Source organism: Bos mutus, chromosome 1 (genome assembly GCF_027580195.1).
Source record: "Bos mutus isolate GX-2022 chromosome 1, NWIPB_WYAK_1.1, whole genome shotgun sequence".
NCBI classification, from domain to species: Eukaryota; Metazoa; Chordata; class Mammalia; order Artiodactyla; family Bovidae; genus Bos; species Bos mutus.
Window position 1 is genome coordinate 129,827,830 of NC_091617.1, and position 119,431 is coordinate 129,947,260.

The 119,431-nt window shown below is 44.2% G+C and overlaps 2 protein-coding genes and 1 non-coding gene across 9 annotated transcripts; 2 read left to right on the forward strand and 1 right to left on the reverse strand.

Annotated features, from left to right (window-relative positions):
• The first annotated feature begins 12,032 nt into the window (after positions 1–12,032).
• A4GNT (alpha-1,4-N-acetylglucosaminyltransferase) lies at positions 12,033–16,665 on the forward strand. Its single transcript, XM_005908923.2, has 2 exons — positions 12,033–12,443; positions 16,051–16,665. Exons 1-2 carry the CDS (start codon positions 12,033–12,035, stop codon positions 16,663–16,665), a joined length of 1,026 nt encoding a protein of 341 aa, XP_005908985.2.
• Positions 16,666–23,767: 7,102 nt separating this feature from the next.
• Positions 23,768–79,237, forward strand: DZIP1L (DAZ interacting zinc finger protein 1 like). 7 transcript variants are annotated; one of them, XM_070375795.1, is made up of 17 exons: positions 23,768–23,821; positions 27,130–27,206; positions 45,443–46,024; positions 48,125–48,209; positions 51,551–51,672; positions 52,319–52,480; positions 56,566–56,694; positions 60,969–61,031; positions 62,349–62,489; positions 64,929–64,959; positions 66,300–66,353; positions 69,578–69,711; positions 71,603–71,795; positions 74,732–74,948; positions 75,376–75,563; positions 76,613–76,752; positions 78,307–79,237. In XM_070375795.1, the coding sequence occupies exons 3-17, from the start codon at positions 45,524–45,526 to the stop codon at positions 78,466–78,468; spliced, it is 2,322 nt and encodes a 773-aa protein (XP_070231896.1). In that variant the 5' UTR covers positions 23,768–23,821; positions 27,130–27,206; positions 45,443–45,523; the 3' UTR covers positions 78,469–79,237. The 7 variants fall into 7 exon arrangements, with proteins under 7 accessions (XP_070231896.1, XP_070231889.1, XP_070231913.1 ...); XM_070375788.1 differs by lacking the exon at positions 23,768–23,821 and adding an exon at positions 23,963–24,017; XM_070375800.1 differs by lacking the exon at positions 23,768–23,821 and adding an exon at positions 24,078–25,266.
• On the reverse strand, positions 42,215–42,287 carry TRNAW-CCA (transfer RNA tryptophan (anticodon CCA)). Its single transcript has one exon. It is a non-coding gene; the product is annotated as a tRNA-Trp (tRNA).
• Positions 79,238–119,431: the final 40,194 nt, after the last annotated feature.

Consider the following 119,431-nt stretch of genomic DNA (forward strand, 5'->3'; position numbering starts at 1 on the left):
AGAGAGGACCTCAAAAAATAAAACAAGATATGAAAGAACAGAAATAACAACCATTTTCACAGAGAGACAAAAATCATAAGAGAATTCTATGAATAGTTATATGGCAACACATTGGACAACCTAGAAGAAATGGACAATTTCTAGAAAAATGCAACCTGCCAAAAAGAAATACAATTTGAACAGACTGACTATTAGTAGTGAAACTGAGTTTGTAGTAAAAAGAACTCACAGCAAACCAAAGTCCAGAACTGGATGTCTTCACAGGTAAATTCTACCAAACATACAGAGAATAGCTAATATCTATTCTCCTCAAGCTATTCCTAAAAATAGAAGAGATGGAACACACTGAAATTCATTCTATAAGGCCACCATAACCCTGTACCAAGACCAGACAAAGATACTACAAAAATAGAGAAAATTAGGGGCTGATATTCTTGATGAATATAGATGCAAAAATCCTCAAAAAATATTAGCAAATCAAATCCAACAATACATAAAAAGAGGTATACACCATGATCAATTCCAGGGATGGCTCAACATTTGCAAATCAATCAATGAGATAACCACATTAGCAAAGGAAGGATAAAAATCACATGATTATCTTGATAGATGCAGAAAAAGCCTTTGACAAAATTCAACATCATTCCATGATAAGAACTCTCATCTCAGTTGGCAAAGAGGGAACATATCTCAACATAATAAAGGCCACTTATGACAAATCCACAGCTAATATCATACTCAATGATGAAAAACTGAAAGCCTTTCCTTTGAAATCTGGAATGAAGCAAGAATTCTTATTCTTGCCATTTCTATTTAACGTAGTACTGGAAGCCATGGCCACAGCAATCACGTAAGAAAAAGAAATGAAAGGCATCCAGATTGGAAGAGAAGTAAAACTGTCACTGTTTGATATGATACCTCTATGATATGATACTGTATATAGAAAGTATCCAACAAAAAGCTGTAAGAACTATTAAATGATTTCAGTAAAGCTTCAGGATATAAAATTAATATAAAAAAATCTGTTGATTTTTCTATACACTAATAATGAACTATTAGAAAGAGAAAGCACAAAACCAATCTTGTTTAAAAAAAAAAAAATCAGATTCAGTTCAGTTCAGTTCAATCACTCAGTTGTGTTCATCTCTTTGCGACCCCATGGACTGCAGCACACCAGGCTTCCCTGTCCATCACCAACTCCCAGAGCTTACTCAGACTCATGTCCATTGAGTCAGTGATGCCATCCAACCATCTTACCCTCTGTTGTCCCCTTCTCCTCCAGCCCTCAATCTTTCCCAGCATGAGGGTCTTTTCAAATCGGTCAGCTCTGCGTATCAGGTGGCCAAAGTATTGGAGTTTCAGCTTCAACGTCAGTCCTTCCAGTGAATATTCGGGACTGATTTCCTTTAGGATGGACTGGTTGGATCTCCTTGCAGTCCAAGGGACTCTCAAGAGTCTTCTCCAACACCACAGTTCAAAAGCATCAATTCATTGGCACTCAGCTTTCTTTATAGTCCAATTCTCACATCCATACATGACTACTGGAAAAACCATGGCTTGGACTAGATGGACCTTTGTAGGCAAAGTAATGTCTCTGCTTTTCAATATGCTGTCTAGGTTGGTCATAACTTTTCTTCCAAGGAGCAAGAGTCTTTTAATTTCATTGCTGCAGTCACCATATGCAGTGATTTTGGAGCCCCCCAAAGTAAAGTCTGCCCCTGTTTCCACTGTTTCTCCATCTATTTGCCATGAATTGATGGGACCGGATGCCATGATCTTTAATAAAATATATAGGAATAAACTTAACCAAGGAGATGAAAAATCTATACTCTGAAAATTATAAAACAGTGATGAAGGAAATCAAAGATAATAAGAAGAAATAGAAAAGTATCTTGTGCTCCTGGAATGGAAGAATTAATATTGTGAAAATGTCCATAATACTCAAAGCAGTCTACAGATTTAATATGATCTCTATCAAAAGAAGAAAGTTTTCATAGAACTAGAACATATAATCCTTAGATTTATATGAAACCACAAAAGACTCTTAATTGCCAAAGCAATTTTGAGAATAAAAGGACAAAGCTGTTGGTATCATACTCCCTGATTTCAGACTATACTACAAAGCTACGTTAATCAAAACAGCATTGTACTGGCACAAAAACAGATTAAATGGAATAGAATAGAGAGCTCAGAAATCAACCTACACATCCATGCTCAATTCATCTACAATAATGGAGGCAAGAATATACAAAGGAGAAAAGACAGTCTCCTCAATAAGTCATGCTGAGAAAACTGGACAGCTACACATGAAAGAATGTAATTAGAACATTTCTTCACACCACATACAAAAATAAACTCAAAGTGCATTAAAAATCTAAATGTAACACCTGAAACCACAAAACTCCTGGAATAAACCATAGGCAGAAAACTCTTTGACATAAATTGTAGCAATATTATTCTGGATCTGTCTCCTAAGGCAAAAGAAATAAAAGCAAAAATAAATAAATGGGCCCAATCAAACTTAAAAGCTTTTGCATAGCAAAGGAAACCACCAAGAAACAAAAAGACAACATACTAAATGGGGGAGAATATTTGCAAATATTATGATCAATAAGGGGTTAACATCCAAAATATATGAACAGTTCATACAACTCAGTACCAAAAAACAAATACCATATAAATTGTGTTTATAAAATGGCCAGAATACCTGAACAGGCAGTTTTCCAAAGAGGACATACAGATTTTTAACAAGCAAAGATGCTAAATATCATTAATTATTAAAGCAATGCATATCAAAACCACATCTATCACTTCATGCCCATCAGAATGGCTAACATCAGAAAGTCTACAAATAACAAATGTTGGCAAGGATGTGGAAAAAAAGGGAATCCAAGCACATTGCTGGTGGGAATGTAAATTGGTACAGCCATTGTGGAAAATAGTATGGCAGTTCCTCATAAATAAAAATAGAACTATCATACAATCCAGCAAGTTCACTCCTGGGTATATACATCTAAAAAAACCTAAAACCCTAACTCAAAGAGACACATGCATCTCAGTGTTCATAGCAGCATTATTTACAATAGCTAAGATGTGGAAGTAACACATATCCATCAATAGATGAATAGATAAAGAAGATGTGATGTATCTATATGTGTGTATATATAATATATATTAAATATATAATGTATAATATATAGCATTATTGCATTTTGTATACAGACATATACACAATGTAATATTACTCATCCATTAAAAGGAAGGAAATTCTGCCACATTTGCAGTATGTGAATGGACCTAGAGAATATTATGCTTAGTGTAATGTCAGAGAAAGACAAATACTGTATGATATTGTTTATATGTGGAATCTGAAAAATAAATGAATGTATATAACAAAACAGACTCACAGGTATAGAGAACCAAGCAGTGGTTACCAGCGAAATGGTGGAAGGGAGGAGGGGCAAGATAGGGGTAGGGTACAAAGAGGTACAGGATTTCCAGGTGGTGCTAGTGGTAAAGAATCTGCCTGCTAAGGCAGGAGACATGTGGGTTCAATCTCTGAGTTGGGGAGATCCCCTGGAGGGGGGCATGGCAACCCATGCCAGTATTCTTGTCTGGAGAAGACGATGGAATAGGGTCACAAAGAGTTGGACATGACTGAAGCAATTTAGCACGCATGCACATTAAAAGGTGGAAATTACTGTGTATAAAATTGATAAGCAACAAGGATATATTGTACAGCAGAGGGAAATACATCTATTATTTGTAATAACTTTAAATGGAGTATAATCTATAAAAATGCTGTACACCTGGAACTAAAGTAATATTGTAAATCAATTATACTTCAATTTAAAAAAGAATATTAAAAAAAAAGAATGAGTCCCTGATTTCTGACTTGGATGGTGGTGCCTGGTGACTGTCAGGCACGAGATGAGGGAGACCAGGGATTTCCATTTAAAAAGAGAAGTTGTAAAAAGGGCAGACTGTGGGGTGTGTGGAAAGACAAAAAGAAGGGAAGGCAGAGAAAGAGAAGTCATAAAAAGACGGCAGATTGTGGGGTATGTGGAAGGACAAAAGGAAGGGAAGGCAGAGACGTCTCAGGTAAGGAGGACACTTCCACCTGGTACAGGTTTCTGTTGCAGATGAATTTGCCCTTTCCACACTGGAGGCTTGGTGTCGGTTCTCCAAACCTTAAGAGGAGCTCCAACTGCAAAAACACATTCTTAGGAAAACAAATGGATGGAGATCAGAGAGCAGCAGCTTACTGCGAGGTTTCTGTCTTAGTCCGCTTGGGCTGCTACATGAAATGCTGCCCACTGGTGGTTTCTTCAACAGAAACTTGCTGCTCACAGTTCTGGAGGCTGGGAAGCCCAAGATCAAGGTACAGACTGGATTCCTGGCATGCCCTCATTGAGGTTTGTAGACTGCTGCCTTCTTGCTGCGTCCTCACATGGCCTTTCCTTGTGCATGTTTGTGGAGACAGGGAACTCTCCATCTTCCTCTCCTTAGAAGGATCCAACCCTCATGATCTCATCTAAACCTGATGACTTCTGAAAGGTCCTACCTCCAAATACCATCACATTGGGCTTAGGGCTTCAACATATGAGTTTTGGTGATGGGGGAGTTTGTGGCACAAATATTCAGTCCATAACAATTTCTTTCAGAATGGGAAGTATTCACTCTTAAGGCCACAGTCTTTATAAAGGTCCTGTGTCATGTGGCCTCTTGGCATATGTGGCTTCAAGATGTCCCCAATTCCTTACAGGAAGAAGAAATTAAGCATTGACTTACAGAGCTTAATGGGGTTTCCCTGGTGGCTCAGTGATAATGAATCCACTTGCCAATGCAGGAGACACAGTTTCGACCCTTGGGTGGGGAAGATCCCCTGGAGAAGGAAATGGCAACCCTTGCCGGTATTCTTGCCTGGGAAATCCCTTGGACAGAGGAGCCTAGTGGGCTACAGTCTAAGGGGTTGCAAAAGAGTCAGACACAACTTAGGGACTAGACAACAACAAATAGAATTTAACAGCGAAGCCCCTTTGAACAACCTGCCAGGATCAGGCTGGTTCCACTGACTTTTGTGGGCTTATTGCAGATCCTGTTCTCTATCCTGGAAGAGTGGCGTCTGTGGCACAGCTGATTTATGGAGAACGATTATTTCCCCTTGTATCCCTGCCCTTATTCCCCACCTCTTCTTTTAGCTGCAAGTAAATTTAAAAGGGGGGGAAATTACATGTGTGAATAGAGTAATTTCCAGGATAAATCCAGAAGCACATTCTTGGTAGCTATATAAGGTTTTGTCAACAGGAGCATGTTTGACTAGTATGGCTGTGTTGAGAAAAAAATTATTATCTCCAGAAACACGAGGTTAGAAGCATTTTTCTTGGAAATGCAGAATAGTTTAAATTATTGCCATGGGAAAAGGAGATTTTACTCTGGCATGAACTCACTGATTTTTAGTAACAAAAAATTTTTTCAAGATTTGATGTTGACAATACCACTCCTCAGTGTGCCAAGGGTTAGGCTGTGGATTCTTTCTCAGTCTGCAGCAGTGAACTGCCTCTGTCCAGCAATCTGCTCTCCAGTCATGGAAAACCAACACACCAGCCAGTTTCAGCTTCAGAAGAGTGGTGAAAGGAATTGGCAAGGTTGATAAGATATCACTCTGTGTATTGGTTTTGCCCTGCTAATAGCTAAATGGTTTAACAAGTTTATCAGTCCCACTGGTCTGACACATATGTTAGAAACAGGAACTGGGGTTTCAACAGCTCCAAAGAAAACAGGACACGTATTGTTGGCTTGAATATTTCCTTCTCGCAGTAAATCAGAGTTCAAAGAAACTACAGAATTAAGAGGTAGGCTTTTCATGTGTAATTGCACTCAACAAACATTTATTGTTTAAAAATTCCTTTAATGTTTCCTTCTTGACACAGTGGATCTTTTACAACAGAGGTAGTTCAGATCCAAACACCAAACTATTTCCAATTGAGGTGATCAGAGGTTATCTGTAGGGCCAACAAGTGGGGGAAAGCTAGGCTCTTCTTTGATTTTCTTCCCTGTACTCCCTTTTCTTTGCACTAGCTTCAAGCATCCAAAGAACAGCCTTGTAAAATAAAAAGAACATTGATTCAGAGTTTCTACCCATTCTGTTAGCTTATTGCAGGCAGATTCTTTACCGTCTGAGCTATCTTGGAAGCTCCAAGAATACTGGAGTGGGTAGCCATTCCCTTCTCCAGGGTGTCCTCCCAACCCGGGGTTTGAACCCAGGTTTCCTGCGTTGTTGGCTGATTCTGTACCATCTGAGCCACTAGGGAAGCCCCATTTGAGGCTACACCAATCCACATGTCCTATGGTCTCATCACAGAGCAACAATTACGTAGGCTCCATGATCCACTGGATTGACCAAGTCTGGCTTACATTACAGTGTAGGAAGTAAGAACTCTCTTACAGGAGGCCAAAACTCTAGGAAAGGAGACAAAACAGACCTGGATGCATATGTGACTGTCACCAGTTCATTCAGACCCAACTGTTGTGTAAAGATACAGAACTCTGGGACCATCTCTACTCAGATATCTGTATTGAGGTTCCCAAGGATTGTTTGGCTGGTTGGAGAAGACCTGAGATTGGATGGTGAAGACATCTTCAGGAATTTTAAACAGAATTAATGTCAGAGCGGGTCAAAGAGTAGGGACATTCCTTAGGTGATAGGTAGGAGAAGCTGTGGATAAGTGGCATCCAGGGTAAAGGTACTGATGGAAGCTGTGGCGTCAGTATCTAGGGTCTCCTGAAGCCCATCCTTGAGCCCCTAAGGGTCTGTGGAGTTCAGGATAGAAGCTGTCTCTGTGGCAGCAACCTGCACAGACAGAAAGTTAGTGTGGTACAGGCCAGAGAAGGCAGACATGGGAGCAGCCAGAAGGGAAGGCAGTTCTGCTCTGAACATGAGAGGGAAGGCTGGAAGAATCTGGGGATGTTCCTGGTAGAGCAGCTCAGATGACAGGAGACATCCTTGGAAAGACTCTACAAGGATATCAGGCTGTGATGCTAAAAAGGCCCCAGGCACCAGAGGCTGACTGCTGGCCTCTGCACCCATTTCAACAATTCTCACACAGGGCTGAGAATTTCCTTCTTAACTGTTCACTGGAAAGTATGAAGATTTCATTCATCTGAAAACAGTAACGACTTAATGTTTATCATCAGGGAATCCATGCCATCTACAGTACTAGTGTTCTATTTTTCTCCTCTTAGCCTTGGTGGAATCACTTCTTTGGCTTTTAGAGCCTTCTGTCTTCACAATGGGCCTGAGATCAGCACTGCAGAGAGGAGCAGAGGCTCTGGGCAGCTTGGAGACTTGCCCTGGCCCCCTTGACCTATAGTGGGTAGAGGCGTGATTCCAAGCTCAGTGCTCTTTCTGTTATACCCTCTACTTGGTCCCTGGTCAGACAGGTCCTATGTTTTGTGCTGAAGGTTTCCCTGCATCAGGGCAGGAATACAGATGCAGATGTAGAGAATGGAGTTGTGGATACAGGCTGGCGAAGGAGAGGGTGGGATGAATTGAGAGAGTAGCATTGGCATATATACACTACCATGAGTAAAATAGATAGCTAGTGGGACGCTGTCGTACAGCACAAGGGAGCTCAGCTCAGTGCTCTGTGATAACCTAGAGGGGAGGAAGGGATGCTCAAGAGGAAGGGGATGTATGTATACTTGTAGCTGATTCATGTTGCTGTACATGAGAAACCAACACAACATTGTAAAACTATTATCCTCCAATTAAAAATTTAAAAAATATATAAAATGTGAGCCTAATAGATGGGTTTACTGCAAGGAGGTCCAACCAGTCCATTCTAAAGGAGATCAGTCCTGGGTGTTCTTTGGAAGGACTGATGCTAAAGCTGAAACTCCAGTACTTTGGCCACCTCATGTGAAGAGTTGACTCATTGGAAAAGACTCTGATGCTGGGTGAGATTGGGGGCAGGAGGAAAAGGGGACGACAGAGGATGAGATGGCTGGATGGCATCACCGACTCAATGGACATGAGTCTGAGTGAACTCTGGGAGTTGGTGATGGACAGGGAGGCCTGGCATGCTGCAATTCATGGGGTCGCAGAGTCGGACATGACTGAGTGACTGAACTGAATGAAACTGAATAGATGGGTAGAATACTAGACTTGTAAAGGTGTAATGAATTGATGTTTACACTTTTCCAATATTAAATAAAATTCCTTGAGTGAGAAAAAAAAGATTTAACTGCATCACTCATGCTCACTTTCATCCCTGTGACTGTGACAAAGATCACCAACTACTTCCAGGCTCTCCACCTCAACCACTTGTGTGATGGTGTTGGCTATCCTGAAAACAGCTAGAAGGCACCAGGATTCATGATCCCCATGAAATGTGGGCACTAGGAATGCATCACTCCCACTAATGGAGTCCTTTCTTTACCCCAGAGTGAGGACCAGGAGCTCTGCTTCCTCCACCCCTCCATGAGGAAGGAACAACCCGTCTATCCAGGGCTAGGGAACTTTGGAAAGATTCCAAGGACTCTGACCCTAGACCTGACAAGGTCCAAAGAAGAAATTCAGTTCCAAAAGGAAGAGGTCTCTTCCAAAAGGAAGAGACCCAAAGAACTGCTCCTGGGGAGCCTCGGGCAGATAGTGGGTTGAATAAAAGTTCATTCATTTTCTGTATGATGTTATGGAAAAACCCAAATGAACTTTTTGGCCAACCAAATAGAAAACAAGAAACCATCGATGAGTGGGACAGCTTAACTTCCCTTGAGCTGCTATATCAGGATCCAAAGTCTGCTTAGGAGGGAGCCTCTCTGTCCATACCAGAGCATCCAGTGGATACCTATTCATGGCTGAAAGAAGGTTCTGGATGAAGATAGAGCAAAGGATAGCTCGAAAGAGGATTACTACACGTGCCTGTTTGCCTTCCCAGGTGGTGCTAGTGGTAAAGAACCCACCTGCCAATGTAGGTAGACATAAGAGACGTGGGTTCAATCCCTGGGTTGGGAAGATCCCCTGGAGGAGGGCATTGCAACCCACTCCAGAATTCTTACCTGGAGAATCCTCATGGACAGAGGAGCCTAGTGGGCTACAGTCCATAGGGTCACAACAAGTTGGACGTGACTGAAACAACTTAGAATGCATAAAATTACACCTGTCAGGGGTGATGGGGAGCAGACCACAGGAGAGTCACACTGTCTGGGGAAATGTGGGGATTACCACATCAGTGGAGGGTGGTGACACTGACCTCACGAGACTGAGAGGAAGCCCAGGGACCTCTGGGCAAAGGCACCCTTCTCTTTGTGACCCCATGGACTGTAGCCTGCCAGGCTCCTCTGTCCATGGGGATCTCCAGGCAAGAATACTGGAGTGGGTTGTCATGCCCTACTCCCGAGGTTCTTCCCAACCCAGGGATTAAACCAATGTCTCCTGCATTGCAGGCAGATTCTTTACCATCTGAGCCACCAGGGAAGCCCTTCCTGAAGCCACCATAACTGAAATCAGGGAATCAATTCTAGTTCCACATCACCAGGCCTTGGACTACTGGGGTTTGCATGTGTGAGCTCAGTTGCTCAGTCATGACTCTTGCAACCCCATGGACTGTAGCCCACCAGGCTCCTCTGTCCTTGGGATTCTTTAGGCAAGAATACTGGAGTGGGTTGTCATTTCCTCCTTTAGGGGATCTTTCTGGCTCAGGGATCACACCCTCATTTCTTGCATCTCCTGCATTGGCAGGCAGATTCTTAACCACTGAGCCATGTGGGGAGCCCTTGGGGTTTGTACACTACTTACCTATTTGTGAAGGTGGATTTTCTTTTCCTTTAAAAACCTTTTGTTTGCAGAGCTTGGACAAACAGGGTTGTGTGTTGAAGAAATTTCCCAAGTCTCTGCCCATGATTTTGACTGAGGCCAAACTACTTGGGTGCACACTTTGTTGGCTCCAAGACTATACTATGGATTCAGTTTTCCCCAGGTGAAATTGGTGCCTTGTAACACCCTGACAGGCCCACCAACAGGTAGGATTAGTGTGTGGGTCACCTGAAAAATCATGTGAACCCCTTGATCTGCAAGTCTCTGTGTTTGGGGCAGCTTAGTAAATAAAGGGAGGAGCTTCCTGGGAAGTTCTGGTGTTTAGCATTAATCTTCTGCCAATGATTTACTTCCCTTGGCACTGTTGAATTGAAGATTAGGTGGTCATTTATCAGAAAGTGCAGTAGGAAAAAACTTGTCGCTGCTGCTAAGGCCACGGGTATTGGCCAACTACAAGTTTCTGGCTAGAAGGTAAGCTCTGATTTATTGGATTTGTATTTTCTGAAAGAGTTACATGTAAAGCAAAAAACTAACTGCTAATGAATGAGATGTCTGCTCTCCTGGTGTTGGCTGGAGTTAGAGCTTATGTTGAAGGAGAGGGAGGTGCTGCAGGTATCCGCTCAGAGCCTAGGTTTTGGGGACAGGTAGACCCAAGTTAAAGTCATGGGTCTGCTAACTGTGTAATCTTGGCAAGTGATTTAACCTTCAGTTTGCTTCTTCTTAATTCTATTAGTTTTTCGGTAAGTTGTCTTGGATTTTCTCTGTAGGCAATCATATTTTCTACAACTAGTGATATTTTTGTCTCTTCCTTTCTAATATTCATAGTAGAAATTCTTTTATCTTGTTTCATTGCATTGGTTAGACTTAGCAGAATGATGGGGAAAATAACATTCATAATGGACATCCATACTACATTCCTGGTCTTAATGGGGAGGTTTCAAATGCTTCATATTAAGCACAATCACTGCTATATGTTCTGGTAGACACTGTCAGCTTAAGAAAGTTTCCTTGTGCTTTTAAAAAATCATAAATGGATATCAAATTTTATCTCGTTGTCAGCATCTATTGAGCTAAAATGATCATACAGTTTTTCTTTTTTAATCTGTTAAAAGAATGCATTTCATTAATAGTTTTCCTACTAATTAATTATTTTCCTATTGCAAATCATCCTTAAATTTCTCAGGTAAAACCTAATCAATGCACCTTTCTTTTGAACATTGCTGGATTTGATTGGATCACATTTTATTTAGAATTTTAAAAATCAAAGCTTATTATTATTAAAGAAATGCAAACAAAAACCACAAAGACATATCACCTCACACCTGTCAGAATGGCTAGCATCAAAAAGTCTATAAATAACAAATGTTGGTGAGGAGGTACAGAATAGAGAACTCTCATGCAGGGTCCGTTGCAATGTAAATTGGTACAGCCTCTATGGAAAACAGTATGCAGATTCCTCAAAAAACTAAAAACAGAATTACCATATGATCTAGCAATTCTATTCCTTGGTATATAGCCAAAGAAAACAAAACCATGAATTTGAAAAGACACATGTACCCCAAAGTACATAGCAGTACTATTTACAGCAGGCAAGATATGGAAGCAACCCAAGTGCCGGTCAATAAATGAATGGATATATATATATATATACACACAATGGAATTATTACTCAGCCATAAAAATAATGAAATTCTGCCATTTGCAGCAATGTCAATGCACCTAGAGAATATTATGCTTAGTGAAACAAATCAGACAAATACTGTATGATATCACTAACATGGGGAATGTAAAAAGTAATATAAATGAATGCACATGCAACACTAAAACAGACCCAAAGAGAGAGAAAACAAACTAGCAGTGACCGAAGAGTAGAAGGAAGGGGTCAGGGGGAGACGGGGGAGGGGATTAACAAATATGAACTACCCTAGATATAAAATTGATAAGCAACAAGGATATATTGTCTTGCAAGGGAATTATAGTCATTACTTCATAATATTTTTATTGGCATATAATCTATAAAAATACTGAATCACTATGCTGTACACCTGAAAGTAATCTGATATTATAAATCAACTATACTTCAATTAAAAAACTAAGCTTGAAAGTGATATTCATATATTATCTTCTTGTGTACTATATCTTATCAAGTTTTATGAATATAATTTTTAATGAATAGTGTTGATTTTAGGGAGCAGGCCAGGAGAGAGGGGTGGACATGCTGACGAAGCTCCAGTTCTCCCTGTCGGTCACCCTGCTGTTTGCCTGTGGCTTCCTCTACCAGTTCACCCTGAAACCCAGCTGCCTCATCTGCTACCTACCTTCCTACAAGTCCCATCAGGGGCTGGAAGCTCTCCTGGGTCGTGGGCGCAGCATCGTGTTCCTAGAAACCTCGGAGAGAATGGAGCCAACCCCACTGGTCTCCTGTGCTGTGGAGTCAGCTGCAAAGGTTTACCCCGAGCAGCCTGTGCTGTTACTTATGAAAGGGCTCAATAATTCCATGCAGCTGCCCCCAAACTCCACTTCCCCAGCCCTTTCCCTCCTCTCAGCAATTGACAACGTTTTCCTCTTCCCTTTGGATATGAAAAGCCTGTTTGAAGACACACCGTTGTTTTCGTGGTACACTCAAGTAAGTGTTTAGAGAACCTCAGAATCCCAGTGTTGGGAGGGACCATAGAAATTGGATCCAACCTACTCATTTTATAGATGGGAACACTGAGGATAGATGGATGGGGAAGATCCCCTGGAGAAGGAATAACAATCCACTCCAGTACTCTTGCTTGGAGAATTCCATGGATGGAGGAGACTCGTAGGCTACAGTCCATGGGGTCACAACGACTGAGCGACTTCACTTTCACACTGAGGATAAGGGCTCAGAAATAGGCTGAGACAGGGTATCAAAGATAAGCAAGAACCCAGATCTTTTGACTCTTGCCTGGTCTTCTTTCTATAGTGTTGAGTCCCAATTCAAGGAAACAGGAGAGTCTTGATTTAAGCTTATCTCTACCCTGCTGCCTTTTACTTTCATTTTATTTCTTAGGATGTCTTGAGACTACTCTTAATTGAATGAGTTTCTGTATCTTTTCTAGGTGTATAGACCACTCATTTTTCACTGACAGTTTTAAACCCATCTATGTTAAACTTTTTTTGCACCTGAGGGGGGGAAATTAGGCAATATTGAACTAGAAAATGATTTAAATAGATAATTCATGAAAGATCAGGTGGGTGCAGCTATATAGGATTGTGTAATATTGAGAGATGATCAAGAAACTCCTGGGGTTGTTAGGACTTTTGTAATTTTGTGCGAAATCTCTCTTTACCTTTCCCTTTAAAGGACACTTGTGGTGGCATTTACGGCCCATGGTAATCCAGGCTAATTTCCTCGGCTCAAGGTCCTTAAGTTAATCACATCGGCAAAGACCCTTTTTCTAAAGGAGGTAATTGTAGGTTTCAGGAATTAGGACCATTGAGTGGCTGTTATCCAATCTACTACAGTATTTGTATAAAAAAAGAGAAAACTTCTGTCCCACACCCTCTCTCAGTCACCTAGGGACTGGGTGGGGTGTCCTGGATGGGGGATATGCTTGCATCTTGGGGGAGCTGGGCAGTGGCATTTTCTGCCCCAGTTAGCCACCATAGGATAGCTGGAGGCCAGCTGTAAGGATGACTGAGTGCGCCATCACCTGCTGATGATCACTGGACTCACTGTACTGATTTGAGCAACTGTAGCCCTTGAAGAGGAGAAGGCAATGGCACCCCACTCCAGTACTCTTGCTTGGAAAATTCCATGGACGGTGGAGCCTGGTAGGCTGCAGTCCATGGGGTCACTAAGAGTTGGACACGACTGAGTGACTTCACTTTCACTTTCATGCATTGGAGAAGGAAATGGCAACCCACTCCAGTGTTCTTGCCTGGAGAATCCCAAGGATGGCGGAGCCTGGTGGGCTGCTGTCTATGGGGTCGCACAGAGTCGGACACGACTGAAGCGACTTAGCAGCAGCAACCCTTGAAGATGCCCAGAGATGAATACTGTGAACTTGGGGAGGGAATGAGCAACCAGAATCTGATTCCCCTTTCTGGTGCTCACCTCCAGGGAAAGTTTTATTTTACCTTGATGTCAGTCCAATGTCCACATCAAGGCAGGCTTCCTCCTCCTGGTTCTGTGTGGCTTCTGATATCTGGGTCTGTTCATTAATAATCACCAATTTACTAACAATCAACTTCAGTTATTTTTACTGAAAATAAGTGAGCCTCCAGAGTTAGACTGCCTGGGTTAAAATCCAACCTCTGCCTCTCTTACCTTGGACAAAGGATTGAACTTCTTGTTCCTTCCTTTCAATTTTTCACTTGAAAAACAGGAATAATCGTAGTATATAGGTACTATAAGATTTATTATTATTTTTTTATATTTGGCTGGGATGGGTCTTGGTTGCTGTGCTTGGGCTTTCTCTAGTTGCAGCAAGCAGGTGGCTGCTCTCTAGTTGTGGTGTGCCAGCATATCATGGCAGTGGCTTCTCTAGCTGTAGAGCACGGGCTCCAGGGTGCATGGGCTCAGTAGTGGCGGTACATGGGCACAGGCTTAGTTGCTCCTCAACATGTGGGATCTTCCCATACCAGGGATCAAACCCATGTCCCCTGCGCTGGCAGGCAGATTCCTAACCACTGGACCACCAGGGAAGCCAGGTACTATGATTTTTGAGGATTTGTGTAGATTAGAAATTATAACAGTTATTGATAAATTTTAGCTATTATTATTCATGAGATTTTTGGCAATTGTATACAATATAATGCTATTAATAGTTCAGGTGAGGATTTTGGCAGTCTTAGCTGACTTTCTTTTGTTTGGTTTTAGAGCAGAATTTTTTAAAAAAATGTTTATTTTGTCAAAAGCCAAGGGTCACGGTTTAATCTTTTAATCAACATGTTTAAATTTAGAAAAATCTATTTTGCTTTCTGTATTCAAAATCTTAGCATTCCACTTGGGAACACGGATATTTAATTTATAATGGTTTATTTCTATTCATTTCAAAGTCATTTTCTGTTCTGCTCACATTTTAGCATTTTTCAGTTGTCCTTGACTCCTCGGTCTCCAGCTCCATATCCAATTCATCAGCAAATCCTGACCAGCTTTATCGTTCCCATGTGCTCAGAATCTGACTACTTCGTCATCTCCTTTATTGTCACCCTGGTCTACACCGTCATCGTCTCCTGCCTGGATTATTTCAACAGCTTCCAAATTTGCCTCTTTGCTCCTGCCCCCATCTATTTTCCATACCATAGCCAGGGTGACCCTTTTTAGACTAATTCAGGTCAAATCTCCTTTCTTCCAAACCTTCCAAATCATTTCGGTCTCTACCCCAGCATAGCATCCGCCCTCACTCCTGCCCTGCCCCTTCTCTGATCTTGTTTCCTATCCTTCTCTTTTCACTACTCTGCACTGCGGTTTTCCTGTTCCTATACACCATGAGTGTGTTCCTGCCCCAGGGCCCTTGCACTTACTGTTTCCTCTACCTAGAACCCTCCTCTCAGAGATACCAACATAGTTCATCCATTCGCTTCATCCAGGGTTCTGTCTGAACTGAAGATAGTGCTCCATCCTGTCCCCTTCATAACCCCCTTGCCTGACTTTCTTTCCAAGCCTTATGAAAACCCAACATATGATGTATTTATTTGTTTATTGTCTATATTCTGCCAGTAAAGATTTTTGTCTATTTGTTCACTTTTGTATCCTTAGCAGCTTAGAGCTGTGTGAATGGTAAGTAGGCCTTTGATGAATGTTATTAAATGAATTAATCAGTGGACGAAGGCATGGATTTTAAGATTCTTTTACCAACTTTTCAAAGAACATAGATATTAATATGTCCTATAGTTTCAGAGTTCATTTTTTCCTTTATCAGTTCTCAGCATTTTTAGGATGTACAAAAAATTTTTTCTTCACAGTTTCATATTTGTGGTTAATTTCTATCCTGCTGAAAGCGACTCATGAAATCCCTTCTGGGTTTCATCTTTCTACTGCTTTTATAAAAAAAACGATTTCATGAAATCTTTAGAAGCTGTTAAAAATCTTCCTATTGATACTACTGCTGTAAACTTTTCACTTAAAGGCAACTTTTTTGGGTTGGAGGTAATTTTGATAAATTTGCAACATTGGGCTTTTGGCAAATAGATTTTTGGGAGGTCGACTTGCTTCCTCCCCTTTCCCCTTTCTGGGGGCTGATTTGTACCTGCTCCTGCAGATCAACAGCAGTACCGAGAGATTCTGGCTCCATATCAGCTCAGATGCATCCCGCTTGGCCTTCATCTGGAAGTACGGCGGTATCTACATGGACACAGATGTCATCTCCATCAGACCCATCCCTGAGGACAACTTTCTGGCTGCACAGAAATCTCGGTTCTCAAGTAATGGGGTGTTTGGATTCCTCCCCCACCACCCTTTCCTGTGGCAGTGCATGGAAAACTTTGTGGAAAATTATAATCCAAATATTTGGGGCCACCAGGGTCCTGAATTGATGACAAGGCTTTTGAGAGTATGGTGCAAACTCAGAGACTTCCAGGAGGTGAGTGACCTCAAGTGTTTAAACTTCTCCTTCCTACACCCCCAAAGATTTTACCCCATCTCTTTTCGAGCCTGGCGGCGCTACTATGAAGTCTGGGATACGGAACCGAGCTTCAACAATTCCTATGCCCTGCATCTGTGGAACCACATGAACCAGGAAGGGAAGGCTGTGGTCAGAGGAAGCAATACACTGGTGGAACATCTCTACCGTAAGCACTGTCCCAAGACTTACAGGGACCTTCTTCAAGGTCCAGAGGGGTCAGTGACTAGGGAGCAGAGTCCAGGTAACAAATAAGCCAATGCTGGGTTGTTGGTGCAACACTGCGGATTTAGCCACTTCCTAGAGTGCCAGGTTTTCACCTGATCTCCACTTCCCTGGAGTGCAGAGGCTCATCCACATATCACTTACAGTCACAATTTTCCATGTTGTTTCACCAAAAAACCATTAGAACTAAAAAATGAATTCAGTAAGGCAACAAAATCAATACACAAAAATCAGCTACATTTCTAACCACTAATAACGAACCATCAGAAAGAAAAAGAAAACAATTCTATTTAATTTGCATCAAAAAGAACAAAACACCTAGGAATAAATTTAACCAAGGATGTGAAAGGCCTGCATATTGAAAACTTTAGGACACTGATGAAGAAACTGAAGAAGATACAATGAAACAGAAAGATATCATATGCTCATGAAGGATGAATATTGTTAAAATGTCCATTCTACCCAAAGCAATGTGCACACTGAAAGCAGTTTATACCAAAATTCCAGTGGCATTTTTTTCAGAAATAGAGCAAAGAATCCTGATATTTATGTGGAACAACAAAGGACCAGGAATAGCCAAAGCTATCCTCAAAAAGGAGAACAGGTTGGAGGTATCTTGCTCCTTGACTTCAAACTGTATTTCGAAGCTGCAGTAACCAGAACAATTGTGAGGTCAAAGACAGACCCACAGGCCAGAGGACCAGAATAGAGAGCCCAGAAATAAACCTACATGGATGTGGTCAGTTTATTTATAGCCAAAGGGTCAAGAACATACAGCCGGGCAAGTGCAATCCCCTCAGTAAACAATGCAAGGAAAACTGGACTCTATACTAAAGAATGACACTGGACACAGTATACATTGCACATACCACGGGCTAGAAACCTACACTTTTCCATGTCAAGATCTTCCTTTCCTGGGTCCTCTGAAGATGGACTCCCCCCAACCACCACCAACCTTCAACTCCCAGCAGTCAGTTGCTCACAAGAAGTTTCTCCCCTCCTTCCCTCACTTCACTTTTCCCTCACCGTTTTCTCCCCATGGGACCTCCTGGGGCGTGTCCTGAGAAAACTGTTCCTATCTGCATGGACAGAGTGTCATGTCCTCAAATTGAAACCTCAGCAGGTCCTCAGAAGACCGAGCACTGACAGCGCTGACCTGTGGTATGTGGAAGCGAAACCCGTACTGGTGCTGAAGGAGGCTGAGCTCCGCAACAGAGCGAGATGAAACCTCTCGCGAGCCCCCGCTTACTGCTCCCTGCAGGCAGTGGCGGAATTGCAGGCCCCGCTTGTCAGTTGGGATGGGTGGACTGTGTCTACAATAGAAATCCCAAAGACCATTGGTATATAAAATATAGAAGTTTGTCTCTCATGTAAAAGTAGTCTGAAGGTAGGCAGATCAGGGTGGGTATGGTCACTGCAGTCATCAGGGACCCTGGCTTCTTGGATCTTTCTGCTTACCATCCTTAGCATCCACAGCCCATGGTTCATATGGCCTCCAGCCCATCATTTCTGCGTTTCAGGCAGCAGGATGAAGGAAAGATGAAAGGTGCACTTTCCTTATTTTATAAATGCTTCCTGCAACTTACCATATAACATTTAACCTTACATCTCAGTGACCAGTATGTAGCTGCAAGAGAGGCTGGGACATTTAAGGAGGAAGAAAAAGTGGGTGTTATGATAGGTGGCTGACAGTTTTACTACATGTTAAATTTACTTCTGTAAGATTAATTATAGAGTCCGATAAAGCATTAAATTTACTTCTGTAAAATTAATTACAGAATCTGATAGAGCAGGGGTCCCCAAACTCTGGGCTGTGGACAGGTATCTCCTGTCAAATCATTGGTGGAATTAGATTGAAGTACACTTGAATCTTCTGAAACCATCCCCCTCCCCCCAACCCCTGGTTCAAGGAAGAATCGTCTTCCATGAAATCTGTCCTTGGTGACATATAGGTTGAGGACAGCTGTGTTAGAGAATTGGCTGGGGAAAAAAGAGGCTTGATTCCTACCCTTTAATTTGATACTCATTAAAGCATTCAGTCAGTAATATTAATTCTGTCTCTCTGTGTGCCAAGCACTGATGTAGATGCTGAAGATTCAGCTGGATCAAGCAGACAAGGTCCTAAGTCAGCTTGGACTGCAATAACAAAGTACTATAGACGGAGTGGTTAAACAACACAAATGTATTTGTCACAGTTCTGGATGCTGGGAAGCCCAAGATCAGGGTGCCAGCGTGGCTGAGCTCTATTAAAGATCCTCTTCCAAGTGGCAGATAGCAGATTTCTTATTAAATCCTCGCATGGTGGAAAGAGGCAAGCGAGATCTCTGGGGTCCCTTTTATAAGGGAACTAATCCCATCCATGAGTGTTCTGCCCTCATGACCCAATTACCTCCCAAAGGTCCCACTTCCTAATATGATCACTTTGAGGTAGTAGGATTTCAACATATGAATTTTGGGGGGATCACATTCAGTCCATTGGAGGTCCCCAGTACTTAAATCTAATGACTGGCCATATCCCCTCCGGGATAGTCTCCTCTGCTCCTTAGGGTGCCTGCTATTCCCTTTTCTACTCCAGTTGTCTTAAAAAAGCAAATCACTCACTCAAATTTTAAAAACAGCTTCCCCTTCTACAGTCACATAAAAATTTACTTCCTCTTCCTAGGAGGTATGAGAATTAATATTTCTTCCACAAATAGTCATCAATCAAGATTTTCTAGAAAATTGTTTTGATAGTTTGCTTTTAAGGAAAGCATAAATTTATGTTTTTCTCCAGATATGAAGTGATGATGCTTTTCAAACTACATCTACCCATCCCCTTTCATTCTGATATTTCCCTCTTTGAGAATCACTGCTCTGACTGTCTTGCTAAAAAATAATCACAAGTCATGTCTCCTGCCCTAGCTTTGTTTATTCCCAGCTAACTGCTCTGGATTCTTAGGTCCAGTCTGATGCTAGAGTGAGACTTTGAGACTTGCTGCTACTCACTGTGGCGGTCCTCTGACCAGTGTCCCCAAAGTCCCTGCTGGTTTCAGCTCACCTGTGTGTCTCCATAGGCGTGTCTCCTAGCACTAGCCGTTTGAGGGTGGAGCAGGGTCACACACTGTACCTAATTTCCGCATCTGGAGAATGCATGGCAAATGCATGACTAATGTTCCCAATCACTAGGGTTTTGAAAAGTTTGATTAGAAATATTTTCAATATTTCAAAAATATATGAACTGTTTTATATGATGGGATCAAATAGGTCAAGCTGAATGTCACATTTCTTTATGCTGGGCTGTGATTATATGAATTCACTGTAGCAATACTGATAATTTGACGGTTATAGAGAGTTTTACCTGGCAGCAAGATGTTTTTGATTGATAAGACGTCAGGCAGAAATTAATAATGTATTACTTAATAAATGCAGTTTGTTTAGTGGAAAAGAATATTTCAAAACTTGGCGGCGATGGGAAAAATGCATAGACTAAAAGGTATGTAATTAAAAAATAAGTACTAGAGATGTAACGTACAACGTGATGATTACAGCTAACACTGCTGTGTAAAACACAGGAAAGATGTTAAGAGAGTAAATACTGGAGTTTGCATCACAAGGAGAAACATTGTTTCCTTTTTTCTTTTTATTGTATCTATATGAGAAGACGGATTTTAGTTGAAACCACTGTGGTTGTCATTTCACAATATATGTAAACCATGCTGTATACCTGAAACTTATAGAGTGATAAATAACAATTACTTCTCAATAAAGCTGGAAAGAAAACATGGTGGTGAGGAGGGTACTGGGCAAAATAAAAAAAGTAATGAGCCATCAGAAATGTGGATTCTAGATGACCCTGGGTTCCTTCTGGCCTTTGGTGAACATATGCCACACGTTTACATCATGATACAGTTTGAAATTAGGTCATGCTAAGGCAATGGCACCCCACTCCAGCGCTCTTGCCTGGAAAATCCCATGGAAGGAGGAGCCTGGAAGGCTGCAGTGCATGGGGTCGCTGAGGGTCGGACATGACTGAGCAACTTCACTTTCACTTTTCACTTTCATGTGGTGGAGAAGGAAATGGCAACCCATTCCAGTGTTCTTGGCTGGAGAATCCCAGGGACGGGGGAGCCTGGTGGGCTGCCATCTATGGGGTTGCACAGAGTTGGACACAACTGAAGCGACTTAGCAGCAGCAGCAGCAGCAGTGTTTCCCCCATGTTAACTTTTCTTTTTTCAAACCTGACACTCATTCTTAGAATTTCAAATGATAAGATTGCATGGAATAAAAGATGAAAGTCCCTCTTGTACTACTGTCAAGTTTGGTATGTCTCTCACTTTTCTCTGAATATATGTCCATGCTATTTGTAAGTAGTTTTGGCCATAGTCTTTCCAGTATCCCCCACTATCAGCTTATCTGCCCTAACTCTTCTCTCCAGGATCTCCATGATGCAGCAACTAACGTGTGAAGACTTGCCCCAGAGGGCTAATGACTGTGTGAGCATAATGGTTAAATATTTTGAATATCACCCCTGAATTTCTTATATGTATAATTAAAAAACATAAATGGATTCATATAATACATAGTATTATGTTAGTTGTTTTTTAATTTAACACTGCATATGTCTTGGACACCTTTTTTCATTAACAAAATATATTCTTCATAAGGGCTGCAGAGTGTTTCATTGTAGGATATATCATAATCTATTTACTTAAAACCCAACTGGTGGACATTTAAGATGATTCTAATTTTAATCATACAAATGGTACTGTAGTTCTGATTACCACATTTTGAAGACTTTAAAATTTGGTATGTGCTGTCAAATTGTTTTCAAAAAGGCTGTTTGAAATTTCTCATTTCCCCATCCTTGGCCAGTGCCAACATTCTACTTAATTTTAGCCAATATGATTGTTTAAAAATGTATCTAGTTATTTTACTTTTGGTGAAGTTGAGTTTCATATGTTTAACTGGTATGTTTTCTTATTCTATGACTTGCCTAATCTTTTGTTCACTTTTCTATGGGATTGCTTTTCTATTTCTTATTGATTTTTAACTGGTCTTTGTATATCATGGACACAAACATTTTATTATTTTGTTGCACTTTTTTTTTCAATCTGTCTCAGCCCGCCCCAACTAGTGTTTGTTTCTAGACTCAGAGAGTGGGTCCTGGTTAAACTGATCCTGCATCTCATTCTGCAATAGAGGAGAGAGTTCTCCTGAGAAAAGAGGTTTTTCTCTAAGTGCACAGACTTCTTCAAAGTAATCTTTTTCAGGGAATGGGTTAGAGAGTAGGTAAGAGGTTCCCCCTCAGTTCCAGCCAGTTCTTGATATGTGAGTGCAGGCTTTTTGGTGCCAGATTCTCAAATTTTTCAAGAAGAAACTAGTAAACCAGATTTTTATGTAAAATGTCCTTCTAACTATATGCCTGTCTATATACATTGATACAGTGAGAACCCAACAGTACACCTTTGACCTCAAATCACTGCTGGGACCATCAATGGTCAGCAGCCCAGCCCTGGGAGACCTGTCCCCCACACACGAGAAGCCCTTTCAAAAATTGGGATCTGGAACCCAGCTGGCTTCCAAAGTGTGATGCCAGCAGTTGACGGCAGAGGGCACTCCAACTGTGGACTGTTGTATCCATTAGACAATAATTTCCATTCCTTCCTTCCCCTAGCCCTGGCAATCACCATACTACTTTCTGTTTCTATGAATTTGACTATTCTAGGTACATTATATAAATGGAATCATATCATCTATGTCCTTTTGTGCCTGACATTTCATTTAGCATAATGTTTTCATGATTCACTCGTGTTAGCATGTATCAGAATTTCATTCCTTTTTAAGGACTTATATATATGTGTGTGTGTGCATATATGAATGTATATATAACATTTTGTTTTCTGTTCGTTAATGGACACTCCGGTTATTTCCACCTTTTAGCTACTGTGAATAATGTTTTTATGAACATGGGTGTACAAATATCTTTTTGAGTCTCTGCTTTTAATTCTTTAGTGTATATACACAGAAGTAGAATTGCTGAATCGTATGGTAACTCCGTGTTTAATTTTTTGAGAAGTCATCATTTTCTTTTCCACAATGGCTATGCCACTTTACACTTTCACAGCAGTGTACAGGGGTTCTAATTTCTCCACATTATTGCCAATACTTTTCCCCATGCAGTTTTGTTTTGAATATCCCCTCATACAGCTTAGTAGCTGGGGTGGGAAGAAGGCTTAAAGGGGGAACCCCAGAAATCCGAGTCTCAGTAAAACAACAAATGGCTATAGGAAGGTGTCAAAGACCGTTACCCAAAAAGAGCTTTTTATGGTCCTGGATTTCCCAACTGGATTCCCGGGGCTGACCAGATGGTTGGGGGTTGCGGGGAAAGTGGTGGCCATCTGAACAGACCTGGGATTTACTCAAAGGACTAGCATGGGTTCGGATCAGAAACCAAGTGGCTGCGTGCGTGCTAAGTCGCTTCAGTCGTGTCCGACTCTTTGCGACCCCATGGACTGCAGCCCCCTTCCCAGGCTCCTCTGTCCATGGGATTCTCCAGCCAAGAATACTGGAGTGGATTGCCATTTCCTTCTCCATCAGAAAACAAGAAGGTCCCTTTACTTTGGTACTGGTGGACCCCAGCATTCAGCAGGTCAGGCGACTGTACCGGGTGGGGTGTAGGGGGCTGTGTGTGTGTGTGTGTGTGTGTAGACGGGAGAGAGTCCCTGCTTCTCAGCAAGGCCTGGGAGCCACTCACTAGGATCCTGGATTTTCCTGAAGGATTAAACGTGGCATTCCCTCCTTCCCGATTCCGTAACGGACCTAAAAATAGCTTGTCCCGGAGGGACTGGGGAGAGGCTCCGCCCCTCCTTGGGGTCGGGTGGGGTGGCTCTCGCGGGAGCAGGAGGCAGCGGAGACCCCAGCCTCCAGCTGCGGGCGCCCAGAGGTTTTTCTGTGCCCCCGGTCCCACAGGTTGGCAGCAGGTGGCCGGGCGGCTCTGCCCCGTGCCGTTCAGAGCCCGAGCTGCCGCGCGGGGTGGGGGTTGGGGGCCGGGAGCGGAGGAAGCATCCCAGGCCGGCGCGGCGGCGAGGATTCCGGGAACAGCCTCCGTCCAGGGCGGTGGAGCGAGTCGGAAGGCGGGGCCGGGGCGGAGGGGCGGAGCCGCTCTTTCGCGACCTCTGCCCACTGCCTGGGTTCCGGGGACCCCCAGGTGAGCCGGGCCGCGTGGGAAAACTATGCCAGGAATTTGGCCCGAGCGGGAGCGGCGTGCAGTCCAAGACGCTAGCCTCGGTCGCAGTAGGCTCAACAGCAGCGCCTCCGACGCCCAGCGGGGTCCGGCGGGGAGCTGCACCCCCTTGCGCCCGGCGGCTTCCCCATCCCCGGTGCCTGGCCTACTCCGGACCGAGGTACTCGAGGGCGGGGTAGAAGGAATGACTGAACCCGCAGGACTGGGCTTCCCTGGGAGGACGGCCTCGGATTTTCACTTTTGGGAAAAAGTAAAATGATTGGCGTGGGGGTGGGGTTGCTGCTTTGCGTTCTGTAGGTAAAGGGGGATCTTCTAGTAATGAGGTGATGTAAAAACAGACGGATTAGCATCTCTGGTTCCTCCGCCTTGCTTCCCGAGGCTGGAGTGTAGGAGGAGGCAGCAACCATGTTTTTCGTTTGGGGTGGCTGCAGATAAAAGCCCAGGGGAACTCGCTTAGTACCTGACAAGTGTCCAGGAGGCCCGTCAGAGGAGGGGTCCGGGACCTGGGAAGGAGTTATCCAGGTCTGTTCCTTAAGGCCCTGCCCCTGCAGGGTCTCTTGTAACGTTTCTAACCAGACTTTGAAGAGAGGCCTGATGAGTGGGCGGTGCTCTGACCGGCCTCCCACAGAGGCAGACTGGGTGGGTGGTCTTTCTTTCCTTTGCCTCAGTTTCTCACACCTCCTCCTGGGGCTGAGAACTGGCCTGTGAGGACAACCCCACCTAGAGAAGGCCGGTTCTGCAGTCAAGTGACTGATAAGAGGTATTCCGTCGTCTCTGTCAGCACCAATGCTCTGGAGACGTTTCCCTCACGTGGAAATCTTTTTGGATACCATCCAACTTGATAAGATGGTCACATGAAGCTATTTGCTTTAGGTGGAAACAGAAACCTGAATTCACTTGTGCAGCATAACTGGGTTCTGCCAGGGAACTGAAGTTTGGTCCAACTTCTTGGTTGCTCAGCTGAAACTGACAGAAAGAGGGAAGGAAGTAATTTGATGGGCCCTCCTTGTGGGCCCCTTGCAGGGAGGGCCAGTCCTGATCAGCAGGCTAACCGCTTGCATGCCATCTGTCACTGGACCTCCTACCTCTAGGGAGGATTTGAAGGGGATCTGGTGTCCCAGGATCTGAAGTTGGAAAAACTCTACTGAGAAGCAATGGCTTCTCCATGGAGAAGAAAAACACCAGTATGTTCTAGGAAAGAAGAAAAAGGTTGCTCAGTCATGTCCGACTCTTTTCGACCGCATGGACTGTAGCCTGCCAGGTTCCTCTGTTCATGGAATTCTCCAGGCAAGAATACTGGAATGGATTGCCACGCGCTTCTCCAGAGGATCTTCCTGACTGAGGGATCGAACCTGGGTCTCCTACATTGCAGGCAGATTCTTTACCATCTGAGCCGCCAGGGAAGCCCAGTATGTTCTAAACTGTTGTTCTTTTAGATGTGAAAAGTTGTGTTGGTTTTTGACGGTTTTGCACCTGGAAAGATAGATCTTATCAGTATGTAGTCATGTCTAAAATACTTCGAAGAGATGTCAATCAAATCCTTATCTCCCATTTTTATTTTATATTTTACTTTATTTATTTATTTCTATTTTTTGACAGAGCTGCGCAGCATGCGGGCTCTTAGTTCCCTGACGAGGGATCGAACACATGTTTACTGCAGTGGAAGTGCAGTCTCTTAACCACTGGATCTCCATGGAAGTCCCATCCCATTTTTATTTTAAAGACAATTCTTTTGTGGCAAACTTAAAATAAGCTTTAACCAAAACAAGGAATCGTCTCTTAAAAATTGGAGATGTTCTATAAAGGGAGAGCTGTGTGCCTGGTGGAGTGGATCTCTCTCTTGCTACATAATGGGCAAGAAAGACTGAAAAGGGGAGGGAAGTCTCCTTGTTTTAGAAAAAAGCAGAAACAGAGAGCAAGGCAGAACAAGGTCTGTAATGGTAGTGCTCCAAAAGTGCTCCTGGGTCACTCCTGTCTCCACTGGGGTCTCTAGTGCTCCCTTGCCTACCATGTGTGCACAGCCTGTTTGCAAACTCTGGCAGGGTTTCCTTGGCAGCCAGAACAATTAGTGCTAATGACACACCTGAGTTCCCCGGGGCCTGCACTGCCAAGTTAGCTGGTAGTCAGGGCAGGCTTGTAAATGATTGCCTGGCAGTTGCCTTGGAAGCTTGGCTCCTCCAAATGCTCCTCTTGGCTTGACAGCATTCTTAAAAAAAAAAAAAAAAATTGTCGAGAGGTTGTTTCTTATTTATTTTTATTTTTGTCTGCACTGGGTCTACATTGCTGCTCGCAGCCTTTTTCTAGTTGCAGAGCCCCGGCTCTAGGGCACATTGCGGTGTGTGGGCTTAGTTGCCGTGAGGCAACTAAGTTGCTGGTCCAGGGATCAAACCCAAGTCTTCTGCGTTGGCAGGTAGATTCTTAATCACTGGACTTCCCTGGTAGCTCAGCTGGTAAAGAATCTGCCTACAATGCAGGAGACCCTCGTTTGATTCCTGGGTCGGGAAGATCCCCTGGAGAAGGAATAGGCTACCCACTCCAGTTTTCTTGGGCTTCCCTGGTGGCTCAGACAGTAAAGAATCCACCTGCAATGCCGGAGATCTGGGTAAGATCCCTGGGTTGGGAAGATCCGCTGGAGAAGGCTACCCACTCCAGTATTCCTGCTTGGAGAATTTCATGGACAGAGGAGCCTGTAGGGCCACAGTCCATGGGGTCACAGAGTCGGACATGACTGAGTGACTTTCACTTTCGCCTCTTAATCACTGGACCACCAGGGAAGTGCTGGCAGCATCCTTGAAGAAGCAGAACAGACAGCAAGGTTGCAGTGGTGGTGGTGTACACTAGTTGTTAATTTATGTTAAAAAAAAAATCAGAATTTTATTTTGAAAAAATAAACTGGTCGTTTTTGTGGAAACCATCTTTGACAGTTGATAGGCGGCAGGTTTCAGAAGAATTTTAAAGTTTCCAGGAGTTGTTTCACTGAGAGGTGGCTCCCTTTTGAGGTAGTGAGCATCCCATCATTGGGAGTGTGCAAAGATAGGTGGTAGATGGCTTGCTGTTTCAGCTGTGAGGTTACTCCAGGTAGAAACTGTCTCTTCAATGATGAATGATTTGGAATGCTAGCACAAATATCATTCTTTTGGATCCCACTAGTTAATGATAGTGGTCTAGTATTGGGAAGTTCCTGGGACCCCATTGAAACATCTAGAGATGGTTAATAGTTCCTGATTTCCTAATGATGGGGAGTCATTTTTGCTTTGCATTTCTGTTCCCAGGTGTGGGAAAGCAGTCTGCTGATAATTTAGTTTGAAGAAAACACAGCGTTCCTGCCTCTGGGGCGCGTGGTCTCCAGGTAACCAGAAGCACTCTCACTTGGCTTTGTCTTCCGCCCATCTGCACCAGGATGCAAGCTGAGGAGCTGAGTTGTGTTTGGCTAAATTCTACAAGAAGACAGGGAAACGTTAGGGTCTCCAGCACTGATCTGTTATGATGTACTGTAAACTCTTTCAGTCCTTGCAGTTTGATCAAGAAATCTCAGGTATTATAATTTACAAAATGGGAAAGGATTTTTTGTATTATCATCATCACCAATGGGAGGTAGTTTGGCAAAATTCAGAAGCTTTGGACTCAGAACTTGATTTCGATCTTGGTTTCCTAACTTGGTAACTGAAGGACTGGGGGCAGATCCCTTAGTCTCTCTGAGCCTCAGTTTCTACATCTATCAGATGAGGCAAATCATAGCCACATACAGGGCTGTATGATGGTTAGAAATAGAACTATAAAATGCTGGCACAGTGCCTGGCACATGGGTAGTTAATAAGTAATAGCTGCTGTCATCTTAATCAGCTTCAGATTTCCACAGTTCTGCTCACCTTTTAAAATACATAAATAAATTTTTCTGTGCTAGGTCTTCATTGCTGTGCGTGGGCTCTCTCTAGTTGCAGCAAGCAGGGGGTCTCCTTTAGTGCGGCACTCGGGCTTCTCATTGTGGTGGCTTCTCTTGTTGCGGAGAGTACATCGCCTTCAGTAGTTGCACCTCTTGAGGTCTAGAGCTCCGGCTCAGTAGATGTGGCTCGTGGGCTTAGTTGCCCTGTGGCATGGGGAATCTTCCTGGACCAGGCATCAAACCCGTGTCCCCTGCATTGGCAGGCAGATTCTTAACCACTTGGCCACCAGGGAATTCTGCTCATATTTTTATGTCAGAGCCCTGGGACTTCTGAGAATTGGACTCTTAGGGTTTCAGTGACAAACAAGGATGATACTTTTGTGGTTCAGTAAAAACTCACGAGGGGTTTCCTAGGTGGTGCAGTGGTAAAGAATCCGTCTGCCAATGCAGGATAGGTGGGTTCAATCCCTGGGTTGGGAAGATCCCTTGGAGTAAGAAACGGCAACCCATTCCAGTATTCTTGCCTGGAAAATTCCATGGACATGCTGGACTATAGTCCATGTGGTTGCCAAGAGTCGGATATGACTGAGCATGCCACACAATGCAAAAACTCATGAACACAGACCCCCTAATTCAGTATTTTCTATAACGGATTGGGGCTGCCACCTTGGGTATTTACAGAGTGTGCTCAGAGTGTAAACATGAGGGTTTAAGGGCTGCTTAGGAGGCCAACTAGAACACAGCTGTTACCTCTTGACAGTCAATGTGTACCCTGGGGCATCTCCCTGATGAGCCTGCACCCACCCATAAGGGTTCCTGCATGCTAAGCTTTCATTAGCAGCCTGGGGGATTAAGCTGAGGACACAGATGGTCAACAAATCGAGCATTTTACTGTCCAAATGGCATTTCTCTCCAAGGAGTCCAAATTAACTCACCCTAACTCAATTCTTGGGCTTCCCTGGTGGCTCAGTCAGTAAAGATTCCGTTTGCAATGCTGGAGAACTGGGTTCAATCCCTGGATTGGGAAAATCCCCTGGAGGAGGGCATGGCAATCCACTCCAGTATTCTTGCCTGGAGAAAACCCACGGACAGAAGAGCTTGGTGGGCTACAGTGCATGTGGTTGCAAAGAGCAACTAAGTACAATTCCATTCTTACTCTTTGTCCTAATTCTTTTTTTCTTTTTTTGATAGGAAAGTAGGATTTATTGATGGGCATGAGTAAGGAGGGGACAGTGCCAAGGCTCTCATGAGTGTGGGGTCTGCTGTTTGTCCAGAGGGTTATGATTAGGGATATATTTGACCTCTGGGATGAGCCATGTTTTCATATTCATCTGCATCAAACTTGAACTCAGCCTTGCAGGGGGCCTCAAGTCTCCTCATTCATGCGCTCCTTGTTCAGTCACATATATATATATATATATATACACAAAAGTTTTTCTACTACACTTGATAAAGGCTTGAGAAAGAACATCAGAAAAAAAAAGAAGAGATGGAGAAATTGGAGAGCATAAACTTAATGAAATTGGCACAGTGAATATGAAATAGAAAAAGTGAAATAAACTAGATAAAAGTAAAAGATCATCATATAGTACAGTTGTTTTTAAACATGATTGCTCATTAGAAACATATCTGGAGCTCTGGAGAAAATAAGCAATACCTGAGCATTAGCATTTTTCAAAAAATTTCAAGATATTTTTGATATGCATCTGGATTTTAATAAATGATTACAAGCTTTTCTATTAGATCCTAGTTTTGGTGAGATAGAGTTCTATAATTTTTCTGTTGATCAATAATGATACAATGGTATTGCTGCTGCTGCTGCTGCTAAGTCGCTTCAGTTGTGTCCGACTCTGTGCGACCCCATAGACGGCAGCCCACCAGGCTTCCCGTCCCTAGGGTTCTCCAGGCAAGAACACTGGAGTGGGTTGCCATTTCCTTCTCCAATGCATGAAAGTGAAAAGTGAAAGGGAAGTTGCTCAGTTGTGTCCGACTCTAGAGACCCCATGGACTGCAGCCTACCAGGCTCCTCCGTCCATGGGATTTTCTAGGCAAAAGTACTGGAGTGGGGACAATGGTATTTAGTGAGTAATAATTACATAATTACAAGCATAAGAGATGTTTGTCAGTTTTCACAATCAATAGCCAGACAAAAATTAAAAGACAATTATAATTGCAAGCCATAATGGGAACATGATTAACTTAACACTATAAAATAATTACATACAGTTATTTGCAGGGGTGGGTCAAGCAGAGTGATGTGGTAATTGGAAGTGCATACTTGCACATGTTTTTATCTACCCGGTAATTCTGTGTCTTTTGGCTGGTGCATTTAATCCATTTACATTTTTGTGTGTGTGTGTGTGTAGCAGAGTTTTATTAAAGTAAGAAAAGGGACAGAGAGAGTTTCTGACATAGACATCAGAAAGGGATCGGAGAATGCCCCCTCACTAGTGTTAGCAAGAGAGTTATATACTTTTTAATTAATTATTACAATAAATCAAAAGAATGTCTCAAGGTTGTAAAGATCTTACTAGACCCACTCCCATAGTTTACATTTTAAGATAACAGGATTAGCCGGAAGGTTTTCAGGAAGGAGAAACTGTCCTCAAGCAGGATACATTGTTGTTATATAATCCTTGCTGCTAAGTCGCTTCAATTGGACTCTGCCTATCTGCCATCTGCTGATGGGTGGGATTGTTTCCCTTCTTGGTAGTTGTTTGGCCTGAGATGACCCAGCCCTACGGTCTAAGGGCTCTATGGTAAGGTTAATGGTGACCTCCAAGAGGAAATTAGGGAAAACCACTAGACCATTCAAGTATGATCTAAATTGAATCCCTTATGATTATACAGTGGAAGTGGCAAATAGATTTAAGGGATTAGATCTGATAGAATGCTTGAAGAACTATGGACAGAGGTTTGTGACATTGTACAGGAGGCAGTGATCAAGGCCATCCCCAAGAAAAAGAAATACACAAAGGCAAAATGGTTGTCCGAGGAGGCCTTACAGATAGCTGGAGAAAAAAAGAGAAATGAAAGGTAAAGGAGAAAAGGAAAGATAAACCCATTTGAATGCAGAGTTCCAAAGAACAGCAAGGAGAGATAAGAAAGCCTTCTTCAGTGATGAATGCAAAGAAATAAAGGAAAGCAGTAGAATGGGAAAGATTAGAGATCTCTTCAAGAAATTGGAGCAACCCCACGCCCAGGCCAGGGGCGGTGGCTGCACAGGCGCAGGAGGTCCTAGAGGAACTATTCCATGTTGAAGATCAGGAAGGGCGGCGGTGAGGAGATACCCCTCATCCAAGGTAAGGAGCAGCGGCTGTGCTTTGCTGGAGCAGCCGTGAAGAGATACCCCACGCCCAAGGTAAGAGAAACCCAAGTAAGATGGTAGGTGTTGCAGGAGGGCATCAGAGGGCAGACGCACTGAAACCATACTCACAGAAAACTAGTCAATCTAATCACACTAGGACCACAGCCTTGTCTAACTCAATGAAACTAAGCCATGCCCGTGGGGCAACCCAAGACTGGCGGGTCATGGTGGAGAGCTATGACAGAATGTGGTCCACTGGAGAAGGGAATGGCAAACCACTCCAGTATTCTTACCTTGAGAACCCCATGAATAATATGAAAAGGCAAAATGATAGGATACTGAAAGAGGAACTCCCAGGTCAGTAGGTGCCCAATATGCTACTGGAGATCAGTGGAGAAATAACTACAGAAAGAATGAAGGGATGGGGCCAAAGCAAAAAGAATACCCAGCTGTGGATGTGACTGGTGATAGAAGCAAGGTTCGATGCTGTAAAGAGCAATATTGCATAGGAACCTGGAATGTCAGGCCCATGAATCAAGGCAAATTGGAAGAGGTCAAACAAGAGATGGCAAGAGTGAATGTCAACATTCTAGGAATCAGCGAACTAAAATGGACTGGAACGGGTGAATTTAACTCAGATGACCATTATATCTACTACTGCCGGCAGGAATCCCTCAGAAGAAATGGAGTATCCATCATGGTCAACAAAAGAGTCCGAAATGCAGTACTTGGATGCAATCTCAAAAACGACAGAATGATCACTGTTCGTTTCCAAGGCAAACCATTCAATATCACAGTGATCCAAGTCTATGCCCCAACCAGTAATGCTGAAGAAGCTGAAGTTGAACGGTTCTATGAAGACCTACAAGACCTTTAAGAACTAACACCCAAAAAAGATGTCCTTTTCATTATAGGGGACTGGAATGCAAAAATAGGAAGTCAAGAAACACCTGGAGTAACAGGCAAATTTGGCCTTGGAATACGGAATGAAGCAGGGCAAAGACTAACAGAGTTTTGCCAAGAAAATGCACTGGTTATAGCAAACACCTTGTTCCAACAACACAAGAGAAGACTACACATGGACATCACCAGATGGTCAACACCAAAATCAGATTGATTATATTCTTTGCAGCCAAAGATAGAGAAGCTCTGACATTTATTATCAAATTCAGACTCAAATGGAAGAAAGTAGAGAAAACCACTAGACCATTCAGGTATGACCTAAATCAAATCCCTTATGATTATACAGTGGAAGTGAGAAATAGATTTAAGGGCCTAGATCTGATAGATAGAGTGCCTGATGAACTATGGAATGAGGTTCATGACATTGTACAGGAGACAGGGATCAAGACCATCCCCATGGAAAAGAAATGCAAAAGAGCAAAATGGCTATCTGGGGAGGCCTTACAAATAGCTGTGAAAAGAAGAGAAGTGAAAAGCAAAGGAGAAAAGGAAAGATATAAGCATCTAAATGCAGAATTCCAAAGAATAGCAAGAAGAGATAAGAAAGCCTTCCTCAGCGATCAATGCAAAGAAATAGAGGAAAACAGCAGAATGGGAAAGACTAGAGATCTCTTCAAGAAAATGAGAGATACCAAGGGAACATTTCATGCAAAGATGGGCTTGATAAAAGACAGAAATGGTATGGACCTAACAGAAGCAGAAGATATTAAGAAGAGGTGGCAAGAATACACAGAACTATACAAAAAATATCTTCACGACCCAGATAATCACGATAGTGTGATCACTGACCTAGAGCCAGACATCCTGGAATGTGAAGTCAAGTGGGCCTTAGAAAACATCACTATGAACAAAGCTAGTGGAGGTGATGGAATTCCAGTTAAGCTATTTCAAATCTTGAAAGATGATGCTGTGAAAGTGCTGCACTCAATATGCCAGCAAATTTGGAAAACTCAGCAGTGGCCACAGGACTGGGAAAGGTCAGTTTTCATTCCAACCCCAAAGAAAGGCAATGCCAAAGAATGCTCAAACTCCTGCACAATTGCACTCATCTCACATGCTAGTAAAGTAATGCTCAAAATTCTCCAAGCCAGGCTTCAGCAATACATGAACTGTGAACTTCCAGATGTTCAAGATGGTTTTAGAAAAGACAGAGTAACCAAAGATCAAGCTGCCAACCTCTGCTGGATCATGGAAAAAGCAAGAGAGTTCCAGAAAAACATCTATTTCTGCTTGATTGACTATGCCAAAGCCTTTGACTGTGTGGATCACAATAAACTGTGGGAAATTCGGAAAGAGATGGGAATACCAGACCACCTGACCTGCCTCTTGAGAAATCTGTATGCAGGTCAGGAAGCAACAGTTAGAACTGGACATGGAACAACAGACTGTTTCCAAATAGGAAAAGAAATACGTCAAGGCTGTATATTGTCACCCTGCTTATTTAACTTCTATGCAGAGTACATCATGAGAAACGCTGGACTGGAAGAAACACAAGTTGGAATCAAGATTGCCGGGAGAAATATCAATAACCTCAGATATGCAGATGACACCACCCTTATGGCAGAAAGTGAAGAGGAACTAAAAAGCCTCTTGATGAAAGTGGAGAGTGAAAAAGTTGGCTTAAAGCTCAACATTCAGAAAATGAAGATCATGGCATCCAATCCCATCACTTCATGGGAAATAGATGGGGAAACAGTGTAAACAGTGTCAGACTTTATTTTTCTGGGCTCCAAAATCACTGCAGATGGTGACTGCAGCCATGAAATTAAAAGACGCTTACTCCTTGGAAGGAAAGTTATGACCAACCTAGATAGCATATTCAAAAGCAGAGACATTACTCTGCCAACAAAGGTCCGTCTAGTCAAGCCTATGGTTTTTCCTGTGGTCATGTATGGATGTGAGAGTTGGACTGTGAAGAAGGCTGAGGGCCGAAGAATTGATGCTTTTGAATTGTGGTGTTGGAGAAGACTCTTGAGAGTCCCTTGGACTGCAAGGAGATCCAACCAGTCCATTCTGAAGGAGATCAGCTCTGGGATTTCTTTGGAAGGACTGATGCTGAAGCTGAAACTCCAGTACTTTGGCCACCTCATGCGAAGAGTTGACTCATTGGAAAAGATTCTGATGCTGGGAGGGATTGGGGGCAGAAGGTGAAGGGGACGACAGAGGATGAGATGGCTGGATGGCATCACTGACTCGATGGGCATGAGTCTGAGTGAACTCTGGGAGTTGGTGATGGATAGGGAGGCCTGGCATGCTGCAATTCATGGGGTCGCAAAGAGTCAGACATGACTGAGCAACTGAACTGAACTGAACTGAAGGGAATATTTCATGCAACGATGGGCACAATAAAGGACAGAAATGGTATGGACCTAACAGAAGCAGAAGATATTAAGAAGATGTGGCAAGAATACACTGTGGCAAGAAGAACTATACAAAAAAGATCTTCATGACTCAGATAACCACAATGGTGTGATCACTCACCTTGAGCCAGACATCCTGGAATGCAAAGTCAGGTGGGCCTTAGGAGGCATCACTAGTGGAGGTGATGGAATTCCAGTTGAGCTATTTCAAATCCTAAAAGATGATGCTGTGAAAGTGCTGCACTCAATATGCCAGCAAATTTGGAAAACTCAGCAGTGGCCACAGGACTGGAAAAGGTCAATTTTCATTTCAATCACAAAGAAAGGCAATGCCAAAGAATGTTCAGACTACCACACAATTGCACTCATCTCACAAGGTAGCAAAGTAATGCCCAAAATCCTCAACAGTACATGAACCGTAAACTTCCTGGAGTTCAAGCTGGATTTAGAAAAGGCAGAGGAACCAGAGATCAAATTGCCAACATCCATTGGATCATTGAAAAAGCAATAGAGTTCCAGAAAAACATCTGCTTTTTTATTGACTATGCCAAAGCCTTTGACTGTCTGGATAACAACAAAGTGTGGAAAATTCTTAGAGAGATGGGAATACTAGACCACCTGATGTGCCTCCTGAGAATTCTGTATTCAGGGCGAGAAGCAGCAGTAGAACTGAACATAAAACACTGGTTCCAAATAGGAAAAGGAGTACGTCAAGGCTGTATATTGTTACCCTGCTTATTTAACTTATATGCAGAGTACATCATGCGAAATGGTGGGCTGGGTGTAGCACAAGCTGGAATCAAGAATGCTTGGAGAAATATCAATAACCTCAGATATGCAGATGACACCACTCTTATGGCAGAAAGTGAAGAAGAACTAAAGAACCTCTTGATGAAAGTGAAAGAGGAGGGTGAAAAAGCTGGCTTAAAACTCAACATTCAGAAAACTAAGATCATGGCATCTGGTCCCATCACTTCATGGCAAATAGATGGGGAAACAATGGAAACAGTTTGAGAGACTTTATTTTTTTGGGCTCCAAAATCGCTGCAGATGGTAACTGCGGCCATGAAATTAAAAGACACTTGCTCCTTGGAAGAAAAGCTGTGACCAACCTCGACAGCATATTAAAAAACAGAGACATTACTTTGCCAACAAAGGTCTGTCTAGTCAAAGCTATGGTTTTTCCAGTAGTCATATATGGATGTGAGAGTTGCACTATAAAGAAAGCTGAACGCTGAAGAATTGATGCTTTTGAACTGCGGTGTTAGACTCCCAGGAGATCCAACCAATCAATTGTAAAGGAAATGAGTTCTGAATATTCACTGGAAGGACTGATGCTGAAGCTGAAACTCCAATACTTTGGCCACCTGATGCAAAGAACTGACTCATTTGAAAAGACCCTGATGGTGGGAAAGATTGAAGGTGGGAAGAAAAGGGGACAACAGAGGATGAGATGGTTGCATGGCATCACCGTCTTGATGGACATGAGTTTGAGTAAGCTCCGGGAGCTGGTGATGGACAGGGAAGCCTGGTGAGATCACAGAGTCGGACATGACTGAGTGAGTGACCAAGAGGACTTAGGCCAAGGGGGACCTTCCAGTGCCCCATCCCTGTGGTGAGCCCCTGCCGACCCATGCCTGCAGGAGGCGCTCCAATACTAGCAGGTAGTTTTGGTTCCGTCTCCTGTGGGATCACTGCTCCTCTCCTCTGGGTTTTGGTGCTCGCAAAATTTGTTTATGCCTTCCAAGACTAGAGTCTCTGTTTCCCTTAGTCCTCTGGAAGGTCTACAGTCAAATCTCTCTGGCCCTCAAGGCCAGATTCCCTGGGGATTCCCAGTCCTTTGTCAGATCCCTAGGCTGGGAAACCTGATGTGGGGTTCAGAACCTTCACAGTAGTGTGAGAACTTCTTTGGTATTACGGTCCAGGCTGTAGGTCACCCATCCAGCAGCTGTGAGAGTTGTTGTTATCATGATTGTGTCCCTTCTACCATCTCACTGAATTGGGAATCCGAGCTCTTGTTTGTGGAACATGAACTTCACAAACATGCAAACACAGTAGCAAGTGAATAGGATTTATTAAAGAGAAGGAAAGTACAAAGCTCTCAGCATAGGCACTGAGAGGGGGTAAAGAGTCTCCCAAAGGGTGGATATTACAGCAGTTTTATATCCTTACCAGTATTAATTTGTACATTTTTTGTTGGCTCCTGTCCTTAAAATACATCATTTTTAACCAATCAGTTTAAAGGTCACAATGTTTAATTTAACATCTTTATGACTTTTCTTGATCCTTGGATTAAATCACCATCCTTTTTCATGCCCCCTGGCCATTTTAAAATAGACTAGATGTATTGCCAACATCATCGAAAAGGTAAGAGAGTTTCAGAAAAACATCTACTTCTGCTTTATTGCCTTTGACTGTGTGGATCACAACAAACTGTGGAAAATTCTTAAAGAGATGGGAATACCAGACTACCTGACCTGCCTCTTGAGAAATCTGTATGCGGGTCAGGAAGTAATAGTTAGAATGGGACATGGAACAACAGACTGGTTCCAAATAGGGAAAGAAGTACGTCAAGGCTGTATATTGTCACCCTGCTTATTTAACTAAATGCAGAGTACATCATGAGAAATGGTGGGCTGAGTGAAGCACAAGCTGGAACCCAGATTGCTGGGAGAAATATCAATAACAGATATGCAGATGACACCACTCTTATGGTAGAAAGTGAAGAACTAAAGAGCCTCTTGATGAAAGTGAAAGATGAGAGTGAAAAACTTGGCTTAAAACTCAGCATTCAAACATGAAGATCATGGCATCTGGTCCCATGACTTCATGGCAAATAGATGGGGAAACAGTGGAAACAATGACAGACTTTGTTTTCTTGGGCTCCAAAATCACTGCAGATGGTGACTGCAGTCATGAGATTAAAAGACTCTTGCTCCTTGGAAGAAAAGTTATCACCAACCTAGACAGCACATTAAAAAGCAGAGACATTACTTTGCCAACAAAGGTCTGTCTAGTCAAGGCTATGGGTTTTTCAGTAGTCTTGTATGGATGTGAGAGTTGGACTAGAAAGAAAGTTGAGTGCTGAAGAATTGATGCTTTTGAAATGTGGTGTTGGAGAAGACTCTTGAGAGTCCCTTGGACTCCAAGGAGATCCAACCAGTCAGTCGTAAAGGAAATGAGTCCTGAATATTCATTGGAAGGACTGATGCTGAAGCTGAAACTCCAGTACTTTGGCTACCTGATGCAAAGAACTGTCTCATTTGAAAAGACCCTGATGGTGGGAAAGATTGAAGGTGGGAGGAGAAGGGGACGATGGAGGATGAGACGGTTGCATGGCATCACCGACTCAATGGATGTGAGTTTGAGTAAACTCTGGGAATTGGTGATGGACAGGCTTCCCTGGCGTGCTGCAGTTCATAGGGTCGCAAAGAGTTGGAAAGGACTGAGACCAAACTGATCTGAATGGCCTTAAGATTAATGATCTCGTGTTGTTTTTTTCTCAGGCAAATGGATGGGAAGTTAATTACTGCTCTTCCCTGGATCCCACTGCTGATAGTTTTATCAGACCAAGGACACATTCCAGGAATTTGTGACAACAGGTATAGCTTCAGGCTAATGGAGTGAGATGTTTATTGAAAACAAAACCAAGGTCTCAGAGTCCTTCACTGACTGCCTAGCAATTTCTGTGTCATTCCTGTGGCTTCTTCTTTGTCTTTGGACATGGAGTTTCTTTTTTTGGTGGGTTCCAGTGTCCTTCTATTACCAAAAGGTGTGCGTTAGGGACCTGGCTGCTTGCCATTCAAAAGTCAGTAAATAGGCCAGGTCGGTGGAAAGGAAAGTTTGGTTTATTTCAGATGCTGGCAACTGTGGTGGGTGGCCCCCTCCCCCAAGCAGAGGGTGAGAGCTTTTATGGACAAAGTGTGTGTCTGGGAAAGATGCAGAACCAGTACAGTCATTTCTAATAGTCATCTTCCAAATGGTCATCAGTTGTCTGACTAGCATCATCTTGATTGTTTTAGGTATAGTTAATCTTCAGTTCCTGGGTGCACTTGTTCCCATTTCTTTGCATCAGTTCCCTGAATTGTGGCAGCTCATGTCCTGGGTAGTCTGTGGTCATCAAGTAGTTAACTTCTCCACCTGGTGTTTTGGTATATCTATAAGACAGCTCACAGGATATGGCTCAGAATATTATCTTTAGCCCTTGAGAAAGAACTAAAGGTCCTTGACTGTGCTTAATGACTACATTATTATTACTTAGTTTCCTTAGACGGTTTTCCTTTGTTTCAGCATTTCTCACTTCTCTGATTAAACTTATTTTTTGACTAAAGTTTTCCGCAGGCAAAAGGCAGGCAGAGGACATGGTGCAGGGTGGGGAAGGACCATATGGTCCTGCTCTGCTCCACTCCTGTGGATAATTGTTCAACAACTAGTTGCAATTTTGGTGCTCTTGGAGGAGGAGACGAGTACACTTCCTTCTACTCTACCATCTTGAACTGGAAGTCTCGAGTTATTCCTTACAAAGCACTTAAAAACCGTGCCTATTGATAAATAACCCAGAGATATGAAAGTTTGGACAGCAAGTAAATGGTAGGTGGGAAATGCAGTTAGAAAGGTAGTTGGGAAACAGTTTATAGAAGTGTTTGAATATCTAAATTTTTATTGACGTATATTTGACTTACAGTATTATATTGGTTTTAGGGGTACAACATAGTGATTCAATATTTTTATACTTTACTGAATGATTACCACTATAAGTCTAGTTACCATCTGTCACCACACAAAGGTATTATAATTTTATTGACTGTGTTCTCAATGCTCTGCATGACATCTTAGTGCTTATTTATTTTGTAACTGAAAGTTTGTACCTCTTAATCTCCCTCACCTGCTGTACTCATTCCTCTGCCCCGCTCCCCTCTGGCAATCACCAGTTTTTTCTGTGTATCCATAAGTCTGTTTCTGTTTTATGTTTGTTCACTTGTTTTGTTTTTTAGATTCCATACTAAGTGAGATCATACGGTATTTGTCTTTCTGTGTCTGACTTATTTCACTTAGCATAATACCCTCTATGCCCATCGATATTGTTGTAAATGGCAAGATTTCATTCTTTTTTATGGCTGAGTAATACATACATACATATATATATATTTATCTCCTTTATCCATTCATACGTTGATGGACACTTAGGTTGCTTCCATATCTTGACTGCTGTAAATAATGCTCTAGTGCACACAGGAGTGCAGGTATCTTTTTGAATCAGTGCTTTTGTTTTCCTTAGAAAAATACCCAGAAGTGGAATTTCTGGACTGTATGGTAGTTCTATTTTTAATGTTTTGAAGACCCTCCTCCGCTGTTTTCCATAGAGTTGTACTAGTTTACAATCCCAGCAACAGTGCTTGAGGGCTCACTTTTCTCTACTTGTTAACACTTGTTATTTCTTGTCTTCTTGATGATGGCCATTCTGACAGGTGTGAGGTGATATCTCACTGTAGTTTTAGTTTCATTTCCCTGATGATGAGTGATTCTGAGCATCTTTTCATGTCATGCCACTCCCTTCTGGCCTGAAAAGTTTTATTGAAAAGTCAGCTCATAGTTTTATGTGAGTTCCCTGTACCTAACTAGTTGCTTACCTCTTGCCACTTTCAAGATTCTCTTGTTATCTTGAATGTTTTTCTTTTTTAAGTTTAATGTGTCTTGGTATGGAACTCTTTGGATTCGTCTTGTTTAGGACTCTTTGTGCTTCCAGGACTTGGCTGTCTGCTTTCTTTCACAGGCTAGGGAAGTTTTCAACTTTTATTTCTTCAAATAAATTCTCTTCCCTTTTCTCTCTCTTCTTCTGGGATCTTTATAATATGAATGTTAGTATATTTGATTTTGTCCCAGAGATCTCTTAAACTTCCCTCACTTAAAAGTTAAAAAAATTTTTATAATGTTTTGGCTGCCCTGGGTCTTTGCTGCTGCATGGCCGTTTCTCTCGTTGCAGTGAGCAGGCACTGCTCTCTGGTTGCGGTGCGTGGGCTTCTCACTGTAGTGGCTTCCCTCATTGCTGAGCACTGGCTCTTGGGCGGGCCGACTTCAGTAGTTGTGTTTCCTGGTCTCTAGAGCACAGGCTTGATACTTGTGGCACATGGGCTTAGTTGTTCCTTGGCATGTGGGATCTTCTCAGACCAGGGATTGAACCCACATCTCTTGTACTGGCAGGCAGATTCTTTACCACTGAGCCACCAGGGAAGCCCTGCACTCACTTTAAAAAATTCATTCTTCTTTTCACCTTGGGTGATTTCCACTATTCTGTCTTGTAGTTCACGAATCCATTCATCTGTATCATCCAACCTACTGTTGATTCCTTCTAGTGTGGCAGTCCCCAACCTTTACGGCACCAGGAACTTGTTTCATGGAAGACAGTTTTCCTTGACTGGGTCGGGGGAATGGTTCAGGCAGTAATGTGAGTGATGGGGAACAGTAGATGAAGTTGCGTTAGATCGCCTGCCACTCACCTCCTGCTGTGCAGTCTGGTTCCTAACGGACTATGGATCAGTACTGGTCCACAATCTGGGGAGTTGGGGACCCCTGTTCTAGTATATATTTTATTTCAGTTGTTGAATTCTTCAGATCTGTTTGGTTCTCCTTTATATTTTATAGCTCTTTGTTAAACTTCTCAATGTGTTCATGCATTCTTTTCCTGAGTTTGTGGAGCATCTTTATGATCATGATCTTAAATTCTTCATTGGGTAGATTGCGTATCTCCACTTGATTCTTTTGGGGTTTGATCTTGTTCCTTCATTTGAAACTCATTTCAAATGAGTTTTGAAATGAGTCTTCCTCATTTTGTCTAATTCTCTGTTTATTTCTTGTATTAGGTAGGTCAGGTTTTGTTTCCAGATCTTGGAGAAGTGGCATTACATAGGACATGTCCATGGAGCCTAGCACCGAACTCCCCCTGGTCACCAGAGCTATTTGCTCTAGGGGTGCCAGCTATGTGGGCTGAGTGGGCCTTTCTTTGTGGCTGGGCTAGCTGCTGTGAGTGTGCTGGTAGGCGTGGGTGGCCCTGCCTCCCATGGTGGCTGCCAGCCCCCTGGTGAGCAGGGGTGAGTCCTGGAACAGCTGGCTGTGGGGCTCAGGGCTAGTGGCAGCGCTCCCATGTGCAAGCATGCAAGCCCTGCTGGCCTTCAGAGTCAGATGTTCTGGGAACTCATCTTCATGGTGCATGACCCCTGGGCTGGGAGCCATGAGGTGGGGCTCAGACCCCTTCTTCCTTGGGGAGAACCTCCGCAATTGTCATTATCCTCTTGTTTGTGGTTCACTCACCCACTCCCCCCAATCCCTTTACCTAGCTTATGGTTTCTTCTTTATATCTTTAGTTGTGGAAAATCTTTTCTGCTAGTGTTCAGGTCATTCCTGTAAATAATTATTCCTGTAAATAGTTGTAATTTTGGTGTGTCTGTGGGAGGAGGTGAGCTGGGGTCTTCCTACTTCACCGTATTGCCCATACCTACTTGAATATCTTCTTAATGAATTTGGAATTAGCCCACAAGGAACACAGAACATCCCTTCCCATATGGCTGAAGCTCAGTGGTGGCTGCCCCTTGTAAACAGGGCATGCACTCCCTATTTTGCCAGTCCCTGACGCTGCCTATGCCAACACTCCCTGCAGTGGTTCTCAGTCAGTTAGTCTGAAGATCTGCATTTCTAATGAGTTTCCGGTTGATGCTGATGCTGCCGGCCAGCAACCACACTTGAGAACCACAGCCCAGTTGTATCTTTTAAAATATTTATTTGGCTACACCTAGTTTTAGTGGTAGCATGTAGGATCTTCAATCTTTGTTGCGGCGTGTGGAATCTACTTCCCTGGCCAGGGTTCGAACCTGGGCCCCCTGCATTGGGAGCATGGAGTCTTAGCCCCTGGACTACCAGGGAAGTCCCTGCCCAGTTACATCTTGGACACTAAGTTAGGGAATTAGTTGCCACTTATCATCAAACTTATGGTTTTTCTTACGCCTGGCATGTTTCCTACGTTTAACTAACATTACCTTCCTGGTCCGGATGGAATTTAGATTTTCTATTTCTGCTGCTGCTACTGCTGCTGCTAAGTCACTTCAGTCGTGTCTGACTCTGTGTGACCCCATAGACGGGAGCCCACCAGGCTCCCCCATCCCTGGGATTCTCCAGGCAAGAACACTGGAGTGGGTTGCCATTTCCTTCTCCAATGCATGAAAGTGAAAAGTGAAAGTGAAGACACTCAGTCGTGTCCGACTTAGTGACTCCATGGACCGCAGCCTACCAGGCTCCTCCATCCGTGGGATTTTCCAGGCAGGGGTACTGGAGTGGGTTGCCATTGCCTTTTCCGTTGCTATTTCAGTATAATCAATTTTTTTTTAAGTCACACATTTGTGTCCGGCTCTCTGCAACCCCATGGACTTTAAAGTCCATGGAATTCTCCAGGCCAGAATACTGGAGTGGGTAGCCTTTCCCTTCTCCAGGGATCTTCCCAACCCAGAGATTGAACCCAGGTCTCCCACATTGCAGGCGGATTCTTTACCAGCTGAGCCACAAGGGAAGCCCAAGAATACTAGAGTGGGTAGCCTATCCCTTCTCCAGCAGATCTTCCCAACCCAGGAATCGAACCGGGGTCTCCTGCATTGCAGGCGGATTCTTTACCAACTGAGCTATTAGGGAAGCCAGAATAATCAATATTGGAAGGTCAATCTAAAGATATCAAGAGATAGGCCTGTGAAAAACAGATTTGGGAGTGGCTGAAGCTTATGGTAGCTGAAGCTAAGGGTATGTGTGAGCTCATCCCCAGGGAGCATGTGCTGGGAGTGACAGGTGGGGGGTGAACAGCAGACCCTCACAGGGGCACGGCATACTCTGCCTTAAAGGAAGGGCAAAAAGATAGTAACTATTCAAGGGAGAGGCATTCAAAGAGGTGGGAGGCAAGCCGAGAGAGTGGCTGACGGAACTTTCTTGGCCTTATTATTAGAGAGGGGCTGTGGGCAGACATCTGAGGCCAAAGCTTAAATAGTTAAACAGCAAGTTCTCAGGTGAGCTCCTGGTCTGTGGGAGGACAGGAAGCAGGAGTCCTGTTACCCTCGCCCACAGCACGCCTGGTAACCTCTGTTGCTCCAAGGTACAGCTTGTTGTGGCAATTGTCTCTGAGGCTCTGGTGACAAGGTTGCAGCCAGCAGCTGAGCATGGTGAGTGTCATGTCACCTGCCTTCTTTTTAAAAAAATAATGTACCTTATTAAGAGAAACGTGCTAGTCTCCTCATGGCCGTGGTTGGTATGCTTGTGGCTGGATTTTTTTTTTTTTTTCCTGGAGTTTGTGTTGAGGAGGAGTATCTGAGAAAGGGAAGCATGGGAGCTGAAATGGGAAAGGTGGGTCAGTGGCATCCAGGGGCAGCTTCAAGACCAGGCTAAGGGTTTACACTGGGTCCTGTGGCAGCAAGGAGCTGTGTGCTAAGCTGCTGGGGTGAGGAATGGGGGGCAGCTGTGTGGTTAATGCATCTCCATGGCCCCAGTGCCTGGCACCAGGCCTGGCCAAGGTAGGCATGCTCTAAACGGGGGGAGGTTAAGTGAATGAGTGGATGAATTTGATGGATAAGGAGTGATGATCTGATCAAAGCAAAATTGTAGGACAGATAGCCTCAAGAATTGATGTAGGGCAGTTCAAAGTCCACAAGCTTTGGAGCCTGTGTGTGTGTGTGTGTGTGTGTTCAGTCATGTCTGACTCTTTGCAACCCCATGAACTGTAGCCTACCAGGCTCCTCTGTCCATGGAATTTTCCAGGCAAGAATACTGGAGTGGGTTGCCATTTCTTTCTCCAGTAGATCCTGCCTACCCAGGGATCGAACCCATGTCTCCTGTATTGCAGGTGGATTCTTTACCACTAAACTATCTGGGAAGCTCCTATATATATATATATATATGTGTGTGTGTGTGTGTGTGTGTATACCCATACATATGTGAGATACACCGATCTCCTTTATTTTTACAAATTATTATTACATGTCATGTTAATATATTATTTAAACAGAAATGCATATATATGTGTGTATATATAGTCATTATTCTCTATCAGTACATAAAAGGCTGCCTTCTTATTAATAGCTGCGTAGTATTTCATGTATAGAGATACCTTACTTTGTACTTTCTTATAATTTTCTTGTACTTTACTATTACAAATAATACTACAATGACAAATTTTGCACAAGCACCTTTGCACACCTGTATGAGTTTATCTGTGGAGTAAACTATAATTCTTAGTAATGGAATGTTCATTTTAAATTCCAGTTGCTATTGTAAAGTTATAAAGAGAACAATTTCTTTGTCTAACAAGAGAGTGGTGAGTAGAATCTGAGTCTTTTAACAACAAACTGGAGCTGTTTTCTAAACCGTAAGGATTGGAAAAGAGACCATTGTGGACCGAACAAGATCTCTGTGCAGAGACCCAACTGCTGTCTTGAGCGCCACCTCATGGCAGAGGTGGACATCATTTCACTCACATCCCACTAAAGAAAACATGGTCATATGGGTCCACCTTACAGCCGGGGAGACTGGAAACTGTAGCCTATCCCATCCATTAAATTTTTGCAGTTACCGGAGGAGAACCATTTAATGTCCACTGTTAAGTGGCTCTACCTCCCAAGGCAAAGTTACTGGACTTTATCCTGAGATCAGTATAGGGTTGCAGAAAGGCTTCCATATACATTTGACAGCTCCCTCCTGGCCCAGCCCTCTGGCAGGCACTCTTGCAGTGCACTTGGGCATGGTGGGGGCGGGGGGTACACTGAGGACCTGCTGTGTGTCAGGCACTGGGCTGGGTGTTTTTCCTGCCTCATTCCTAACCACAGGCTTGCAGAGGAGGCACCATGATTCCCAGTACACATGGAGGCTTAATAATATAAAGGATCTTGCTCAAGGCTGAGGATCTGAACTCACATTTGTGTGTTATAAAGCCCACAGCTTGCTTTGGCCATGTCAGCGCACACTGCACACTAAAGCTCCTGCTGTCCAGTATGGTACACGCAGCCACATGCGGCAGGCCTAACTTCGACTCTCTTCTCATTTTCCAGGCCCTCTCTCAGCTCCTGTGCCTGTTGCCGTGGCCTTGGTGGCACCCTTCCCCGGTGGCCAGCCCAGGGCTTCCCCCACCCATGCAGTCTCCCACCACCACTGCCCAGGGCCTCAGCGGCCCCCTCTTTGGGGCCTACACTCTCCCCACCTTCAAGTTCCAGCCTCGCCGTGAGAGTGTGGACTGGAGGCGCATCAGTGCCCTGGATGTGGACCGCGTGGCACGGGAGCTGGACGTGGCTACCCTGCAGGAGAACATCGCCGGTGTCACTTTCTGCAACCTGGACCGGGAGGTGTGCGGCTGCTGCGGGCAGCCCGTGGACCCAGTGCTGCTCAAGGTGCTGCGGCTGGCGCAGCTCAGCATCGAGTACCTGCTGCACTGCCAGGACTGCCTCAGCACCAGCGTGGCCCAGCTGGAGGCGCGGCTGCAGGCCAGCCTGGGCCAGCAGGAGCGTGGCCAGCAGGAGCTGGGCCGCCAGGCCGACGAGCTCAAGGGTGTGCGGGAGGAGAGCCGGCGGCGGCGCAAGATGATCAGTGCCCTGCAGCAGCTGCTCCTGCAGACGGGCGCCCACAGCTACCACACCGTGAGCACCTCTGTGGGGCGGGGACCCTGGGAGGGCTGTGCGCCCAGCCAGTGGCCACCTCTGTGGCAGTGCCGCCTGGGCCCCGAGGCAGCTGTGGCCATTCTCACTGGGGCTGGGAGCAGGTTTTAGAGATGCCGTTCATCACCAGAGAGCCCCCTGCAGTCTGGTTAGGTCTACAGTGCATGTGGAGTTGTGTGGCAGGTGTGTATGAGTTCAGAGTATAGATGTCTTATGTGTTATGTCTCGTGTGTGCATGTGTGAACATACGTACGGTGTGTGTGAGTTTACAGATGGTGGGTTACCATACCTAAGGTGTGTATATGATTGCTTGGAAGGTTATGTCTGTGAATGGGTGTGCATGTGTGTATGTAGAATGTGTGGCATATAACACACTTACGTAAAATGTGCATGTAAAGATACACTTTTGTCGCATGTGTGGATGTATGAAGGGTGTGTATGTGTGTAGAGGCCTGAGTGTGTATGTGTGAAGGCTTTGTGTGTGTGTAGAGGTGTGATGTGATAAACATGTATAAGAGGTGTGTGAGGGTATGTGTGAAATCAGTGTGTGACAAGGAACTGGTGAAGACAAGCCTGTTCTGGAAAAGTGATCCCATTAGTCAACCAAGTGACAGCTTATCACTCAAAGTGGCATTTGAGCATTTGCGTCTCTTTCCATGAAAAGTGTAGATTGGGATCAGTTGCCCTTTAATGAATTGTTGGTGGCTAGATCCTCTGGCAGGCTCTGAGGATGAAGGCATCAATCATGCTGGTTCAGATTTTTCAGAAATTCACATAGTAAGGGTGACTGGACAGAAAGAATCACTAAGATATGATATTAGTGACTAGAATGGTAATTGATGCAATTAATACAATGTTAATTATGATAAAAGGGTCAGACCTTTTCCAGTAGTAAATTACAAAACAGCAGTTTAACCTGGCTTAGGCCAATAAGGAATTTATTGGTTTATGGATTATGGTGGACTCAGATAATGGCACCAGAATCTGGTTTCTCTCTCTGCAGCTCTTGGCAATTCTTTGTCAGTGTGGATTCCATTCTCAGAAAGAGTCTGTCTGTGCGGTAGCAAGTTGGGCCACTGCAATGCCAGTACTTCATTTTCCCAGGTTCAGAGCTGGCATGGCAGAGGGCCGTGTTTGGTGCCTGGTTTGTGAATGTGCTGCTTGCGGTGGGAAAGGGGAAGTAGGGAAGTGGGGGAGGAGGGGAAAATTATGGAAAATATCAAATGTATACAAAAGTAGAGAGAATAATATAACGAACCTTCATCTGCATACTACCTAGCCCAATAGTTTTCAACTCATGGCCAATGTTGTTGCATTCATTCCCCTACATGCTTCCCCCCACCCCTGGATTATTTTGAAGTGTATCAGTCATATGACTTTATCTGTAAATATTTCACTTTGTATCTCTGAAAGGCAAGAACTCCCGCTTTTAAACATAAGCATAATACCATCATCATGCCCTGAAAAACCAACAAAAATTCCTTAGTATCATCAAATGCCTAGTTTTTGTTCATAGCTCCCTACAGCACTGGTAGTGTTTTAAAGCTCAGAAAATAAATATTTTGAAGGGGCTGTATAAAAAATATATATGTGTATTTAATGGCTAAGTGGTAAAGTATCCGCCAGCAATGCAGGAGATGCAGGTTTGACCCCTGGGTTGGGAAGATTTCCTGGAGAAGGAAGTGGCAGCCCACTACAGTATTCTTGTCTGGAAAATCCCATGGACAGAGGTACCTGGGGGGCAACAGCTCATAGGGTTGCAAAAGAGTTGGACATGAGTTAGCAACTAAACAACAGCAGCATATATATGTATATATATATATGTTTTATATATGTATATATGTATACATATATGATATGTATATGTATATATATGTTTTATATATGTATATATGTATACATATATGATATGTATATGTATATATATATGATTTGCATCACTACATTACTTTGTAAATCAAACTCTTCATTTGTGAAGCAGCCCAGGGTTCCGAAGGAATGGGAGTGTTGATAGAGGGAGAATCATCCCAGGATGACTCAGGTGAGCTGATCCTGCACTTCCCACTGCTTCCCTCTGTGTAGTGCCACCTGTGTGACAAGACCTTCATGAACGCCACCTTTCTCCGGGGTCACATCCAGCGCAGGCACGCAGGCATGGTGGAAGGCGGTGAGTGGAAGGGCCTGGGCTTCTCTAGAAGGCTGGGAGGTAAGGGCCCTTTAGAGTCACTCAGTCTGTCCCATTCACAGTCAAGAACACTGAGACTCAGAGAGGAAACACTGACCATGGTCACATGGTATAAGGGACAGAACAAAGCCTGGACGCTGCCTGTCTGACTCCCAGCCCAGCTCAGCTGGTGGAGGGCGTGTACAAAGGTCAGAACCTCATCATCCAGTCGAGGAGCTGGTGATCCCACCATCCACGTGGAGGGATCCCACAGCGGGTAGGAACGTTTCTGACCCCATGTTTAGAGAAAAAGGTCTGGGAGTCAGACAGGTAGGTTCCAGCCTTCACTTTGTCCCCTACTCTTATGTGACCATGGTTAGGGTGGTTTCTCTCTCCGAATCTCAGTGTCCTTGCCTGTGACTGGGGCAGTTAGACACAGTGACTTGGACGGGCCCTTACCTCCCAGCCTTCTGTGAATCTGGTGCTGACTGTGAGTAAGCCTAACTGGGCCTAAGGAGCAGTCAGACCAGTTCTTTGACTTTTTAATGTACATGAATTCATTATGATTTAATCACTGTCATTTTACTGTTTCAAATTCTAAAACAAGTAGCAAGGCTATATGTTTTCCCCTTTAAGAGATTTTTTTGAGGTTCAGTAAAAAATATCTGTTAATGCAAATATATTAGGATAAAATGTAATATAAATTAAATATAAAATTTCATTGAATAAAACATTTTTCCCTTTATTTTAATTTCCTTTTGAAAGAACAGAGTTTTAAAATAGCACTAGTCACCTAATTACTATGCATTTATTATATATCTGATTCTTCTTAGTTCTACATTGGAGGCAACTAAAGAAAAACAGATTTTCTATTTATTAAATACTTTTTTCTGGAAAAGATATATGTTTTTGAAGAGATAGTTGTACACTCATCTTCATAGGAGCATTATTCACAGTAACTAAAGGTGTAGAAGCAACCCAAATGTCCACTGACAGATGAATGAATAAGCAAAATGTGGTATATGTATGTGTGTGTATATATAGAGAGAGAGAGAGGGAGAGAGAGATACAAAGAAATATTTTTCAGCCTTAAAAAGAAAGGTCCTTCTGCAATTTGCTACAATAGGTTATTTTGCTAAGTGAACTGTCAGTTAAAAAAGGACAAATACCATATGATTTCACTTATATGAGGTACATAGAATAGCCAAATGCATAGAAACAGAAAGTAGAATGAAGGTTGCTAGGGGCTGGAGGAAGAGGGGATGGGAAATTCGTGTTTAGTAAGGACAGAGATTCTGTTTTACAAGATGAAGAATGTCCTGAAGATGGGTGGTGGTGATGGTTGAACAACATTATGAATGGATTTAATCCTACCGAACTGTACATTTAAAAATGGCTAAGATGGTAAATTTTATGTTAGGTATATTTACTACAGTAAAAAATTGGAAAATACATGCCTTTCACATAGAAAATTTAAATGCAGAAAGGTAGAAAAGAGAAAATAAAAACCATGGATGATATCATCTGCAGCTAATATGTTGGTGTGTCTGTGGTCATTATTTTTTGTGTATGAATATTATCATATAGGATGCAGTTTTGATACTGCTTATTTTCAATTAAGAATATATCATATTTTCCAAAATCATTAAAACATCTTTGTAAACATGGTTTTTTATGGCTGAATAGTATTTCATCATGTGCTGATCATAATTTATTTCAAAACTGAATTATTTCTTAATTTATTTGGATAACTAAAACATTCCCCAATTATAAATCACATGGTGGCAACATTCTTGTGCATAAATCCTTGTGCATGTTCCTTATTACTTCCTTAATGTACAGTGGTGGGAAAATACGGAGAGGAAAAATATGTTCTTAAGGAAATCCCATGGACAGAGGAGCCTGGTAGGCTACAGTCTGTGGGGTCACAAAAGAGTTGGACGTGACTTAACTAAAACAACAACAATTAAGACAAGTTTGGCTACATTAATGTTCAGTAATTTATTATCAGGCAGCTGACTTCTCAGATACTGCAGTTCTCCCATTCCAGACTCACCTCAAATCACTTTATTTTTATTTTATTATTTTATGTTTTTGGCGGTGCCACATGGCATGCCTAATCTTAGTTCCCTAACCAGGGTTCAAACCTGTGCCCCTGGCAGTGGAAGCCCTGAATCTTAACCACTGGATTTCCAGGGAAGTCCCTCAAATCACTTTATTAATCCAAATTAATTTTCACTGCATCTAGAAGTTGCTTGTTTCTAAAAAGCCCCATTTGAGAGAAGCCATATATCTTTTAAAAAAAAAGCTTGAAGTTTTAATAAAAGTACCATCTAATAATCCCTAAATGTACTTTGAAAAGTAACAGATGTCCAAGTACAATTGGTGTCTTTTTCATTAACCTTTAACTCTTAGTTTATCAGTATGTGGTTTAGTTAGAGTATTCTTCTATAATTCAAGTTTTCTTCATAGTGCACAGTGCCTTTTTTTTTAATTTGAAATTTAAAACTACACATTTGAACTGTACTACATTATTGAAAAGAATGAACTTAAAACTACAGTTCTTATCATTACTTTGAATTCCCCTCTTTGTATTAATAATCAGTGTGTACATACTATCTGGTATCCCGATTCTGTTACTCTACCAGTTTTGCATTCATATTTCCCATTTGTAAGTACTGTCAAAATAGTTATTTTAGGGACTTCCCTGGTGGTCCAGTGGTTAAGACTCCAAGCTCCCAATACAAAGGGCCCAGATTCGATTCCTGGTCAGGGAACTAGATCCCACATACTGCAACCAAAGATCTGGTACAGCCAAATAAATAAACAAAAATAAATACATATTTAAAAAATAGTTATTTTAAATGACAACTATAGTTCACATGTATTGAGCTGTCCTGCCAGGTGCTATGCTAGGCACTTGGCATTATCACATTTCATCCTCACAGTGACCCTCTGGTTTCAATTCAGTTCAGTTCAGTTACTCAGTCATGTCCGACTCTTTGCAACCCCATGGACTGTAGCACGTCAGGCTTCCCTGTCCATCACCAACTCCCAGAGCTTGCTCAAACTCATTTCCATTGAGTTGGTGATGCCATCCAACCATCTTATCCTCTGTCATCCCCTTCTCCTCCTGACCCTCTGGGTTAGGTGCTGTTATTGCTTCCATTTTCTACTTTGGAGAAACAGAGGGTCAAGGAGGTTACATCATTTGCCCAGAGTCAGTGTACACAGTGTAAGTGGCAAAGCTGGTCTCAGACTGAGGTGTGACTGCACACAAGGAACTGTACACACCACTGACTCTGACTTGTGCTGGTCACCCTCGCTTTGCGTGGATCCCACAGGAAAGCAGAGGAAGCAGGAGCAGCCAGTGGAGGAGGTGTTAGAAGAGCTGCGGGCCAAACTGAAGTGGACCCAAGGGGAGCTGGAAGCCCAGAGGGAGGCGGAGAGGCAGCGGCAGCTCCAGGTGGGCGTGGAGGAGGAATGACAGGGGATTCAGTCACAGACTGGCCAGGAGACCCGTAATGTGCTCAGATCCCAGAGTCGACAATTCTGGCTGTTTCCCAGAGCTGAGATTCAGGGCTAGGATGGTGTCTTCCTGGATGTGCCAAGTGATTTTAGGTAGTCTGGGAAGGAAAATTCAATTATTTGGCCAGAACTGTGTGGCCAAAAGAGAGCTGCAGCTTCCTGTGTTTGCACCCTCTGAGGGCATTTGAGCCTGAATTTTAACTTCTTAAAACATACTGTTAGCTTTTGTTAACAGGAGGAGAAAGACTGGGTAAACTCCAGAAGGCAGCTCAGAGGAGGCATTCAGTAAATATTTGTAGAATGAAAATACATACACTTGCGTCATGCCTTCCATCACTTATTCATTCATCACTCCTTGCCAGGCATCATGAAGAATATAAAGAGAGAAGAGACGTGATCCCCATCCTTTACAGTTCAGATAAGACTAATTCCACTCCCAGTCCAAACACTGGGGACTGGGGGATAAATGTTCTTTGGGTCTCCAGAGTGACTTACATGGAAAAGGGGCCCTGGCAGTTTCTTAGTAAATATTTGTCATAGTGTGGAATTAATAATGATTCTCTTGTTCTTGCTTTTCTTTGTAGGAAGCAGAGATCATTCGCCAGAGGGAAGCAGAAACTAAGAAAGAATTTGATGAATGGAAAGAAAAAGAGCGGGCCAAGCTATATGGGGAAATAGACAAGCTCAAAAAATTATTTTGGGATGAATTTAAAAGTGTTGCCAACCAGAACTCTACCTTAGAGGAGGTACCCAACGTAAAAGACTTCTCAGAGTTCTTTAGCTGAAAACCTGCTTATTTGTTCACAACATTTATTTCTTTGTACTAGTTCTGAGTCCAGACAAAGACGGCAGTGGCTGGTATTGAACCCATGCTTCATCACACACTGGCTGTGTGATCTTGGGCATGTTACTTAATCTTCTTTGCCTCAGTTTCCTTTCTGTAAGATAAGTTTCTGAAAGGGTTAAATTAGCACATCAACAATACCTAACATTATCTGGCATATATTATAGTAAGAGCTCCAGAGATGTTATGCTTATTTTTGCAAAGGGCTTCACTGGACAAGAAATGAGGCAAAATGTAAATGGAAACATTTTTCTTCGAACAAGTATTTGCTGAGCGCTGGTTACAAGCTGGCACTCTGTTGGGACCTGTGGAGTCACACAGTAACTAAGATTTACTGAAACATTTCTACCCCTGTACAAAGTTCTTTATGTACACTAGCTTTTAATTCTCATAACAACCAAACAACTCTAATATTCTAAAGGTAGGCATGTCGTTAGTTTGTTAATTTCTTTTTTTAAAAAAGATTTATTTATTTGGCTGTATCAGATCTTAGTTGCAGCACCCAGAGATCTTTTATTGTGGTGCAGATTCTCTAGTTGCAGCATCAGGCTTAGTTGCTCTGTAGCCTATGGGATCTTAGTTCCCCAACCAGGGACTGAATCTGTGTCCCCTGCATTGCAAGGTGGATTCTTAACCACTGAACTACCAGGGAAGTCCCTAAGTTTGCTTTTAAAAAATTTATTTATTTTTGGCTGTGCTGAGTCTTCATTGCTGCATGTGGGCTTTCTCTAGTTGCGGCGAGCAGGGGCTACTCTTCGTTGCCATGTGCAGGCTTCTCATCATGGAGGTTTCTCTTGTTGTGGAGCACGTGCTCTAGGGCATGCAAGCTTCAGTAGCGTGGGCACACAGGTTCAGTAGTTGTGATGCAGGGGCTTAGTTGCTCCTCGACATGTGGAATCTTCCTGGACCAGGGACTGAACTCGTGTCCCCTGCATTGGCAGTGGATTCTTATCCACTGTACCACCAGGGAAATCCTCCCTAATTTATTTTTTAAAAGAATTCCCTGGTGGTCCAGTGGGTAAGGCTTCTACTGTACAGGGTGCATGTTTGATCCCCGATTGGGTATCTCACATGCCGCACAGTGAGTGCTGCTGCTGCTGAGTCACTTCAGTCGTGTCCGACTCTGTGTGACCCCATAGACGGCAGCCCACCAGGATGCCCCGTCCCTGGGATTCTCCAGGCAAGAACACTGGAGTGGGCTGCCATTTCCTTCTCCACAGTGAGTACAAAAGGTAAAAAATAAAATGCCTTTAAAAAAAAAAAAAAAAGGAAAAGCTGTTATCATTCCCCCTTTTCAAGCAAAGACGTTGAGGCCACATAACTTGCCCAAACAGCTGTTTTAAGAGGTAGACTGGGATTTGAACCCAGCTCCTTAAACTTCAAAGCTCTGCTCCTCTACTGGATATATTATCAAATTTATTTACGAAAAACTTATTAAAATTATCCCTGGACTGTATCTTCCCATATAAACCTGTGTAAGGGAAACATTTTGAAAAATATTTTCAGAATGTTGTTGTGTTTTAGTCACTCAGTCACGTCTGACTTTGGGATCCCATGGACTGTAGCCTGCCAGGCTCCTCTGTCACGGAATTTCCCAAGCAAGAATACTGGAGTGGGTTGCCATTTCCTTCTCTAAGGGATCTTCCTGACCCAGAGATCAAGTGCTTCTCCTGAGTCTCCTGCATTGCAGGCAGATTCGTTACTGCTGAGTCACTGGGGGAGCTGTATCAGGGAAAAGGTTTGAAGAGAAGTATTTTCAGAATGTATTCAGCTGTTATTGGTTCTCCGAACAGCAAGGAATATATTTTCTTATTTTTGAAAATGAATTGTCTAATAGTGTTTCTCACGATCATTCTACATTTTGCCTAAAGAAACACCTAGGCAGTTTTTCCATAAGGGGATTGTTGTAGGATATGGAGGGAGCCTTGAGTGATCCATCATATCAATCTGAGATGGAAAACCAAGGATGGAGGGTGGTGGGGTTGAAACGAGAGATAAGGGTGTGTGTGTGTGTGCATGCATGTATGTGTATGTGTAGGGAGACTTGAGCCCTCCCATCCTAAATGGTCCCCTAGCGTGGACAGGGATGGTTTATGGAAGACAGGATGCTGCTCCACCATGTGGTCATGGTTCTGACCCCAGCTCCACACTCATCATCTCTGAGCTCATCTGAACCTCTGACTCCCACGCTTCCCCTGACATTGCTCACTGACTAGACACGTTCTGTAAATAGGTACTGATTTAAATTTGGAGTTGTTGTTCATAAACCACGTACTCAAAATTTAAAAGGTTACATCTGTTAGGAAATTTTGAGTTGTGGTGAATAAGGACATAATTCTTATTACCATCCATGGTTTCCTTTTAACCGGGATTGCATTGTCTTAAACTGGAACATCCATTTTTTTGTCTTCCCCCGTAGGATGACTTCTGTTGAACTTTTGTGTTTGTGTGTCTCCCCTCATCTCCTCTCACCTGAAATTTTATTATTTTAATTTTATTAAAGTATAGGAACCAAACTGGATACAAAATTCTCAGTGTACTTGGATAATTATTTTGTTAGTTTACTTTTTAAAAATTCTGGGAGTGGGGGAAACAGGTAAGATTGCATTTAGAATGATTGTGTAAAACACTGTAAGTCTACTTTCAAAGCACAAGAGATGTTTGGAGTGCCAGTGAGAGCTAAGTGCATTTTGAAAATATTTGTTCTCATAACTTTTTCCCTGTTACAGAAGTCAGAGAGCTTACTTTGGCTAAATCATCTCATTAAAGAGAGAACTTTAGATTAGATGTAGGTTAAATCCAGTTGTCAAAGGAGGCCCCAGTTGAAAGGAAAGCACCACGATGGTTTGTAACATCAAGAAAGCCGGTCTCTAGTGTGTCGTAAGCAGCTGTGTGAAGACAGAAGTGATGCATTGGAGGCTGAAAGTTGTGCATACATCTGATAAAGTATTTAATGCTACAAAAATATTCAAGGGGTTTAGAAATGATTTTCTCAGGTCGTGCCAGTGGTAAAGAATCTACCTGGTGATGCAAGAGACACAGGAGACATAGGTTTGATCCCTGGTTGAAGAAGATCCCCTGGAGAAGGAAATGGCAAACCACTCCAGTATTCTTGCCTGGGAAATCCCATGAACAGAGGAGCCTGGTGGGCTACAGTCCACAGGGTCTCAAAAAAGTCAGACATGACTGAGAACGCACTACTGTATTTTGTATGAGAAATGGTTAACATTTGGACCCAATATTGCTTGAGCAGAAGAGTTAAAGATAATAAGAATGTGAAGTTAAACTCAGGGGCTTACCAGTTCTCTAAAGCTGTAATAGGGTCTGTGAGTTTTATATGGTAATAGAGATGTAGGTAATTGCTTTTGTCACTACAGTAGTGATCTATTTAAAAACATAACTATGGGGAGGAGGTGGAAAGGTATCTTCTCTTTGATCCACTTTTCCTTACCTTTTCCTTCACATTAGCTCAGGAACTGTTAGCTCAGGAAGCACTCACTAGGCATTGGTGACATGACTCCAAGCTGTGAAAAGCCAGGACTTCTTGGTGACAGCCAAGATTTTTTTCTTTGTTGGAAGAGGAGCAGGAGTCCTCAGGGAGTGGTCTGGAATGCCAGAGACCCTCCTCAAGGCTCTGAGAGTCTGATTCTCTTTAGCCTATTTGAGACTGAAGAAGAAATGGGAAAGTTGTCAGACAAGTTTTGGGCTTGAAGTACAGCAGAATTTCAGTGCAATGGAAATGACACTCTTGAATTATGTTCTTCCATGGGATTTTCTTCTCCTGTGCAAGAGCTGAGCTTTCAGGAGAACCGTAGTGAAGGGGAGTGTGGACTTGTGGGAATATTTGCAGGCATGCAGATACCCAGTAAGTTCAAGTTGGGGCTTTGTGGTTGGGGTAAGTATGCCCTTCTGACACCGCTCAGGATATAAAAGACAATGTCACGATTAGATCTTCATCCGAATGAAACTACACTTTGGCCTTTTCAGAAGCTGCAGGCACTGCAGTCCCACAGTGTGATGAAGTCCAACCTGGGGTCCCTGCGGGATGAGGAGCCCGAGGAGCGACTCAGGCAGGCTCAGGAGCTCTGGGCTCTGAAGGAGAAGATGGAAATTCAGGTGAGCCAAGGTCCCATGCCTTTCTTCCTGAACCAGGCAAGAAATGTGCTGTCTCCCAACAGAGTTTCTTGTTTTCACTCTGGTTTTAGGGTGGTTGCTGTTGTTCAGTCCCTTGGTCATGTCTGACTCTTTGCGACCCCATGAACTGCAGCATGCCAGGCTTCCCTGTCCTTCATCTCCCAGAGTTTGCTCAAACTCATGTCCATTGAGTTGGTGATGCCATCCAACCATCTCATCCTTTGTTGTCCCCTTCTCCTGCCCTCAGTCTTTCCTAGCCTCAAGGTCTTTTCCAGTGAGTCAACTCTTCGCATCAGGTGGCCAAAGTATTGGAGTTTCAGCTTCACCATCAGTCCTTCCAGTGAACACCCAGGACTGATTTCCTTTAGGATGGACTGGTTGGATCTCCTTGCAATCCAAAGGACTCTCAAGAGTCTTCTCCAACACCACAGTTCAGAAGCATCAATTCTTTAGTGCTGAGCCTTCTTTATGGTGCAACTCTCACATCTATACATTGACTATTGGAAAAACCATAGCTTTGACTGTTTGAACCTTTGTTGGCAAAGTGATTTAGGGAGATTAAAGACATCACAGTTCTATATTTCAGACCTTGTGCCAATTAATGAAAGCATAGAGTAGAGTTCTTAGGGTTCTCAGGTGTGGCTGGTGACATTCAAATGTGCAGTGTCAGATTTGCCAGGGAGTTTTTCGAAAATACATTCAGCCATGTATCTTACTGGACACCATTGCTCTCACTTTGAGTCCAACCCAGTTGAAAACTATTCTTTGAAAGTGTGACAGTCTCCTGGCTTTGAAGATATTTGGCATGGATCTAATGTTCAGTTCAGTCACTCAGTCGTGTCCGACTCTCTGCGACCCCATGAACCACAGCACACCAGGCCTCCCTGTCCATCACCAACTCCTGGAGTCTACTCAAACTCATGTCCATCGAGTCGGTGATGCCATCCAGCCATCTCATCCTCTGTCGTCCACTTCTCCTCCTGCCCCCAATCCCTCCCAGCATCAGGGTCTTTTCAAATGAGTCAGCTCTTCACATCAGGTGGCCAGTATTGGAGTTTCAGCTTCAACATCAGTCCTTCCAATGAACACCCAGGACTGATTTCCTTTAGGATGGACTGGTTGGATCTCCTTGCAGTCCAAGGGACTCTCTCAAGAGTCTTCTCCAACACCACAGTTCAAAAGCATCAATTCTTTGGCGCTCAGCTTTCTTTGTAGTCCAACTCTCACATCCATACATGACCACTGAAAAAACCATAGCCTTGACTAGATGAACCTTTGTTGGCAAAGTAATGTCTCTGCTTTTGAATATGCTGTCTAGGTTGGTCATAACTTTCCTTCCAAGGAGTAAGCGTCTTTTAATTTCATGGCTGCAATCACCATCTGCAGTGATTTTGGAGCCCAGAAAAATAAAGTCTGACACTGTTTCCCCATCTATTTGCCATGAAGTGATGGGACTGGATGCCATGATCTTAGTTTTCTGAATGTTGAGCTTGAAGCCAACTTTTTCACTCTCCTCTTTCACCTTCATCAAGAGGCTCTTTAGTTCTTCTTTACTTTCTGCCATAAGGGTGGTGTCATCTGCATATCTGAGGTTATTGATATTTCTCCTGGAAATCTTGATTTCAGCTTGTGCTTCTACCAGCCCAGCATTTCTCATGATGTACTCTGCATAGAAGTTAAATAAGCAGGGTGACAATATACAGCCTTGACATACTCCTTTCCCTATTTGGAACCAGTCTGTTGTTCCATGTCCAGTTCTAACTGTTGCTTCCTGACCTGTATACAGGTGTCTCAAGAGGCAGGTCAGGTGGTCTGGTATTCCCATCTCTTGAAGAATTTTCTCCACTCATGTGAGATGAGTGCAATTGTGCGGGAGTTTGAGCATTCTTTGGCACTGCCTTTCTTTGGGATTGGAATGAAAACTGACCTTTTCCAGTCCTGTGGCCACTGCTGAGTTTTCCAAATTTGCTGGCATATTGGGTGCAGCACTTCCACAGCATCATCTTTTAGGATTTGGAATAGCTCAACTGGAATTCCATCACCTCCACTGGCTTTGTTTGTAGTATTGCTTTCTAAGGCCCACTTGACTTCACATTCCAGGATGTCTGGCTCTAGGTGAGTGATCACACCATTGTGATTATCTTGGTCGTGAAGATCTTTTTTGTAGTTCATCTTTTGTTTTCTGCCATTAAAGTGGGATCATCTGCATATCTGAAGTTATTGATACCTGTCCCAGCAATTTTGATTCCAGCATGTAAGTCATCCAACCTGGCATTTCTCATGATGTACTCTGCATATAAGTTAAATAAGCAGGGTGACAATATACAGCCTTGACATACTCCTTTCCCTATTTGGAACCAGTCTGTTGTTCCATGTCCAGTTCTAACTGTTGCTTCCTGACCTGTATACAGGTGTCTCAAGAGGCAGGTCAGGTGGTCTGGTATTCCCATCTCTTGAAGAATTTTCTCCACTCATGTGAGATGAGTGCAATTGTGCGGGAGTTTGAGCATTCTTTGGCACCGCCTTTCTTTGGGATTGGAATGAAAACTGACCTTTTCCAGTCCTGTGGCCACTGCTGAGTTTTCCAAATTTGCTGGCATATTGGGTGCAGCACTTCCACAGCATCATCTTTTAGGATTTGGAATAGCTCAACTGGAATTCCATCACCTCCACTGGCTTTGTTTGTAGTATTGCTTTCTAAGGCCCACTTGACTTCACATTCCAGGATGTCTGGCTCTAGGTGAGTGATCACACCATTGTGATTATCTTGGTCGTGAAGATCTTTTTTGTAGTTCATCTTTTGTTTTCTGCCATTAAAGTGGGATCATCTGCATATCTGAAGTTATTGATACCTGTCCCAGCAATTTTGATTCCAGCATGTAAGTCATCCAACCTGGCATTTCTCATGATGTACTCTGCATATAAGTTAAATAAGCAGGGTGACAATATACAGCCTTGATGTACTCCTTTCCCAATTTTGAACCAGTCTGTTGTTCCATGTCTGGTTCTAACTGTTGCTTCTTGACCTGCATACAGGTTTCTCAGGAAGCAGGTAAAGTGTTGTGGTATTCCCATCTCATTAAGAATATTCCACAGTTTCTTGTGATCCACACACTCAAAGGCTTTTAGCATAGTCAATCAAGCAGAAGTAGATTTTTATTTTGGAATTCCCTTGCTTTTTCTATGATCCAGCATATACTGGCAATTTGATCTCTGATTCCTCTGCCTTTTCTAAATCCAGCTTATACATCTGGAATTTCTCAGTTCATGTACTGCTGAAGCCTAGCTTGAAGGATTTTAAGCATAATATTGCTGGCATAGAAATGAGTGCAATTGTATGGTAATTTGAACATTCTTTGGCGTTGCCTTTCTTTGGGATTTAAATGAAAACTGACCTTTTCCAGTCATAAAACATCTTACAATTACAGCACTCTATTTTAAGCTGGAAACAACTTAACTTTGATTACATACAAATAGTCTACACTTTTCCTTCTCTTCCTCCACACCTTCTGGTGTCCACAAGCTAGCCAGTAGGATCTGAAGCTGGCATTGAGATCTGTGTGCCAGCGCTGAAAACCGGTTCAGCTATGTTGATTCCCTCAGTTCTGGTGGAGTGAGACAGAAGTGGGCCTCCTGGGCAGCATCCTTCAAGCCCTGGGCAGTCAGATGCTCGCTTGCACTCACTTTCCTTGTGGGAGAGACTGTGGGCTGAGGGGGTCTCTCTTAGCACCAAGCTGTGCTGGTTTGGGTGAGGGGTAACACAGGTAAGGTGAAACTATTCTTCCCCTCTTCAGTGTATCCACTCTTGGATTTTTTTGCTTCATCAAGGTGCTAGGACTTCTAGCTGGATTCCCGAGCTCTCATAAAGGTATTCTCATCTGTGGGTATTTTGAGAACTGGAACCTACTAGTCCATCATCTTGCTGACATCTCTTACATTTTTTAAGATGAAATCTTTGACCACCTAGAATTTGTTTTCATTTAAGATGTGAAATAAGGATACAAGTTCATATTTTTTTGCAATCCAAGTTCAAGTAGTTAACTACTTGTTTGAACACCATTTGTCAGTAATGCATCTTCCCCCCAGAGTAGATTCCATTCCCCCCGCCCCACCCCCGCCCTGTATCTTTGGGCTGTCTAGTCTTTTCACTGCTCTGTCTGCCTACTCTGTGAACCAGTACATTTTAATTCTTTTAGCTTTGTACTGTATTTTAATATCTAGAGGGGCCCATTTGATAAGCATTTAATCTTTTTCAGAAAACAGAATGGAGGAGGAAAATGAAGGCACTGCAGGAAGAGCATGCAGCTCAGAAGAGAGAGGTAGGTCTCACCGGACTGTCTTGGGGAGCCTGGTTTCCTGTGACTTCCTTTCATACTTCAGCTCCCTATCGTTTGCCCCCTGCCTTGAACTGGTTGGCAGATATTTTGTTGCTGATATGGTTCCCCGTTGCTGACCCCCGTCAATACACAGAGGGGTCAGCTGCCCAGAGGGCTGCTTCCCTGGCTGGGAGCAGGAGCCTCAAGGCCTTCTCCTCTGAATCCAGCACATCCTTTCTCCATGGATTGCTCTTCAGTGACTGCTTAAGGCTCTCTAAGTAGGGCTGTGCTATAAAACTCAGAGAATTGCCTGGTCATTCAGTGTTTGGGCCCTCCTTTGAAACCCCACCCAGGAGAGATCCGGGTGGTTGTGGACCTCAGCGATAGTTCAGGGGCAGCTCAAATGGAAGGATTCAGACACTGAGACCAGTGGGGACAGAGCAGTAGTCCTCAGGACAGAGAAACCAGCTTATATAAAAATGTCCCTGAGGAGAAGGCAAGTGGAAGAAGCCAGTTAAGAAGAGCCCTAGGTTCTGCTTCAGAAAGCTCAGAAGGTAAAGGTGCTTAGATCTGAGTCTGGTGCATGATGGATGGCCCCCCATTCAAGTGGTTCCCCTCTGATAAGTTTATCTTTTTAAAAAAATCTTTATGTATTTATTTTTTGGTTGTTCCATGTGGCTTGTGGGATCTTAGCGTCTCAACCACTGGACCACCAAGGAAGTCCCTGATAGGTTAATCTTATTTGAAAAATTGAAAAATGGGAAATGCATTCAAGTTTATTCCAAAGAGCAGAAGAACTATTTTAAGGTACATGGAGTAATCTCACTTCTGCTCCATTTCCATCTACCTATCCCTGACACCCACCCCACAGGTGACCACTTTTACTGCTTTCTTGTATTCTTCTAGAGGTTCTTTATGCAGACATAAGTGGTGTCATTTTCTCTCTGCTCTTACATCAGAGGTGGCTTGTAACCACATTTCCTTAATCTTTTGTCTTCACCTAAAAGCACCCATTTGATGATTTTTGAATGACCTCAGCTTACCTGACTGTCCTTCCGTGGGTGACACAGCTGACAGAGAGCCTTTGCCCTGAGCTTAGGGGCCTGCACTCAATTCTCACTTCTCAGGTACCACTTAACATGTCCTCAAATAGGAAGGAAGTCAGTCTTGTTAGAAAGCTACTCGCCCAGGTCTGGAAACCCTCCACCTACTTCAGGTGAAGCTCCAGCCAGCGTTTGCCTGCAGGTGCAGGTCCTGCAGGCACTGAGCTCTCAGAGGTCCCTGCAGACATGTGACTGACCGGCCACCCTGTGCCACCAGCTGCAGGAGCAGAACGAGAGGCTCCAGGCTACCCTGTCTCAGGATCAGAGGAAAGCAGCCGCCCAGGCCCAGCGCCAGATCCATGCCCTCCGCACCCAGCTCCAGGAACAAGCCAGGCTCATTGCCTCCCAGGAGGAGATGGTAGGCGTGTCCCTCCTCATAGGCGTGTCCCTCCTCCCAGTCGGGACCTGGAGCCATAGACCCCTTCCCTGTGAGGATCTCCTTAGAGTCTCTTGGACTTGTTGGCTCCAGTTTCATTAGTTAGGGTCTCTGAGGAGAGGGAAGAGTCTTCAGACTTGAGGGGCAGAAAGTGATGAGGATGACGTGACTGCTGTCCTTAGGGGCTGTGTTGGTGGGTTCACAGTACCAGCATAGACCATGTGAATGCCAGCGCCTGGTTAATACTTTGTTTATTCCTCCATGTAAACCTCACTGCTGCCTTTCAAGGTAGACATTACCTTTTCCCCAGCTTCCTTTGACAGATGATGAGGCAGGCTGCAGAACTTAAGCACCTCGCTTGAGTCTACACAGTGCATGTTATAAATGACAGGGGTGAGAATCAACCCTAGCCAGGTAGGTGGAATGTGAAGCCTGTGCTCCTTTCGCTGTGTTCTCAGACACATATCTTAACTAATTCCTTTTTCATAAGTTAACAGCCTCTGAGGAGGTTGTTAGATAAGCTAGTATGACGAGAAGACATCACTTACTACGCACCCTTCTTCTAAAACCACCCCTCTGACTCTTCATCTAATGTGGACCATTCTCTGCCCAGTCAGGGTGCAGCTCCCCGTTCTGAGCCCCAGGTCAGTGGAGACGTGTATCTGTCCCCAGCTGGGCCCTGCTGTGGCCTCAGGTCCTTGCCGTGAACCACCCTCCCCAGAGCTTTCCTGGGCGGAACACCTACTGTCACTATCTAATCCACTGATCCTCTCGCTATTTGTCCCTTTCTGTTCTTCCAGCTGTCAACATATCTAACCCACTTCCTTGCTGCTTTTCTTTTTCACTACTTCCCCTAACACATTTAGCTCTTCAAAGCTGTGGCTGCCTGGAGGTTTCCTCCTTTTGTTACCAGAATTCTTATTTATAGTTGTTTCAGTTAGGAACCTACTGGCTAAATATAACAGAATAGGTTAACCGGTGTTTATTTTTATTGTAACACCAAAAGAGGTCACACTTGATTTAGCAGCAACATTATGCCATTGGAATTCTAGACTGTTATTATTATTATTTTTTTAATTGCCGTCTTTAGCATATTCCCTGGTGGCTCAGATGGTAAAGAATCTGCCTGCTATGCGACAGACCCCAGTTTGATCTATGGGTCAGGAAGATCCCCTGGAGAAGAGAATGACAACCCACTCCAGCATTCTTGCCTGGAGAATCCCATGGACAGAGGAGCCTCATGGGTTATAGTCCATGGGGTTGCAAAGTGTCAGTGACTGAGTGACCAACACTTTCATTTTCACTTTAGCATATTGACTTAGGCTTGACTCTGATAGTTGCAGAATGGCTGCCATAGCCCCAACCATCACAACCATATTCAATGCAGAAAGTTGATGAAAGGCTCTTCTCAAGGCTTCTACTTATATTTTACTAGTCAAAACTGTGGAAACTACAGTTGTGAGAGAGGTTAGAAAAGAAATAATTAGCTCTATACTTTCTAGGATAGAGGTAAGCAAAGGAGGAATGGAAATGGACGTTGGATGAATCATTCATCAGTAAGTGGTAGAGCGACTCAGGCCTAAGCCGAAGAGGAGATTTGTCATAAGGTTCAACAAGGTCTCTCAGAAAGCTCAAGGCAGCAGAACAGCTAAGTCTAGGAATAAATTGAATCCAGAGACATGAAATGTGGTCAAGTCATTGCTCTGTGATATGTCTCTGTTCCTTCTTCTGTAACTGTTTTGATTTTCCCTGTGAAGGTCAGCTTCTACTCCATGTCTGCCCCACGTGGCAAAAGAAACAAACAAAGAAAATAAAAACTCAAACCAGTTAGCTGCCCAGAGCTCATGAGTTGACATGTTACCAATCCAGAATTCTCTGCCCAAACCTGGACAGTCAGCTATGGCTGTGGTGTGGGGGTCACAAAGTTACAAGGGGCTGTCCTGTCTGTGACTATGTAAACCAAGGAAGAAGAGGCACTTCCTGGAAAAGAGGGGTTGAACAGAGAGTCAGTGGCTGTTCACATCATGCCCCCTTACCCCCAGGGGGCACTCAGCTCAGAGCCCACATCTCAGGAGGGGCAGCTCCCTTGAGGTTACTTGTGTGCTTGTGCCCCTCTGCTTGCATGGGGTTCCTGTCCTTCAGGCCACAGTCCCTCTCTGTAGAGGGGCCTTCTTGCCTCCCCACCATGGGAAAATGGAGCATGGTGCCAACCTGATTACCACTGTTCAGTCTTGACGCCATGCCCTCATATCTGCACAGCAGGAGGTATGTTGCAGGGCCAGGGCAGAGTATTCTGAGCTCCAGCTCACAGTGGATGGTGTGGAAACACTGGCTGTCCCTTCTTTATAGAGCTAGGCAGCCCCACCGCTCACAGCAGAGCCCCCTGCTGCCTGTAACCTGCTTTGTTCCATGTCTTTGCAGATGCAGGCCATGTCTCTCCGGAAGGTGGAGGGTAAGTCTGTTGTCTTGGACTCTCCTGTCTCCTGTCTCTCCTGCCTCTGGTCCCCTCTCCTGTCTCTGTCATGCTATACCAGTCAATGTATAGGATGAGGATGGTGGCAGCTGCTCAGGGACCTGTGGCATCAGGCTCTCTGGCTGGACAAGGGAGGGTGAGAAGATGCTTGTTTCTGGGACAGACAGGGCTCCAGCCCAGGTTCATGCTGAAGGCATTCTGTGCAGGTAGCAGGGTTTCTTGTCTGGCCTGCTCTTCTCTGTAGGATGGTGGAGACATGAGGTGGGGTGAGGGGTGAGAATCCTGGGCGGGAGGTGATGGGCTCATGAACAGGCTCTTTCTAATTCACCACAACTGTGATTCAGTTCCATCCAACTTTACCTTGTTTCCATCCTGCAGCAAGTTGACCCCAAATCTCTGTGAATATGCCTGTCTAGAGTCTGCCCTCCTCGTCTTGTGTGCGTGCTTCTTAGTGTGCATGTCTGACAGATGCGGTGCTGATGTCTAAAGGGCGACAGTAACCTATGGGGGACCAGCCTGCTTGGAGGACCTGGCTAGCCCCTTGTGAAACCTTCTGACTCCACCCCACCTCTGCTGCCCTATGCCTGTAGCTTCCCTTCTGCCTTTTCTGGCAAACCCACACATCTTCCCAGCCTCTGCCTTGAGGTTAGATGTTTCCTTTGCAGTCTTGCAACCAGTTTGGAGAGGCGCCGTTCTATGGCTGTGATCTGAGTGCTGGGGCTGTGGCGTGTGCGTGTGTGCTCAGTTGCACAGTCACGTCCGACTCTTTGCGACCCCACCAGGCTCCTCTGTTCCTGGAATTCTTCAGGCAAGAATACCGGAGTGGGTAGGCCATTTCCTACCCTAGGAGACCTTCCCAACCCAGGGATTGAACACGCATCTCTTGCATCTCCTGTATTGGCAAGCCATTTTTTTTTTTTAACCACTGAGCCACCTGGGAAGCCCAGGGCTGCGGTGGGCCATTAATGAGAGCTGTGTGTCATAGACTTCAGATCCGTTGTCTCAGCACTTTGTCCCCACACTTTAGTGTGGGGCGGGTATGACTGTCCTCACTTTCTAGAAGAGCACGTGAGGCTTAGAGAAGTTCAAGGGCTTCTGTCATGGGCAGCCAGTGAGGGGCAGGGCTGGAATGTGGATTCTGATCTTGCTGCCTCCCAGGTCATGGTTGTGACCACTGCTTCATCCTGCCCCTGTCTGCTGGAGGACCGACTCGAGTCCTTGCTGTTTCTGGCCTGCACTCACATGCTGTCCTGGCTCTTCTCTGAGGTGGGGGTGGGGCCCAAGGCCCTGGAGATACTAACTACTGCTGCTCTCCTCAGGGATCTGTGAAGGCCCGAAGGCTGTGGACACAGATGAGGACTCTTCCGAGGAAGGTGAGGCTCCGATTTCTTCCCTGGGGGCTGCCCTCTTCATTGTTGAGTTTGTCTCTACTTAACTGGATCTGGCTGCCTGAATCTGGGTGCAGGGAACTAGGGATATGCGGTAAATATTTAACCACCCCGTGCTTGTCAGGCACGTGACATGAAGGCACACATGTGCAACCTCCTGGTTCTCCCTGGCTCGGAGAGGACCAGTGGCTTGCTCAGAGCTGCCTGCTGCCTCGCCCATCCCTGGTGCCCACCCCACCGCCTCTCGCCTGGTATGACCCAGAGCTGTGGATGTGGCCTCACTGTGTGGGCTTAGGTGACCTTTGCAGTTTTCTTCTGCATGGCGAGCATGCAGCAGGCAGATCACACCGGCCAACCTGATGTGCAGGAGTCCTCCTCGGCACCCTCTGTGGAGCCCTGGGAGCCTGCCACTTTTATTCACTCTGTTCAGTGACTGACTCCGATTTGCAGAGCTCTCAACAGAATGTTTCCAGGGGATGCAAAGGAGAAGTGAAAAAAATAGACTCTCCTGGGTGAGTCGGGGAGGAGGAACTCCCAGGAAAGATCAGAGAGAGCTCACAGCCAGCCTGCTGACCAGGCCCGCACACCCAGCTCTGCTGTGATGTGACAGTTCCAGAGTGACCCAACAGGTGCACTGAGGAAAGGGTTTTATTTGTGTCACCAGAGAGTTCATCATGGGGTATTTTGTTGTTTTTTAATGTACTTTTGAGGCAGTCATCTATGCTTTTCGCAGAAAAAGCAGAAGGGTGCACAGTAGGTCTCCCTCCTGCCAGGCCATCCAGTCTCCGCCCAGAGATTCCATTGTTAATGGTTTGTCACGTTTCTTTCCAGAGACACTTGGTGCAAACACAGGCACGTCCATGTATGCGTTCTTTTCCTTTTTCCTAAATGGGAGCACAGTATACATATTGTTCTATGGTTGTTTCTTAACCATATGGGGGGTCATTTCTTATCCCTTTATATAGAGCTGCTCCATTATTTTTTCAGGACTTCGAAGTACTCCATTGGATGGATGAACCAAAATTTAATCAGTCCTCTGCCACTCTCCCACCCCAGTGCATTTAACCTTGGAATATAGTAGTAAAAATAAGTTATACAGGTAACCCTGAGTAACACAAGGTCCACAGTGAGGATGAGCCAAATCCTCCAGTGGGGCACAGAGTTCTAGGAGGCGGTCACCGAGTGAGGGGGACCCCTCCCCACCTCCTCCACACCCCATCCCGTTGCAGGGAGGACCCAGACCTTGGTCAGACTCTGCTGTTCCTCTTCACTTGCTTTTCTACTCTTCTAGTGTCAGACCAGCAGAAGCAGCATCCCCTGGGAACTTGGCTAGAAATGCAGATTTTCAGATTCTCAAGTCCCAGGCTGCACAGACTGAATCAGAACTTCTGGGGCAGGGCCTAGCCATTTCTGTCTGCACCTGCCCTCCCGGGCATTCTGATGCTTGCTCAAGTTTGAGGACCTCTGTGCGTCCCACAGCTCTCTGCAATGGTCGCACACTAAGAATCTCCTGGGCTGCTTGCAACTCTGGAGGAGCAACCTGCCGCCTGCTGCCTAGATCACCACACGTGGGGCAGGGCTTCGGGCAGCAGCAGTACACAGAGCTCCAATGCTGATTTCAATATACAGCCCAGTTGGGGCTCATGCCCTGTGCAGACTCAGCAGAGAATTGACCCTGGGGGCGAGGGAGGACCTATTAAAACACAGACTGCTGGGCTCCACCTCCTAATGTTTTGATTCAGTCCGGTTGAAGTGGTGGAGTAGGAAATGGCAACTTCCCTGGGGAATTCCATGGACAGAAGAGCCTGGTGGGTTACTGTCCATGGGTTGCAAAGAGTCAGACACGGCTGAGCGACTAACTCACACACAGGTTGGAGTGGGGATCTGAGAATCTGGGTTTTTAATAAGTGACAGGTGGCTCCCGTGCCATGGCTTACACTACACTTTGAGAACCGCTGCTCTAGGCCAATTGGTCTTCAGGCGTGGCTGTTGTTAGAAGATCTGGGAAGTTTCACAAATAGATCTTAAGGCCTGAGGCTAACCCTCCAAGATTCTGATGTACTTAGCTTGGGATGGAGCCCAGGTGTTTCAAATAAGCAACCAAGGGATAAGATTACTACTTGACTTTGAGCTCCTTGAGGGTTTTCTTTCGTGTCCCCAGTGCTGGCCTGTTCACACTCATATTACTTGTCAGTAGGCTGGTCCACCTCTAACCACAGTGGCCCCTGGCATTAGACCTGAAGAGCACTTCTGGGAGGTCTACCCTGACTCACCCTGGACGGCCCCTTTATAGCAGTAATCACATTGTATTTTAATTGCCTGTTTCGTTACCCTCTGGGTCAGTAGGTCTTCCCTGGTGGCTAAGCGGTAAAGAATCAGCCTGCAATGCAGGAGTTGCAGGAGACGAGGTTTGATGCCTGGGTCGGGAAGATCCCCTGGAGGAGGGCATGGCAACCCACTCCAATATTCTTGTCTGGACAATCCCATGGACAGAGGAGCCTGGTGGGCTACAGTCCATGGAGTCACAAAGAGTTGGTCATGCCTAAAGCGACTTAGCACGCATGCACACTGGGTCAGTATTTCTTAAGGAGTGGTCTGTGGGTCACCTCCATCAGAATCATCTGAGCAAGTAAAAATGCAGATTCCAGGGCCCTTCTCCAGATCCGTGGAATCAGACTCTGGAAGGTGGGGCCACAGAATCTGTACTTTAAACCCATGCAATTCTATTGTGTGTAGTTGGAGGGAGAACACCTGATTTAGACAGTAGACTCTAGGGGAGCAGGCAGCTGTCTGTCCATAGTATATATGTGTATACATATATCATGAATGTGAATCAAATCATTATGTTGTGCATCTTAAATGTATACAGTGCTGTATGTAAGTTATACTCAATTTGGGTGGGGAGAGAGGGGAGGAAGAATGGAGCCCGGGGAACAAGCTGCTGTTGAGAGTCAGAACCCCAAAAGTTCTGAGTCAACCTGGGACAGGACTGATCCAGATCTTGAAGGTCCAGGGGATGAGGATCTCAAAGGTGGGTGGAGGGTCTGCTGCTGTGATTCCCAGAGGAACAACTTGGGGATGGACCCTCAGGTGGGGTCGGTGGCCCTGGGTCATAGGCTGGAGACCATGACTCCTGGCTGGGTGCACTGGGGCTTTGGGAGCGGAGGTTCTGGGCACCCGGCTGACCTTGGTGGTGTCTTGTGCTGCAGAGCTGGAGGACTCCCACAGTGGACAGCAGAAGGTGCTAGAAGCCCTGAGGCGAAACCCCACCTTGCTGAAGCAGTTCAGGCCAGTCCTGGAGGACACCTTGGAGGAGAAGCTGGAAAGCATGGGGATAAAGAGAGTGAGTTCCGGTACCCCCGTGGCAGGGCCGCACCTACCATGTGGACGCAGGGCGTTCTTAAATCAACAAAGGGTCAATTGTTCTTTATAGTGTAGGCTTATTCATCTCGTTCGTTCCAGTGGGGCACCCCTGGTGTCCGGGAACGTAAACCCACGCAGCTGGCACTGTGATCTCTTCTGTTTCCTCCAGTGGCTTCCTGAGATGTCATCCCGTGTCCTGACCTCTCCGTGCTCTCCACTTACTGGCTGCTTTCTCTGTGTCTCTATTGCTTTTTCTTTGTTGTCGTTCACATATTCAACAAATATTTATTGAGCACCTTTATGCTAACTGTTGTACTAGGTTCTGAGAAAACTGGAGAAGGAAATGGCAACCCACTCCAGTATTCTTGCCTGGAGAATTCCATGGGCAGAGGAGCCTGGTGGGCTATAGTTTATGGGGTCACAGAGTTGGACACAACTGAAGTAACTTAGCACACACACATGCTGAGAATACAGCGATGAATTAGAACTGAAAATTTTTTTTTCATGGAGTTTATAGATGGTAGGAAACTCAGATACTAAACAATGCTTTTCCAGAATTTAATAATTTAACATTGTGAAATGCTCTGCAAGTGAAGTATTGGATACTATAAGAATGAATAATAAGGGGATGTGCCTTAGTTTGAAGGTCCAGGTCTGATGGTGGACATTAAGTGGACAAGGGATTCCCTGGTGGCTCAGACGGTAAAGAATCCACCTGCAATGCAGGAGACCTGGGTTTGATCCCTGGGTTGGGAAGATCCCCTGAAGGGAGTGGCAACCCACTCCAGTATTCTTGCCTGGAGAATTCCGTGGACAGAGGAGCTGCCTGGCGGGCTACAGTCCATGGGGTTGCCAAAAAACTCAACTGAGTGACTAATACTTTCACTTTTCATATTGATATTATTTTGACAAATTACAATTAGATAGCCTTGGTGGAACTATTAAACAAGATGTCCCATCTTCTATTGGACAAAGGGACCGTATTTTCTGACAAGAGGAATTTAATTGGCTCAATCTGGCCTTTGGAGCGGTGAAGTGTCTATCATCAGTAGCACCCTTGGCCATGCCCACTCAGCAGGTGGCTATGGGTGGAGCAGGCTCTGAAAGCCCTGTCTGGTACAAATGAATATTTGAACACCGTTGTTTTCTCATGCTCCTGTTCAACCAGAGTATGGATATTATCATTAAAGGCATCAATGAAATCCATGATTAAAAACACCCACCTTATTACTAAGGCAGCTGGAATATCACATCATTGAGGATACTTTGTGTATAGAGTAAAATAAGAAAAAAACCCAAACACCTAGGTTTAATTTAGCAAAGATGCCCCTTAATCATTGACTTTTTTCAACTACCGCTCAATCTAACTTTGGCCTTATGTTCAGACTTGATTAAAACATTTCTTCTAATCTTAAATTATTCCTCAAGGGTGGATGTCAAAAGCCCAAGAAACTTCGATTAAGTGTTGGAAGGGTGCCTGGCTTCGATTTTTTGCAGTTGATGTTTTCAACCATTGTCAGCCACGGAGGACAATGTTTCTGGCCAGATGATGATGCAAGTACAGAAAGGAGCAAGCCGCGGTCTCCCACAAGGATAGTGGAGAGGCATGTCCCATCTCAGCCTGTATGCTTGATGTTGATAGAACTGTGCATAGCCCCTCTGCATCATCTCTCTGCTCGTGCTTTGCTGGGGCTCCCAAGCCCTAGCCCACCTCACTTTCAGCAGCCTGCTCGCCCTGCCCTGATGCTCAGCTCATCTCTCCCAGAGGCACCAGCACGGATCCCAGCGACTCCCAGGCCAGCAGCAGGTGTGAGAGGCCGAGGGAAGGAGGAGGGGAGCCCATCTCCAAAGGGGACCTCTGTGTCTTCCAGGATGCCAAGGGAATTCCCGCTCAGACCCTCAGACACCTGGAGTCCATCCTGCGAGCCCAGCGGGAGCAGAAGGCCAGGAGGTTTTCTGAGTTTCTGAGCCTGAGGGAGAAGCTCATTAAGGAAGCCACCAGCAGAGTCAAGGACAGACAGAGGGACCAGGCCCCAGTGTCCCAGCCAAAGGGCGAGGTGCCAGGTGAGCTGGCAAGAGGGCCTGCTTGGGACTGGGAGCTGGGAGGGTTCAGGCTTGTGTGGAGGAGGGATATAATCTCTGTCCTCATCGGGGTGTTGCCTGTTGCTCAGAAGGTCCAGACAATAGGGCTCTTGCAGGTGGCTGAGTCCAAAAGACCTCTGTTGGAAAAACAGGCTCTAGGGGTGGGGTGGTCACCCGGGTCCCTCAGGGAAGCAGAGGAGAACCAGGGCCATTGTCCTTGCTCAGACACAAGGCCTCCTCAGCAGCTCAGTTCTGCACTGTTTTGCTTGTTTGGACCACAGGCTGAACTTGGCTCCAACAGAGTGTTGTCAGCACAGGGGCTCCAGATGGAAGCAAGGATCAATCAAATGGAATATTCTGCCCTAGAGCAGTGGGAGGGCATGAGAGGCTGGGCCAGTTCAGCAGGCAGACACATCCTCAGAGCTCAGACTCCTTCCCTGGGCGAGCCAGCTGCTTTGTCCCTGGGAGTTGTGACAAGGAAAGGCCCTGTGGTTCCTGTGGAAGACTGAAGGATGTGAGTGAGGACCCTCTGGTCTCTGTCCTCAAGGAACTTAGGGAGCAAGGGAATTGTGTCTTTGCACCAGGAGCCCCCATCTCTAGAGGGGTCCCAGATCCTCATGCAGGGCGATGCATGATGCATGCAAGGGCGACTCCCTTGCAGTCATGGGAGTATGTGGTCAGAGGAGGGTCACTTGTGTTATCTCCTCATGTCCAGGCAGACCCAACCTGAGCTCTTTGTGCAAAGGAAATTTCCAAAGTGTGGTCCACACATCTCTGGGAGGTATGCAAGATGATTTTAGTTATCCGTATTTTAGTTATCTGTTATTTGGTACATGAATCAATAATTTTAAGATTTAATCTTTATTTTTCTTTATGTATATTTGAAAAATATTACTAACATAGCAACCCTGAAAGCTCATGGAAATGATTACTTGGGTAAGTATAAAGTAGGAATTTTATGTTTAAAAGTGGTATCATTTTCTATAAAAATGTTACATAGAAAACAGGACAGTTGGTATGAGAATATGGTAAAAATTATATCAATGGTCTGGGTAACTCTGTTCTATTTGGTTTAAACACCTGACCTTAAAATCACTAAGGAAAGGATAGTTTTCAGTTTCACACAGAAAGAAATCTCAGACCGAAGGAAATTTGTCACAAAGCCCTCTGCCTCAAATGCTCCTTCATTCCTAATTTGTTTAATTTAGTGCAGTATTTACTGAGGTTCAGTATTCACCCTGGTTTGATTCCTGAGTCAGGAAGGTCTGCTGGAGAAAGGTTAGGCTACCCACTCCAGTATTCTTGCCTGGAGAATTCCATGGACCGAGGAGCCTGGTGGGCCACAGTCCAAGGGGTCACAAAGAGTCAGACATGACTGAGAGACTTTCACTTTTCCCTTTACTGAAGTTGATCTGGGCCAGGGCCTGCCCCTCAGCTGGAAACCAGCCAGAACTAGGTGATGTGATGGGGCCCAGCACAGGCCGGGGCAGCTTAGAGGAGAGGGGACAGGCCCTGGGGCTGAGGGCTGGAGGGGTGGATGGAAGCCCCTCCTTGTCCTGGTTTCCAAGAGAAGAGAAAGGCTTCTTGCTCTTGTGGTGCCACCCCCTCCCCCAGCGCTTGTGCCTGTGGTCCCAGAACCTGGGGTGGAAGCATCCCTGCCCCCCACTGTCTCTCTCCCCTTTCCTGGGGCGGGGTGGGGGGCTGTTCCTTCTCAGGGCCTGTTACTGACCTATGGGATGAGCTCTGTTCTCTTGGCATTTCTTAGGCCGCTTTCTGGCTCTGCACCCCCATGTGCTCTCCTTCTAGTCCTCAGGAGTGCTGTACAAATGCGCACCTCCTGTCTCTGCTCAGACCATGCCTCTTTTGTCTGGAGGCAAAGATGGGGGATGTAGTCTAGTCAGTGGCAAAAGCCTGAGATTTGGGGTGACTGACCACCTGGGTTTGCATCTGCCATGGATTCCCATGGAATCGTGGGTCTTGAGCAAGTTCCTGAAGCTCTGGAAGCCTGTCTGGGGCTAAATGGATGTTGGATGTAAAGTGCTTAGCTTGGTCTGTCCACTGTAACTGTAGCTATTATTATTTTCCCTCAGCAAGTTTACTTTAACAAGTTGCCTTTAGATTAACTCTTTCCTAGAAGGCCCACTTCTGTGTGAATGCATCCTCCGAGAGTAGTGCATTTCAAACACTTTTAACTTTGAACTACAGTAAGAAATGCATTTTATGCTGTGGCTCAGTCCATACTTTGGAGTTTCATGAACCAGTACTTACTTTGCCTCCCTGTGATGTACTTTCTCTGCTCTTCTCTTTGCATAAAAAAATCGTGGGTCCTGCAGAACAGCCCCACTCCCCACCCCCACCACAACCCGCCCCCACGCTTGACCCTCCTGGTAATTGGGAAGAGGGAGGGGCTGTGTCTGATTTCCTGCCTTAAACACTCCAGCTACAGGCCCCTTCTGGGAGGAGGTGTATGGATCTTGACAGCCCAGGTGGTCCTACAGTGCCCTCTGGTGGCATCAAGGCCTTCCTGCAAGGCTGCCTGAACTCCAGTAGCAGCTGCTGGAGTTGGGTAGACAGGGTAGGTGGCCTTGGCAGGGCCAGCTTCTCGGATTGTGTCAGGGGTGGGCTGCAGACACGCTGGGCTTCCTTAGACCTGCTGCCTCCCCTGGGTCTCCTGGAATGATGACATGACCCCGGAACACCAGCTGCTCTTCTGGTCTTTGATAGAACCTGGTGCCCAGGCTTGGCTGGCCGTGGGATACTTGGGGTGGGGGAAATAATTAAATCTGCTGTGGTAATAGCAGTACACTGCACAGAGTGACTTGTTCTTTTCCAGTGTGTTGGAGCCTCTTTCTGCCTCCTCTTGGGCTTGAGAGTCCAGATGGATATGCCCTGAAACGCGTTCTTATCTGTGTTTCTAGTCAAAAGCCAGCAGAGCCCGCTGGTCACCAAAGAGGTCCAGCCAAAGGCCAGGACCCTGCATGTGGCACAGCCATCCAAGCCGGCAGAGCCCCCTGTGACAAGTCTTCAGAGCCGCAGCAGCCATAGCCTGGGCCTGGCCCCGGGGCCCAGCCCTACTCCTCGCTCCAGAGCATCTGGACCCCCTGGCACCCCTGCTTCCCCAGGGCCTGGGCTGAGGTGAGCTGGGCTCTGCATTCTCACAGGGTCCGTGGTGTGACTCCCACCCTGTCCTGGGCCCCCCACCAGCTTCCGCAGACAGGTGAGGGGCAGAGAAAGAAGTGAACAGGAGGGGCCTCAGGTGGGGTCCAACCCATGAAGAGACTGGAGTCCCTTGCTCCTGGGACTCCAGGAGCCAGGCCAGAGCAAACCTCCCCTCCTCTTACGACTCATCCCCAAGCCCCAGTTGCCACCCTGGAGGCGCTGGGTCTTCATCTTCTAACAGAGGGTGGCTGCCCCTCTCCAGATGACTCCTGGCTGGTGTCTGGGCCCAGGGGTGCCAGGGGCAGGACTGGCTCTGGGCCAACCAGCTTGCAAGTGGTGAGGTGTGGCTCTGACCATCTTCCTTCCAGCTCACGCACTCCTCATTTCCTCTCCTTCTTGACAGTACGCCCCCGTTCAGTTCTGAAGAGGACTCGGAGGGAGATGCTGGGCCGCGTGCATCCCTGCAGCCCCCGAGAGTTCCTTCAAGGGTGGGGCCCCGGCCGCAGGATGACTGGGACTGGTCTGACACCGAGACCTCGGAGGGGAGTGCCCAGTCCCCTGGCAAGGGCTCGGGCGGGCTGGCCTCCTCAGGTGAGGAAGGTTTTCTTATAAGACTATTAATGAGGCTTGTAGCTTCTGGGCTTCAGTTGCATTTTCTAGCCAAAGTTTAAAGAATATAGAGCTTAGGTTTTGTCTTTCCAAAGGCAGAAAGTGGACAAGCTGGGGGGTAATCCCAGTTCTGTGCCATCTGTCAAGTCTACAGTGTCATGAATTCTGTGGAACTTCATCTTGTCCATGGCATGGTCCCAGCCTGCCAGCCCATCTAACCCACCAGAACCAGATCTCTGGAGAAGAACTGACGACCTGCCAGGTGGATGATAGGGTGTAAACATCTAGGAACTGGGAATGTGGAGTCTTTGAACACGCTTTGGGCTCTGTCACTTGCTCCCTGTGTGCTGGTGTGGAGAGTTTTGGTTCCTGTGTTGTAAAGGGAGGTATCTGGATAAGATGAGTGATGAGGGGCAAGGAACATAGTATGAATATAATAGACCCTTAACTAACTGGTTTTTAATCAATCAGTGAGCCAAGGGTCATCATCACTCTGGACCTCTGCTCAGGCCCCCAGACATTTGAATCCTGGAAGGCCATGGCTGGCTCCCTGCTTCCTGGCCAGTCCTGAGGTCTGAACATCCACCTTGCTTTCTCACACTGAAAATGTAGTCACTGCTTAGCCCCCTTCCTGTGAGGAGTTCATAGAAAGTGGATCTGGCCCCACAGCCCTGAGCGAATTTATATTGATGATATTTCTTCATTTCTCTGTGAAGATGTTGGAGGAAAAACTACACATTAATCTTGCAGTTCATGTACTGACTGAGCAGCGGTTCCTCCTGCTAAGAGGAAAGGGCAGCTTGCTAAGCTGCTGTGCCCAGCTGTGCCCTTCAGGACATAGTACATTTCTGGATGTTCCAAGCCTCTCTTCCCCGCCCATGCTGGCCTGAGCCTCTCTCTCTTTGCCTGTCTTCTACTGCTTTTGTCTTTCCTTTTTCCCTTCGGGCTCTTCTCCATGCTCCCTTTATCCACACTGGACCTGGGACGTGACCCATGGGGATGATGCTAGTCATACTCTGGTTGCCTTCCAGGAACACTGGTGCAATCGATGGTCAGAAACCTTGAGAAGCAGTTGGAGGCTCCAGCCAAGAAGCCTGCTGGAGGGGTCAGTCTGTTCTCAGTGCCCAGTGCCGGGCCACAGAGAGCTGCTGTGCCAGGAGGAAAGCCCCAGGTAGGCTGGAGGACCTAGGAGGCTCCCCTGCAGTCTCCTACCGAGCCAGCTCGAGTTTGGGGCCCTGGACGGGGCCTGAGGGAGGGCCCGTGTGTGACACTACAGTTGCCCTCCTGCCCCTCGCCTCCTCTGCCCCTGCAGGAGTGGCACAATGCCCACTCTCCAGTGCTTGTTGTTCGTGTCCCTTGTTAACATCGAAAAGCCTCGTGGTTCATTACATGAACCACTGCTCAGCGGGTTGTTTCTCCCAGCCACGCACACCCCCACTTCTGGCTCTGATGGGGCCTGGACCTGGCTTTGTGCCTGGCTTCCAGCAGTAGCGGATCTATTCGGGCTCCAGCTCATCCCACAGCCAAGCTCTCCTTTCTTCACTCCCCGAGGACCCCAGCGCAGGACTATGTGCAGAGCAGACTGCTCCACAGTACACAGTGGGGATATTAGGCACCTTTGTTCCAAATATCCAAGGCCATTTCCTCATCACTAAGAATGTCTTAATGGCCTTGCCTCTCTCCAGCTCCAGCTGCCATCAGATTTATCGCTCAGATGCTCAGCCTCCCAGACCATTCCTGTTAGGATGTCCTTGCCACCTCCCCTCTCCCCATAAGGGAACCACTTCTGTATTCCTGTTGTGTTTTCTTAGGCAGAAACATTTCTGGCTCTTGTAATTTTACCCTCCCTTCTCAATCAGAAAGATGCATCCTAGGATGACCAATGTTATTGCTCTAAAATTCAGAAATAATGGGCAATCACTTTTTGGTTTTTCCCAGAATACACCTCCCCTGGCAACCCCGACACCCACCCTGTGCTATGTGATATGTTCGGTTTATTATGTAGCTCATGTGAGTAATGAGTCTAAATGATTCAAAATGTATTCAAAAAGAATTCATCGTCAGTTGTGAGAGAGCACCAACCGCCCAATGCAGGTTGAGGCACTGTCCAGAGCCTGCTTGCCACCTGGGGCCCTGGAGGTTTCTGATTGGTTGTCCTTACGTTCCAAGGCAAATGGTCTGGGCACTGAGAGCTCAGGTGGGGGTGGGGTGACCGTGATTCTGGTTCCGGGACAGCCTGGGAGTTTGGCCCACTCTTGGCTCCCCTGTTGGCCCTAGCTCAGACCTTTTCCAGGCTGAAGGATCCCTGCACTTGGAGTTCCCCTCACGCACCTTTGGTCAGAGTGTTTCCCAGCCCTGGACCAGCAGTCTGTGGCAGGTGGGGTAGGTGCATTAGGCACTGGTACGTCAGCTCAGGAGTTTGGAGAAGTTAAGTCCCTGGACTTCCTCACTGTGGGCAGTTCAAAAATCTGGACAAAGTTTAAATTTCAACAAGAGAAACCTGATCTTCTACAGGCCTTGGGGCTGGCCTCAGTGTGGCCAGTGGAATTTCAGGGGTGTTTTGCAATGGCTGTGACCCCAGGTCTCTGAAGCAGGTTCTCAAAGACATGGACATGAGAAGATGGGAGGAGTAGCGCCCCTCCTGCTTTCTTCCAGATCTGCATTTTCTCCCCACATCCGTCCTCCCTGGTCAGATGCATTTTCTTCTCCCCTGTTCTCCCTGCAGCTTTCTGAGGATGAGAGTGACTTGGAGATCTCTTCCTTGGAAGATCTCCCACAGAACCTAAACCAGAGAGAGAAACCGAAGCCCTTGTCTTGCTCAAAGCTCCCGGAGAAGTTTGGCACCAGCTCTTGGAGCCCCAGTCAACCCAGGGTCCCTGGCTGGTGAGCCCGCTTCTGATTCTGGCAGCCAGAGGACCAGCCTTGTCACCCAGCTGGGTGGGGCTGGCTCAGAACCCCCCATCGATGGGGCTGCTGGGCTTCTTGTCTTCCCCAGAAGCTGAGAGGTCTTCTCCTTGGACAGAAGCAGAGTAGAAGACACATATGATTTCTCCCATCCCCCGTGAGAACTCTGGCAGTGTCCCATGGGTCCCAGGGCTGAGAAAGGGTTGTAACAGGACCTTGAAAGAGCATCCTTCATCTACCTCCATGTTCGCTCCAGACTGAAAGGAGACACTTGGTCTCTACTCTTCAGCGTTTTGTAAACCTTGGCAACACTGTAGAGCTGGGTCTTTTATGGGGTCCTTTGGGGGACTTATGCCTGAGTCAGCCATTCAGTAATTGACCCAAAGTCATTTACTGAGGTCGTCTGGCCTCTTACTGCTGAGCCAGAGTGTAGGCAGAGATGAGGGGGGAGACGAAAAGTATGGGGTCATAACAGAGATTGGGGCGTTATGGAAACACAGACAGAGCCTCTCAGTGCAGCTGGGTGTGAATGTGGAGCGCTGCCCGGAGCTGATGTGCTCAGGACCTGCTCATGGGTGAGAGGGAAGGCGGGCCACCTGGCTGGGGCCTCATATCCCCAAGGGACCACAAATTAAGTTTTGATAATATTTCTAAAATTAGGTTATATACATATACATATCTATAGTATTTTTTTAATGTAAAGAGCATTAATTTATTATATATAAACCCTTAAATACAGCATGTTATCACTCTCTGGTATTTCTTCCTTGTTTTTGGAGCTTCAGCAGAGACTGGGTGGGGGCCAGAGCCATCTGTACCCCAGCTGTCAGTTTAGGACTTTGGGGTGAAGTTGCCAAGATGGTGGTGGCAGTACAATGGGTTTGTTGGGGAGTCACTCCTGTGAAAGGTGAAGGCAGAAGAAGCTGGATCAGGGCAAGTGCTCAAATGCAGTGCGGGTCTGACCCCCAGGAGAGGAGAAGAGCAGCCAGCAGGAGTGGGCAAGGGGAGGCCAGACCGCTGTGTAGCTGACAGCCCCACCAAGTCAGTGGGAGCTCCAGAGCAGGCCCAGCCCACCAGGGAGTCCCCACTGGGCAGGATGGCCAGAGCCAGGCACCCCACCCTGCTTGGCCATGGACTGCGGTGCCCAGAAGAGTGAGAACTAGTAGAGCAGCCATAGTTTTCCCTAAAGGGAAGCCCAGCCGTTCACCTCCAGGCCTCATGAGTAGAGGGAGCAGAGAGATGAGCCCATGAGCAGAGCTCATGAGCCCATGAGCCTATCCCTGACGCCCAGCTTCAACCCTTATCAACTCAGCTCATGGCCAATCTGGCTTCATCTGTCTTTTCCCACTACCTCGGGTCTCTCCCCAGATCTCCATCCGGGCTTCTTTTGACCTCTGGGTGGTAAGCCCTGAGGTTCTAGCAGAAAGAACTAGGGGAAGTGAGGAGGAAAGGCATTGCCGAGGATAAAGGGGTCCGGGGGTGGGGAGGCTTGGGGGTATCATGGTACCAAGCTGTTCAGTGAGGCCAGGGCATGGTTTATGAAGGGCCTTATGTGGGACCCGGGGTCAGCCCACCTCTGCTGCTAGGGCGTAAATTCCCTTTGGGGTCTCATACCTTTGACCAGCTGAGAATATGTATGGATTATCCCAGTGACTCAGTGAGGAGGGGAAGGAAGGGGCAGTGAGTAGGGAGTGTTAGTGAGGTTCATCCCTTTCTCAGAATTCTGCCAACAAAGTCATGCTTTCCTATTCACAGGCTTTGGGCGAGGGAGGTTAAAAAAAAAAGATGTTTGTGGGGTCCCTTGCCACCTCCTGGTTTCCTGTAGCTCTGAGTGCACTACAGATGCCAGCTCCCCACATCACTGTGCACGCTGGGATCTCTGCCGCTTGTCCTCAGGGTTGTTTCTGATGTGGGAGGCTGCACGGACTACATGCAGGTACAGCCTGGAAGTGGCAGAGAGCTGACTCTACCAGGGCAGCCTGCACTCGAGGTGGAGTGGGAGTTGGTGAATAATTGCTCCAGCTTCCTGCGCTTTGGTTTGACAATTCGGAGGTTTATTCCACAGTTTTTCAAAGTCCCCAGGGTAGGTGAATCCCAGTTGCTGGCCTTTCTCCATCTGGTTTCACTTTTCTCACTCACATTTGCTTCTTGGGAGTACCTCTGAAATAAATTCACTTGTACCCAAATCTTTGCCTCAGGCTCTGCTTTCATGGTGACCCAAGTGAAATAGATGTGAAAGCCCATGTGTTTTCACACACACTGGTGATAATCACCCATGAAGAATGACTCTATTCCTGAATGTTCATAATTAAATTCTGTGTTTCCAAATCTGTTTTTCTACTTTGGAGACTAATGTATTAGTTTTTCATTTGCCAAGCTCTGAGGAATTGATACTTTTGAACCGTGGTGCTAGAGAAGACTCCTGAGAGTCCCTTGGACTGCAAGGAGATCAAACCAGCCAATCCTGAAGGAAATCAACCCTGAATATTCATTGGAAGGACTGATGTTGAAACAGAAGCTCTAATACTTTGGTCACCTGATTCAAAGAGCCAACTCATTGGAAAAGACCCTGATGCTGGGAAAATTGAGGGCAGGAGGAGAAGGGGGCTATAGAGGATGAGATGGTTGGATGACATTACCCACTCAATGGATATGAGTTTGAGCAACCTCAGGGAGATAGTGAAGGATAGGGAAGCCTGGTGTACTTCTGTCCATAGGGCCACAAAGAGTTGGACATGACTTAGCAACTGAGCAAATGCTGTTTACCCCTTCCCACTTTCAAATACATTGAAAAATTTAGGGGCAAGATTTATAAGAACTTTGGAACATGTGTATTAATCAGGGTTCTTGAGCTTCCCTTGTGGCTCAGCTGGTAAAGAATCTGCCTGCAATGCGGCAGACCTAGGTTCGATCCCTGGGTTGGGAAGATCCCCTGGAGAAGGGAAAGGCTACCCACTTAAGTATTCTGGCCTGGAGAAGTCCATGGATGACTGAGCAACTTTCAACTTTTCCAGGGAAACAGAAGCAATAGGATATAGATATAGATACAGATGTAGATTTAACTACACAGAAGAAATTTATTATAGGAATTGGCTTATACAGTATGGAGGCCAGGAAGTCCCTTAATCTGCTGTATGCAGGGTGGGGAACCGGAGAGCCCCTGGTGTTGGTCTTGGAGTGCAAAGGGCTGAGAACCAGGAGCTGGGATGCCCAAGGGCAGGAGAAGATGGACATCCCACTCAAGAAAAGAGAGCTAAGTCATGCTTCCTTCTTTTTCCTCCCTTTCCGTTCAATTTGGGCCCTTGGTGGACTGAATGATGCCCAGCCAGGCTGGTGAGAGTGGTTTTCTTTATTCTGTCTACTGATTCAAATGCTAATCTCTTTCAGAGGCACCCTGAGAGACATACCCAGAAATAAAGTTTTCCCAGCTATCTGAGCATTCCTTTGCCCAGTCAAGTCGACACATAAAATTAACCATCACAATATGTAATGTATTAAATTATTTTAAAATTATCCAAACAGTAAGATTGATGTAGAAAAATTAGAAAACACAGATGATCCAAAAGAAAAATAAATTTGAATAACCCCCAATTCCAGAGTCAACTACTAGATATACAAGCACTGATTAAAAAAATACATATGTCTCCTTCCTACAGTTCAACTATATTTATTCTTCTCTAACTTGATTTTCCTTCTTGAAAATAGATTATAAATGTCCTTACATCAGTACATATGTATCAACTTAATTATATTTAATGACCACACAGTATCACATGGAAAAGATTACAAAAATTTATTTAACCAGGCATTTCTACTTTGGGCCTTTGATTAATCATGGAATGATAAACAAATGTGTATATACATCTTTGTGCACTTAATTAAGATTTCCTTAGGATAAGTACTTAGAAGTGAGGTTGCTGAACCAACATGGTAATGAAAGCCAGCACTGTATGCCAGGCACTGGTCCAAGCTTCTTATGAATATTCACTGAACTTCACAGCAACTCTTTGAGGTGATGATGCTCTTACAGTCATTTGGGGACCAGGGGCTGAGACACAGAGCAGTTAGGTAACTTGCCTTGAATCCTGTCTCCAGTAAGTGGTATGACTGGGATCCAATGGGGCTGGCAAGCCCTGGAGCCCTGGCTCCTCAGCATGTATTTTAGGGAATTTTTGTTACATAAACGCTCTCCAGAAAACGTGAGCCACTTGAGTCTAAGGTTTGAGATGCTCCTTTGAGCATCCCTTGCCACCAGGGGGTATCATTCATCTTTAAATGCCTGGACAACGTGATATGTAAAAAATGAAACCTCATCTTTGAAAAAATTTTTATTTTTCTCCCAAGGCAGGATTTTTTTTTTTCATTTTCCTATTGATTATTTCTATTTTTTCTTTCATTAATTGCCTGATTATATTCTTAGTGCTTTTTTGGTCAGTTGATGCAATTTTCCTAGTTGCTTTTTTCTTTATGTGTTTATTATGGAAAATTTCCAGCATATATAAAAATACAGGGAATGTATAATGGCCTTGATGTTCTCATCACTCAGCTTTAATAATTATCAATATGTGATGACTCTTATTTCCTGCAAATCTCTTAGCAACCTCCCCCAAATAGTCATGTTATTATATCTACAAATACTTCATATGTATCTTCCATATGTATTTTCTTTCCAAAATAACCACTATACCACCACCACTAAAAAAAAAATCAGTGATATCTTCTAAATATCATCTAATATCTACTGTGCTCATGTGTCCTCTCTTTCCCTGTATATTTAAGACTCTTTTAATCCATAGATTCCTTCTCTGCTTTCCCCTTCCTTCCCTCCCTCCCACATTTTCTTCCTCACAATCTTTATTATTATTTTGTTTTTGTTGCTAAAGAGATTCAGTTATTTGCCTAGAAGAATTCCCCTGGTCTGGATTTTGCTACTACATTGCTATGATGGTGTCTAATGCATTCCTCTTTCCCCTGAACTATCTGTAAATTTATAGTTAGATCTAAATACATGATCAGGCCTCCCTGGTAGCTCAGTTGGTAAAGAATCTGCGGGCAGTTCAGGAGACCTGGATTGATCCCTGTGTTGGGAAGATCCCCTGGAGAAGGAAATGGCAAACCATTCCAGTATTCTTGCCTGGAGAATTCCATGGACACAGGAGCCTGGTAGGCTGCAGTCCATGGGGTCGCAAAGAGTCTGGCATGACTGAGGGACTAATAAAGACCCAATACGTGATCAGTTTCAACTTTTATGATTTTTTGATTCTTTTTTGACAAGAACTTCTTATGTAGCACTATGCACCTCTGGTAGGAGGCACATAATGCCTGGTTCTCTCTTTTTATGGTGTTGGTGATGACATTGATGATATATTGAAGATCATTGCCTAAATCTATTGATTAGGGATTTCCAAAATTCCTTTGGCATTTACTAGCTGGAAAACTTCTATAAGGGGAAATTCCCCAAATAGAACTGCCTGGTTGCCTTAAGATATAGTTTATATAGGTAAGGCACCTAAGAGACTGATTCTTTCCTCTTTCAAAATAATAAGATGGTTTCCTAGCATTCTCCATGGGTACCATATGAACTCCTACATTGAAATATATTTGATTTGTTGAAATTGATTGTAGTTGTTATCCTTATTGTTGCTGAACTTGTCCCATCTTTGGCCAATGGGTGCCTCTTCAAGTTGGTTCCTGGGTCCTTTTGAATGACCTTAGTAATCTGATAGCTTCCTTGCTATCTGTTATGAGAGTGATCCAGGCTCATAGCATATATTTCCTGCCTCAGATTTGAAATTAGTAATTTCTCTGGGTGAATCCTGATTTCTTTTAGAGGAAAGTGGTATTTACAGACACAATCTGGGTGCAAGGGGTACTGATTACTGTTGGTCTTGTCATTACTTCTAAGCCCTTTCAGTGGACAGAGACAGGAAATAAACAAGTAAGAAAAGGTAAGTTCATACTGATATTTCCCATTCAAATTTATGACTACAGGATTTTTACTTTATTTCATTAATCTAACATCTATTTGTATCTTTTTTCTTCCACTCTAAAGAGTCTTGGCTCCCAACAGCACAATCTCAGTCTCAGAATAGCAACACCAACTTTATTGTCCACAGTATGATAATTGGAAACAGTTTAACATTTATTGCTGTTACATTTTGGAGTTTTGGGGTCCTTAGGGTATATCCCACTGGGGATGTGCAGTTAAATTACTATGTTTTAAAATCACATCCAGTAGTTTCTCTCTGTGGTTATGCTACTGAATGGCTATATAATTTGGTTTGCTTCTTCATTATACTTTTGATTTTTAGAGATTGTATCTTAATAATTTGCTTCATATAGCTTATATATATGTATTGCTAATATATAAAAATATTAAAATTATACTATTATATTAAAAGTCTATACATATTGAAAATATTAATCCATTGTCACATTGCTGCTTTTTGTCTTTTTGTTTATAGGTTCCTTCTCATAGAGAGATATTTAAAATTCTTATATATCTAACTGATGTTTTCCTTTATATCCAACTGATGTATGTCTTTGGTGTCAGAATTAGAAAGGCTTTTTTCATTCCAGTATTCATACAGTTTCAAATATATTTTTCTTTTACTTCTTTTACAAAATTTAAAATTTGACTGTTAATATATCTGGACTTTGTGTGTGGAGGATTGATGGCTATAAGCTGTGAGTTAGGGATGTTACCTATTTTTTTCCAAAAAATTAGCCAGGGGTCTCACCAACATTATTTGACAATTTATTCTTTCTTCATTTAAAAAAATATCCCCTTTATCAAATGTAAATCATTGTATGTGCTTAAGTCTGTTTCTGGACTTTTTATTATTCCATTAATTGGCAGTTTTGGCACTGGGATTGTACTGTTCTTAATCATTAAAATTCATCATCTTGCAGGACACAAAATTATTTTTACCTCTCAGAATTTTACTACTGGCTAATTTTCAAAGTTGAAATTATATCAGATTCTTATAAGTGAACAAATAAACATGGATGGCTCAACATGGAGCTTCATGAATCCTAATTACAACTCATTTGAAATCCTAATTACAACTCATTTGATAGCAAAGCACTATCTTGAACCTTAATTGGGTATCTTTTGAATACTTCTAAGTAGAGTGTTCTGTTTCTCACAGTTCTTTCTGGATCTCACAATTCTTTCTGGATTTCCATCAGGCTGATTCTTTGTAGAGGGGAGCAGAGTCCATGTTAGTGTGGGGCGCCAGTGTGCTGTAGGCTCAGTCAACAAAATGTGATTCAAGGTTAACAGCTTTTATTTTGCCGATAACAGAAAGTATGCAACAGTTAACACACTAGCACCATTATTTTATAGAAGATTTTTAATACCAGAAGAATGAGATGGGGTGAGTCTTGGAATAGAAAATTCAACTTCCCAAGAATAGGCCCCTTACAACGACATGCATCCCTCATTTCACTCATTCACTTTGAGATGCGGTGAACAAACAAAGGCTTGGTTATGGACCAGCTCTGGTCCCCAGCCTGGCACTCGGGAAGCACAGTTTGTATCTGTGGACCATCCGTTCCCTGATTGCATGACTCAACATGAAAACAAAAGTGTAATAAGTTGTATCTTCTGATGTAACTTCAATAATAAGCTTAACTTACGCATATAGGGGGCTTCCCTGGTTACTCAGATGGTGAAGAATCTGTCTGCAATGTGGGAGACCTGGGTTCGATCCCTGGGTCAGGAAGATATCCTGGAGAAGGGAATGGCTACCCACTCCAGTACTCTTGCCTGAGAAATCCCATGGACAGAGGAGCCTGGTGGGCTACAGTCCATGGGGTCACAAAGAGTTGGACACGACTGAGCGACTAACATGCATGTAGGGATAATAATGACTGAAAGTTTGTAATAGGTTGATGGCTACGTCCTGAAGAAGATTTTTTTTTTAATCATCTAAAAATCTGAACCTACAATTTAGGAAATAGAAGATGCTTTGATATCATGGCTGGAATCTAATAGTGATGGGAACCTGAGATACACAGTAAGACCATTTTCAGTTTTGGAAAATCTAAAGTGAAATGACGTAAGTTGATTTATATGCTGTTATCAATTCTCAGTTTATAGTGAATTGAAGTAAAGCAGACTCTAAAGTCAACAAAACTTCAGGTGTGATCCTGCACTTTTCACTCTACCTGATGTGTGTCTACTGCCAGCTTGTGAGGGGAGATACTGAGATCCTTCAAATCCTCTGTGGGAGGAAAGGATGTGGAAAGAATCATTCTGATCCATATGGCCTACTCTGTCTGTTCTCGTGCCTGTGGCTGTTACAGACATTTACAGACCCGACTCCCTGCTGGACATAATGGTGCAGGTTCAGCATTAGAATAATAGAAGATAGAGCTGCCAGACACTAACATTTGCTAAGTTCTTTAGGGAGGGGGATGTGTCGCTGATCCTTGTACCATCTGTTTCTGCAGAGATTAGACACTCGCCATCTGATACGCTGACAGGGCCGATTCCAAGTCAGTTATTGTGCCAGGGGTGTCTTCATATGTATGTCACGACGACATACCTAATGACAAGAGACAAGAACCAACCTAAGCAAGGAAAGAAACATATTCCCAAAGGATAGAGAGGACTCAGAATAAAGGTCAGAGGGGAGTCAATGGGAGGACCTGGACCAGGATGAGATAATAAACTGAACTGTTGCTGCCACTGCAATAACTGGTCAATGTCACACCTTTGTAGGAATGAAGATGTGCTGCATACTTAACAGAGCCCATCGGTGGCATGGATCAAATGGATGGTCTAAAGGAGTGGAGGCTTTTTTTTTTTTTTAAACATTAGCAACAATCTAACCTGAGGGAAAGCTATTTATTTATCTTTTAAATTAATATTTTTTGTAATTTGGCCCTGCTGTGTGACATGTGGAGTCTTAGTTCCCCAACCAGGGATTGAACCCATGCCCCATGCAGTGTATGTGCAGAGTCTTAACCAGTGGAAAACCAGGGAAGTCCTGATTCCTTGATTTTGATCGTAATCAGAGACCTTATAGAGGAGATCCAGGAGAACTTGGGACTGATAGCTAAATCATAAAGGGTCCATCAAGCCCCAAGATTCAAGTGTCTTTTCTTTGCCATAGTTCAGCACAATAGTCATATAGAGAAAGTGCTTTGAGTTCCTGATCAGAAGTGGTATGTAGGCTTAGCAGCTGCTACTGCTTGTTTTATTTTCTGCAAAATCAGCCCACGGGTGCCTACCGTGTAGTGGCACTGTGGGCCACAGATTGGATGGCTCACGAGGACTTCTCAAGGGCATGTGGACCCCTCTGCAAGAGATAACCAGGGCTCTTCCATCCTTCACCACCACTCAGATCAGGTGGGCAGGACTTGGCAGATTGTCTTATTCAACTGGGCAACTGCCTTATCAATAAAAAAGCAAAAATCAAAAACCTTTGAAGATAAGTGTAGAGCAGGGACTTGTCGTGCTTTCCTGCTTACCCTTGTGTTGCCAAAGCCCAGCAGAGAGTCTTGTGTGGAAAAGGCAGTCAATAGATACAGATGGGATTTCACAACCTGTGTTCTCAAGGAGACTCACTCTCAGGAGGTTTCCCCAGCCTGGAAGTATCCAACACCAGGGGACAACCCTGCACAGAAAAGTCCTTATGACCTCACTGCTTCCTCAGTTCTTTGCCATTTCTCTCAGTTTGTTTATAGATACATCTAATTGATTTGCCCATACCTGCCACATCCAGGCCTCATTCCATCAATCTGCTAGATAAACCCAGTCATGACTGAATCTCAGTCTGGGCTGACATGCCTTTGAGCTGCCGATGAATGTCCCCTACTGCTGGGGACCAGCCCCAGCTGATCCAGGGTATTCGAAGGAGAGACGGCCTAGGCGACTATTTATATGCTAATTAGAGATATAGAGAACAATAGAATGAGGATAGCTCAGTAGGAAAATTCAGTGGAGAAAAGAGGCTGAGTAGCTTGGTTTACGCGGAGACCAATAAAACTTCAAGACAAGAAGTTTGCACCACTTACGTAGGCCCGCAGGCGCCCTCTCGAATAGCGGAAGGTGCCTCACCCTAGACACCTTCTCGAGTGGGTCTTAGAAGCCCAGGCCTAATTAGTAAGCGTGGTGGGTTCCGCGCTCCAGATGGAGACTCAGCTGGAAGTTAAAGGGAAGAATGACATGGGGAGACCAAGTGCTGGTGAACAAGGCCCATAGCTTTATTTTTAACAGGGGCTTTTATACCCTAAGTTACACATAGAGGATAATAGGGGATGCAAAGTCAGCAGTCTTTGATTCTTATCAAAAACCAAGGTTTCTTTCCTGCAAATTTATCGTATACAAATGGTTTAGGTGATTTACATCATCTTCTGGCCAGAAGGCCTACTAACATTTTATGACTCTTGACAAGGACTTATCAACAAAGACTTATTTTCTCTAAGAGTAATTATTTTAAGGTTTGGCACCATCTTCCAAAGATAAAATTGCATTCCTATAGGGCGGATGTGTAATGGGTTTACAACAAAGAAAAGAATTTATTACCTTAAGGGTCTAAAGTTACTAACACCAAGGCCACTACTTATTTTTTACTATATACCAACTATTAATTAATACACATTCAAGGATACAATTCAGGGGATGTGAAAACTTGGCAACAAGCATTGACTCATCAATGAAATCCTTTACTAGTTTATTCTGACAGTTTTTAACTCTCTGAGAGGCTCTAAGCTATTTGAATATCTTAAGCTTCCCGTGCCTCTGGAGTCTAGGAGACTGTAAACAATCGTATGCATAGCTGCAGGAGTCCGGGTAAACTTGTCAGGCGAGTTAGAGAGCCATCTGAGGGGTTTGGATTTAAACACTCCTAATTGCCCAGGAACTTTATTAATTGGAGCTGTAAGTTAACTCTTTGACAGAGAGAGAGAGAGAGATGGTGGTAGGGGACAGCCCCCAGTAAAGTCAGAGGTGAGAGCACAAAGCAATAAAGTAGGCAGACTCTGGTTTTTTTGGGGAAAATGCTCGAGAATATCCCGGCGGACTCCTGAGGCTCGATCCCGCCTTTGCGTATGCCGAGCCTCCTTCCTCATGACCTTTGTCATGAGCAGAATGCCTCACCGGCTCCCCGCACCCTACTTTTCAGTTTTTCCAGCGCGTACGCATACCTCCCTCACCACACCTCCTCCACCATCACCACCATCTTTTCTACCACCACCACCATCTCCATCATCATCATCACTACCTCCTCACCACCACCACAATCACCTCCACAACCATCACCACTGTACCATAATTCTGGGGACGGTCACTCATTTGTAAACATAGCTTCTACCATAGACTGAGTGGAAAGAGCCTGAAGCAGGGAACTAGGCAGCCCTGATTCAAATCCTGAAAGCCACAGACCTGTTTTGTGACCTTGGGAAAGTCATGTAACATTTGTTTTCTCACCTGTAAAGTGAGAAGCTTGGCAGTGACGATCTTCTAGACTTACAGTATTCTATAATCCCATAAATGCCTTAGGCTTTGGAAATTCACTTTTACCTTTAAAAAGGCTAGTCAATTTACTAATTATAACCTGAAAGTCCTTTTGATATTTAAAAGATCCTCTTGCTTTCTCTTAGTTCTTTGAAAATTTAGAGCTGCCTCATTTCGTAATGCCTAAGGCTTATATTTATAATCAACATCTATTTCATGGTTCTGAGCCGTTTTTCACATAATTGTCTTTTTTTTTTTTTTTTTGCTTTGGAATTAGTTCTTTTGTGGTTAATGTATAACAGAAACAAAATGACTTTTTAAAAAAGCCCTGTGGGAACTCTGGGGTTCATAACTGTGTCACTAGGGGCCCACACATCACGGAGAGAGAACTAGGTCTCAGAAAGGAGAGCATCCCATTCTGGGAAGAGAGAAGGGAGTAGTTGAGACCAGAGGCAGGTGGTGTCTGTAAGAAGTAGATAGCGGTTTAAGGGTGGCCTGGAAGAAGCTAGTAAATGGCAGTCTGAACTCCAGGGGAAGGGATGAATATGTCCAGTGAGACCAGCGGGGGGCAGCGGAGTTGAGCAAACTCTCCCATTCAGTTCAGTTTAGTCGCTCAGTCGCTCAGTCGTGTCTGACTGCAACCTCCTGCACCGCAGCACGTCCATCACCAACTCCTGGAGCTTACTTAAACTCACGTCCATCGAGTCGGTGATGCCATCCAACCATCTTATCCTCTGTCGTCCCCTTCTCCTCCCGCCTTCAGGCTTTCCCAGCATCAGGGTCTTTTCCAATGGGTCAGTTCTTCACATCACGTGGCCAAAGTATTGGAGCTTCAGCTTCAGCATCAGTCCTTCCAATGAATATTCAGGACTGATTTCCTTTAGGATGGACTGGCTGTATCTCCTTGCAGTCCAAGGGACTCTCAAGAGTCTTCTCCAACACCACAGTACAAAAGCATCAATTCTTCAGTGCTTAGCCTTCTTTATGGTCCAACTCTCACATCCATACATGACTACTGGAAAAACCATACCTTTGACTAGACGGACCTTTGTCAGCAAAGTAATGTCTCTGTTTTTTAATATGCTGTCTAGGTTGTTCATAGCTTTTCTTCCAAGGAGCAAGCGTTCCTAATTCAGGTCCAGGAACCATTCTTCATGTTCTTCATGGCTGCAGTCAGCATCTGCAGTGATTTTGGAGCCCCCCAAAATAAAGTCTGTCACTGTTTCCATTATTTCCCCATCTATTTGCCATGAAGTGATGGGACCAGATGCCATAATCTTAGTTTTCTGAATGTTGAGTTTTAAGCCAGCTTTTCCACTCTCCTCTTTCACTTTCATCAAGAAGCTCTTATGTTCTTCGCTTTCACCATAAGGGTGGTGTCATCTGTGTATCTGAGGTTATTGATATTTCTCCCAACAATCTTGATTCCAGCTTGTGCTTCACCCAGCCCGGCATTTCGCATGATGTACTCTGCATATAAGTTAAATAAACAGGGTGACAATTATACAGCCTTGACTTACTCCTTTCCCGATTTGGAACCAGTCTGTTGTTCCATGTCCAGTTCTAACTGTTGCTTCTTGACCTGCATACAGATTTCTCAGAAGGCAGGTCAGGATTTTGCTCAAACTCAAGTCCATTGAGTCAATGATGCCATCCAACCATCTCATCCTGTGTTGTCCCCTTCTCCTCCTGCCTTAAATCTTTGCCAGGATCAGGGTCTTTTCTAATGAGTTGGCTCTTTGAATCAGATGGTCAAATTATTGGAGCTTCAGCTCTGGGAAGGTGAGAGCCAACAGTGGCTCAGGCAGAATTTCTGTGTTGATGCAGGGCACTCTGGGCCCTCCAGGGAGGAATAAGACCTTACCTGGTACCCACAGATGGGTAGATTTAGGTACATTTGGATTTCACATGTAAATTCTGAGAGATATGAAACATTTAGGGAGGATACTGCAGCAAAGCATGAGAATTCCTATTAGTCAAAGGCACAGGGTTTGGAGCATCCATGTCTGGTGTGTGGCTGTGTATGAATGATCACATGATTCCTACTCATCAGCTGCTGCAGGTGAGGTGGCAAATACACTTGGGTTTAATGCTCCCTGATTGTGTCTATATTTCTCATTCTAGATGTGGATTCAGGCATTCCCAATATATTCTTTAGTTATATAGGTGGTTGCCAGTTTCCCTGTAGAAGGGGTTTAGGGGTGATGATCTGATTAGGTGACCAAAGCATTAGAGTCAGTGAAAATAGCAAATAAAAAGATTTCCCTCTCATTCTTAAATTATAGAATACTTAGGTGTAGAATTTGTTGTTGTTCAGTCGCTCAGTCACGTCTGACTCTTTACCACCCCATGGACTGCGGCACACTAGGCTTCCCTGTCCTCCATTATCTCCCAGAGTTTGCTCAGACTCACGTCCACTGAGTCGATGATGCCATCCAACCATCTCATTCTCTGTTGTCTGCTTCTCCTCCTGCCCTCAATCTTCCCCAGCATCAGGGTCTTTTCTAATGAGTTGGCTCTTCGCATCAAATGGTCAAAGTATTGGAGCTTCAGCTTCAACATCAGTCTTTCCAACGAATATTCAGAGCTGATTTCCTTTAGGATTGACTGGTTTGATCTCCTTGCAGTCACTCTGAGTAATCTTCTCCAGCACCATGATGATTGTTTTCCATCATTACATTAAAGATGTGATTCTAGTGTGTTCTAGAAAATCTATCGTCACTCTAAACGCTATTGCTTTGCAGTCAATCTGTCTTTTTTCTTAAGTTTATGATCTTCTCTTTACTGCTGCAATTCTACAATTTAATTATGGTGTTTATAAATTTGGATTTCATTTTGGAAAGTCTTTATTGAATTTATTACAATATTGTTTCTATTTGTATTTTGGTTTTTTGGCCATGAGTCATGTGAGATCTTAGCACCTTGACCAGGGATCGAACATGCACCCCCTGCATTCGAAGGTGAAGTCTTAACCACTGGACTGCCAGGGAAGTCCCTGGATTCATTTGTTTTTGTCTGTCTTTACTAAGACACAGTATGATTTTAAGTGGGAGGATTTATATCTTTAAAAACTTTAAAATTTGAAGTATTCTATATATAAAGATATAAATTGGACTTTATAGAAGCTGATGTAGGATTTTTTTTTTCTGCATATGGTTAGCTAGTTCCTTCCACAAACAAATAATAGCAGCTGACAGTGGTGGATAATTTATTGTACAGTAAGTGCCTTGATGAGAAGTACTATTATTCCCCCATTTTACAGAATGGAGCACTGAGGCCCAGGTAGGTTCAAGGTCACATGGCTATGCATAGTAGAGGAAGGGTTTAAACGTGGGGCAATATGCTTTAGCAACTACTATTCTTGCTATACTTCCTCTTGATATTAGCCTAAAGTTTTTAAACTTAGTATGTTTATTTTTCTTTTATAAAATTTATTTTTATTATATTTGGGGAAGCTCTTAGTGGGCTAATAAAGATTACTTAAAGGGGACAAAAGTCTCCACTCATAGCTAGGTTTTCCTGTTCTCACATTTGAATGCACTTTCCCAAGCATGTTTCTGCCCAGCTCTTTCCTCCTCTATCTTAGAAAGATGTATTCCTGGCAGGGAACCTCTAGCATGTGCAGGACTCTGAGCAAATATTTTTTTGTAAAGCTGTCTATGAAACTATTTAAGACAAAGAATTGCAATAATTTAAATTTTAAATTAATTAATTGTAAAGAATTTAAAATCCATGGTCAGGGGCTTGTGTGTCATAGTGATTTGTTGTTGGAACACAGAAAAATGGATGAAGAGGTACTTATCGATTTGTTCATTGTCCAGTTGGTACATGTGAAGACTGTGGTGGCCTGGCATCCTCCCATCCTGTTCAGGTCCAGGAACCATTCTTCATGTTCTTTATTGTCAAATGCACCATTCTTGGCTAATTTCATACTCCTCATTATGAGAAAAAGTTAGCAATACTGCTACTGTTCCTGTTACTGTGGCTTTTTATATTGAAGCAACATACATCTTCTAGTTCCTGAAATTCCCTGATACCTGCAATTAAATGCTTGTAACATGACATCACTGCTTACAATGCTACATATGCATCAGTTCAGTTGCTCAGTCATGTCCGACTCTTTGTGACCCCATGCACTGCAGCATGCCAGGTTTCCCTGTCCATCACCAACTCCCAGAGCTTGCTCAAACTTGTGTCCATTGAGTTGGTGATGCCATCCAACCATCTCATTCTCTGTCATCTCCTTCTCCTCCTGTCTTCAATCTTTCCCAGCATCAGGGTCTAGCAGGTGGCCAAAGTATTGGAGTTTTAGCTTCAGCATTAGTCCTTCCAATGAATATTCAGGACTGATTTCCTTTAGGATGGAATGGTTTGATTTCCTTGCAGTCCAAGGGACTCTCAAGAGTCTTCTCCAACACCACAGTTCAAAAGCATCAATTCTTTGGCGCTCAGCTTTCTTTATGGTCCAACTCTCACATCCATACATGACTCCTGGAAAAACCATAGCTTTGATTAGACAGACCTTTGTCAGCAAAGTAATGTCTCTGCTTTTTAATATGCTGTCTAGGTTGGTCATAGCTTTTCTTCCAAAGAGCAAGCATCTTCTAATTTTATGGCTGCAGTCACCATCTGCAGTGATTTTCAGTTCAGGTGAATTCAGTCGCTCAGTTGTGTCCGACTCTTTGTGACACTATGGACTGCAGCACACCAGGCCTCCCTGTCCATCACCAACTCCCAGAGTTCACCCAAACTCATGTCCATTGAGTCAGTGATGCCATCCAACCATCTCATCCTCTGTCGTCCCCTGCTCTGCCTGCCTTCAATTTTTCCCAGCATCAGGGTCTTTTCAAATGAGTCAGCTCTTCACATCATGTGGCCAAAGTGTTAGAGTTTCAGCTTCAACATCAGTCCTTCCAGTGAACACTCAGGACTGATCTCCTTTAGGATGGACTGGTTGGATCTTCTTGCAGTCCAATGGACTCTCAAGAGTCTTCTCCAACACCTCAGTACAAAAGCCTCAATGTTTCGGCACTCAACTTTCTTTATAGTCCAATTCTCATATCCATACATGATTTCTGGTTCCTCTGACTTTTCTACAGTAATTTTGGAGCCCCCCAAAATAAAAAGTCTGTCACTGTTTCCATTGCTTCCCCATCTATTTGCCATGAAGTGATAGGGCTGGATGCCATAATCTTAGTTTTCTGAATGTTGAGTTTTAAGCTTTTTCACTCTTCTTTCACTTTTGTCAAGAGGCTCTTCAGTTCCTCTTCACTTTCTGCCATAAGGGTGGTGTCATCTGTGCATCTGAGGTTATTGATATTTCTCCTGGCTATCTTGATTCCAGCTTGTTCTTCACCCAGCCCACCATTTTGCATGATGTACTCTGCATATAAGTGAAATAAGCAGGGTGACAATATACAGCCTTGACTATAATTATCTTCATTACCTCCACCATAGTTTGGTATCAGGTCAAATAACCAGGGAGGGAACACAGCCCCACCCATCAACAGAAAATTGGATTAAAGATTTACTGAGCATGGCCCTGCCCATCAGAACAAGACCCAGTCTCCCCCACAGTCAGTCTCTCCCATCAGGAAGCTTCCATAAGCCTCTTATCCTTATCAGAGGGTGGACAGAAAGAAAACAACAATCACAGAAAACTAATCAAACTGATCACATGGACCACAGCCTTGTCTAACTCAATGAAACTATGAGCCATGCCCATGTATGGCCACTCAAGATGGATAGATCATGGTGGAGATTTCTGAGAAAACATGGTCTACTGGAGAAGGGAATGGCAAGAATGGCAAACCGCTTCAGTATTCTTGCCTTGAGAACCCCATAAACAGTATGAAAAGGCAAAAAGATAGGACACTGAAAGATGAACTCCCTAGGTCGATAGGTGCCCGATATGCTACTGGAGAAAAGTGGAGAAATAACTCCAGAAAGAATGAAGAGATGGAGCCAAAGAGAAAACAATGCCCAGTTGTGGATGTGACTGGTGATGGAAGTAAAGTCCAATGCTGTAAAGAACAATATTGCATAGGAACCTAGAATGTTAGGTCCATGCATCCAGGTAAATTGGAAGTGGTCAAACAGGAGATGGCAAGAGTGAACATCAACATTTTAGAAATCAGTGAGCTAAAATGGACTGGAATGGGCAAATTTAATTCAGATGACAGTTATATCTACTATGGTGGGCAAGAATCCTTTAGAAGAAATGGAGTAGCCCTCACAGTCAACATCTGCATCAGGCTATCTGTGAATCCTGGCTTTCAATGACTCTCTCAAATGTTGCCATGCTTCGTGGTGGAGGAGCACAAAAATCTTACTCAGAGCATATAGGAAAATGAGAGCGATAGCTTTCTGGGCTTGTTGCCTTTACCATTTGGAATTTTTTTAACCTAAAGGTAGACCACGTCCTTTCTTGAAATTTTTAGGCTTGAATCACTTCCTTCCTAGAATGTGGTCTCTTTCAATGTTGTTAGACAATATTGTCTGCAGGGAGGATGGGTGAGGGACCTAAGGGGTGAGTGAGAAGTGAAAGGTATGAGCATTGTGAGCATTCTACAGCTGAAGACTGAGCCAGAGACGTCAATTAAAGCACCTGCTGATGTTGCAGAGTGGTGATCTGAAGACGTTTTAGAGGCTGTGGGTGAGACCACCCCCAGAGGACTGCTGGATGTGTGGCGTAGAGCCTGTGAGGGCTTGGGAGACCTCCCTGGGCTCCAGCAGCAGGGACACACAGGATAAGTCACACCTGCTGCTGCCTGATGTTGTAGATCTGAGGTGGGACTGGGCAGAGAACATGGGGGAGGGGAAGGGGGTGGCCCTGAACTTGTTTTGTGGAAAATGTGTCACCCCCAGATCAGTATGTTAGCACCATTTTAAGGGCCTGATCTTGCATGTCATCACAGAGAAATACTGCATTAAGTAGGAAGAGTGAGCTGCTGGCCCAACTGCTGGCCTGGGGACATATAGACACACACTCCAGAGCCCTCTGGGCATCCTCACATCCAGGGTAGAGAGTCAGCACTGAGGAGGGGAGAGATGGATGGAGTTCTCTGAGTCCTGGGCCTGGACCTGAGGCACCTGGTCAGATGGAGCTGCTGGCCCCAGCAGATCCCAGGCCCCGAAGGGGACTTAGAAACTGTCAACGAAGGCATCTGAAGACACAGGGCCCCTTGCCTGCCCAGGGCTAAGCCCTGTACTGCTCCTGCTGGTCTCCTCATGACAGTGACCACCTCCACACTTGTGACTGTAGAGTCAGCCCTCGGCCTCTGCATACTGGCACAGGAAGGAAGTCAGGCTGAGTTCCAGTTTTGTGGGTGAGGATGGACCCAGGTCCTCTAAGTCTTCTCTTTGGAATCATCACTTCTTTTTATCATTTGATCTATTAGAGTGAACACTGTTGTGAAAACAAGCATTTATTTTGTTCTTGATGTACAGGTTGAACCTACAATGAGGAAAGGACGGTCCTTTCATCTGCAGAAGTCAGCCCTAAACTTCGCCTCACAGGGCTCCATTCCTGGATGGAGGAACTTTTCTTTCTTGCTTCACCTGGAATTCTCCAGCTTCTGAATGTCACCTGTTGCTTATTATGCTCTTATTACAATAAAATTAACCTTACAGCTAAGAAGTACCCATCATGCAACAATGCAACAACACTTCTGATCTAAGTTAAATAAAGACAGAAATCCCTCCTCCCCTTTGAAAAATGGAGCTGGGATGAAAATCAAGAAATAAGACATCCAAACTCCTTCTTCCCCAGTGACGATTCCGTCCCTTCATTTGCATGCCCCTCATGACCAGCTTGCCAAAGAAACCCAGGGGGCTAGCTCCTCATCTATCTGTCTGCTCTCCCTCTGAGAGTGTATCCTTGCTTAAATAGACTCTCACTTTACTTTCTTTATCTCTCTGCTTTGTCTCTGAATCCTTTTGCAACAGAGAAAGAAACTTGCATTCACTGGGAACAAAATCACACATTAGGACTGTCAACCAAAAAAAAGCAAACCTAAAAGTTGCAGGTTATGTTTTAATTCAGGGACCTTACTGAGGACTAAAGCCTGGGAGAAGGCAATGGCACCTCACTCCAGTACTCTTGCCTGGAAAATCCCGTGGACAGAGGAGCCTGGTAGGCTGAAGTCCATGGGGTTGCTAGAGTCGGACACGACTGAGCGACTTCACTTTCACTTTTCACTTTCATGCACTGGAGAAGGAAATGGCAACCCACTCCAGTGTTCTTGCCTGGAGAATCCCAGGGACGGGGAAGCCTGGTGGGCTGCCGTCTATGGGGTCGCACAGAGTTGGACATGACTGAAGCGACTTAGAAGCAGTAGCAAAGCCTGGGAAGGCAGCCTCTCAGATAGCTCTGATGAATTGTTTCAAAGAGGTAAGAGAGGAGCCTGGATATATAGAAACTTTTGCTGAAAAACAAAATGAAACTTAGTTGAATATTGAAAGATTACTGCTAACCACAAAAGAAATCTCAAGTTAATAATAGTGCTTTTCTGTATATGTGAAAAGGCAAGAATTTGGACTCATCGAAATTATTCCTTAGATTTGCATCCTAACTAGGATCAGGACCGCATTTTTCTTCATCCAGAATTCCTTTCACAGAGCACCATTGGAGGTGGCTGCAGTGGCTGATGGCTTGATGGTGGACCCCATTTGTTGTTTACTGGAACAGCAGACAACATTTTTTTGGTAAGCACTGGGATAGCATCCTGAGATCCTGGGATGCTAACACCTAGGATCACATCCTGGTAAGCCTGGCTGTCTTCTCACGGTTCTTAAGCCCATGGGCAAGTGGTGCTGCCACAAGGTTCTCCAAACAGCCAGGAAACCAAGGCACATCTTCCTGGGCTATCAATTTTATTCAAATATCTGAGGGGATAAAGGTTGAACATTTAAACTAGCTTTAACCCTTAAAACATTATAAGTATAGATATATTGTGGAACAGAATGCAATGTGCAATGAGTCCCTACCTAGAGCTGTAACTGAGTCTGGGCTCTCCAGCTCTCTCAAGGACAAGTTTCCCTATGCTGAGTTTCTCTATTTTTAAAAAACATGTTTAAAAAAATTTTTTTTAAGATATAATTGTTGAAAAAAAATCGCACAATGTGAGAGCTGCAAGTTAAGCTTTATTTGGGGCAAAATGAGGACTGCAGCCTGGGAGACATGTTTCAGATAGCGCTGAGAAACTGCTCTGAGGAGGTGAGGGGAGAAGCTAGGATATTTAGGAGTTTTTACAACAAAAGGCAGGTAGTTGGGAACATAAAAAATTACTGTTAATTAGAGAAAACAAGATATCCCAAATTAAGGAATTTAGCACTTTTCTGTGTATAAGAACATTCAAGAGTCTGGGATTACTGAAATTGTTCCTTTGATCTGCACCTCAGCTATCTGGGGCCAGTATCCTGTGCTGTCTCACCCTGAGTTTCCTCAGGGCTCTCCTTAGGGAGCGGCTGTAGTCTGATGGCTGCTAGATGGCAGGTATTCTTTCTTTCCTGGGTTCCTTCAGGGCTCACCAGCTCACCATCTGTGGTGGCTGCAATCTCTGAGGACCGTGCCATTCTTGTTTACTGGTATGGAAGGAAATATCCCGTTTCTGAAATTTGTATAACATAATTGTCCCCACTTTAAAGTCTACAACTCAGTAGTTTTTAGTATATTCACAATTTTGTGCAACTGCCTCACTACTACCCTCTTTATGAGGAGTTCTTTCATGAAAACGTTTGGGGTGCTGCCTGCCAGCCACTCTGCCTCCAGAGGAGAATTCACAGTGTCAGTGACAGGAGGTAGGTAAAAATTCTTATTTGTTGGGATGGGTTTTGGTGTCACGGGGATGCATTTTCATTCCTATCAAGTCCTTCCACTTAGGCAATCGTCTCTATTTGAGAGGCAGCCCGTTCCTTAAGTATTCACGCTGTGCTGTGGATAGATTATCCCTAGAAGAAACAAGGATGAAACTTCCTGCCATAGAAATGACTAAATCACAAAGGACTAAACAGCTTAGAAACTGTGAAGACTCCTGAGAATAGTAGGGGCTGGACTTGCTTTTAATCAGGTTTCAATGCAGAGACAGGTGTCCTGTCAATTCTCTCATTCAGGGACACATTTGTTGTGACATTAACAAACAAAATCAGCATTCCCTGGAGACCCATGAAAGCCTGATCCAACGGGAGTCTGTTTTTCTGTAAAGATTTGCGGCAGGATTCCAGGCAGTGTGGGGCTTCCCAGGTGGCTCAGTGGTAAAGAATCTGCCTGCCAATGCTGGAGACACAAGAGATGTGGGTTCAATCTTGCTCCGGTATTCTTGCCTGGAGAACCCCATGGACAGAGAGGCCTGGTGGGCTACAGTTCACAGGGTTGCAAAGATTCTGACATGACTGATCACACACACACTCCAGGCAGTTTAAATAATAGCCTTCCTCTCATGGCCCATGGCTACTCCAGGGGGCCAGACCGTTCATAAGCAGGCCCCAACAATGGTGGGTCGTCTTGACACTCTTGCTCAATATCTACCCTGAATAAGGATGTGAGAGTGGGAAATGAGTCTCTGAACTTACCTCTTATTTGGGCTTTTCTCTTACAGACTTTCTGGGGATTCTTGAGACAAACACAGGCTTTCTCAAAGCCATATAGCAAAATCCTGTTATCTTAGATTCTAGAATTTATATCCATAAACTTGAGAACTTGGTATGTAGGAAAATGGCTCCTGTCTCTTTGAGAAATGGTAATTTGCATAGCTATGAAAGTGTTTTCTATATTTATGTTTATAAGAAATGGCAATTTGCATAGCTCTGAAAGACACAGTGTCCCCCCACCTCTGCATCTGAGGCCGGGGGCTGGGGGATGTTGGGGGGACATGCTGCCCGAGAGAGGGAAGAGGGAAAGAGAGCTTGTGCTGCGGCCCTGACCTGTGGGCCCCCATGGCCAGTCCTCCTTTGGGAGCTCCCTCGTGCCAGCAAGCGGTCTTTTGGATGTGCCCCTGGGGCTTCCCTGGTGGCTCACAAGGTAAAGAATCCACCTGCAATGTGGGAAACCTGGGTTCGATCACTGGATTGGGAAGATCCCCTGGAAGACGCCATGGCAACCCACTCCAGTATTCCTGCCTGGAGAATCTCCATGAACAGAGGAGCCTGGAGGCTTACAGTCCATGGGGTCACAAAGAGCTGGACATGACTGAGAGACAAAGCATGTGAAAGTGTTAGTGCTCACTTGTGTCCGACTCTGCATAGCTATGAATAGCAATAATGATTCTTTGTAGGCTAGTTCCATGTGCTAGTTGTTTTTATACATAATATTTTTAATCCTCAAAACAACCTTGCAAGGTAGGTGTTAGCCCACGTTGGCTGGGCTGCTGAGGCTGAGAAAGGTTAGTAACTGGCTTGATTTTGTACAACTCACTAGCAAATAGTTTGGCTCCAAATTTCCCAGGCCTCCTCCTCGACCTTTCCTTTGAGCTTCACCTCTCATTTGGTCCATGGTCCTGGTACATTGAAACACTATGGGCTTTGAGTCTGTTGACTGAAAAAAAGTCCACACCCTAAAAACTGAGAATTATGTTTTATTCAGTACATTTACTGAGGACTTAAGCCCTGGAGACAGCTCTGAGGGACTGATCTGAAGGGGTAAGGCAGGAGCCGTAACATACAAAAGTTCAAACAAAAATACCCAGATAGATGGAACATCAAAAGGTTAATGCTAATTAGAGAAAACCAGACTTCTCAGGTTAATGAATTTAGTGCTTTTCTATGCATGGGAAAATGTAAGAGTCTGGGCTCCTTTAAATCATTCCTTTGACATACACCTCAGTTATCTAGGGCCAGTGTCCTGTTTGTCTCCATCCTGAACCCCCTTAGGGTGCACAGTCAGGGACTGAGTTGGTTGATGGCTTGATGGCTCCAACATCCTTTTTTTAATGATGTGACAGGCAACATTTTTTGTCCGTAAGTCAGACAGACATGATTCTAAAGCCAACTCCACTAATCACTAGAAGAATGACCGGACAAGTCATGTGATCTCTTTGAGTCTCAATTTCCTCAGCTCTAATTGTGAGAATGAAGCTTTGGGATGTTGCTATGGGGATGAAATGAGCTGAAGCACTTCCAATTCCCTAACATGGCGTTGGGACATTACATATCACAGCAGAATCTCAACAAGTGATATTTTCTTTTCCTTCTTTATTCATCTCTGTATCTGCCATGGCACCTGATACAAAGTAGGTACTAAAGAAATATTTGAGGAAGGTAAATCCATGGCCTTATTTCATAGGGACACTGTGAAGTTGAACCCTCTCCAAAAGCTCCCTGAAAGAACAAAAGCAGTTTTGAAGCACGTCAAAGCTACTCATGGTTAAAATCTTTAGGATGAAAGCAGGAAGACAAGAAAAATCCTAAAATAACAATAATACTAAAATTCTGAAGTAAAATTCACTAGGTGGAGTGCTGTTGATCTTCAAGAAAGAGCAAGCTGAGGAGTGTCAAGTTGAGGATTGGCGAGGCACAATAAATGTGATGAGAATGGCTCTTGCGCTTGAAGGATTGTTCAGCAATGCCTGAATTGGTTGGAGACAGTGCACTTTTGTAAGTGTATCCTTGTTTAAGAGCTTAAAGAATAAAATATGAGATTTTTGAATATATGATGTGTTGAAAGGAATGCATCCTCCCTGTGATGCAGGTGGTGGTTGGCTGAGGTCTTAAAAGGGATTTGGGAGGGCAGGCGCGTGGCATGGGTGCCGCCTGTCCCCAGCCAGTTCCTGACAGACACTGCTTATTGACCATGGGAGTCTCTCATGCCTGAGTCCTTCTCAGCAGGGGCGTGCTGTCACTTCAGTTGTGTCTGATTCTTAGAGACCCTATGGACCATAGCCTGCCAGCCTCCTCTGTCAGTGGGATTCTCCAGCCAAGAATACTGGAGTGGATTGCCATGCTCTCCTCCAGGGGGTCTTCCCGACCCAGGGATCCAACTCATGTGTTTTACGTCTCCTGCTTTGGCAGGCAGGTTCTTTACCACTAGTGCTGCCTGGGAAGCCCTGGTTCTCAGCACAGTCAGTTGGAATCTGTCTGACTTTAATACCCAATCATTGTTGTCCCTGGCTCCAAACAGGGAGACATTTGGGCCCATTTAATACCCACAATTCAAAGACCTCTCTTCCCTCTAAGGAGGCTTCAGTCTAGTCTCCTGACATGGCTAGGCCATAGCACCAAACTACTAGAATCTCTCAGGATGCCATTAAGATTAGTTCCTGTTATCCATGGGGATATGTTCCAAAACCCCCAGTGGATGCCTGAGCCCTCGGATAGTTCTTAACCCTATGTATACTGTATTTTTTCTATACATACATGCTTAAGATAAAGTTTAATTTGTGAATTAGATGCAGTGAGATACTTGTTAAATGATAACTAATAACAACATAGAGTAATTATAACAAGATACTAATAAAAGTACGTTTATCATGCTCTGTGGCTATAAATTCTACATTTTGAGGTATGATAGCACAACCAGCACAAACTTCTTTTTCCTCCTCCACAATTTCACAGATAGAAAAATCATTCTAATCATAAGTCTTAGTGTATTTTTTCTTTTCTATGTCAAGAACTTTCACCTTTTCACTTAAAGGAAACACTTTATGCTTCTTTTTGGCACATCTGAATTTCATCAGTACTCTTGTGCATTGGAGTCATTATTAAGTAAAATAAAGGTTACTTGAATACAAGCACTTTTATTTCAGGACAGTTGATCTGATAACCAGGATGGCTACTAAGTGACTAATGGGAGGAAAATGCTGGACAAAGGGATGATTCACTTCCTGGAGAGGACAGAGTAGGATAGAGCGGGATGGCATGAGATTTCATCATGCTTCTCAGAATGGTGCATAATTTAAAATTTATGTATTGTTTACTTCTGGAATTTTCCTTTTAATATTTTTGGACCATGGTTGATGGAGGATAACTGAAACCACAGAAGGTGAAACCACAGATAAGGGGAGGACTATTATTGTCATTAGTATATTTTGTTTGTTTTTGTAATGCCCTTGCACTAGACTAAAACACAAGTATATGTATGCACACTAGACTAGATGACAATCAAAATGACAGCCTTCACACTGCATCCAGAATCATCCCTACTCATGCTTCAAGCAAATCTGTTCTTTGTCACTTTTATTCTCTTGGGATGTCCTAGAACATTCCTCATGTTCCTCAAGTCTACCAAACCCACTTGGCATAGTGGATATTTCTGTGGGAACTGTACCCACTCAAGGCCTCTGAGAAAGCCTGGCCTGGGTGTCCATGTTTCTTTGGATTAAAATACATTGGCTTTGAAGTGAAGTGAAGTGAAGTGAAAGTTGCTCAGTCATGTCCGACTCTTTGTGACCCCGTGGACTATACAGTCCATGGAATTCTTCAGGTCAGAATACTGGAGTGGGTAGCCATCCCCTTCTCCGGGGCATCTTCCCAACCCAGGGATTGAACCCAGGTCTCCCGCATTGCAGGCAGATTCTTTACCAGTTGAGCCACCAAGGAAGCCCAAGAATACTGGAGTGGGTAGCCTATCTGTTCTCCAGTGGATCTTCCTGACTCAGGAATCAAACTAGGCTCTCCTGCATTGCAGGCAGATTCTTTACCAGCAGAGCTATCAGGGAGTAGTAGTAAATGTATACTGAAATTTAGTTATGTAATAAAAAAGCTAACTATCATATATCACAAAGAGTTTAGAGATGGAATGTCTGCAAATAAGCAAAAATTTAGTGTTCTGGCTCCACTTTTCCTAGGCTTCTCTTCTGCTTTCCTTCATCTTCAGGCTGGTAGCAACCTAGCTTCAGTGTTTTCAATAAGCATTTTTAATCTTGATTATGCTTAGAGGAGGGGCTTCCCTGATAGCTCAGTTGGTAAAGGATCCACTTGCAATGCAGGAGACCCTGGTTCATTCCTGGGTTGGGAAGATCTGCTGGAGAAGAGATAGGCTACCCACTCCAGTATTCTTGGGCTTCTCTTGTGGCTCAGCTGGTAAAGAATCTGCCAGCAATGTGGGAGACCTGGGTTCCATCACTGGTTGGAAAGATACCCTGGAGAAGGGAAAGGCTACCCACTCCAGTATTCTGGCCTGGAGAATTCCATGGACTATACAGTCCATGGGGTCACAAAGAGTTGGACATGACTGAGTGACTTTCATACCTTTTATGCTTAGAGAAGGAAAGGTGTGTGCGTGTGTATGTGTGTGTGTATCTTGGGGCATGGTTCTGTAGATTTTGCTGTATTCTCATTATGAGAGAAGAAATCTGTTTTAGAATCCTCCCACAGACTTTCTTTTAGGAATCACTAGTTGAAACTGGATCATATGCTCTTTTCTCTAAACCAATCACTGGGAAGGGGAATGAGCCACTATGATTGACTTACATCAATCAAAAAATATCCCATGAGCGGTGGATACACTTATTTAGCAAGAAAAAGTGATGGTAATAGATTGGATGTTGAATAGCCAAGTCTACTGAAGGGACAGATCTAATTGGATCACAGGTGAACCCTTCACAAAGGGTGACAAAACTTTCTGTTGATTAGTGATTAGAAAATCAATCAGATTCTCATGAGAATAATTTAAACTAAGAGAAACATAGGTTCTGCTTAGAGTGTAATAGATACTTTAAAAGTTCATGCAGAGTTGGATCTGGGTGGTGCAACCATTTTTAGTTGAAGAGTAAGCAGCTGACAGAGAAGCCCCAAATTTTACAGTGGGTTTTCTGCTCCTTTACACAAACAGACTTGATCAGGATATTCATGTATGTTTGCATCCGAGGTTGAGCACAGTGTAGATTTAGCTGGTCCCTCTGCCTACCTAGGATGTGTTGTTATCTTTGTGCTTCTCAAACTAATGAAGTAATTTTGATGTGTAAAAGCACTAAAGCTAAGATGATGCTTGATCTTTAAGGGCCCACTTGTTCTTGAGTGTCTGAGTATAATCCTCAGTAGTATTTTCTTGGGAATATTCGGAATATTTCTAGGGACTATTAGGTGGGAAAATACCCACCTAGTAAGGTCAACAAGATCTCTAGTTCCTCAGACATAACCCTTTTCCACTGGGGGAATTCTGGGTGGCTCATACAGTTACATCATGCGTTCTGAGCACAACGACAGCTGGAATGGCTAGTATCATCTATGCTGGCCCCTGGAAAGCCTTCATCTTGTCCTTACTTTGAAACGATAGCCTAGCTGGGTGTAAAATTCTAGCTTGAAAATTATTTTTCCTCTGAACTTTGAAGATATGATTACAAAGTCTTCTGGTATTTGTTGGTATTGATGTCAGTCTCATTGCCATCGATTTATAATAATTATTTTTTACTTATTTCAAGATAATTTTTTTATTTCTGATATTCTGAATTTTCATGACTGTGTCCCTAAGTATAACTTAATTCATTTCCTTTACTCAGCCTTCCGAGATACCGTGCTATATCTGCTGCTGCTGCTGCTGCGTCACTTCAGTTGTGTCCGAGTCAGTGTGACGCCAGAGACGGCAGCCCACCAGGCTCCCCCGTCCCTGGGATTCTCCAAGCAAGAACACTGGAGTGGGGTGCCATTGCCTTCTCCAGTGCTATGTCTAGTCCACTATTTGATTTGACCATGATTCTTAGATCAACAACTAAGTCTTAAATTTCCAGCATTTTTATTTGATTCATTTTAAAATACCACCTGCTTCCCACCCCCCCAATTCTTTTTTTTTGAGGATACATTTAAAGTATCCTTATTTTACAGCCTCTTATATTTTTCTATTAGTCATAGACCCTGATTTCTGATTCCTCTTGGTTGTCAAATCTAGAGACTTTCTCATCATGATTTATTTCCTTACATGCTTTATAACTTTTGATAGTAAGCCTAACTTTAGTGAAAGGTGTTTTTGTGAGGGAAGCCTGTGTATGGTGGGATGTGGATGCATCCATATGGAGTAACTGCTCTGGGACCCTATAGTTTCAGTTATTTCAGGCTGTTTTCTTTCTTTCTTTCCTTCCACCTACCTTCCTTCCTTTCTCTCTCTTTCTTTTTTCATTTCCAACACTTGGGGGTGCCCCACTCCAGTTTGGCTAAAGAGAAGAAAAAATTTCTGGTCAATTTTATATAGCATTTCTGTGTAATTGAACTGGTGGTTGGGGGTGAGCGTCCTGTGTCAGCTCAGCTTGCCACCTTGACTGAGCGGTAAGGGTTGCAACTCCAGCTGACACAAGCATCAGTTTGCTTAGCTGCTTCTGTCTGAGCTGGGAGGAGGCTGTCATCCAAGAGGAGTGCCACCCACCCAGTTCCAAACTCCTCTGCCTAAACCTTGGCATAAGCTCCCAAGGGCTGAGACAAGGGGCTAGTGAGCAATGCCAGCCTGTGTCTGACTTAAAAATGTCCTGTGCCAGATACGCTGAATCACTGATCCAGGACCCACTGGGGCACTTAGCCTCTCTCCTGCCTCAGAGTGACTTTTTTTCTCTTCATGTATAGCCCCTTCGTTTGTAAACTGGGAGACAGACTTTGTCTTCTCTTGTCACTAAAGCCTTGACTGCGTGTGCCAGGATCTAGGTGTTAGTCGCATAGACGCCTGTTCTCCCAGATCCTCCGGCAAAAAGGTTTCCTGAATGGTGGGTGTTCTGTTGTGTAAGAATTTCTGAATGGGTATATAGGCTCTACCCAACTCCACTTCTGCTCTCCCATCCCGATCCCTTCATTTCCTCTAAGGTCCTATTTTCTTCTAGATACACACAAAAAATGGTGATTAATGTTTTTCCCTTCAAAGTTGTCAGAAATTTTACTTTGCTAAAGGACTTGCAGGTAATGGCACCCCACTCCAGTGTTCTTGCCTGGAAAATCCCATGGATGGTGGAGCCTGGTAGGCTGCAGTCCATGCGGTCTCACAGAGTTGGACACAACTGAAGCGACTTAGCAGCAAAGGACTTGCTGTGGGATTGGCACACTTGCTGCAGCATAAAGGTTAAAAGAAGGGATTTAATATGTTCCTTTCCCATTCCTTCCTGGGATGTACAGTAGTAGGGAGAGGGCTGAGGCCGAGGGGGCTCCAGGTCCCAACCCTAGCCTGGGGAGAAGGGGGAGGGAGGAAGAGCCTGCTGCAAATGTGCATTGGATACTATTAGCTAGGTACATCAGAGAGGAGATAAAGCTAAAGGTTATGTGGGAGGGCTCTGACCTGGGAAAGTCCCATAGAGTCCTTCTTGGTCACAATACCAAAACTGCTGGCCCATGGACCATACTTTGAGTGTCAAGGCTTTTCAATTCAGAGGTATAGCCAGGTGCTGATCTCAAGGGAAGGGAGACTAGGGGCTGGACAAGGATGAGAGGTGGGAGTTTTGCCGTAGTTCCTGACCTTTGCCACAAGGGGGCAGTACCAATGGAGGCACAGAGAAATGAGGTGTCATGTCTTGGCAATGAAATTGTACTTTTACATACTTCATAAATCTCTCTTTGCCTGGGTTTGATTTCAAAGGGAGAAAAGTCCACAGAGAGAAACAGAAATATCTACATGACTACTATGTGCTGTGAAATTTTATTTTTTGCTCGTGTTTTCAGACTCTTGGGCCAGCCTTAAGAAACAGTAAAATTACATCAGTTAGGAATATATTCAACAGAAAATGCAATGACAGTGAGGTTTATTGGTTTTACATAATGGAAAGTCTGAACCACTGGGTAGTGGGCTGTTAGCTCAGACCTCCTTTTTCTATATGCCTCCAGAACTTGGTTCTCAACTCTGGCTGAATGAACTAGAGAATCAAAGAAAATCACCATGTCTAGAGCACAGCCCAGACCAGTTAAATCATAATTTCCTGGGTCAGGACCCAGGCATCAGTACTTATAAGATCTCCCCACATAAATCTAATGGTTGAGAACTTCTGCTCTTGGCCTTGCTGGTGCACAGCTTTCTCCAGCATTTTGCATCATGTTCTTAACAACGCTCAGCTGCTGGCATGGGTGCAGCACCTGGCAGCATTACAGCCAGCATCTATGCGGGTCTCTGGGCCTTTTCAGCTTGGTTACCAGATGCCTGCTGCAGCCTCAGTCACTCCATTCTAGACAAGGAGGAGGAGGAAGAGGGAAAGGCAGGTCTCAGACTTCCACTCACAGCTCACTTGTTAGAACTGTAACGTGCCTTCTGCTAGGTCAGAGGTGGCTGGAAAAGTGACCATTTGAGTTTTCCAGCCTCTTTAGTACAAACAGATAAGAGTAATGAGGGTTGGGAGTTGCTATGAGGTAAGAGACAATACTCAGTCTTTTAGAGTTGATTATTATTGAGAAAATAAAAATTACCTGCCTGTTATAGAAATTTTAGAAGAACAGAGTAGAAGAAAATAAACTTACCATAGTCTCAGCACTTCAGGACAAGACCTGTCAATAGCTGATGCATTTCCTTCCAGATTCTTGTTGGTTTCCCTATGATTCAGATCATATTGTATTTACAATGATGAATTTTACCTTTTCTTATAACATGAAAGCATGAGCATTTCTCTATCGGTTATGGTGATTTCTTAAACATCATTTTATTGTCTGTATCATACTTCACTATGCTACCACATTATAGTTTAACTTCTTCCTTGCTGTTAAGAATAAGGTTCCCTCACCCCACTTTTTTAGTCTTACAGAATTAAAAACAACCCTGAACTTCTTTGTACCCAAATCCTTTCCCTTCCTTTGTTCCTATCTATCTACCTATTTTCTATCTATCATCAATAATCTATTTTGGTGGGAGAGGAAGAGGTTAAAAAGAAAGGTTTGGTTTCTGCTTCAAACAACTTTCCCAAAGAGTGGTGATTCATTTACATTACAAACGCTCTTTTCCTGGCTTTCATGACAGTTTGAATTCCACTTAATGTGTGATGCTTTCTGAAGTCCAGTGTATTCATTTGGACCTATGTAGAGAAGGCAATGGCACCCAACTCCAGTACTCTTGCCTGGAAGATCCCATGGATGGAGGAGCTGGTTGGCTATAGTCCATTGGGTCGCTGAGAGTCGGAAACAACTGAGCGACTTCTCTTTCACTTTTCACTTTCATGCATTGGAGAAGGAAATGGCAACCCACTCCAGTGTTCTTGCCTGGAGAATCCCAGGGACGGGGGAGCCTGGTGGGAGTCTATGGGGTCGCACAGAGTCAGACACGACTGAAACGACTTAGCAGCAGCAGCAGCAGGAGTGTTCCTTGTGTTCTTGATCTCATGTGAAAGATATTGACATTTTGGCTTCAAGAACAAATTAAAAAATCATAAGTACAACTTCTGTTTGATTTGGGTCTGAGCAGATTACAAAGCAACTATTTAGCAACAATAGTCTCAAATATTTAAATACTCTGTGAAACTGTAATTAATTAAAGAACTGTTGATTTGAAGAACTGTGCAACCAAGGCAATGAGGAGAGAGTTTTAAGTCTGGATGCCAAGTTCAGATCAAAATATTAATAATATCCTACTCACATCTGCAGTATCTGTAATAGAATAGAGGGAGAGGATAATAAGAATTACATGAATAATGTTAAATCAAAGTGCTTCTAAACCAGGAGATTTTTTCCATTAAATTTGCCACTTATTCTAGTTCAACAAAATGCTTGTAAGGAAAATAACTATTTAAAGCATTGTTACATTGTTGCTATTCAGAACTTCTTGAGAGGGCAAGAATGAACACCTATCAACTCTCCTGCTTTAAACTTAAGTATTTGTCTTAAAACATATTATTTTATAACTTGAACATCTACTTAATGCCTTGAAAAGTCCAAGAAGAAAGTAAAATCATATTGAAAGCCAGCAATGGCATCAATCATCTAGACAGATATTCGCTGGTGGATTTTGGTATCTAAAGCCCTTCCCCCCACATTGCACAGATGTTCTTTTTATAGACACAGCCCTGGCAGTAATGAGCACCTGGGTTGGTGTATAGAACTTTCGCAAGTTCTGCAAGTGGAGGACTTATTCTCTCCATATGGACTGAATTTTGTTTGTTTAGAAGGTAAAGTTTTATTTTTGTCCAGCTTTCTCCTACCATTTCAGTGGTATTTCTTGCACATGGAAATACATATATTGTCTGATACTAGTACCGGAAGTACTACCAAGTACCTTCAGTTGATGGTTTCCTTAGCTGCAGACCAAGTTTTTTTAAGTCAGAATGATCCCCTTTTGGGGCTTCCCAGGTAAAGAATAGTGGTAAAGAATCTGCCTGCAATGTAGGAGAAGCAAGAGATCTGGGTTCAATCCTGGGTGGGGAAGATCCCCTGGAGAAGGAAATGATAACCCACTTCAGTGTTTCTGCCTGAAAAATTCCATGGACCGAGGAACCGGACAGACTGCAGTCCATGGGATCACAAAGAATTGGACGTGACTGAGAAACAGCCTCCACGTGCAGGATTCTCTTTGGGCAGGTTCCCAGGAAGTGACCACTGGGTCACAGAGAATGAACCGGGTAGGGACTTGGAGTATGTTGCCAAAGTGGCCGTGAGGGTCATTCTGACACCAAGTCTCCAGTGCACTCTCCCCTGGCTTCTCTCTGCCCCTTTGGCTGTGCGTCTTTGCAGATGAATGGGGCTGGTCTGACTGCACAAGGGTTACTGGCGGGAGGGTTCTGGGAGCTCTCAGGAGAAGACACAGTCACATGCACCCTCCATGGACTTTCAAAATATCTCTACCCACATTCTGACCCCTCAGCCCCACCCCTCAGAATGTTTGCTGGACACTTTTCTTTCTCTCACTCTCTTAACTCCTGAGACTTGGGCAAACACTCCCAGGATCATAAGGGATTGGCTGGCTGGGTGGCTTCTGCCCAGTTATGGTATTTTATTCACCCTTCAGCCAGACTCCATCCTCCTTACCAGAACCATTGCCATGACAACTGTCCTCCTTTGGGCAATGAGTATGGGTGGCAAAGTCCTACATGATTAATATGTTTGATATTTTACCTTTCAAAAAATTCTCTGGGGAAATTCAAGTTGGCTTGTTGAACAAAATAAATATGCTTTTTATTGTCAACAAAGGTTAAGGGCGGCAGCTTTGATAACAGGGAAAGGCTGGACTGGTTACAAAACTGAGACCGGAGCGAGCAGGTCACATCCAACTCCACTCGAGACAAGAAAGGAATGGAAAAACTCTTGATTGGTGGAGACTGACTGAGATCTCAGATTGCTAGAGAGCTCTAACCTGAGACTAGCACTGAGATGAAATGAGCCTCAGCCCAAACCCAACCCCAGTGATCTTTGGGTGGCTTTTGGCTATCACCGCTTGGGGGATCAGGGATTTTACCTGCAGACAGGGGGCCATGGGCCTTCCTTGACCCTCTGGGTGGCATCACACCTCAGACTTCCTGAGCCGGGAAACCCTTAGAAGTGTACCGGCATCACACAGCACATTGAGAGTTTTGTAGAGGCTGAATGTATTAGCTCAGAGGAATCAGCTGGCCTGATGTCCTCCTCCATCCCTACCATCTATTTGTCTACCATTTACAATAGATTTGATCTTTTTTTGATACTTTTTGAAATTTGAGATTTAAAAGATGAAATTTTACAGTATATTGTTTTAAGTATTATGTTTCTTGGCTTCATAGGCAAATACTTTTTCCTTTAAAGTAGATTTATTCCTCCTTTCCTCCTCTCTTTCTCTTTTTTCCTCACTCTTCCTCTCCTTCCCTTCTCCCTTCCTTCCCTCTTCTGTGTGTGCGTAAATGTATGTATTTTCCCTTAGTGGGATTCACTCTAGCATAGTGGAAAGAGAGTGAGGTGTGAAGCCAGACAAACCTTTGTTGAGTTTCATGTTTTCCTAGTACCTATGTAGCTTTGGCATGCGGTGACCAGATGTCCTAATTTGCTGAAAGCTAAGGGTTTTCCTAGAAGGCAGGACATTCAGTGCTAAACCCAGGATGGTACTGAACAAATCAGGACAGTTGATCACCTCACTTAGACAAGACACTTAACCTCTCAGAGCCTAGGTTTATTCATTTGTGAAATGTTGTTCTTCAGTTGCTCAGTCATGTCTGACTCTTTGCGACCCCATGGACTGCAGCACACCAGGTTTCCCTGTCCTTCACCATCTCCCAGAACTTGCTCAAGCTCATGTCATTGAGTCAGTGATGCCATCCAACCATCTCATCCTCTGTTGTCCACTTCTGCTCCTGCCTTCAATCTTTCCCAGAACCAGGGTCTTTTCTAATGAGTTGGCTCTTTGCATCAGGTGGCCAAAGTATTAGAGCTTCAGCTTCAGCATCAGTCCTTCCAATGAATATTCAGGGTTGATTACCTTTAGGATGGACTGGTTGTATCTCCTTGCAGTCCAAGGGACTCTCAAGAGTCTTCTCCAACCACAGCTCAAAAGCATCAATTCTTCAGTGCTCAGCCTTCTTTATGGTCCAACTGTCACCTCCATTCATGACTACTGGAAAAACCATAGCTTTGACTAGACAGATCTTTGTCAGCAAAGTAACGTCTCTGCTTTTTAATAGGCTGTTTAGGTTGGTTGTAGCTTTTCTTCTAAGGAGCAAGCATCTTTTAATTTCATGTCTGCACTCAACATCTGTAGTGATTTTGGAGCCCCCCAAAATAAAGTCTGTCACTGTTTCCATTGTTTCATTTATTTGCCATGAAGTGATGGGACTGGATGCCACGATCTTCATTTTTTGAATATTGAGCTTTAAATAAGCTTTTTCACTCTCCTCTTTTACCTTCATCAAAAGGCTCTTTAGTTCCTCTTCACTTTCTGCCATAAACATGGTGTCATCTGCGTATCTGAGGTTATTGATATTTCTCCCGGGAATCTTGATTCCAGCTTGTGTTTCACCCAGCCTGGCATTTCCTATGATGTACTCTGCATATAAGTTAAATAAGAGGGTAACAACATACATACTCCTTTGACATACTCCTTTCCCAATTTGGAACCAGTCTGTTGTTCCATGTCCAGTTCTAACTGTTGCTTCTTGACCTGCACACAAGTTTCTCAGGAGGCAGATAAGGTGGTCTGGTATTCCCATCTCCTGAAGAATTTCCCACAGTTTGTTGTGATCAACACAGTCAAAGGCTTTAGCACAGTCAATGAAGCCAAAGTAGATGTTTTTCTGGAATTCTCTTGCTTTTTCTATGATCCAACAGATGTTGGCAATTTGATCTCTGGTTCCTCTGTCTTTTCTAAATCCAACTTTAACATCTTGGAGTTCTTGGTTCACATACTGTTGAAGTCTAGCTGGGAGAATTTTGAGCATTACTTTAATAGCATATGAAGTGAATGCAGTTATGTGGTAGTTTGAACATTCCTTGGCATTGCTTTTCTTTGGTATTGGAATGAAAACTGACATTTTCCAGTCCTGTGGCCACTGCTGAGTTTTCCAAATTTGCTGGCATATTGAGTGAAGCACTTTCACAACATCATCTTTTAGGATTTGAAATAGCTCAGCTGGAGTTCTATCACTTCCACTAGCTTTGTTCATACTAATGCTTCCTATGGCCCATTTGACTTTGCACTCCAAGATGTCTGGCTTTAGGTGAGTGATCACACCATCATGGTTATCTGGGTCATTAAAATCTTTTTGTGTATAGTTCTTCTGTGTGTTCTTGACACCTCTTCTTAATATCTTCTGCTTCTGTTAGGTCCATACCATTTCTGTCCTTTATTGTGCCCATCTTTGCATGAAATATTCTCTTGGTATCTCTAATTTTCTTGAAGAGATCTCTAGCATTTCTGATTCTATTATTTTCCTCTATTTCTTTGCAGTGTTCACTTAGAAAGGCTTTCTCATCTCTCTTTGCTGTTCTTTGGAACTCTGCATTCAGATGGGTATATCTTTCCTTTTCTCCTTTGCTTTTCATTTCTCTTCTTTCCTCAGCTACTTGTAAGGCCTTCTCAGACAACCATTTTGCCTTTCTTTTCCTTGGGGATGGTTTTGATTACTGCCTCCTGTGCAATCTTACAGACCTCCATCCATAGTTCTTCAGTCAGTCTTTCTATCAGATCTAATCTTATGAATCTATTTGTCACTTCTACTGTATAATTGTAAGGGATTTGGTTTACATCATATCTGAATGGTCTAATGGTTTTCCCTACTTTCTTCAATTTAAGTCTGAATTTTGCAGTAAGGAGTTCATGATCTGAGCAGCAGTCAGCTCCCGGTGTTGTTTTTCCTGACTGTATAGAGCTTCTCCATCTTCAGCTACAAAGAAGATAATCAATCTGATTTTGGTAACCACCATCTGGTGATGTCCATGTGTATTGTCAGGTGTCTTGTGTTGTTGGAAGGGGGTGTTTATTATGACCAGTGCGTTCTCTTGGCACAACTCTGTTAGCCTTTGCCCTGCTTCATTTTGTACTCTAAGACCAAACTTGCCTGTTACTCCAGGTATCTCTTGACTTCCCACTTTTGCATTCCAGTCCCCTATGATGAAAAAGACATCTTTTTTTTGGTATTAGTTCTAGAAGATCTTATACGTCTTCATAGAACTGTTCAGCTTCAGCTTCTTTGGCTTTAGTGTTTGGGGCACAGACTTAGCTTACTGTGATATTGAATGGTTTGCCTTGGAAATGAACAGAAATCATTCTGTCATTTTTGAGACTGAACCCAAGTACTGCATTTTGGACTCTTGTTGACAATGAGGGCTACTCCATTTCTTCTAAGGCATTCTTGCCAGTAATAGTAGATATAACGGTCATCTGAATTAAATTCACCCATTCCAGTTGGTTTTAGTTCACTGATTCCTAAAATGTTGATGTTCTCTCTTGCCATCTCCTGTTTGACCACTTCCAATTTACCTTGGTTCATGGACCTAACATTCCAGGTTCCTGTGCAATATTGTTCTTTACAGCATCGGACTTTACTTTCACCACCAAACACATCCACAACTGGGCATTGTTTCCACTTTGGCTCAGCCTCTTCATTCCTTCTGGAGCTGTTTCTCCAGTCTTCCCCAGTAGCATATTGGGCACCTACTGACCTGGGGAGTTCGTCTTTCAGTGTCTTATCTTTTTGCCTTTTCATACTGTTCATGGGATTCTCAAGGCAAGAATACTGAAGTGGTTTGCCATTGTCTTCTCTAGTGGACCATGTTTTGTCAGAACTCTCCACCATGACCCATCTGTCTCAGGTGGTCCTACACAGCATGCTCATAGTTTCATTGAGTTAAACAAGGCTGTGATATATGTGATCAGTTTTGTTAGAAAGTGAAAGTCGCTCAGTTATGTTTAACTTTTGGTGACCCCTTGGACTGTACAGTCCACGGCATTCTCCAGACCAGAAGACTGGAGTGGGTAGCTGTTCCTTTCTCCAGGGGATCTTCCCAACCCAGACATCAAACCCAGGTCTCCCACATTGCAGGCGGATTCTTTACCATCAGAGTCACCAGGGAAGCCCTACGTTAGTTGGTTAGTTTCCTGTGATTGTGGTTTTCATACTGTCTGCCCTTTGACAGATGAGGGTAAGAGGCTTGTGGAAGCTTCCTGATGGGAGGGACTGGCTGTGGGGAAAACTGTGTTTTGGTCTGGTGAGCAAGAGCATGTTCAGTAAACCTTTAATCCAATTTTCTGCTGATGGGTGGGGCTGTGTTCCCTCCCAAACTATGAAGCCAAACTATGGTGGGCTAATGGTGGTAATGGTGACCTCCTTCAAAAGGACTTATGCCAGCTCCCAGGACTGTTGCAGTCAATGCCCCTGTCCCTGCAGCAGGCTACTGTTGACCCACGCCTCCGCCAGAGAGTCCTGGACATTCACAGGCAAGTCTGGCCAGTCTTTTATGGGGTCACTGCTCCATTATTCTGGGTCCTGGTGTGTGCAAGGTTTTGTTTGTGCCCTCCAGCAGTCTGTTTCCCCAGTCCCAGAATTGAAGTTCTGCAGTTAAAATCCCTCTGGCCTTCAAAGTCAAATTCCCTGAGTTTTCTCAGTCCCTTTGCCAGATCCCCAGGTTGGGAAATCTGTTGTCAGCCCTAGAACTTTTGCAACTGTGCAAGAACTTCTTTCATACAATTGTACCTTAGTTTGTGTCTTTCATACAATTGTACCTTAGTTTGTGTCTTCTGTTTGGGTCTTCTGCTCAGAGGCTCACTGGAGCCAATGGCAGCCTCCTCTAAAAGGACCTATGCCACATGCCATGCCTCCCAGGTCTGCTACAGCCAGAGCCCCCATCCCTGTGGCAGGTCACTGCTGACCTGTGCCTCCACAGGAGACACTCAAACACTCACAGGCAGGTCTGGCTCAGTCTCTTGTGGAGGTCACTGCTCCATTCCCTGGGTCCTGGTGTACCTGAGGTTTTGTTTGCACCCTCCGAGCATCTCTAGTGGGTCTGAGATTTGATTTTATATACAATTGCACCCCTCCTACTGTCTTGTTTGGGCTTCTCCTTTGCCCTTGGATGCAGGGTATCTTTTTTTAATGGGATCCAACATTCTCCTGTTGATGATTGTTTGGCAATTAGTTGCTGTTTAGGTGTTCTCACAGAAGAAGATGAGCACATGTCCTTCTACTCCACCATGGCTTAGTGGGATAGTAATATTTGTCCCATGAATTATTTTAAGGATTGGGGCTAGTGTACAAAAAAGAGGCCTGAAGCTGTATCTGAAATCTACTAGATCTCAATAGGTGATAATGATAGCAATATTAATATTAGTAATTTTCTGTATTTTTTTAAGCCTCAAAGTGATCTTTCATCATTATTCATTTCTGCTATCAAAGCTTTTCTCTTAACTTCTAACGTCTATTCAGGAAAGGGGAGTTTATTTTGGTTTCTTCATTTAAAAATATATTTTAAAAATATTTATAGTTATTTATTTGGCTGCCCTGGGTCTTGGTTGTGATGTGTGGGATCTAGTTCCCTGAGCAGGGATAGAACCTGGGGCCCCTCCACTGGGAACCAGAAGTCTTAGCTACTTCACTACCAGGGAAGTCCTTGTTTTTTTTTTTTTTCCATTTTTATGTAAGTCCTAGGTTTCTAAAACTTTACTTTCCCAAATTAAAATAAAAGAACTACTAAATTTTGCCTGATTCCTAACATCTCTGAGTGGAGTCTAATGGTGACACACCAACTGAGATTCAGATTAGCTTTTAGAAACCCTGAGAAACTCACTGAGGCCCCTAAAGGCTTCCTCTTCACATACAAGACACACAGCTTATACTAATCTCCTTTTTACTCAGATGCAGGTTGGATGTGTTCCAGGTGTTGAAGGCTTGGGAGCTGAGGGTCTGCTCGGGATATTTCCCTACACAGGGGAGGGGAGGTATAGACCACCGGCTGACGTTAGATCAGCCTCCCCACAGCAGATGTCCTTGCTCTTCTGGGTTGGTCCTTCTCCCAGAAAAAGGAGCTGGGAACTGGGGAGGCCAATGGAGAGGGAATGTGTGATCTTGGGGGGAAAGTAAGAGATTAAATGCAGGTGTGGACTCTTGTTCCTGGCTCCCCTAACTCTCTTCTGGTCCTCATCCTCTATGGGGTGTGGACCTCTGTGTCCCATCTTCAAGGATGAGTAAAGGGGATGAAATGGAGAAATGAATGCCACAGGATCTCCAGAGGGGAAGAAAAACAGAAACAATTCAATAGAGGTCCAATTTCTGGGCTCATGAGCATTTCATCTTATTAGTTCAGAATAAACACAGAGCTCTGTTCAGCCAGGACTTATTAGCTCCCTGCCACCAAGTTGCCTGAGATGGTTAGGTCTCCAGGTAACAGGCTGCACCTGCCCTTGTGGACTTCCTGCTTGGATGTTATTTTTAAATTGTAGTTAAAAAGGCATGTATCATAAAATTTACCATATTAACTGTTTTGAAGTGTATATTTAAGTATATTCATGTTGTTATACCATGTCTGGATCTCATTTTCAAGTTTTTGTTTCTCCATAAATTTTTTGTTTTGTTTTTTTCTTTGGGTATGAAATGAAGATATTCTCATTGAAGAAAATTTGGAAAATCTTGAGAAGTATAAAGAAAAAGAATCATTATATCACTATAAGAGCAACCACTTTAAAATATTTTAGAATATATTTCTTTCCACAGCATTTTCAATGCACCACTTAAAAGAATTAATATTTAAAATATCTTACTAATTTAATGGTTGTGTATTAATTTATGATTAATAAATTATTATTTATTTAAGTCTTCTAGTTGGATTTTAAGTTGATCCAGTTTCACTCTTCCAAACAATTGATGTATATCTTTGGGTATAAATATTTATGATTATTTCCTTAGGGAATATGAAAAAGGAACTGCCGGATTAAAGAACAAATATTTTTAGCCTTTTTTCATATTAGGTATTCCATTATCTTCACATTTCCCCCCAAAATCTAAGTTAAAAGATAAGACAAAATATGATATTTTCTATAGAAGGGACTTGCATGTTCCTCATCTCCAAGCAGGTTCCAACTCCTCCTTCTCCAGGAAGAAATCTCTGATTTCTCTTAGCAATCCTATAGTAGAGGTGGCTAGCTTTTCATCTTATTTGATCATTAGGTAGTAGTTTCCTTTAGTATTGAATATTGTGGTGGTATACATACTGA

Excerpts from the sequence above, each read along its gene's own strand:
- A4GNT (XM_005908923.2), top strand. The coding sequence starts at position 12,033 with ATGCTGACGAAGCTCCAGTTCTCCCTGTCGGTCACCCTGCTGTTTGCC. Across the intron at positions 12,444-16,050 it reads TGTTTTCGTGGTACACTCAA|ATCAACAGCAGTACCGAGAG; the intron begins GTAAGTGTTTAG and ends CTGCTCCTGCAG.
- DZIP1L (XM_070375778.1), top strand. Across the intron at positions 56,695-60,968 it reads AGGAGAAGATGGAAATTCAG|AAAACAGAATGGAGGAGGAA; the intron begins GTGAGCCAAGGT and ends AATCTTTTTCAG. Across the intron at positions 62,490-64,928 it reads TTGCCTCCCAGGAGGAGATG|ATGCAGGCCATGTCTCTCCG; the intron begins GTAGGCGTGTCC and ends ATGTCTTTGCAG.